This window comes from Lepisosteus oculatus, chromosome 11 (assembly GCF_040954835.1).
Source record: "Lepisosteus oculatus isolate fLepOcu1 chromosome 11, fLepOcu1.hap2, whole genome shotgun sequence".
NCBI lineage: Eukaryota > Metazoa > Chordata > Actinopteri > Semionotiformes > Lepisosteidae > Lepisosteus > Lepisosteus oculatus.
This window is the reverse complement of record NC_090706.1, coordinates 38,428,386-38,545,387: the sequence shown is the minus strand read 5'-3', so window position 1 is coordinate 38,545,387 and position 117,002 is coordinate 38,428,386. Positions and strand designations below refer to the sequence as shown.

At 45.0% G+C, this 117,002-nt stretch overlaps 4 protein-coding genes and 2 long non-coding RNA genes across 10 annotated transcripts; 4 read left to right on the top strand and 2 right to left on the bottom strand.

Annotated features, from left to right (window-relative positions):
- The first annotated feature begins 9,879 nt into the window (after positions 1-9,879).
- On the top strand, positions 9,880-12,186 carry LOC138241718 (uncharacterized). Its single transcript, XR_011190984.1, has 3 exons — positions 9,880-9,922; positions 11,454-11,612; positions 12,100-12,186. It is a non-coding gene; the product is annotated as an uncharacterized lncRNA (long non-coding RNA).
- Positions 12,187-15,505: 3,319 nt separating this feature from the next.
- Positions 15,506-50,375, top strand: LOC102683041 (F-BAR and double SH3 domains protein 1). Of its 2 annotated transcripts, XM_069196178.1 has the most exons (20): positions 15,539-15,662; positions 17,444-17,541; positions 24,345-24,390; positions 29,016-29,089; positions 30,156-30,300; positions 32,052-32,188; positions 33,323-33,386; positions 33,901-34,029; positions 36,482-36,604; positions 37,027-37,122; positions 37,711-37,830; positions 38,524-38,628; positions 40,317-40,478; positions 41,602-41,727; positions 42,493-42,576; positions 43,210-43,390; positions 44,660-44,868; positions 46,625-46,811; positions 47,284-47,339; positions 48,791-50,375. In XM_069196178.1, the coding sequence occupies exons 1-20, from the start codon at positions 15,642-15,644 to the stop codon at positions 48,839-48,841; spliced, it is 2,214 nt and encodes a 737-aa protein (XP_069052279.1). In that variant the 5' UTR covers positions 15,539-15,641; the 3' UTR covers positions 48,842-50,375. The 2 variants fall into 2 exon arrangements, with proteins under 2 accessions (XP_069052278.1, XP_069052279.1); XM_069196177.1 differs by lacking the exon at positions 17,444-17,541 and having other exon boundaries at positions 15,506-15,662.
- A 2,502-nt stretch (positions 50,376-52,877) lies between these two features.
- Positions 52,878-68,113, bottom strand: rell2 (RELT like 2). Of its 2 annotated transcripts, XM_015349846.2 has the most exons (7): positions 68,048-68,113; positions 67,187-67,301; positions 61,096-61,329; positions 59,155-59,223; positions 58,547-58,610; positions 56,558-56,737; positions 52,878-55,872 (listed from the first exon to the last, which is right to left on the bottom strand). In XM_015349846.2, the coding sequence occupies exons 3-7, from the start codon at positions 61,286-61,288 to the stop codon at positions 55,188-55,190; spliced, it is 1,191 nt and encodes a 396-aa protein (XP_015205332.1). In that variant the 5' UTR covers positions 61,289-61,329; positions 67,187-67,301; positions 68,048-68,113; the 3' UTR covers positions 52,878-55,187. The 2 variants fall into 2 exon arrangements, with proteins under 2 accessions (XP_015205332.1, XP_069052280.1); XM_069196179.1 differs by lacking the exon at positions 68,048-68,113 and having other exon boundaries at positions 67,187-67,401.
- Positions 68,114-69,226: 1,113 nt separating this feature from the next.
- hdac3 (histone deacetylase 3) lies at positions 69,227-79,722 on the top strand. 2 transcript variants are annotated; one of them, XR_011191196.1, is made up of 16 exons: positions 69,227-69,465; positions 70,448-70,530; positions 70,995-71,137; positions 71,895-71,976; positions 72,468-72,524; positions 73,007-73,062; positions 74,502-74,635; positions 74,825-74,905; positions 75,172-75,245; positions 75,837-75,901; positions 76,506-76,595; positions 77,027-77,085; positions 77,396-77,475; positions 77,747-77,904; positions 78,619-79,084; positions 79,307-79,722. XR_011191196.1 is itself a non-coding variant. In XM_006631933.3 (15 exons), the coding sequence occupies exons 1-15, from the start codon at positions 69,411-69,413 to the stop codon at positions 78,686-78,688; spliced, it is 1,287 nt and encodes a 428-aa protein (XP_006631996.1). In that variant the 5' UTR covers positions 69,227-69,410; the 3' UTR covers positions 78,689-79,298. The 2 variants fall into 2 exon arrangements, 1 of the variants encoding a protein (XP_006631996.1); XM_006631933.3 differs by lacking the exon at positions 79,307-79,722 and having other exon boundaries at positions 78,619-79,298.
- Positions 79,723-79,798: 76 nt separating this feature from the next.
- Positions 79,799-108,837, bottom strand: myot (myotilin). 2 transcript variants are annotated; one of them, XM_069196183.1, is made up of 17 exons: positions 108,667-108,837; positions 101,615-101,689; positions 100,938-101,064; positions 99,443-99,508; positions 96,186-96,327; positions 95,910-95,933; positions 95,587-95,706; positions 94,567-94,732; positions 88,973-89,686; positions 88,565-88,712; positions 87,858-87,956; positions 87,395-87,438; positions 85,465-85,597; positions 84,499-84,706; positions 83,061-83,226; positions 81,861-81,994; positions 79,799-80,473 (listed from the first exon to the last, which is right to left on the bottom strand). In XM_069196183.1, exons 3-17 carry the CDS (start codon positions 101,040-101,042, stop codon positions 80,337-80,339), a joined length of 2,406 nt encoding a protein of 801 aa, XP_069052284.1. In that variant the 5' UTR covers positions 101,043-101,064; positions 101,615-101,689; positions 108,667-108,837; the 3' UTR covers positions 79,799-80,336. The 2 variants fall into 2 exon arrangements, with proteins under 2 accessions (XP_069052284.1, XP_069052282.1); XM_069196181.1 differs by having other exon boundaries at positions 101,637-101,689.
- Positions 108,838-109,217: 380 nt separating this feature from the next.
- On the top strand, positions 109,218-112,084 carry LOC107077693 (uncharacterized). The gene is made up of 3 exons (XR_001478688.2): positions 109,218-109,412; positions 110,191-110,381; positions 111,166-112,084. It is a non-coding gene; the product is annotated as an uncharacterized lncRNA (long non-coding RNA).
- The last annotated feature ends 4,918 nt before the right edge of the window (positions 112,085-117,002 follow it).

The following is a 117,002-nucleotide window of genomic DNA, read 5'->3' as shown; positions in this document are numbered from 1 at the left end:
CCTGTCAAATAAGAATGGGTAAAATAAAAAGAAATGGGATTCTCCTCCACACCACCAGTGTGCAGCCCCACCTGGATGATGCACCAGTCCGCTCCCCACACACCAGCTCTCAGTGGGGAGGAGAGCAGAGTGAGGAAGCCAGTTCAGAGATGGGGATTATTAGGAGGTCGTGATTGGTAAAGGTCAATGGAAAATTTGGGAAATTTTGGTAACACCCCTACTGTTTTCAAGAAATGCCCTAGCACCATTGCTCAGTTAAGTTCTAATTTGGCAAACCTGGTTTAGTTTGATTCAGACTTAGCCACTGCAATGTCCTAGTTCCTAGGTTGTCAAAAAAAAAAACCTTACAGAAGTATATTATTATTATTAAGTATATTAAATTAGCAGCTGGGGTTCCGATCGTGCCTTGTCCCGACAAGTCACTTCACTTCAAGATATTTCTCATGGCTTTTTAAGATCTCAAAGGAAATCTCTGCCTCTTATAGTTCTACCTTATTATCAGATATTTCTGGTCATATTCTGAGGTTGTTGGGCTTCAGTTTGTACCCTCAAGAAGACATGAGAACATAAAACGTGTTCCAGGCAAGAGGGAGGCACCAGGACCACCTGCCCCCTTCGGCTGATTGTGCATAAGAGAGGTGAGGGTCTCATCCAGCCGAGTCTTGAAAGAGAATCAGCCTGTTCCAGATCCGCACAGCCCTTTTTGTAAAATGGTGCCTCCTGTTTTCTCTAGCTTCGTATTTCAATTTGAAATGTCCCTCGCCTGGCTGGTGTTTCACCGCTGATTCTGAAGAAGTCGGCTGGGTTGACTTTGCTGGCGCCCGTACTTGAATCGGGTCCCTTTTGTAGTCTTCTCTGGTCCAGGCTGCAGCCGGTTCAGTTCTTTAAGCCTGTCAGGGGAAGGAGTTCCTGTAACACTAGGAAGGTATCTGGTCACTCTTCTGTTGACTGGATATGAATTGCTGTATCTTTCTTTCCTGTTGGTGTGCAATATTCCAAATGAGATCTTACTAGTGCATTCTTAAATTAAATTCTGCACGTTCAAGTACATACCTAAAAAGTCTGTTTGCCTTATTTATTGAGACCGTTCATTGTCCGTGACATGAAAACAGCATGTCAGCAGAAACATTTAAAGCCGTTTTCATTGGTAGCTTCTTCAAGCACAGTGCTTTCCCATTTTATGTTTTTGCTACCAGCATGTAACACCCTGCAAATATCTACAGTACATGAAATGTCATCTGGCAGGTGTTTGCCCATTCTGGAATTCTAACAAAATCTTTTGAAATTCCCTTTTCAGCTTCTACAGTGTTTTCTAACCCTCTTCTTTTTGTATGACCTGTGACTTTGCCAAATATACCAAAATCTAAATCACAGGTATAAATGAGGAAGATCCTCATTAGATCTTTGTAGTACTCCCCCTAATTCCATCGCCCCGAGGTCTAAGGTGATATCGTATATTGATGTGTTTTGTTTGGTTCTTTTTTCTGTCTTTTGTGACATCATTTTATTGATCACTTAATTGAGCTAGGTTTTTGTTTCATGAAAGCTGATTTACGAAATGAGGTTGGTTATATTGTGCATTTACCAAACAACATATTTTGAAAGCAGATTTATGCTCCTCTTAAAGTTTTTACCTGAGGCCACAGATTATTTGGCCCCTCAAGAGCTCTCAGATATTTCCAGCACACCTTTATGAGATGTTGAGGAGATTTTGCAGATGGATTTAGCAGTTTGGTCAACTATGTTTCTGAATAATATGTTTCCTGTGCTGAGAGCCAAAGAGTTAAGAAGTTTGTTGTGATTGAGAAGCATACAGATACTGGAAAGACAAAAGTCAGGGGTCAGGGGTCATTTCCCCACATTTGCTTGTTTGCATCGCTTTTCCCATTCTGATATCTGAACGTTTCTTTTTGTTAACATGAGACCTCAACGATTTGGGTTATTTTTCTGCTCGGTATACCTTGGTGAGCAAAAAAGAAAAAAAACAATCACTTCAATCAATTCAAAATAGAATTGCAAATAACCCAAAAACATACAACGGACAAATTAAAGATGATTATCTCGCAAAAATAAAGATGCGGCTTTTTGTTTTGGGTTGAAGTTGCCACCTGTGTGCTTTACAGAAATATACTGTGTGGAAACACCAGTACCGTGGAAAACAACAACTTCTTGATTAAGAAACAAAACTACACATACAGCGCGATTTGAAACCAGTTGAAACTATGAAGGGAACACACACCTTAAACCCTAAAGCACGCACCGTGTTACAGACTCTATAACCTCTAGAGTATAGAGTCAGTATGTGGATTACAGTGTCAGAATTTCATCCATAGACACAGCCTCTATAGCAGACATAACTTGGAGCTTGACCGCTAACCCTGGCCTACAATCTGAACTATTTTGGTATCCCAACTTTGAGATGAAAAGTGCTGTATAAATGGTGGTTGGAATTATGCTGATTTTAATCAATTCTAATCCACAAGCAAAAATAAAACCTCACTGGCTCGTGCAATAATTGAAAGCTCATTTTGAAAACAATTTTGAATGATTTTTTTTACCGTGATTCTTCCCTCTTGGGAAGACTGCAGGCAGATTTGGCAGTCTGAACCGACGGATCCGAGGGCCGTGTGATAACCTGGGACGAGCCAGGCGGCCGCCCGGGCAATTAGCTGCTTGTTCTTTTCAATGTGGAGTTTGAGAGCAGGTAGAGTTATAGTTTATGGTAAGTGAGCTACTGTGCATCTAGAATAGAATATACAATACGAAACCTGCATATCTACAGTATTCCTTTATTGGTATTTTATTTCGATATATTGCTTAAGGCAGATAACTGAAAGAAGAGACAGAGAAGTCTCTTCCTAACCTCCGCTTTGCGTCTCGTTTCCATTCCAAATCAGATCCCTTTATACAGAAGGACTTAAAAGACTCGTAACTTAAAACCTGATGCAAACACCTTATAGAGGCACTCGGTCCCACAGACTTGTCAAAAGAACAACAGAAGACAAATGTGTGCACCTAGAGGAAAGCACTAAGAGGGCTGTGTGAATGGTGAAGGCTGTCAAGCCAGTTTATGAACAGGAGATGTCGTGAAAATAAATACTGGATTGATCCTCTTCATTTTGCGAGTAGATGGTTTGTTTTTCAACACAAACCATTTGTGTTGAAACACTCAAGGAATGTCCAAGGGGAACAACTTTGACAATAGGACTTTTGTAATGAAACAGGAATAAAACGTGATGTCTCAAACGCCCTTTGTGTGAGGAAGGTCTCCATCTGTAAGGTGTTCCAGGGGAATAACATTTCCAGGTGTCCAAATGTTCACAAATGTTGCTAACATTCTCACTCTCTCTCCCTCCATCAGGCCACGTGGTGAATCTTCACCTCACTACATTTCTCTTGTAACTAAGTGTCTTGTGCTAGCTGGAAAAATTGATCAATCTAAGGCTCATACAACAAAACAGCTGAACAGCAGAACACAAAAACAACAAATATATTGTGATATACACTGTATGATAGAATGGTTTGGATTAAGTAAACAACCAAAGAAAAAACAAACATAAACTTATTTTAGCTTTGAAATATCACTGTAAATGCTGATATACCTTACCTTCTATAATGAGTTTCTGTTTCTTATTGTAAATGTTAATTTACACCACAAATGTAGTAAAGCCTGTGTGGCACATTTATCACACAATAGAGAGCAGTATCACCCAACACAGCAAGAATGCCTCGAAGGTGTGGCGCTAGAATGAACAGGATGAGATTTCTTTTCATCTGATCCCAGTCCCAGCTTTCTTCTTAATGAGGAACTCATCCTGATAACTCCCAGTTTTCCCGTGTGCTGCAGATTCCCCCAAAATCCCCGTTCTGGGTCTGCCACACAGAGGAAGGAGATAAGGTGTTTCCCCTCTTGACACCAGCAGAGACGTTTGCAGCTTGTGAGCCTGGGGGGGGGGGCTGTCAGTCCAGGAACTCGCTCTTCAGGCTGCCCTCGCTGTCCGAGAAGTGGAGGAGCTCCTCCAGCTCGTCCGCCTCGGTGTCCTCCTCTTCCTCCGCCACGCGGGGGAGCTGGGCCGGCTCCCCTTCCCCCTTGCCCCCCAGCTCCAGGTAGCCCTTGACCGTGGGGTTGGGGCCACCCTGGGCTGGGGCCTCGGCCTGGGTCTTGGCGGCGTGCGCCATCACCGAGCTCTCCTCCCACTCCGGCGGTCTCTCCCGGCTGCCGGCGGTCGTCCGACTGCCCTCTTCGGCCCCGAGCGCGTCCGCCCTGGGCACCAGGGTGACGGCGGACTTGCCGGAGCACAGCCCCATGCCGATGCCCCGACTCCCGCGGAGACGCAGACGCATGGGAAGATCCGCGGCCGCGAGCGTCTTCGCCGGTGGACTCTCGCCAAGCTCTGTGGCTCGCCCTCCCCGAATCCGGCCCCTGCATCTTCCTGGGACAGCCGGTTCGAACAGAAGCCATTGTTCAGCAGCATGTGGGGCGCCTGAGAGCACTTAACGGCAAGCAAAGGACACTGCCGGAGCGCGTCTGTTTGTGACAGGTCACAAGAGCACTCAGATCCCAATGTCCTAAAGGCAGCTAGAGCAGTTGACAGAAGCTCAGGCCAGGTTCTCATAAACAAGTTACACTTTACTGCTTTGAAACCAGATGGGAGTTTTTACAACATGGACTATTTTTGTCTATGAAGCAGTGGGGTTAGAATCTATCTTGTTTCAATTTAAAACTGGGGTCAAGCTGTAAGAGTTAATGGTTAGGATTAAGGATTAGGTTCCAGCGAACTTTAGGCCATGCAAAGTTCAGTGCATGTTATTCTCATCATTGGGATTTTCTGTGAAACTTGAACAGAAAGCATCAAAATGGCCTCTGCCTGCTTTTTATTTGGAACAGTAAATGTTTTCTTCGGTCAATAAAATGAGCAATGACAGCAGCGTGTCCTCGTGACGGAGGCTTCCAGTCTTGTTCCGGGAGGAGCACACAGCTGCTGGTTTTGAATTCCAGCCAAGCTTATAGTACTTATTCGAAGCCTTAATTGAACTAACAAGTTACTTCATTGGAATAGTTGTAATCCATTCAAATGTTTTGGATTTGATTTTGCTTGCGAAATGCCACAGATTAAAGGTGATCTCTGACACGTGAAAGAACGGACAACAGTCAAACTGTTCAAATTGCTCCAATTAAGCAGGTCAATTAAGCTCAAATAAGTCAATAAAGGAGGTGTGTGGGCGCGTCCCAGACCCGGAATGGGGACACCTGTGTCACGACCGGTTCTTTCCGGGCCCTATGCAGACGACATGATCCGGATTGGTAAGGAAACACGGGGGAGACAGTCATGCAGGAGATGGGTATGGAGACAGGGGGCGTGTCCAAGGGGTGCAGGTGTCCAGGGGGAGTGAGTCCGGGGCAAACAATCCATGAGAAAATCCAAACGGGTATCCAGGACAGAAGGTCAGAAGTCCAAGGCCAGGGGATCCATCCAGGGAATACAACCATGAGCCGGGTCGGGAATCAGGAACAGAGGGTTAAAATCATAACGGAAGCAGACGCAGCAGGACCCCGGACTCTCACGAAGCGGAATTCAATGAGGAACCTCGGGTGACGTCTGCGTCTGGCTTTTAAGGTGGAGCGGAAATAAGAAACAAGTGCAGGTAATGGGAAAGAACGAGCAAGGGCTGGAGCGCCCTTAATAGGAGGAGTAGCGATCGTGACAACCTGTCCTTGGAAAGCTCGGAAGACCTCCTATTTTTTACTTATTTTTAGATCAGGCAGCGCTGGTCCTGGAGGTTACCAGGAGCTTTGGTCTTTCAGCTAAGTCATGTACAGAATGTGAATTCATTTTTGACTGAACTGAACAAATCATCAAGCCTTGTTTACATGTTATGTGTTCACCCTAACTTTCATCTAAGACACCCAGACATTTCTGTCAGCCACATGTAGAAACACACCCATATCCTCTCCAGCGTGGAATAATGTTCCCCGGGTACTGTGGCCACATCAGCTCATTCCCCACCCTAAGCATCACCTTGCTTTTTTAAAGTGGCCTGTCATTCATTCTTGTGGACAGAAACCCCCTGGTTTCCTCAATCTTATTGCTGTCCCCGTCTTGGGGACATTGGCACAGCCCTCTGCCTCTAATTGCTCTCTAATTGTGGTTTTACTCACTCACCCAGATCTTCCATTAGCCGAATATCTTCACTGATCGCCATTCACTAACCTAAGCAGGCACTGGAGGGTCCTAAATTCACTCACTGTGAGTTTTCCCAATCATTCAGCCCTAGTTCTTTCAGCTCTTTGCTCATTGCCTTCCCCCAAGCACGTGCTCTATATGAACAACCAGTCGTCCATCTCTTCTGTCCATCTCGGCTGATCCTGTTTGGCCAGGACACTGCACAACCAGTCACACTCTTGCTTAGCACCCCTGGCACAGCAGCACCTGGCTTGTTGTTCTCTCACTCACAGGCACCTAAGTCCACATTTTCAAATCAGAAAAAAATATACTACATATACAGTATACTATATGGCAGAGGCAACAGTGCAGGAGTTTTTAATATAATTTTTAATAGAATTATTATACTTTAGTGTTTTTAAAACTCCGATAGTTAGTTTTCTACAGATCCCATGCACTGGATGGATCAAGTCAGAGGTTGTACACTATAGCCTGGAACTAGAGTTGGAAAAAGTGTATGTTTATTAACCTTTTTCATTCCTTATTTGTGTTACATGCTTAAAACTATCCATATACTTTATTTATGAAATATTTAGGTAGTAGCTAGAAAAGCACAGGCCATGCATCTAGAATGATTAATGGACTAAAGCTTAAAAGTGAGGGATTTTACCCTTGTATGCATTATGTTAGAGAGTCAGTTAGACATTCCCAAAAGGCTGATGTATCTATAGCAGCAGAGTTTCCTGCTTGCAACCCAAAATGGGGGCATTTTTTATTTCTTTCAACGAACCGATTAAGAGGAAAAATGGATCTGGAGGTTGACTGGGGTGTGGAAATTTATTGCATTTCGTAAAGCAAGGAAAATCTGGTCTGCCTGAATTTCCCCCAGCCTCGATCGGTTCTTAGATACCATCGGTTACTAACAGCAGTCGCAGTTTGATGTTTTTCCGTAGTTAGTCTTCTGTGATGCAACACAAAGGGGCAGGATTACACTCGCAATTCACCTCGGAGTGACAGCTCTTGCAGTGCCAAAGATATGAAGCCACTATATGGATGAGAAATGCTTGTTAGAAAGACGAAAACTTAGTCACATTGGTAGTAAGAAAGGGCTGCGCAGGCCAGCCTGAGTACTACAGCTCGTTGTTTAAGTGAAGAAAACAAATCATTGTAAAAGCATGACAAAACGCAGCAAGGGGTGGGAACAGTGGTTGGTGAGATGGGCCACATTTATCAGTTAACAAAAGCTCGAGGGCGGGAGGGGACCAGTGTGTGTGTGTGAAAGTGTCTTCAAGATCTCTTCATCTCACGGAAAGTGGAAGAAACCATGCTGACTGATCTGGCGGCGCGCCCCCTTTCAAATTCTTTCTAGTAATAGTTTGAGGAGCACAGATGCTGCCTTCTCTTTCTGTGTGGGAGTGGGATTTTATGAAAAAAATGCGGTGTAGGTCCTTACCTGTCGTGGTATCGGTGACAGGGATTTCCCTCTGCGCCTGGAATTTTCTTATTAAAGAGGAGACCAGCCGGAGAGGACTCACAGCCAGTCCTGCACGCAGAGAATACCTCGCTCCGGTCTCTCAGCATCCTATAGCCCAAGAGAGAAGAAATGAACAAACCCACAGCGCTGTTCTTCCTGTTCTTGGCGGCAGTGATGCAGGCGGATTCAAAGTCAAGGTGCAAGTCTCTAGAATCCATGACGGACATCAAGAAGACCATGGACAGTACAAAGGTGAGTTGTATGTTCTCTGTGCTTTCCACCTCTCGGGAAGCACGACCCATCGTGCTTCATTGCCAAACAGAAGATGAATAATATTTTCCAGATTTTATTTGTTATTTTATTTATGTTCACTGTAATATTAGGTATATTTATATTTGCATTCTTTCATTTTTTACAGAGTTGTCCTACTAGCTGTCAAGAAGCAACGGTGAGTTTTCAGCTGTTCCCTTGGTCATCGTGAATCCGCCGTGTTTTTGCTCCCAGCTCTGTCTGTTTTCCACAAAGAAGAGTTTCTTTCAGTCAGTGAATGCCTTTTTCCTCTCTAAGATCACTTCTTAGATATAGTCTGATCTGTGATGGCTACTCACGGACAGTACCACTCACTCCGGGATGAGGTCTAGAGCAACTCTGGTTTAGGCAGCTTCAAAATAACGTTTTGGCCAGGACTAAACTTCAGAGGATGACTTGAAAGTATGGATTACATATTCTAATGATGACAATGCACATTAACTGTCTGGTTTCCTAGGATGAAAATAGCCGCGCATGCACGTATTGTCATTTCTGTAATTTCATTTTGCTCACTAACAAATTTTATTTAGTTGTTAAATATAGTTAATCAATTTTAAATTGTGACATTTCCATGGTTTAGATGGCTGTTGAAGCTTACTTCTTAGTCTGGAAAACTGTATACTTCTATATACTGTCTGAACACTATATGGAAAAATGTATACTTCTCTATGACATTTCTTGGCTCTGTAAGTAAAATACTCTTAAAGGTTTTTGCAGGGTCTTGCCACAGGTTTTTCCAACATCATCAATGAAAATTACATTTAAAATCTCTAAAGCCCCTAGATTGTGGGTTCCCTGTTACATTATTTCTTTCAGTTTACAACATTCCTTTCTGTAATGTATATTATATTCAAAGATAGTCTAGAAAATCAGTTTATCTTCATCTGTAATTTTCAGTGCTGTTATCAAGCACATTTTTGTAACTTCCTTCCTTTGCTAAGTCAAAGAAGTCTCTTTCTGAGACTACCAGACTGGACTAGTCTGATGCCAAATTGTTTAAACTGCACTCACGCTTTTGAAATACCTCCAAAACATTGGCTTTTAATCACCGATAGTTGCTCATGGAAAATCAATCTTGTTTTAGTCTGTGATTCTAGTTATGTTCTGTCTGTTTTAGTTCCTGTTTTGTAAGCTGTGCCTCAGACCTTCTTAAGATTTGTTTTTTGTTGAACTCTGTTGATTGCGAGCTCCGTGCTCAGTATTGCAGGGTAGTATGCAGTATGCAGAAGGTTATTTGTGAATTCAAAAGCATGGTGCCCACGATCTTGTCATGACAAACTGTAGATACAAAATGTATGATACACATCATCAAGGAACTAAAACAGTCCAGAATTTACTCACTATATTTTTTAAATGCCCATGCAATATATACTTAGAGAAAAATATGTTAATATCTTTGATACATATCAGTACGGTACATTATGTGCCATAGGTAAAAACAGACCTATATTTTAAATGATAAAGGTCTTAAATGATAAATTTAAGTTTTGAAAAATATTTTTCTTCTTATGCTGTTGTCATGACTTGATAGTTATCTCACATCTTTTCATTAAATACTATTGATGTTTTTATACAGTATATGACAAACAAATGCACAAGCTGAGATAAAATTTAATTGTAGGGGCTGTGGGCCTATAATTAATCAAAGAGTCCTTTTCACAAATGAGTTTGGAGAAAATTTAAACAGGGTCAGTTTGTTTGGAATACTTTATTTAATTTGAGATATCACCTTGACTTGGTTCTATGATAAGTTACAACAAAACGGAAAAAGAACAACCCTACCTCACAAAGTACAAGGAACAAAACCTGCATTAAACTGGGATTTTCTTCTTTTTCACTTCTTGGCGACATATTTAAAATCTGATATTTGTAACTGTTCATTGAAATAACAAGTGTGAATTTACAAAACAACGTGACGTTTTCTCTTTCCCAGCAAACAGAATGCCAGTGTATCCACATAGATCTCACTGTCAAGGTAAGGAAAAAAACCTCTGATCCGTCCTTCTTCTTCAAGGGACTTTCTTGAACAAGGGTCATTGAACAGCTCTCTATTCAGTGCTTGTGCATGACAATGCATACAGGGGCCTAGAGGCATGAATCTCCCAGCACTGTAGGATGTAAAAAGTTAACACCTGTATGGAACAGAACTATGGTATACAGTTGGAGTAATGGCTTCAGTGACAAGGCTGGGTTGCTTGTTCCTTATGCCCGCATTATTTCATATAAAATGCCTGCGTTTCTTGAATTTAATGATACTATATTTCCATTTGCCACTTGTGTCCTCTGGTTCCTGTTTCACAGTGGATCCTGAATAAGTTAGCTCGGTTGTCTCTCGGTTGTGTCTTTGACGCTTTTGAGTGGATGAATCGGGTCCCCTTGTAGTGTTCTGTGATCGAAGCTTGAAAGGTTCAGTTTCTGTAGCCTGTCAGTGTTGGACATTCTCTTGAGCCCCAGAATGTCTCTGGTTGCTCTTCTCTGGACTGATTCCAGAGCAGCAATATCTTCTGTATAACGTGTTGACCAAATATTCTTAATCAGACCTTGCAAGTGAGTTGTACAATTTTAACATAACATCCCTTGATTATATTCTGTGCTTTAACTATCTGAAACCTTTGTCTTTTTTATTATTTCCTCACATTGTTTAAAATATATAAATAACGTGTTAACATAAATACTCAAGTCTTTTTCATAAACAGCCTCTTTTAGCTCATTGTTTCCCATTTTGTATTTGTAGTTTATGTTTTTCATACCTGCAAAGCCCTCAATTTGTCTCTATATTAAACATCACCTGCCAGGTGTTAGGTGTTTTTCTAATCCCCCAGTTGTGGCATCATCTACAAATATGACTAATTTATTAGCTTGGTCACAATATAGATTCGTTATATCCTTTCATTCAGAGGTCTCTAGCCCGTGTCCTGGAGAGCACTGGTCTACTTAATGTTATAGGTCCCCTGTTTCTGAAGCCTAGAGACACCCATCAGTTACTGCTTATTCAGACAAGTCATTTGTTCAATTAAAATAACTCTGGCCCTTGAGGGCTGCTGAATACTTAGACTAGTTCCTCTCTGTGTGTGGTGGTCATGCTGTCTATTGAGATGGATATATTCTGGGACTGGGAAGACCAGGAAAATATCCCCAGACACAGTATAAGGACCCCTTAAACTGGAATTTTAATAGCTCTAGGATTTTGCTCATCTCTTTCGAGAATACAGTTTGTTGCTGTACATGTGATGGAACTGTTTTTGTGAAAAAATGTACCAGTCCCAGGTGTGTGCAGACTATAGGTTCCAAAGTGTTGTTTTGCTTTAGGCTCTATACCTGGAATCTGATATTTTCATTTTTTTTAATTGGTTTAACTGGTAACAAAAAACCTGGTTTTGCCAGTGAGATCTTATATTCAGTGTTCCAGTTTACATTTCCAATTAAAGTCTTAAAAAGCATCAATGAAATGTCAGCTCCAGGACAGCATGTACATTGTGATTTCTCTTAATTTTCTTCTTGTACAGGCAAACAAAACAGACGCAGAAGAGAAAACCTGTTCTCTGGAATACTTTATAAAAGGATTGGAACACCTTAAGAACCTTAGTACCCTTAAGAATACTTCCGGTCCTTACATCTTTAAGCTTTGGAGAGCCGTGCGCAGTCTAAACATATCAGGGTGCCAGGTGAGCAGTCAAAGGTCTCTTGACTCGCTGTGTGCCATAAGATCCACTGGCAGACAAAATGATGTAAAATGAATTTGAAAGAACCAGTTTATTTAATTGGATGTACCCAAAAAGGGATACATTTATAATTGGGTTTTCTCCTTAGATAATTCACAGCTGATTTCATCATACACATTCAACACTTCAACACTTGACCTAACACCTCCTACGCAGACTGGTACTGGGTCTGATTTATTACAGGCAGTACACCTCCTTACACCTTATTGGTTTGCTAGATATTGTTGTGTATTTTTTAAACAGAATACTCAAATTATTATCACACTACAGACAGTCACTTTTTAATACTTTCTATAAATGCATAATTATAAATGATTGTTTTGTGTAAAATAATTGTTCTTAAAATATAGATTGCTTGTGAAAAAGTTGTTGCACATGAACAACTACAATAATAATAATACTGAATTAATTGCTGTCTTTCTCTTTATAGGATAATCCTGGAAACATGACGAATTGCGAGCATGTTATATCACCAGCAACATTTCTAGGACTTTTGGAACAAGTGTTTCAACAATTCAACTCATTATTCAATAACTGATTCTTATCAGTGCAATGTTATTTATGTTATTTATCATATTTTATATGTTATTATTTATATATTTGTAATTTATTCTAATTTATTTTTACTCTTTAAAATATTGATGCAACAATAAATAAATTTGTTACCAAACAGCTTTTTAATTTTGTTTTTTTATTCAAAACAAAGTCAAAGCCATGTCACTCTGCAACTCATAACTGGCCGGCCCACTGAAGCTCAGCAGGTGTGAGCCTGGTCAGTACCTGGATGAGAGACCTCCTGGGAAAAATTAAGGCTGCTGCTGGAAGAGGTGTTAGTGGGGCCAGTAGGGGGCGCTCACCCTGCGGTCCATGTGGGTCCTAATCCCCCAGTATAGTGACTGGGACAATAGACTGGAAAAAGGTGCTGTCCTTAGGATGAGATGTAAAACCGAGGTCCTCAATCTGTGGTCATTAAAAATCCCAGGTTGTTTCCCGAAAAGAGTAGGGGTGTAACCCCGGCGTCCTGGCCAAATTTCCCATTGGCCCTTACCAATCATGGCCTCCTAATAATCCCCATCTCTGAACTGGCTCCATCACTCTGCTCTCCTCCCCACTGAGAGCTCGTGTGTGGGGAGTGTACTGGAGCTTCCTACAGGTGGGGCTGCACACTGGTGGTGGTGGAGGGGATCCCCATTACCTGAAAGCTTCTTTGAGTGGAGTGTCCAGAAAAGAGCTATCTAAGTGTAAGGAATTATTATTATTATCATTAAAGGGATCCATATTACAAAATCACTGTAATGTGTAAACGTCTTGAATAGAGAAGACTATGATGGGACGTGATCCTCAAGGTCGCAGAATTCTTAGGAATCAGCTCCGGATCACGAACGACATGGAAACGTGTGTGAAACGGGATGTGTGAGCTGCCTTGTGTGCATTGCAGAATTAATGAGAAAGGTGGAGTATGTTTATGTGGTTTGTCCTTTAACTTCCAGTTTATTTCAAAATGGTTGAGCACATTTTTTATTCTGAAGGCTACGGAAATCTAAAATCCCACGCTGTAAATGTTGGACAGTAAAGCAATCAATCAAATTCTAAACAAATGAACATATGAAGCAACTATGTGACCTGAAAATGCATGCAGTCAACGATCAGTATTTCAATTTGAATTGCTTCCCAACACGTTTAAGCTGCAGAAAGTGAGTCTTTGCAGTTTTCTGTAATTTCTCCTGAGTCTGCATATTGCAAAGGGCTACGCATTACAATATGGGGCAAAAACAGACTTGCTTCTTATAGCAGTGGAACTTTTTTTAGCTGATGTTTATCTGTTCGGTTATCATGTTGACAATCAGGTGAGGGCTGCAGGCAGCCTACAGCTGAAAGTGCAGCTCTCACACAGCGGATCGATTTTATTTGAGTCATGAATGCAGTTTTTGTTCTTAACTCTTTAAAGACTTGTATCACAACACATCAAGAGCACCAGAAAAATAATAAATAGGTCACTCATCAAGGGATGGGAAATCCCTAAAGTGACAGAGGCCTTAACTATCTTTCATTTAGTCTGCATTGTTTTCTTTTCAGGCTGTGCATTGCTATTAATCTTACCAAGTCAGAGTGCTTTTACTCCATTACACTGACACATTTCATGTAAGATTGTTCTGCTAGTTCTTGCCTATTTGAGATAAGTGTTAAACAAATTGTCTTTCAATAAACATGCAATGGAAGGTTGCATTTTTGATAATCACTAACACCCGTGTGTTCACACATTTTTCCTGACTAGAAGCATAATAATAAGAATGAAAAAAGAGAATTCCTGATGTTTGCTATGATGGTGCATAGCATGGGAATGATCATGCGTCCACAGTCCTCAGTTTAGGAGAGGAGGCGAATAACATACTGAGTCGGGGCCCTGGGTTCAGCTGCTGGAGTGATATGTGTGTGGAGTTTGCATGTTGTCCCCATACTGGTAGGTCAATTATCCTCTGGCAAACCTGGCCATAGGAGAGAGTGTGTGAGGGGCTGTGTGTGCCCTGAAGTGCATTGGCCTCTTGTGTGCACCCTGCCTTGCACCTGTGGCCTGTCAGAACAGGCTCCGGCTCCCCAACGACCCTGAGCTGGATAAAGTGGTTAGGAAATGGGTGGGCTCTTCACATCGACTAGCTAACAGCAACCAAAATAGGTGAAAGGGCAGGATGGCCCGTTTGTAGAATCATGCAGGAATAAAAAGGCTGAAACTGAACATTTCTAGGGTTCATGCGCTTTGGACAACCTGGTTGACACATATTTTATTGCAGTTGGTAGTTAGACAAGGAAGAGGCTTCATATGGTGTCACAGCGCAGTTAACGTATTTTAATTAAAGGTTTAACCGCATCTGCAAATAAACCCCCCCGTTTTTGCTATCCAGAGGAATAAAAAGAGAGTCTCGATAAAGGGATGACTACCCAACAAAAAAGCTTTTTGGTAGTACCTTTAAACAGGCCTAATCATATAAACTCTGTTGATCTTTCAATGCTTCGCATCTGGAATCTTCGCATCTTCGCATCTTTGTTCGTCGTGCGCAAATGGGCAAATTTCTTATGCAATCTCCCCTGAGGTCTTTGAAATCACCGTTCACAACCTTCTTTTTTAGATGACTTTTATTTAACTGCCTCTTGGCTTCCCTACTGTATTCCAAGCCCCCATTGTAACTGTGCAAATCTGCTGTCTTCTTTCATCGTCTATCTTTTTTTATGTAAAGCGCTTTTAAAGGCACTGTTTAAAATAAAGCTTGTTTTTATTCATCCTTTTTTTTTGTTATCATTACAGGAAACGACCGTTGTGTTTTATTTTGTGAATGGTCTGCGTTTGACACATCTAAAATAACATCGTGCTGTATTGGTTTTTAAAAACAGCTATATTTTAATCACTGAGTCATAAAGCAAATTTCTACTTCCATTGTCTCACTGTGGTCTGAAAAGGTTCCTGTGTTTGCTCAATAATCTGGTCTAAGAAGTACAGATAAGTATGTATATTAGTACTTTTGTTTTGCTGTTCAAACAAAACAAAAACGCAGCGTGGATGGTGTTTTCAGGGCAAGTGACATATACATAAAGTCGCTTTGCTCAAACGAAAGCATTACAGGTAAAAACTCATATTTGGTCACCCGTTTTTTTCAGTTTGTGAACATTTCGAGTTACATGGAAGCGTCATTTGAAACTCCCACTGAAAAGCTGCGCTCCCAGTGCCCACTGGCTGCAGTTGTGGAAATATCCGCTCGGTGGCGGTGGTGTGCAGTAGGTGGCAAACTGCAGGTGTGTCCGAGAGACTCCTCCTTCTCCTCCAGAGTCGGCTGTTTGCCGTATCGGAGAGGCGGGCAGAATGGGTGAGAGGAAGAGTCGGAAACGGAGGAAGTATTACTCAAATCATCACGAAAAAAAAAAAAGTGAGTGTAAGAGAAACCGGATTGAGCGCAGCCGAGGAAACAAAAGAAACGGAAAATGCAGCCTCCTCCCCGAAAGGTAAAAAAGCTTTGAAGTACAAAACTATAAGAGAATATTGAAGTATCGTCAAGCTAAGACGTAACAGGGTACCGCTGTCGCATTCGCCTAACAGACGTTGAGTTCTTGCAAAATGTGAACTTTCGAGCGTTTTCCATTAAACATCTGTTGTCAGTCTAACCTTTGTGAAGTTTTGCATGATACTTCTTTGGATAGAGCTAAAGGAATAACGTTTCAAAAGCTAATGTATTAACGTACAGGTCCAGAATCTTCATGCACATGTTGATGTCAAAGTTATGCTTTATGATTATGCTGTATATGAGCATATATACTGTATCTGTTTTTTTTTTTTAGTCACGATCGTTAGGAATTATGCATTTTGCGCACGGAGTGTTTCGAAGTCCATACATCCGTGCAGACGCGTGAAGTTTTAGTTTTGCTGTCTGTCTCTTTCTACACATTTCTGCGAATAAGTATTCACACCAGGAAATCAGGCACAGTTGGAAGGCAAGACACCATCACTCCAGTTATAAACATTTTGAAGATCCCACGTGGATCAATAACTTTAAATAGTAAAAAAAAACCAACAACAACAACCGTGGTTAAACAAGCGCTTGCTCCACAACTCTTGGATCCTGGGTTTGATTGTGGACTGCACTGCCATCTGTGTGGAGTTTGCATGTTCTCCCTGTAATTTCACTGGCTGTTTTGGTTTTCTCCCACCTCCCAAAGGCTGAATGGGTTATTAGGCGTCTCCCAGTGGTGCCCATGTGAGTGTGTTCTGTACCACACGCTGTGCAGGGTCTCCTGCTATCTGGCCTCTTCCTTACAAGAATAATAATGGATGGGCAAGTACTCCCATAATTTCTGGCCCATCTTAAACAGACCTGGAATTCTATGTTTTGAGGTTACATTGAAAATAAATGAATGCAGTGTTCAGTACACACAGGAACCCCAAATATCTAGAAAAAGGTCTCCTTTTCTTACATCTTGATGTGCTGTGTGCTTTTTTTCAGTGGGAACTTTGTACAGGGTGACAACATACAATAGAGTTGATACCGAACAAGACACACATATCTATGTGAACTGCAGGATTGAATATCCTGAAATATTTTTGGTAGTGGAGTAAAACAAAAGTAAACCTCTGTTTAGCCACTCACGTTGAGCTGATTGCAAAGGTCATTTATCTCGTGTGGTTATCTGTGCTTCCCATTTGCCCCAGCGTGCTCATTCTCCCTGCAGCGCATTAGGCTGTCGGCGTGGAAAATTGTTAATCAGGTTGTGGTCGGACGCTCTGAGCTGACGGAGTTGATCCTGTCTGCATCGATCTCTGACTGCTTCTTAATGATTCCCCAGCCATTCCCAAACTGGGGACTATCAGTTTCACAGCTCGGCTTCTATGATGCTTCTTGGCATTCATTTGGTACTACACTCTGTGCGTCTAGCTTGAACGCTGCAGATAGTGGTATTGCACCATTCCTCCTGCAGCAATCTGAAGGTGGAAATGTGCAAGGATGATGAAAAGGAGTTTATTATGATGCTCTTTAGGGGTTCCTTTTGAATTTCTCTAACACGTGATTGCATGTCACCGACAATGTAACTGTAGGGATTTAACTGCTGTAGAAACACCGACAGTTCTTTAGTCCATAGAAAAGCGGTTAATTGCTCATGGAAACAGAAGAATAAAGCCCCACCCCCAGTCTGTTTATCCCAACACATCTGAGCGAAACCTGGCCTCGGGGCAGTGCCGAACGTCAGGAGAACAGAACCAGGAACAGGAGGCCGTGTGCTGTGTGTTGCAGGTGAAGGAGACCCAGGAGGTGAAGGTGGTTTTTGCAGAGCAGGTGGCCCGGCTGCAGAGCAAGCACCAGCAGGAGAGCGAGCTGGTGGAAGAGATCAGGTAGGAGGGGGGATTCAGGCTTGGAGGGGTTCAGTCATAATCCCACAGATGGCAGCTTCGCACCATTGGCTCCTCAGCCAAGCACAGACACCAAACGTCCCGACCTGCGATTCCTCTTGAGGTTTTCGGAAACTGCGTCCCAGTGTTTTCCCAGCCCCGCTGCTCTGTCTTCATGGCCTGATTACCCTACGCTCAAAGAGAACATCACCGCTTGCCAACGCACCCGCCAGCCTTCCTGTCAGTCCGTGTTCGCCGGAGGGCTGCCCGGTCCGCAGAGTCAGATGCCGGTGTGATCCCAAGTTTCAAGCTCAAGAGGGATTGGGTGGGACCAGTCGTCCAGTGCTCTCTCGGGCCCCCACGGGAATAGCGCCCCCCTCTGGCCTCCCCTGCAGCTGCGGGGTGGTGCTGAGGTCAGTGATCCGACGCCGAGTGACAAACGGCAGGTTTGCTCCCCTTTGTGGGAGCAGCGATCACGGCTGTGTTTCGAGATACTAAGGCCATGGCGTGTCCCTTGACACATCTATCCTAAAAAAATATTTGGCGGTTATGAATAAAATAGAACACATGCTGCTTATCCACGTTAACACCTGCCTAAAATTAGAAATAACTTCGCTCCTGTGGCTTTCACGCTACACTGGGCTCTGGGCTATTAATGCCAAGCTTTTTTTGCCATAGCGGACTGGCTGTGCTCTCGTCGGCTGTAAACGAAGACTGTCTGCTTCACATATTTCGCTCGGGAGGCTGTAGCTTGTGCTGTGGTAGAAGATCACCCAGTTTGTTTTTTGTCTTGAGGATTGCTGCGCAGAGGGTCCCAGTTCGGGCCCACAGCTCCTCAGAGCACAGATGGGACTGTCCAGTACCTGACCTAGAACAGCCCGCTGCCTGATCACATGACCAGTCCGGGAGAGAAACAATGCATAGGTCCCAATCTAGAAACTGGGAGCCAGGGGGTGTCATTTGACTCACCATGACTTTGTATACACCTGTGCTGCTCGCACTGTAGCCCTGCCAGTGAACTCCATTACTGAATGTTGGCACAACCAGCTCCTTAAATATTTATGTGCTAATTAGAAGGATTCATGTAGCAATTAAGGAGCTGGTTGTGTTGTAGTACTGCAGTGGTCTGTATCAATCGGCTCCACTCTGGGGCCTTCAGAATCAGAACCCGTCAGGCTTTCAAATCCGAGAAGGAGGTTAAGTTGGGAATAAATTTGACTATTGTGACGTTTTTACATAGGACCTAAGCTTCTGATAATTAAACGAGACAGGGTACCTGCTGGATGAGGACTCTTAATTAAAAGTGACCTAATTGGACAGCTCCTTCCTGAGAACATGGAGAGTTTTCAGCAGTGAAACATTATCATCAAAAGGCAACTTCTAATGGAGTTGAAACAAAAGTATTTAGCGGTTCTGTTATAAGTTCAGTTTTCAGATTTCATTTTCTAACTGAGGGCTCGGCTGGAACATAAACCAGGGGTGTTGTGGGCATCCAGGACCTGATTTGGGAACCTCTGTCCTAGAGGGCTGGAATCCTGTAGGTCTAAGGGGTGCTTTACAGATAGGCATTGACTATGACCTTTAAATCAGGTGATCTGACTTCTTACCCAAGTTCAGTTAGTTCAGTTAATTAGAGGATCGGGATTGTAATGAAAACCAGAGTACCTTACGAGCCTGGGGCTGCCCATCAGTAATGTACATACTGAAGCCCATCAGACAATATTGCACAGTGGCAGAATCCTGTCTCTCTGTTCTACAGAAAATAGACAGGAGGGCAAGCCAGGTTACACGTCAGAGGAAGCTTTAGGATCTTTAGGATCTATCCACTTGCTTATTCTCAAGGATCCCGGGGAATATGCATGAACAGAATGACTGGTTAGCTTGTTTCAGACATCCACAGCTCTCTGCCATTGTTTGTCTTATGATGGTGTTTCTTGAGCTGGGTGTCCAGCTGTCAAGGACAGGAGCATTTTCATCAAAGTCAGGTTTACTGCAAAGAGGTAATATCCTATCAGCAGGCTGAACCAAGTGCAAAATGGAGAGGAGAGAGGCAGACATCTGATAACATCCTGGAAAAACCTGGCATTTCTACTCTGGGTTATGTAGAAGAGTCTGGCAGGACTGTACTTAAAAAGAAGAGCCACTGAAAACTAGATAAAAGTGAAGCTGGACAATTTTTAAAACACTTTTTCCTTCTTTCAGAATACTTTCACTTATGACAGGAATTGAAATAAGCTTTTAAGAATTTCACTGTTGCATCTTATGGTACAGATTGGCTTTTATTTTTAGCAATAAACTTGTCCTGCCCTTTATTCTGGCTGACCTGGAATATGCTTGGGCCTCTAGTGACTAATGATGGAAGAATTGGGGGAGGGGGTGTTTTGTTTTTCTGGAAAAGCATTTTTCATTTCCCAAATAGCTGCACAGACATTACAAAGGAAATACTTAAAACCACAGATTGAGGATGGGTCTGGCATCATTAAAGCCACAGTATTCTTCAGTGACTTGGTCAGCATGCAGCTTTGCTATGCTAAAATGAGCAGGCATAACACGGAGATCATTCAAATAAAATGTACCGGACATCTTGGTTTGGGCTGGTGTGATCCATATGTCTTGCTAAAGGTTGATATATAGACATGATGCATGTGGAGTTCAGCGTGCACTGTAAACCCCCGTTGTGATTGGGGTTTGTGTTTTCACCAGCTGAGACTCCAGGATCCTGATACCGCTCCTGCATACTTTAACGCAAATTGATCAGTTTCATCATTTCTTTTGTCTTTGATCTTTGATCCAAGAGGCTGGTTGTGGCTTCGGAGATAGCTCAAACTCTGTCCACTTGACTTTGTCAACATTGTTTTCAATCTTTTTTTTCCTTATATGCAGAAACAAACCACGGTGTGATTTAACAGAAAGGGTTAGGTGGTCCAGGAGGATGTTTTATGTCATTGAAAAGATTCCTACTAGCAACCACATGATCTAGATGGATGTGTGACCTCATTTGCAGGCTTCATCATGTAAAAAAAAATCCCAGTCCTGAAAGGTTTTGGTCAGCTCTGACCTTCGTCTATAGGAAGTTTTCTGTTTTTGTTAAGAGTGGTTTTGTTTTTTATTATGAATCTATAACAGGAAATTCCTCCTCTTTTTTATCATAACCTTAGAAAGCAACTGACTAGTCAGACCTATACTTGGCTCCTCTGTAGCCCAACACTTGCAGGCACCAAGGAAATGCCTTCAGCTCTTTCTGAAGGCCTTGGTCCTCACGTTTACACATCATCCCACTTAAAGCACTTAAAAAGCTGTCTTTGCCCAATAAGCAGAAGCATTATTGAAGCAATTAAGATGCAAATAACATCTCAGTTTGGGTTTCCATATTCTCAAGTCTTGTGTTTCACAACTAAAGCTTCAGGGAAGTAGAGGGAAAAGTCTTTCTGCAAACATATTCCTGTTTGTAAGGTTAATTGAGGTTAATTGCCATTTTGTAAGATGCCACGGACTGGCAAACCAGCATTGCCTTCTAGATGCGTTTAGAGTTTGGAAACCACTAACAAAAAGAATATGGAAAAAAAACAAATCGATCTCAAGTGACTGGGCACCTCATATAATGAGCCTGCTGCTTAATTATTCATTTGTGATTGGTTTCTGAACAAGTCCCAGTAGAGTCCGGCCCCCATCGTCTTCCCCAAGTCTGGTTCTTTACTTTGCCCTTGTCATCCTGTGTCTTGGGAACTTTAATGTTTGATCTGTTAGCCGCCTGGAGTCTCAGCCTCCGCCTTAGTACTGTGGGATGGAGTGGAAGGGCAATAAAGCCCTCAAGTCCCAAACTAAGATCTGGCAATTGGCATCAATAGCTAGTTTCTGTGTGAAAACAGCCATGTCTGTTCTTGAAAGGAATAATCAGGATCAATTTTATAGGTTTCTCTAGGCCACAATTTCTTTACTGGACGTGTGGCTTTGCTTGTGTTCTTAGCAGAAGTGCTTGTGAGCTTGTATTGAAGCCATAATGTGCCAAAGCCTTTAGGTGGATACTTAGATATCCTAATGGAAATCTAAGTTTCTTTAGTGCATGGAGGAGACTTCACGCGTGCAGTATCCTCAAATATGTTAATGTCAGCAGGGTCAAACCATGAACTACATTAAATCCAACGATGAAACAACCACCCACAGACTCATCAAGACCAGTGATCTTTAGGACTGAAAGTAGAGGCACGTCTTCCTACAAAGAGTGACAGGTGTCTGATACAAATGGCCCGGCCAGATTATTGAATATGATTTCCTAAAATTTGGCCCCATAAAATTGATATGTGGTTATTTCACATGCTGATCAATTCTGCTTCACAGAGTACAAAAAAAATCACCTTGATGTTTTAGCTCTTCAGTTAGACTTTCCTGTATGCCAATCTGCAAAACAACACACTCATTTGAGGGTACTTTCTGTGCCATTTATGCAAACCCTTTAAAACAGATTCCAATATTACCCTTTATATTGGCAGACACGGGAGTTTTAAGTTCCAAAATGTTTTTAAGAACAGATGTTCAAGGATGTTCAGGAGAAGTAACCTTTAAAATTCCCAAATTTGTTTGAGCAGATGAGGCGTTTTTTAAGTAGAGATGTTTTAGTCTTTGTAGCCCAAGAAATGTTTAGCTCCTTCATACTGCTTTTCCACTGTATTCATTCACTGTATTCATTGTCTACAGATATGTGGAAGAGGGTAAATATTATAAGAAAATAAGGTTTTTAACATAAGCACGTGGAAATGTCTTTAATCAAAGGAGCTCTGCTAATTCATTATAAAGAAAATCCCCTTTGGGGACATATCTACCTTTTTTCCACATTTCTGCATTTGTTTTCTGAGCATGGGGGTTTGTGAGTACATCGCCAAAGACAACTGATAAGAACCGTACCTGGTTTTGTTTTCTGGAGAAACAGCTACTTTAATTTAGGTGGTTTTTTTTGTTAAAACACGTGGTTTGCTTTCAGATGTGAGGAAGTTTAACTGAAAAGATAAAATTTGATTTGTAGTTCTGATCGTGTTAAGATCGATATTTCAGGGCAGGTGTGAAGACCGGTACAGTCAATCTAGCCGACTTCCCCAGTTTTCTTAGCTTTGATATGAAGAATGATTCAATCTATGATCTATTCTTCAGATCTTTCTGCTCTTTCCAGCTCAGATTTGGTTTTACACTCAGAACTTGCAATTTAAAATGTATGCTTTAAATTTAAAAAAGCTATGTTTGTACTTTTCTTTATCCCAGCCTGCTGTGTTTCAGACTGTGCACTGCCCAAGTAAAACAAGCTTACTAAACCGAGAAGCACTTTTCTTAGACTTTAAGAATGATTCAGCAGTTGTGTATAGGAAAAGCTAAACGTGTTGCTTGATCTCGGGTTTGCACAAGAAGGTAATTTCTTAGAAGCTGACTATAATTACAAATAACAAAAACCCCCAAGGAAAAACCCTGGATTTTTAAAGTGGACATCAGCCTTTAAGGTGGGCTGATCGTACCTTGAAACTTTGGAAATGAGTCTTTGAGACCTTTGGGAGATTTTCACAGTGGGTCGATTAAGGCTCTCCCCACCTTCCTTCTGTAAAAGTAAAAGAGTAAAAGATAACAAAACCGCCCCACCGCTTGCTCCTTCAGCCAGGCCCTCCTCTTGCTCTGTTTGCGCCTGTCGGAGCCTCATGGCGCTGGAAATATTTCATCAGCCAGGTCTGCTTCGGCACCGGCCACGAGGACAGCCGGCGGCAGGAGAAAACAGGCATCGATCAGTCAGCTTGATCTTTTTTTTAGGGGGTTGTAGCACATTTCCAATGCTCGTCAAATTCAAAACCTCTCGAATCCCATCTAGAGCACAATCACCCTGTTGTAATGAAATGAACTTGTCTTTAAAGAGGTCTCATTTGTATTAGGTAGAGCATGCCATGCGATAAAATTTTGAGTAAGAAGGAAATGCATGTATACACTGTTTTTCTCTCCACAGGAAACCCCAAGCTCTTTGCGTATAGAAAGGGGCCCCACTTTATCTACCTCTGTCTTGCAGCTCCCACCTGGGTGGCGCGGCGATGCCATTCTGCCCCAGAAATCACCAGTGAAGGAGAGAGAAATGACCAGTTAAAATAAGGGGGAAGGTCCGATGAGCCCAATGGTGTGAGCCATTGTAGAAATTAGCCCGGACGCTGGGTTTGACACACCTACTCTTGTGAACAGTGCCTTGGGAATGTTTAATGACCAAAACATTCAGAAGCAAGAATTTTGGAAAAGTCCCTCAAAAACCCCATGTGTTTTAAATTTAGTCCAAGGCTTATTCAAGATTCTGTGGTGCGAATCTTGTGGTATGTGGAGAGGATTCCCGTTTAATCTTGAATGAATGGTGCCCATTTATGGTACCTGCAGTTCCAGCAGTTTTCGCAGGGGGCTGCAACCCGCGATCTTTTCATTAAAGAGTCCGGCTCTCCCAAATATTGAAGAAAGGCGGGAGCAGTTTGTTTTCTCAAAGCAAGGGTAGCGGAGCAAGGGAATGCATGAAGAAAGACCTTCAATCCTATTGTGATTTAGCATCACTCAGCGTAATGGCACAAAAACTTTAATCCCCTTATTCATGACATTTGGTTTATGTCTCGTAAAGAATCAGACATTTCGGTGCACAGTACTTTGGAGTGTTAGCTGTCTCTTTTGTGTTGACGCACTGCTTAAAAATGATGATCTCTCTACACTGCCGTCTAGACTCAGGCCTGCTCCCCTGAGCGTCGTGTGTGGGTCTCCTTTCTGACGCCACCTTCTCTTCTCTCTCCTTTGTTTTCCCTCTCCAGGTCCTTCAGTAAACAGAGAGCGGCCATTGAAAGAGAGTATGGTCAGGTTGGTACAAATGTCTTATTGGAAGGACACCTGGCAGGGCGATGGTGTTTAACAACATGGGTGCTGAGCCCCAGCTGCTAGTTCCTGCACTGTGCTGAGGCTTTTAGGTTCTGCTCCCTGCTTCCTTTTTCTCAGTTCTCTCTTCTCCCAGGTGTGTGTGGTGCAGAGGAGAGGAGAGGCTACAGCTGCCATTTCCTCCTGTTCACTTCGTGTCATGTAAATGTCATTGACATTTAGGCAGCCAAAAAAAAATCTTCTGCATCTGTCGCTGGAGACGCTGCTTAGGAACTAGAAATGCATGACTGCTACAGTTTTTTTAAACAATCTTAACAGACAATCGCCTTTCTGGCACCAGAATGAATCCTATATTCATGAATACTCTGCAGCAGTGTTTGACATCTTAAACCCAGCAAAAGAAGGCTAAGTGTACTACATGTCTTCATACGATAGGAACATGATCATTTGTTTAGCAGATGCCTTTACCCAGGGAGAATTACAAAAAAGACAACACCAATTCCAAAAAAAGAACAAAAACAGGAGATGGCTGGTTTCATGTAGCTCCTTGCTTTCAGAGTGGTTTCCTCTGCGCGGCTTTTCCAGGTGGGTTTAGCATTTTGCCCATGCTTATGCAATTGTGTTTACCGCGTTTTTCAAATAGTTTCTTGTGGTGGGCATCAACATCTCTGCTCTTCATTCCTACATTTATTATGAGGTCATTAGCAAATGTGTTTTACTAGACTTTTCTGTGCTCTCACTTCAGTATAATACAACAGTGTTCGGCATTCCTGCGGTTCTGTGACGCAGCTCTTTTTATTGTTGCGTCTGGCTAGGGGAAGGTCATATCTCGTTTTTAACCTTCCGTCTGTCTGTCATCAGACTGCTCTGTGTGGCAGAGACCCCTTCCTCGAGCTGGAATGGTGCTTTGCCATGGCGGGGCTGTGACTGGAGGGCTAGTTCAGCCTCAGAGGTGAAGCCCAGGCGATGAGACAGTCAGCCCCCGGGCAGCGGGAGTCATCTCTCCCGGCAGATAAGGCTTTGGCCGTGAGCGAGTGCCCCTGCTGAGGAAGAGGCGCCAAGAGAAGCTTCGCCCTGAGCTCTTCCATGTTTTTTCCATGTCTTCCTTTTCCAACACACGTTGTCTGCTTCTGTTTCGAGGGAGCTGTACAACACAAGCACAGTCGATTTACTCCAGACTGTTACTGAAATCTTTCCCATTCTTCCGTCTGAACTTAGTGGGCCTTGTGCATATCTAGTACACATGATGTCATTTATACGAACAGGATTTGCACTTAAGCATGTATATTTCAAGACATGCTGTTCAGTGGCATAAGGCTCCAATAAATAGCTGAACACAGGTTACAAATAAGGCTGTCAGTGAACTTCGTGCTGTGCTCAGAAATGTGCAGAAGCAGTGTTCACATGCCTGGGGCCCAACAGCACCCCTTTCCAGTAGGTGTCAGGCTGTGAACCATGTCTGTCACAGTTTGTCTCATCCACCCACTGCTGGCTTGAGCATTGGTTGTGTAGAACTCCAGTGGATCTGAACAAGTTCTGCAGATGTTGTGTTGCCAGTGTTGTCTTCGCTGCATTGCCAGCAGATTGAGGGAAGGATCGTGCTGCGCTGTTAATATATAATGCATGTGCTTCATTATGTGGGGTAGTTGATGGCCTTCTGGGAAGTCACTTTTGAAAAAGAAGTGCTTTTAAGACTTTTTTAAAACATCAATCCCCCCTCCTCCCTTACTGTAGGAAGCCACATGTTTCCACTCGGCCTTGACAGATTAAAACCAGCGGCCTTGTCTTGGAGAAAGTGCCCCTGTGACTTTCACAAAGCACAAATTAGTGTAGACACAACCATATGTGAACCTGGTAGCTTGGCCTTGTGTAGCTTAGAAGCATCATGGGAAAAAAAAAGTGGACAATTACTTTTTTTTTTGAGGAATTGTGGTGGTAGTGTCCTCTATAGTATGTTAGGGCTCTGCATCACAAGATCAACACCCTGAGCTAAAGCAGTCATATGAGGTCCTACTTGATACCAGTGCATGTCACAGGTCTCTAAATGTCTGTGAAATTCCAACGATCTCACCAGTTAGCTGTGGGCACCATATCTGTTAAATGAATGCAAATACAATGAGAGATGCAAGTCATTTGAATTTTGTGAGCTGTTATGCACACTTTCAAAATGGCCACTCACTGAATTTGTAGCCTTTATTTTAAGACTTAAAAAAATAACGCCATACCTTGTAGCCTAAAACTCTGTTCAAATGACCCCTGTAAATTTACTAAAAGGGCATTAGAGAATACAACTCCATGCATAAAACATGGGTGACACAAATAACGCAGTATCTCTATCTGCCTGGCTTTGTAAGGTATACAGCACCCAATGTGGACACCCCTGAAGAAAACAGCTATTTTCATCACTGGTGGAGAAATGCTGTGGAAATGTTTCATAGTCCTGAGTTGTCTAAGAGGTGAACAAAATTAAAACAGCAGGGCTTCAAAACAGGGCTTCTGTGGTTCTAATGAAAATTTGACTTATAGACAGAAGTGATTCACCCACATAGACTTTAAACTTTAGGCTGGTTCTGTTTCCTGGGCAGTACCCTGGAGAGTTAAGTGTTGAGGTATCTTCTTTGGGAATGACCGCTCTCAGCTCTGCCTGCTGGCCTGACATCTGGGTTCCCATCAGCCACTCCTGCTGGACATCTAGAACCAAACACACCCGTTGAGCAGATGAAACCCTGTTCTGCTTCTGAACACGAGCTCAGTCTCCAACTTAACCAAGATGTCATAACAAGAAAGATAAAAACATGGATGTTATCTCCCTAAGATACTTTTTAAGCATTAAAAGGCCTTTGGCAGTGGTTTTTAAAGCAGGTAATTGTCTGCCTGCTGTCCCAGATGGGTTTGGCTGTGCTTTGTTATGAGTGGAGCTGGCAGAGACTCTAATGCTGGTTTTCGTCCTGCCTCGCTGTAGTTATTCTATTTGCTGGGATAAAGTCCAGATCTCTAGTGCTTCTCCCTGTTGTCAGTGTTCCTGCGTCTGTAGGTGCTGAATGTGTCCACTCATGACTGATGACTAGTACCCAACGGGTGGAATTATTCTGATCAGATTCCAAAAAAGCCCATAGCTAAAAAAACATTGCCTCACCAGAGCCTGTCATCACGGAAACAATAACAGTGGGAAAAAATGATGGAAAGTTTGGTGCCAAAGAACACTCTTGCAAAATTTTCAAGAAAAAAAACCAACCCTTTCTTACACTTCTGTTCACCCTTACGAAAAGAAGGTAAAAATATAGCTGTTAAACGTTGTGAAAGATCTCGGTTAAAGAAGGATTGAAAAGAAAGGGAGAAAACTAATGGAAATTAAAGGAGCTTTGTTGGCTAGCTGGCTTCTCAGACCCAAATGCTACTTCTTCCAGTGGACGTCCTCTGCCTTTCTGGTTGTAGAATAAGAAAAGTGAGTGCTCTTCCTCATTAAAGTGCTTTGCATTTAAGAAGGAACCCGTTCATCTTCCCCTGAAGAGCAGCCCCATTCGGTACCAGCAGCCCCCTACGCAGCAGATGAAGTGAAGACTCGGTCTGTTTGAATTCGAGGACGAGGGGGGGGCACAAGGAGCCCAGAGTGGAATTTAGCCTGGACGCTGGGGTTGACACTTGACTCCTGTTCCAGTGGTCTCTTCCTCACCCACGTGCGAGCCAGCGGAGAGTGTTTGCGCACCTGGAGCTGGAGCTGTGTGGAATGTAGCGGGGGAATGCGACAGTGAGGAGGGGCCGGGGCAGCTCCCAGAGATGAAGACCGGCCCACGCTGGAGAACACGGGACACCTTGTTCCACTGCGGCCGGTTGTGCCGATGCTGCGACCTGGATGCTCTGCAATGTGCAGCGAAGACCCGTAAACATGTAAAAGCGTAGGAATGTTTGCGAGCAAGAGGAGGCCTTTTGGCCCATCAGGCCTGTTTGCTTTCCACAGATCTCCCTCAGCCGCTTCCTGAAAGAGGTCAGAACACCGGCTTCAACAGCATGGCTGGGCATCCTGCTCCAGTCTCCCGCAACCCTTTTGTTAAGACAGTGCCTGCTGCTCACAGTGGGAAATGAAATGCCCTTCCCCTTTGTTTCCGCTTGTGTTCACTCTGAAGAAGTCCGCTGGCTTGACTGTAAGGGTTTGAAATACATGCGCCGGGTCTCCTTGTAGTCTAGCATTGCAGACCTAGCCTGAGGGGGCACTAATGAACAGTTAACATAAGCCTATAGAATCAGTGACCTTGCTCAGTAATCCCACGGTACCCTGCAGCTGTGGTGTTAATATTGGTTTTCTGCATGACTTACAGCATCCAGCTTGCATGATGCACAAGACCAAGCTTCTAGACACTTATTTTGTGCTTTTTTTACAGGCTACTTGCCTTAATGCGGTACAGGCTGTGTGCAAGCTGCATGCTTTGGCCAGGAAAGCCACAGAAATTAAGATGGTCAGCACTCAGCCTGCTCTGTTTTGCTGTGGGTTTGGTTTTATCTTGGTTTTCAACTTGCGTGGGATCTCTTCCTGAAACCCAAGCCTGAGGCAGTCATGCCAGTGTGAGCCTGGTGCCTGACTGCCTGCCCACCCTCCCCCTGTCTTGTCACAGGCTCTGCACAGACTGGGCACACAGTACCTGAAGAGAGACTGGCACTGGGGGAAGGGGGAAGTCCCAGATACCAGGTATGTCCCTGGGAGGGCAGCTTGTGTCCCAAAGCTGGGAACAATCATTGTGTTTGAAAGATTTGAGAAACCCTCCTGGCGCTCCTGTTTTGTTGTGTTTGGCTGCTAATGTGCACAAATGTGGTGACCATCATTGATCTAGAGAAGGGCCGCCCAGTCTGGTCCTGGTAGGCTGGTGTTTTGGGGGGTCTCTTTAGATGTCAGAGGCTGTGTACCTGAAGTGCTAGAAGAGATTACGTTTGTCCAGTTGCGGCAGTAATGAGCAGAATTAGTTCAGTAAAATCAACCCCTCCAGTTCCAGGATTGGAGACTCCAGGGTTAAAGGAACTGGCATAAGGACAATATTGTTCAATTTTCACTTCCTTCAGCCCAAAATCCCTTTTGGTCTTTGCCTTTGAACTCCTAGGTTTTGTTGCAATCAGTAGGGCGGGCTTGTTTCTATGACATTTAAAAGCCTCAGCCATACAGAGTTACTAAGGCACAGCCCCAGGAGCTGTCTTCAGGTGCCGCTGTTTCAGACCACGACTTGAATTATCTTGTTTCTCATTTGAGTAATAATAACAGCAACTCATTAAGTGCTGGCGATAAACTTCATTAGTACTGAAACGGCAAGGTGTTGTAAAGTTTATTGAGAATAAACCCCAGAAGATCTAATCTCAGCTCAAATACAGGAAGCGTTTTGATCATATCATTATTAAAACTAAAATCTCACCCTCAGCGTTTTTCAGAAGTCTAATACCCCACAGGGACCTAAATATTTAAAAATCTCTAACTATATACATAGCATATGCGCAGCAAGAATCCAAATGAATGGATCTGAACCATATTATTTTCAACAGGATACTGGAATAGATTTCTGGGAAGCCATGCCACATCGATGAGAACAATGATTTATCTTGAATGCTGATTTGTTTTCCAGTCAGAACCAGACTCGTTAGGGTGGTTCTGCAGCACAGTGGTTCCAGATCTCTGGATTGATGAGCTATTAAACTACCCAAGAGACTAGACAGGCCTGACGGTCTCTCGTTTGTAACCTTTGCTGTGATCTCTCTCACCCTCTCTGCAGGAGTGCTCTTGCGGTGTGGAGGTCTCTGGTTGAAGCCACTGTCCAGAGTGGTCTCTCTCGGCTCACTGCAGCAGAGACCTACCGCTCTCTGACGGCTGAAGCCCTGAAGAACCTGCGGACTGCCAAAGAGCAGCGGATGAAGAGGGTGAGTCAGGCAGGGCTGTTCTGTTGTAGCATTTATCAAAGTCACTATCCAATCATCTTTAGACAAAAATACCAGGAAAGGCCCAATTCTTTCAGTAGATTTGTAATGGGCCCACCAATAATCAGAACCATCTAGCCAATGACAATATCATGAATTTGATAGCAGTTCTTGTCTCACTATGTTCAGAATGTTTTCAAAACACAGTGTGCAAAACAAGATGTTAGATAGGGGTGGTGTAAGATCTGTCTTACATTGTGAACGTAGAGTTAGAGGTGGATTCAGCACCAGCTCTTCGAGCTGACAGTCACAGCTAAGGCTGCAGTGATCAGCTTGACAGGCGTCCCACCTCTGTGGACAGGCGTCCCACCTCTAACAGAATTTATGTCATACTGTGGCTGGTGAATGTAGGATCGTATTCAGTGATGAGCTGCATGGAGATTCTTTTGGCCATTTAGTAGCCATTTTTTGCCTCAATTTGTACCTCAGGAATTCAGGTGCATAGGTTTAGAAAATGAAGAAGAGGCTACATGCTAGACTTGGCACTCACAACCTGCTTTTACTTGTAGTCCAGGGTCATGGGGATGAAGACCGATAAAGACATTTAAGGTCTTAAACTTAGTTTGGTAGTGATGGTCCATTATTGTCTGGTAGATTTAAAAAAAAATACTGAATCAGAATGACATATTCTGTTTGCATAGTGAAGGTTTGCCATCTGAGCGCTGGAGAGACTTTGCTGACAAAATACCAGCAAGTCTGAAAATCCTAATTATAAACATTTACTACACAGGGTTGAACCCTCAATAAACACAAGAACGTGAGTGTTTTGGCCAGATTATCTGGGGGATTTCTGTGCAGATCAGTATGTTGTTGTATTGGGATGGGTGACCACAATGTTGTCAGAATGAAACATCCTCCGTTTGTAGTCAGTTTAACAAAGCACTACAAACAGGAACTTGACTGTGGAGAAATTAAGGAACTGCTGATATGCTACAATCTTTAAAGCACCTGGTTCAGTATTCTGTTTCCTCTTATTTTCAGCTGCCTCGCCTGTACGATTCATTATGTGCTATTTTACTTCTGTTTACAGCATTTTCACATTTGCAAATGTGAATCCCTCTTGTCTTTTTTTGTTTGTGTTATCTTTTTGGTTGTGTAAAATCAAACTCCGTTAAACCTTGAACCACTGCCAGGTACTGACATTTTACTGTACTGATTGTTTAATACACAGAAAAATCTATTAAACAGACATTAGATTGGTCATCTCTGTTTTGATTTTTGAAGAAAATAAATCACCTGATGAGGTTAGTCAGCCCCTGCTTTCAAAGTACAGATCTGTGTAGTGCCTCGGTGGTCTGTCAAAGTAAAGTAGAAAGATTTCTACTGCGGAAACCCTAAAAAATGTCAATATAATTACAGATTTGACTTTTTCCCAGCTAACGAGAAGCCACCCACCTTTTTCAGGCAGTGCTTCAAAATTTAAAATTTAATGATTAGGTGTGCCATTCGGTGGTACAAGGCTGGCTGATTTTTTATCTGAAGGCCCTGTATTTCTTTATTTTCTGTCTGACTGAAACTGTTGTTGGAAACAAGTCGGGTAGTAAATACAGAGATGTGCTGGTTTCTTCGAATGCTCCATTGCTCATTTTGACATGTTAAGCTATAAGGTTAGATCTTTATTGCCTTATGTTTTGAATGATGCCCAGATGTTTTAAAGAAGTAATTCGGAAATAATGATGGACGCTCTCCTGCAGGGCCTGGAGCAGCTGCAGCGAGTGCAGGGGGAGCTGGTGGAGGCGGCGCGGGAGCTGAACAAGGCGAAGAAGAGATATAGCCAGCTGGAGCACATCGCTGAGGTCGCCAGGGAGAAGGCCGCGGACGCCCAGGCCAAGTGAGTCGGGCTGCTGGGGCCCCAGGGCCTCGTCTTCGGGGGCCCCAACCCCTGCCGGTTGTGTAGACCCCTAAAAAATCAACCTCTAAGAAAATGGGCAACATGGGCAAGTCAAACCCCAGGAGGTCCTCACGCCTTTAACAACCAGAATCGTGCCCAGTTCTTCCCTTTGCTTTGTGAGTGCGGTGTAGGAACCTCTCTCCCCCATCGATTCTGCCTCTCCTGATCCTGGAGTTCTGTCTTAATTTATGGGAAACAACAAACAACTCACAAGTGTCCGAGGCCCAGACCTGAGGCAGCTGGGGAGACAGGGGCTGCAGCAGCCAGCGCTGGGAGTGCTCCGGGGGTCTAGTCCAGGGTGGGGAGGAGATGACAACGCTAAAGCCCTTCAGAGATTGTGTGACACTTCCTTTCATCCAGCATAGGCAGGGACGCTGGGATTTATCCTTCCGTGAGATGTGTGTTAGCATAACCCTGAATTTCCCAGAGATCACAGACCACCATAGAATATTTCTTGGGGTTGACATCTCAAGTTTGCAAATTGCAGTCCCAACAAAAAACAGAAGACCCCTGTCTGGTTTTAACAGGAAGCCAGTGTTTGAAAATGCAGACCTCTGTTATACTTCCCGTAGATCTATAAAATGGGGAAACTGCATCAAACTGCATAGTGCTTCTGCATGTGGGCGATAAGGGCAGATGTGATGACATCTTCTCCATTCTGTTTTTTTTTTTAGTTGTCACACTTTAGAGTTACACATATTGCCACTGAATACAGGCTGCTCATTTGTGCTCATTTCTATAAGGCAGGGATCTGTTGTTCAACAGGCTGTCTAGCAGTGTGAACTGCCCGGTGGAGACCTGTATTCCCTGTGTCTTTGATGTGTAAGCAAAAAGACTTCTTCCTTTATTTTAGACAAGCGCTGGCATGTACAGATGTTCCTAAAACCCATAAATACCAATTCAGCATAATTCAATGGAGAGGTTAGCAGAGGGTGAGGCGGGACTGTGTCGAGAGCCTTTGCTGGTTATTGTACTGCCATAGGGCACTACTGCAACTTGACTCTGTCCTTTGCTCAGAACTGATTTTGTAAATGACTTCGGATTGCATGTTGCTAACTGCTCGCCTCTCTTCAGGTCCAAAAAGAATGACCATGGGATTCTACGCTTTAGAACAAGTATGCAGAAGCTAAGTGTGAAGGTAAGCTTGTGTATTTGTAAGCTGTGCAGCGCATGCCTCTGCAGGTTTGCATGACCGCTTTCTGTAGTGTCGATAAAGCTCTGTGGGATTGCCCTGTGTGTAGAATTTGTGCATCAGTGCACTGTGCAACATATCAACAGCTGCCTTTGGCATGTGAGACATGTTGAAATGCATACGCATAATTGTGCTGTATATGTAGTAAGAGTGCACCAATCACAGGCCTTTAAATGGCCTCTCTGTTGCAAAGAACACCTCTTCTTATGTTTTCGTTACAAATGAAAGATGGAAAAGCAGAAGGGGAACGGCCGTCCCCTGTTTACTCCCCGAGTGAGGGAACCTTGTCAGCACACGGTTCCCTCAAAAGTACACAACCTCAATAACACAAAGAGGAATTGGGTGGAGCGCGGCACACATCTTTTCCCTGCTGCCGTGGTCTAGGGGCGTACGGTGGCTTTTATGTTTTGCTTCCCCCAGCCTCACTTGCGAATGTCCCTCTCTCCCCCCCCCCCCTCAGCTGAGCGCCCGGCTGAGCGAGTGTGACCAGCGCCTGACCGAGGCACGCAACGAGTACCTGCTGGCCCTGGCGGCCATCAACGCACACCACGAGCACTACCGCTGCTCGGCTCTGCCCGGCCTCATGCAGGTACCGCCGCGCTGACCCCACGAGGGTGGGGCCGATGTCAACCCAAGGCCAGCCGTTCACAGAAAATTGCGACTTTTTGAGCAGACTGCATAATTCTTTGGTATTCACGCTAGCAGTTTGATCATCCCCAGTGCCTCGCGTACACCTAAATACAAGCAAAAGACACGAGTCCTTCTGCATAATACAGAATGCTTTTCGGCAAATGCAACTCCGTGTGTATTTCAAGCACTAAGACAGTGGCTTCTTCCTGCTGCCAGCAGATCTCAAGAGAGTAGCACTGGGTAGTTTGACACGAGTTGTCCTGTCAGCCTACTGTTCAGGGCTGCATTCCGAAGTGCAGAGTCCAAAATTTGGTGGGCAAATAGGATTGTGCAGGATCCCAGCAGATTCCTGCAGAGGCGCATTCCGGTTGCTGGAATATGCGTTAATTTGATGAGGACCTTGTACCCGCAGTTGTTCTCAGGCCTGCTCTGTCATCTCTCCGAAACCTACAGTAAATACACAATGTAAAACAAACAGGATATTCTGGTTTTGTCACCCTATTTTCTGTCGCTGCTTGGTCTCAGACTGTAGCAGATTTTTCTGTTGGCTGCCTCTTGCCGTCCTCATCCAGAAGCTTTCGTGTTAAAGCAGACTTTAGAGAAGGTCATGCAGGTAAAAGGTCTGGTGAGCCTAGTGGAAACCGAACGACCAACCTAAAAATTGTAGCAGTGACAGCCCCCACCACCCTGGGCTCGGCTCAGCCACACCGCCGCCTGGTTGAAGTGGATCGTGGCTCCTGGCTCTCTGCTTTGCTGTCTTCATGTGGCACACACCCTCTCCTGGAGGACCTTTAACAAGCTGTTATTGAGATTCGACAGAACGATTATGTGCTTTCCCCACACCGCTCACAGTGTTTTAAATTAGTTTCCAGAATGTGAGAGAACACATTGTTTCCGGGCCGAAGTGTTTTTTCTTTTGACCAGAGGTGTCGGTGAGGAAGCCAGTGATGTTGACGTCTCTAGCTGTGTCTTTCTTAATGAGTCACACTCACGCCACAGTCGATGACTCGATCGCTTCTGCCAGCATTTGCTTTCCTGCTGCTCAAACATTTTTTCTTACTTCAAAAGCCCTTAACCATAAAACCACAACTGTGGCCTCCTCTTGAAAGTAGGCATCACTGGAATCAGTTGAAATTAGTCTGTGAGAAACTACAAAACTGCAGTAGAGTAATGCAGAGGAGCATTAAGAGCTTATCTGTCTGCGATGGTAGTATTTAGAATCTCCACATAAACATACAAGCCTTTTAAACACGCTTAACCACTGAGTTTGTAAATCTCATTAAAGGCAGAGGGTTCAGGTAGAATGTTCTGTTGTGTGATCGTCAGACTCAGTTTGCATTGTGGTTAGAGGAGCAATTTAAAAACTGTTTGGAGGATTTTCCTCTAAATTGAAATCTGTGTGTGTGCCCTGTCTGCAAGAAAGAACAGTGCATTGTTGTGCACTACGTTTGCCATCCGAGCCAACATAAATACACACATTCCAGGGCTCTTAAGACTCATCTTCTAAGCATTACTGCTATCCCAGCATTCTTTCTAGCATCCCTCTGCTAAATCCTTCCCTTCCTTTGGGCACATTTCCAGCTTTCTCTGATATGTGTGTGGCCCAGGTTTAAGGCAAACAACGGAGTGTGTGCAGTTCTCTGACCTCAGTCACAGCACTCACTCATCAAACCGGTAGGAATCCCACTGAGCAGAAAGCAAACAGTCAACAAGGACAATGAATCCAAAGTTCCAGTTTTGCCACTTGTTTTGTTTTTTTCCGAACTTTCCGAAAGTACTGCTTAGATTAACAGGCCACAGGCCTGGCGATAGAATGGTTTTCTGTCCATCCTTAACTCGAATTGAGGCCGTGAATTTTGGAGTTGGCCACAACATTGACAACAACATGAGGTCTTTAATGTCCATAGCATGGATAGGTCCTTCATTTATTGTCCCGTCTGAAAGATAGGACCTTATAAAGCTCATTGCAACACTCTCTCTGAATCACTTGGCACGACTGATCCAAAAATGTTTGGTCAAGAAAAGAAAGATCATCACCTAACTGGTCTACGAGTGCCACTTCACACATTGTGGCAGTCTCTTTTCTTGGGTATCAGAACTTACTGCCAACCCAGTCTCACATACCTTCAAAGACACAACATATGCACTTTTTCAGACTGCAGTCTGAATCTCACTTAGAGTATCTGGCTTCTCCAGTGTGATTCCCATAGCTTCTTCGGTACCCCCCCTGGAGGAGGCCTTGAGACTGGGTATTTGTGTTCTTAATATCTGTGTTATTGAATTTTTTCCTTTGTGAATCCTCTAAATGAATGCTTCTGAATGTGAAAGACTGCACAGAATCTTAAGCGCACCATAATGCTGAATGTTTTCATCCAGTACCGCACGGCTGAAGCCCTCCTCTGCTTCCCTAGGACATGGACGGGGACCTGTACAGCCAGCTCCGCGAACAGTTCGCTCTGCTGTGCGGGACGGAGATTGACACCTGTCAGTCAACACAGATCGCATTCTGCAGGATCCAGGACACCTCCCGCCAGGTATTCCAGCGCCTGCACTCATGACTCACTTCTCGTAGTGTGTGTGGATTGCAAAAGAGCTGCTTAAAAGAAAAGACTGAGGTTGTAGCTCCTCTTTATTACTCTTTTGGGTATTACGCGTTTATTAAATGTTTTTGACACTCGGTTTTTTGGGGGGACGACTTAAAGATCTACTGTATAATATTTTTTTCTGCATCTGGGATCAACCTAATGCAGTTTTCTCCTGAATGACCATTTCACGTCTTAACCATCCCCCATGCGGCGGAGATCTTTTCAGGAATTCTGTAGATGTGCAGGTCAGGCCGATCTCCCTGAGCCCGCGACCAGGCGATACAACCCAATCCGGGTCCAGCAGCGGTCACCCCCTCTGTCTTCTGCGCCAGTGTTTTCGAGTCAGGTCGGCGTGCTGTGTCTGCCTGCAGGTGTCCAGGGAGTGTGACCTGCAGCTCTTCCTCCAGGAAAGCCCGGCCTTCACCAGGGCCTCGGTGTTTCACTTTCAGGCAGCGGCCAATGACAAGGTATTAGTGAAAACCTCAACACCAGCCTGGTGTAAACGGGGCTCTAGTGTAGCCAGTTAAGTAAGTCTCAAAAAACATTAGGAAACCTGGAGAAAGCTGTAAATATTCTTTAATATCCCTATCTGCTCTTTTAAAGCAATGCACTTAATATTCAGCTATACAGCAGTCTATGACGTTAAACTACTTGGATTGTAAGAGTGTGTGATAAGCTTTAAAATCGTGTCTTGGATAAAGTTTTCGGCCTGTTGATGGTGATGATGATTAATAATAAGTGCCTTTAAGTTACTAAAGCTCTTGGAGTGGAATGAAATCCAGAAGAGCTACCAGCCCTCAAATATACTGATGTCTCCCTAATACAATTTGTACTGTATTCATAAGAATTATACTGGCATTAGAACTCTACAATGTGTAGATAATATCAGTACAAGGCAGCAGCACCTTGCAGATGAGCGTGAATATGCCGATCCCAGAAAGACACACGGCAGAGAGAAACCGCGCCGAGCCACAGTGTGCTCAGCCCCGCGGGACGGCCCGTCTGTGGATTGGGTCGGCCGCGTCTCAGACCCACGCGTCTCGGTCCCGTCCTAGGTGAGCACCGTGACGCAGCGGAGCGACGCCCACGAGGGGGAGAGCTTCTTGGACAAGGAGGCGCGGAAGTGGGCCACCAAGATGGCCAAAGACTACAAAATCATCGCCCACGGGGAGAGGGTGAGTCACCCTGCCTCTGTGGCATCGGCTCTCGGGCAGCTGGATGGAGGTGATCCTCCGAGCGAGGGGAGGCCTCTCAGTCTCTGCACAGTTAAGAGCACGTGCCGTTTCTTCCCAGCGCTTCCTGAAAATAGATGACAACTGATGACGGCGAAAGAGTCAGTTGCAGCACAGAGCTGTGACGGCTCTGACGCATGAGCTTTCGTAGTTGGCTTCACTGATGAAGACGCCAGATCTGTGAAACGAAAGGGAAAAGAAGGACTTTGCAGCTCGGATTTATGTAGAGATTTACCACTGATGAAAGTTAAGGCATTAGCTAGTAGGTGAGAGTAGCTCTTGCTGCCCACAGGGAAGGGGCTGCACACACCAGTGTATTCTCAGCCAACAGAGCAAAGCCATCGGTCATTGGCTGCGATGACACCAGGGCCTTCAGCTCAAGGAGGGGATTAGGCGTCTCCCTGAGGGCTCAGGAGGTGGCTCTGACTGCCTCGGGAAAATATGGAATTCCAGACTTTGTCTTAGACTTTGTCCTGTTATGGAGTCCATGAGGGCTTTGTCTTTGACCACCTAGAAGACGAAGAGGCCTGGGGGGGGAACGTGACGCCAGCTGCAGCCCTCCTCAGACCCGGTCAGAGACTACAGGGACTCGAGTGAGAAAAACAGGCGCTGGGAGCTGTGTGTCTTCCCCCTCAGGCGCTGCAGGCCCTGGAGACCCGCGGGAGGCTGGGGCCGGTGGACGACCGGCCCGGGGTGGAGCGCAGGGCGGAAGAAGTGAAGGAGAGTGTGAGGAAGGCGCAGGTACTCCCGCCAGCTCTGCGATACGGTCACAAGCAGCCTGAGCAGGGACTGAGCACGCCGGCGACGAAACGCCAGGCCCTAGGCGGAGCAGACACAAACACACTCATTTCTGGTAGCACGGCCATGTGTAACCTGCAGGACCTGGTTCAGATGACTAATATATCTACCACAAGCACAGGAGCAGTATGGGTAGTTTGTGGGCGACCATTTGAGTCGGATAGGTCTGTGTATCAGCAGAAGCTTGCAAAGGGAGACGGAAGCTAGTTTGAGGGGATTTCCAGCTCTTCTCCTATTTAAATGCAACATAACATGGCAGCAGCATAACAGAAACTCTGTTTCTCAGCAATGCCTTGTTTCTGAGGTTACTTTCTCTGCCTCTTCCATCGACTTTCCATCTATTGTTTCAGTACCACTGATGTGTGCGGAGAAAAGGGTCTGAATCAGACAGCGTGACCAGGAACGTGAAATGGAAACAGCTTCATTTCTGTTTCCATTTGGGCTTACCACATCTTCACTGGGATTTACTACACTTTTACCCTGGTACACCACAGTAAGCCTTTAGAGAAGCTGTCCCTTAAGCGGTCAGAGTTTTTCTTGTCTTCATAGGTATTAAGCTTAAATAACATTATTACTATATAGACATACTGTAGTAAACTGGTCATAAATAACCAGCTTAAATATCATAATTACTCTGGGGGATCAGCCGACATGGAAAGAATGAAAACCAGTTGAGTTTGGTGGAGGTTCTGAAATGTATTGGGTTGGCAAACATGGTCTTCAGCTCCACTGTCTTGTGGGCTGGAGTTGAGCAGTAATGTAGTTACACTACTGTATGTTCTTTATTATGAGTGTTCTAAGACTAGTCAGGCTGTATGAACGCTATGACCAGTTTTTGATTGGAGAGAAGAGAGACTCTGGTAGTTTTACTGGGCTCTTACACTTGGAGTGAGTTATGATTCCTCTACCGGTGCGTTTAAATCTAAAGCTGTCTCATTTATTGATGTGCTCATGCAAACAAGCGCTTGTTATGTAAAACAGTGAGTCATTGTTTCCTGCCCACATCAGAGGAATAAACGCAAATGAGGTGACAAGAAAGAATATTGGAAAACTTTTGACAAGACAAAGAGCTTCTCTTGCCAGTCCATGAATGCGTGTTGCCAATAGATCTCCCACACAGGCTTACCACTTTGATGGCTTTTGTTTATCCTTAATCAGGAGCCTGGCATGTGTATGGGAGGTCGCATATCAAGAGCATCGATCGATGACTAAAGTAAAATCAGTGTTTCTTATGCTTCTTTTGAAAAAACCTTTAAAAAGCTTCTAAACCTGATTCTTATTGATTAAGCTCCCAAAGTGGTGAAAGCCTCACCCCCCTTCTACAGCCAAGTTGCTGTGATCTTTCGGATCAGTGGGACTGATGGGAGAAAACGGTACCCTAGTACTGGTCTGCGGTCATTTACAGCAGCCTGTTGTGCTGCCCCTGCCTCGGTGCGGAAGCAGTGCAGTTTCAGTTCGTTCCCGGCAGTCTAACCCGTGATATTCGCTGACCGGAGACGCACGTGGCTCCTGTTCGCTGAGCCGCAGATCTGAGTGAGCTCGGTTTCCGGGCTTGTGGCCGCCGCCTGGGGCTGGGGCGCGGGCCGCTGGTCCAGGAGCCTCAGGCGGCTGCCCTCCTGTGCTCCGCCCAGGTGAGCCGAGTGAAGGCCGAGGCGCGGCTGGCCCTGCTGCGCTCCTGCCAGGTGGACGTGGACTCCTGGGTGTCCGGCGCCATGAGCCAGGCCGACGAGGAGCTGGAGCGGGAGCGGCGCCTGAGCGAGGCGCGCCTGTCCAACGGCGAGCTCTCGCCCCTGGTGAGTGCGCCCCCTGGTGCTGACCGCCGGCCCACAGCTGTCCCTGCGCGCCGGCAACGGGCCTCTGCCGCTCGCTTCCCGCACACGTCGCAATCCCCAATAATAATTGGCATACCAAAGCGTGACACGGTGACCTTGGAGGGGAGCTGCATTCCCAGTTTCTCAGTGCGGTTATGAAATCTTCGTCACAAATTAAATTCGTTCGGCGTACAGAAAAAAAAAACCGACACGTTCCGAATTGAGCACGGAGCCGCGGAACTTCGTGAAATGGCCGCGTGTCGCCCTGGTCTCGCCACGGGCGAGGGCGCGGGTCCCCACGGATTGTGACGGATTGTTCCCGCTCCCTAGTCCCCGTCACGACTGCTGGACGAATAAGTCCAGGTGGTGAAGCAGAGATGTTCCAGCGCGGAGGTAACGCCTTGTGTTTGTCGGCAGAACCATCCTGGGAGTTGTGAGCGACACCTCTGTTCACAAGTCCGCTTGTTCACCGTGTCAAAGGGCCGCTTCATTTCACCGGACGTTTTGCTTCCTCGTTTTGAAGCGCAGAGTATGGAGCGGCACGCACCTGGACATTCAGTCTATTTTGTGATGTGCATCGGAGGTTTTACACGTTACTCTATACATTTAACTTTTATTGCGGTTTGGAATGTACTCATCAATGCTGGCTCTTTCTCAAAATATAAGAATAGCGTTGCAGTTTAACCGTCGGCAAAAAAAAAACAGTTTGGAGAACTATCCTATCTTTTTCTCAGTCTCCTTTTTGTTTGTATTTTATTCCACATACCGTTTTGCTGAATCTATTCAGTGAATATTTGATCCCTGGGACTGTTTAATTTCCATTTATAACGTCTTGTCAGACTGGAAATCTTTCAGGGCCCTTCCCCGTTAGGAGAGGTTAATGTTTTGGCAGAGTAAATGCATTCACTGGCACAAAGTACATTATTGTTGATGCGAATCATATATTTCCTTCAGCCTTTCTCAGCAGGATTTGATCTGGGCTTAAATTAACTTCCTTGCCACGGCTTTCTGTGTACGTGTATCTGGACACAGCATTGACTGCATGCTGGTTTTTTTCTTATTTTTTATTCTAATGTGGACGTCTTTGTGCTTCCTTTTTTTGGAGGGGGATGAGTTTGAGTTCACCGATTTTGAAGAATTTGATGAAAACGGCGATACGTTCACCGAGTCGTCCTTGGACCCCTGCCCCCGTGGGTACCCCCTGCCCTGCAGGGTTCTTTATAGCTACCAGGTGAGGCCTGGATACCCCTGAAGACACACATGCATGTCAGACACCCACAAAGGAAATCCCAAGCAAACATGTGACAAGGCCTATGTAGTGTGAACTAGTTCAGTTTCCCACCCACCTTAATCAAAGACTGTGTCTTCAGAGTGCCTAGCACCAGTAGTATTTTTTCAAGAGTATTCCCTAAGTATTTTATCATTCCCTTGCCTTGGTATCTCCATTCTTGCTTTGTATTTACCCATTTTGGGTAGATCCCTCATCCCAGCAGCTATATTACCCTGTACCTCACCACTGGCACTGAAGCTCAGCAGGTGTGAGCCTGGTCTGTACCTGGAGCGGAGACCTCCTGGGAAAGCTAAGGCTCTTGCCGGAAGAGGTGTTAGTGGGGCCAGTAGGGGGCGCTCACCCTGCAGTCTGCGTGGGTCCTAATGCCCCAGTGTAGTGATGGGGACACTATCCTTTGGATGGGACGTAAAACCGAGGTCCTGACTCTCTGTGGTCATTAAAAATCCCTGAGCGTTTCTCAAAAAGAGTAGGGATGTTACCCTGGTGTCCTAGTCAGATTTCCCCCTGGCCTTTAGCAATCATGGCCTCCTAATAATCCCCATCTCTGAACTGGCTTCATCACTCTGCTCTCCTCCCCACTGAGAGCTGGTGTGTGGGGAGAGGACTGGCACATCCTCCAGGTGGGGCTGCACACTGGTGGTGGAGGGGAGTCCTTGTTTCCTGTGAGAGAGCTTTGAGTGGAGCGTTCTGATCTGATCTTTGCAGGCTTGCCAGGCAGATGAGCTCTCAATTACTGAGGGGGAGGAGCTCGAGGTGATCGAAGACGGAGACATGGAGGACTGGCTGAAGGTCTGCATCGACCCAGCGACACCAAACTGACCTTTCAGTTCTTCTTTTTCTGTTTAACAACTGCGGCTGCCCTCCTTCCTGTTTAGCACTGACTATTTCAGAACCTCAGTTACTCAGTGCACTGGATGAGGGCTGCGCTTCTAAGAGTGGATCTAAATGAAGCAGATATGTCTACAGCCTCCCTCTAAGGATACAGCTGTGCTATAAGTATACCTTCTTGGCACCGGAGAAGTAATTGTAAGGCGATTTGGCTGGTAATAAGCTAAAAGCTGGTAGTATGGAGGCACCCTGTCAGCTGAGCTCTTCTGTGGTTAACCCTTTCTCCGCAGTACAGGGATCTGCAGACTCTCGGTTCAGAGGTTATAGCCCTTGACTGCATGCAAGCCTTCTTCCCAGACCACATATAGCAGCATTCCACTTTCTCTTTTATATGTTTTGGCCGAGCTTTGTAGGAAACCCAGCACTGAGGTTTTGATTTCTGGTGCTGATACAGCGCTGAGGAGGCTGAAACCTTTGCTAGCGGACCAACACGTTCCCCAGTGTGTGGTGGCGACTGTGTTTGGGGCTGAGGCTGAGTCAGATGTGTGACTGGATTTCAAGAGGGCACTCAGTGTGGTCTGTCTCCTGGTGTAGGCGCGCAACGCTGCAGGCCAGCAGGGCTATGTGCCTGAGAGATACCTGCAGTTCCTGAAGCCGTCTGCAGGGGGCGCAGCATTACAGACAGTCCCGGGAAGCCCCCAGCCTGATGGGGGTTCCACTGCCTCTGGGAGTTCAGCTGGGATACAGGGGAGAGAACATTCCACACCGAACGCAAGTAAGCTCTCCTACTTCCAAGGAGAACAGATTTTGTCACTGTGCACAGTTCTGTCATCTTGTATCCTTATACAGCCATTGGAATGAACTTTTGAACTGATAGGAGAAAGCGTACAGATATGATCCAGAATTGTTCAATCAATTGCTAAGCACACTTGCGCATTAAATTTCTCTCAATAACTAATGTGCACGGTAAGAGTGCCTTGGATTAATGAGGGTCTTTCTCAATCCATAAATATTGCAATATTTGCTTTTGCAATACATATACATCACTAAAAATTGCATGCACCTCCTGTTCTGCACTGATTTCTGGTGCAATAAGAAATTTTTTCTTACGCTCGGCATTGGGCCGTTTGAATCACAGGTTAACAGGGTTATGGAACGTTACCCTGAAATATCCCCTGAAATACTGGTATAACTAGTTTTTTTATGTTATATTGCTAATCAAATCTGTTTTACACTGTGAATTCATGTGGAACATTTCAGAATGCTTAACAAGATAAAACAAAAGTTAATGACACAACACACTCAACAGTACATACCGTAATATTGACCTTATATAAAGTGACACCAGTGTTAACGGGTTGTTCAGTAAATGCTAAGGTCTAAAAGTTTTGATTTGAAGGTGTTGTCAGTCTTCTGGCTGTCTCTTATATCTGGAGGTTGTTCCATAGATCATCATTAACAGAGGACTGGATCTGAGACATCGAAGAGCACTTGATGAAAGCAGCTCACAGGTGTCATTAGGGGGTATAGGGATGCGAGGAGTGACAGCGCAGGGCAGGGAAGTTTTGAGGCGAGTTTAATTGTGAGGAAAATGGCCACTTCCGGAGAACACTGAAGGAGACACACACAAGGTGCGTTTCCCAGAGTGCCCTGGATAACAACAGTGTGACAGAGAGTTTTACAGTCTGGGTCCAGCCCTGTTCACCCTATTTTAAAACCAGGAGTGAAGGATCATGAGTGTGCATTCCTTTGATGGCCTTGTGGCTATTCCTGATGTCGTCTCGCCTTTCAGCTGATGCTGAGGTGCCACGTACACCAGCAGGTGTCCTGTTTAAGGCTCCCTCAAGCCAGGGCAGGAGCAGCGACTCCAGGCCCGAGTCCGATTTGTACCGCGACCCCCCACCGCGGACAGTCAGGGCCGAGATTCGAAATCCCGCGTCCCAGCCCCATGCTGGGGGACAGTGTGGGCACGCCGGAGCCGAGCGGGGGTCGCGCAGCGCAGGGTGCTGGCAGGGCGCCCGCTGACCCCCGCTGTGCCCCGCAGGGCGGGCGCGGGCCCTGTACGAGTACCGCGGGCAGAGCGCGGAGGAGCTGTCCTTCCCCGAGGGGGCGCTGATCCGCCTGCTGCGCTGCGGAGACGGCGAGGTGGACGACGGATTCTGGGAGGGCGAGCTGGACGGCCGGGTGGGGGTCTTCCCCTCGCTGGTGGTGGAGCTGCTGGGGGAGGGCGACGAAGAGGAGGACGAGGAAGAGGTGAGCGCTGGACTGCAGGGGGACAAAGCTTCTTGCCATACTGTCTCGCTTCGTGGTTTGGCAACTTCCGTACCGTTAATTGTCATAGTTAGGGGGGAAATTAGCGAAGATGAGCTGCAAAGTAAGTGGGGCAAATCAACTTAGATATCCTCTATCGTCCAGAAACTCCAGAGCATTACAGAGTATGTCACCCCTCCGTAGTGAATTTACAAGCATGTGGGAGACGCCTCTGTGTCCCCAGGGTGAAAAGGAGAGAAGAGTGAGGAACATCTTTCATCTCTTCTGTAATCTCACTCTCTGCGTAAATATACTCTCCTATCCCCTGTCACACTGTTGTACTGCCTGCTCTGCAGGTCAAGTTTGTCTTCTTTATTGCATTGGTGTATTCAGCTGTCTCCCAGAGGATTCTAAAGCTTGAACTGAGTTGAATTAACCCTTAAGCTGCTTTGATGATGTTTGCAAGTACACAGTGTCTTTATGATTCACAGAACAATACAGGGGAACTCCTCCATAAACAGAAGGGAGAACAAACTGCTCTAAAGTGAAATAGGGTTTTTTTCTTATGTTTTAGTGCCACCTTATGGTTAACTGCTGTTATTGTTATTGTCAGTAACAGCAACAATAATAATGGCCCTACTGGTTGAAACTTTGTCATGTTTATGGGCCAGCAGCACCACAATGCAGCAGATCAGACCGAGAACTGGGAGATGATTTCAGGGGTTGACATAAGGGAACTTTGAGAAGGCCAGACTGCTCAAGCGCAGAGTGGAATTTACCCAAAACGTCGCGGTTAATACCCCTGTACTTACAAACGGCACCCATTCCTAGTCTTAATAAACTTCTATGTCGCCAGATCTTCTGTCAGAGTCATGTTCAGAATAATGCTGCAGCTGTTCTTTGCCAGGCAGGTGCAAGATTAAGGAAATAAGAAATACTGTATGTGGCTTTGCTTTTTTGTAAACATGATGCTTTATTTTCTGTGTACGTGATTCAAGGACATAGCATTGACTACGTGCAAAAAATGAAACATTTCCTTATTCTTTATTCTAATAAGCCTATTAAACATGTCTTTTGTAAACTAGCATAAATGTGATCATGCATTGTTCACCAGACCCTAATAGCCTAAGATCATGTATAACCCCAATTTCATCAATCCTAGCTACTCCATTACCACCATCGTCAAGCAGAACAGCTCCAGCTTTATTGTCAGTAATGGAAAAGAAGAGAGAGTAGTGTTATTGCTTGACATGTCTATACTGTGGAACGGTTTGACAGTTCCTCTCTCAGTGTTAGTGTTGCGTTGTGCTGAGTGTGAACTTTGGCGATGTTGACTGTTTCTCATGGCAGGACATGTTTCCTGACCTTTGGTCGCATAGTTAATCCATAAGGGCAACAGTAACTGACCAGGGTCCTGGAAGCTGCTCTGAAATCCTGAAGTACGCTCATTAGAAAGCTGTTTTGCTAGGAAATTGGAGGAACAGGTTCTGACTCCCGTTCTGAGGAAGTGGGAGCCATTGTTCTGAAAGGCCCAACGTATCTAGCTCCTAGCTTTAGATACCATGTTAAATGCAAAAAAAGAGACTGACTACCAATGTGTAGTGATAAACGTGAGCCTTTAGTCTAGGTGGATGAATATATTCAAGGCAGTGACTTTTTGCCGACGCCGACACTCGTCTTACAAACAGTCACGGCTGGTAATGACTCCTCTTCTAAAGACAATTCAGCTCCAATTCTGGATCTCTGTTTTGACTTACAGGGTCTTTCCTCCCCTACTCCTCCTCCTTTCTCCCCTCCGGTCCCCGTCCTTGGAGCCTCGCCTGTACCACAGTGCTCCTCCCCAGGTCCGGGGACCTGGTCAGCACACAGCATGCCACCTAGAGGCCCAGAAGAGCGACTGCAGGCAGTGCCTCAAGATGTTCTGAGACCGCCGGACAGGGGAGCAGGCAAGGATGAAGAGCACGCTGATAGATAGTATCCTCTTGAGCTGTGACCTTCAGAACCTGCAGTACTGTACTTCCAAAGAATCCCTGTTAGAGTTCAACTGACCTGCCCTTGCTAATTGTGGAAGAACCTGTCACACCTTTGATATGAGAATCGCTTATCGTAGCGGCTCACAAAGGCCAAATTCCAGCAATTGATTTTCATCTAGCTGTTCAAAGTATTTCTTTGGTATTCAGTTGGATGCATTTGAATTGCACATGACTGGGGTTGGTTTTGCCCCCCTTCAAAGCTAAATATGCTGCAGGACAGAGATAAGGAATTCCTCAAGGATAACTGTGTGAATCCAGAAAGACTTGAGATTTCTACATGAATTGTGCGAGTTGTAATGCGGGAGAGGTCGGGGGTAAATTCTGAAAAATCCGATTTATTTGCGACCGTGGGGCCTGAGCTCTCTCCTGTTCTGTCCTTCTCCAGAGAGCGGAAGCAGTGCTCACAGCTCCCCGGAAGTCTCAGCGCGCAGGATTCGCCCGGTAGGTGTTGTGCCAAACCTGGAAAGGAGTTCCTTCTGCACGTACCAGAGCTTGTCGTTTATTTTCACGTTCGCTGGCTCAATAGACCTCTCAAGCTTTATTTTAGGTTTACACTCACCAGCCCTGCAGAAGGGATCGGAAATGCTAATACGATGTTTTATTTTCACTTATTTAGGTTCCCCTCCCCCAGAACAAGTTCTGTCACGAGCTCTAATCGTGGCCTAAACCAGTGTCATCACTGATCTGTCATCAGATAAGATAGATAAGATCACTGTATTGGCCAGTTACAATTTCTTGTATTAGGAATTTGTCTTTTCACATACCCCAACCTGCTCTCCATGAGACACACAGACAGGGTGGGTTAGGGTTAGTGTCCATGTATCTGCCTTTCTAAAACATACAGTGTTTAACTTACTGGTATGTGTTGTACCTCAAGTCAAGATGTAAAATAGACCAGCAAGTGAATAGCACCTGATCATTTTATTTTTCACTTTTGGTCTTTTTGTCCCCCCTTTTTACATTATTTTAACTTGTTATGTTTGGTTGTAATAAATAAAATTATTACATATAGTTCAAGTAGGGAGCAGCGTCAGCATGCGTAGGCTGCAAAGGAACAAGTAAAGGTTTATTCCACGCTGAAAAGGAAAGAAAGGAAACAACGTTTAGGCTGTGAAGCCTTCTTCAGGTGTGAGCCGAAACATTGTGTTTCCATTCTTTTCTTTTCAGCATGGAATAAACCTGTTAACTGTTCCTTATTATTACATATAGTATAATACAGTACATTATAGTTAATATAAAATATCATAGTTTCCTTTAATTAATGGGAAATTATTTTTATTTTAGCTAATTATTTCTCAAAGCCAACTACTTTCAAGGAAAGTGTTGCTTTCGGGAAAAGAGTTGATGTATGTTGGGTAGGGGAGCCAAATCCTGCAGTCTGAGCTTTTCAGATTTTTACACTTGGTCTTCATGCAGTTCATTTTTAATAATGTGACTGCTGAAGATCCAGGGAGGACTTGCAACGCACAGTGTCTGTACAGATAAAAACCATGAGAAGGGTTAGAAATGAGAGGCCATCTAGACTGTTTGGTACTTAATTGATCTGGGGATCTCATCCAGATGTTTTTCAAAAGAAACAAGGGTATCCGCTTCAACATCATGGCTGGGTAGCTTGTTCCACACCCCCCCAACCCTCTGGGTAAAGCAGTACCCCCCTGTTCTCGGATTTAAATGCACTTCCATGTCGTTTCCTCTTGTGCTCTCGCACCAGCAGTAGAAGTTGCTGAAGCGGTAGTAGTGTGCAGGATTCGAACCCGCGCAAGGAGACCTTAGTGGGTTTCTAGTCCCATCGGCTTGAACTCTCAGCCGCGACTGCGTGACAGCGGCCGCCGGGCTCAGCCGTGTGTCCCTCCAGGGGTACAGTTTTACGAGCTGCTGTCTGGTTGCCACAGATGCGCGCCCCCCCCCTGCCCCCCGCACACAGGCGCTCCCCGGCGCCCTGAGGAGACGAGGGATGAAGACACGAGCAGAGACCAGGCAGGCGTCGGTCTCTCCCTCTGCTGGGTGGTCCGCAACCTGTCTGCCTCACAGCATGACGGGACCGGGCACTACCTCCAGCCGACGCACCCCGGACTCTTGACTGCGCTCTTCGGCAACAGTGCTGCCCCCTGGTGGCTGTCTGTGGCACGGGGGAACTACCACTCAGCCCAACAGAAGTGCTGTTCAGAAACACGGTGGGCTGGTCGTTCCCACTCCATTATATCTTCACTGTTTTCTATAAAGAATTCGTGTTCTGCATCAGCATTTTGGGTCTAAAGGTCTTTAGTCTTTAGTTAAACTCACTTCTTCAATGTGTATCTATGGGCGGTTGTAGTATGTCACAGTAACGTTTTAATAACAGGAGGGTGAGACGCTTGTACTCCAGTCAGTCAAAACAGGGATTTGAAGGACAGCAAGCAGTTTTGATCAGCTGTTCTCTGTCCGTGTCAGGTGGCAAACTATCATTTGTCAAACAAAGCCCATTTCTAAAATATTTGCTGAAGCGTGCATTCTTTCCTTTGTTTTGTTCGTGATGCTGTGAGATCTGGGAAATTTAATTGGGCACCTTGAGCCAGATTTCCACTGAAGAAGGCTAGTCCCTTTCCGATGTAATGTGAGCAAGTTTTATCAGCATTATGTTTGTATTTTATTGCCGGTTCTAAATTTTCAACCTAAATCCGAGAGTTGTCTGCGCGTCAATACTCTTGGTCCTGACTTATGCCTCGGCAAAGCATCCCTCACAATCCTAAAGGTTTAGAGATGCTCCAGCTTAACTCGGTCTCTGTGTTGTTATTTTTATTTATTAAATTCTTTATAGCAAAACTATTTAATTTTAATTACTTTTATATGTAATATATTTTGTTATTCATTTCAAATATTTTCCTTTCATTTCAAACTCTCGCTGCTACTTAGAATGTAAATTATACAGTGATGTTGGAGAACAATTGTTTGCACAGCTTGGCTCTTAATTCATGTGAGACGGCTGAAATATTCTGCTCAGTGACAGATCCTTGAGATTTTCAAAGGACAGAAAGTAAGTAAAAGGCTAAAACTGGAATATCTTTATTCATGGGAGCATAATGCAAATGTAACAGTATTACAGTCTTGTACATTGCTGGAAGAAAAAGATATGTGATCAAATTCATGTAACAATATTTAATTACATCTCTCGATAAGAGAAAAACCTACTTAGAGCGAACTGACTTTGGTGCTCTTAAGAAGAAGAATTACCCAGCTGTATTGGGAGTCCTGCTCAGTGTATGTTTTATTATTGTACCTTCTTGGAATTGGAATGGGCAAGTGGATTGTTTTCGGGTTTTGTTAGTTTGCATCTGGTGTGAGGGACAGATGCAGTCTACCCTGTGACCAGAGTGATGCAGCAAGGTTTCTTTTAATGCCCTTAGTAATGTGAAAAATAGCAGTTTGTTTCAACTATGCAAGGCTGTCATTTGTATATGCATTGCTGCACAAATAAAAAATAACACTAGTTTGAGCGTGGTACCGTGGTCTGTGTGCCAGTTCCTCTCTCCAGCGTGTCGACTGCGGGCTACACCTGCAGTAGCTGTTGGGGGGGATCATGGACATCACCTAGAGGCCATTGATACATGGTTTCTGAAGAGGGAAAACTGTATAGCTTGAAGACGCAATAGAACATCAGAAGGTTTACAAACAAGAGGAGGCTATTTTGGCCCATCTGGCCCATTTTTCTTAATTTGTAGTTAATTGATCCAAGAATGTCATCCAGCCATTGAAAGAAGCTGGGGCATGGGCTTCAACAGCATGGCTGGTTAGCTTGTTCCATACACCCACAACCCTCTGGGTAAAGAAGTGTCTCCTGTTCTTGTTTGAATACCCACTTCCATATAGTTTCCTCTTGTGTCCTCTGGCAAGAAGCTGTGTGGGTACAGTAGTTAGCATGGAACTGCAATCAGCTCTTAACAGGACGTCTCCTGCTTAGTGTGAACTACTGCACTTTTTAAAAACATCTTTCTTCTTTTTATGAGGAGCAAAACGTGACAGAGGTGTAAAAGTGATCGGCTACACGAAAAGCGAATCGTGGCAAAACTGGTCAGTGTGGATATATGATTCCTGTGGTTGTTCAACTGCTATTTAATCAAGCTTTGGAGTGTTGCTGGAGGCTTTGTAGGAGTCAGTAGAATGAACATCGTCCTGGCCAGCTACCTGATGTGAAGCAGTCAGTTAATAGTGAAAAGACAACAATAGGAATGTGTATTTTAGAATAGCAAAATGGCAGAGGGAAAGGATTCGAAATCAGCCACATTTACGCTTCAGCTACAGTTCTAAAAGACGATGCACCAGCTCACCCATTGTTAAAAATGCATAGTTTTGATTTTTTATTTAATTTAAAACTGCAGAGTACAATTTCATTTACAGTACATTATTTGTATTGATTGCATTTCCAAGTTCAAGGCTTGAATATTATTTCTACTTTCATGAACCCAGCATATATAATATATACTGTACAAATACGTTTTTTGTTTTTGCTACAGGTATTTCTAGATTGATTTTTCCAATGTAGATGCATGCAGTATATACCATTGTTACTTGTTAAGGCCACTATACACACACACACACATACATATATGTTTTGTTGCTGTTGTTACACTTGACGGAAGTGACAGGCTGCTTGTGAGAGACGGACTCTGGTGTCGCTCCTGGGATGAAGCTGTCATGGTCGGCACTGGGTATTCAGTCTAGGTGATGGATACTCGAATTCAGCAGCACCTTTGACCCAGTGAAGGATGCCTTCCGATTGGTGGAGCCTCTTTAAGACAGACTTGATCCCCAGAACTACCGTTTTTCTACAACAACAGGCGTGCTTCATGGTGGAACCATACTCCACAGTGGGCTTGTTTCACATGTGCATATACTCAGTCTGCTGGTGACACGCTTGTGGATGTGCGATCATTGTACAAAAGGTTTGTTGTTTTTTTAAACTGAATTGAGTAAACTCCAAAAAATACTGACCTTTAAAGTACACTCCCTCAAAAATCAAACCCCGTAATTGGATATTAGTAATATTATTAACGGGTTCATTAATTGTTTGAAGGAATACCTTTTAATTGTATTTTACAATTATGGCCAGTTAGTGGCCTCTCGTACTGTACTCTACTGTACACACCTGAAGCAACTTTCAAGCTGTTTACTCCTACACAAAATTCTCTGTGGCTGTTTAACTTTTCACCTAGTCAATCTTAAACTCTAGAAGTGTATGAAAAAATAAAATTCTCTACTTTAAAGCTATGCTGCCTCCTGATAAATCTGAACCTTGAAAATTGTACAGCTCAGAAAGCCGAGAGCGAATTTGACAATTTTAACATTCAGATTTGCTTCCTTATAAAGTTAAAAAGGCTCATTCGTTTTAAAACTATTTCTCTAAAAAGGTTTGATATTTTACTGAACTGAATTGATCAATCTAAACTCTTAAATGCGCCAGACACAGTTTTTGTCTTATTGAGGATTTCCAATGTTAATGCCAGGATTACTGAAAGGCAATGCAGATTATCAAAGGGCATCCTGAGAAGTCTTTTTTTCTGGAATAAGTTAATAGCTCTTGAGACCTTGGCCCCTAAAACTAAGCCTTACCTATTTATTGTTGAAATAGGTCTCAGACGTTTCTACGTAGGATATTGATAGTGAGCACTGCTGAAGGTAAGGATTTGTGCAAAATATTTTTCTGGGTGAGGGAGCCTTCCTCACGATTCCTTTTGTGCTAAAGCTACTTCACTTCCTGCTCAATTCCCACTGCAATGGTTCGTGACTCCTGTGACCGTACTGTGTACAGTGAGCAGAGATATCCCGGGATATTTTTCTTCAGCCGAGATCAGCAGAAATTCTGTCAGGAGCTGCTCTAAAATTTCTGACCCCCTTAGCCAGTACCTTCCCCTGACTACCTCTAGGTGTATTCATGATTTTGTCCACCAGGGGGCCTTAATGCTCAAAGCAGTCAGGACATTTCCAGCAAGAAGACTTCTGACCTTGTCTTTTCACCATTGATTATTTTTTATTATCGTGATTTTGTCGCTCATCAGAGCTAAGTGCGTTGCATCAAAGTGTGTTTTTGTACGGAAAATGTTCAGCAATGCAAACCTTTCCCTTTACACAAATTGCTGACAACAAAACAGCCTACAACCATTATTAAAAATAGAAAATATTACTGTATATATCAATACTTTCTTACAAAGTGATAAAATAGAATAAAACTTAAATCTTATTTGCTCACTGACTCCAAGCTGAGTGATGTCTTTGCCGCCGATCGATTTTCAGGGTATCAAACATTCTTATTTGGAACCGAAATCAAATCAAAGGTGGTTGAAGAAATCGGACGTACTGTAGGGTTGCATTATGCTACATCTGCAATGTAGGAAGATCCTAGAGATTACCAGTAGAATTTCCGAAAGGCAGAGTAAGAGATAGGTTGTAAGGGTTCGTCTAGAAGGTGCTGAGTAAATTAACATATTGGTCTATCAGTTTCGTCTGGCACCCAGAAGGTGATAATCCAGCGCCAACATTCTGTGAGGCTGCAGCTGCAGCAAAATCTGTATTGGTGGCCATTACTGTGTGCTCAGAATGGAAATGAGCCAAGTTCAACACTGAGATTTAATGCCCGGCGTAAAAGTCTAGAGATACAGAAGAGCCGGGATAGCTGTCAAATCATCTTAAAAGAATTTAAAAGAGACATCCGTCTGTTCTGGAACTAAGATGCTCAGAGCAGGACATTGGGAAGAGTCAGACTGTTTAAACTACTGGCCCTTCCCCCTCCACAGAGTGTTAGTTTGCATCTCCCAGGTGTAAGAAATGACCTGTGAAGGCTTGCTTAAAAATGGAGATTTACAATGATTTTCTATTACGCATAAGCACACGGGTTATCTTTGAATAATGTAATGTATGCAGGAGAGCTCCTGCTGGCGACTTTGAGAACAGGTTTTCTGTGGTCCTGCATGGTCTGCTCCTCATGTCCCTGCTCTGGCGTACACTGGCTGCATCTTTTGGTCACGCTGTTTAAGGGATTGTCTTCATTAGTTGTACGACACTTGGCACTGAAAAGCAAGGCGGCATCAATGTACGGATGTACAGAGCCCACCCCTCTGATTAAGGCGGTGAAGGGGCAGGAGGGGATTACGAACTGTAACTGTAATGAAATCCTAATCTCCCGTTTGGCTGCTCCTGAACGTGCGCCCCCTGTGTGCAGAGGATTGTCTGCAGCCAGGCGGGTCTCGAACCCAACGGACAGCGTTTTATTTCTCGACCCCCCCCGCCTCCACTTCCACAAACTAATCTGTAGTATATGGACAGTGGCAACAGAGAAAAAAAATCAATTCCTACTGAGTCGAGGGATTTTTGTGTGTGTGGGAGAAACAGCACATCAGGACCAGCTGGGGAGGAGAAAGTGGTCTTTCTGTTGGGCTGCAGCAGAGATGTTAGCTGCAGTGCAAACGAGATCATTCTGCTAATGAAATTCTAGTTGCAGCAGTGCTGTCTTGCATGCTACATATAATATTGCGCTACAGAGAGGAGCTAATTCTCTCCAATGTGCTTAGAACTGGGCTCCTAAAACAGTGCTGCCAGTTGTGTGGTTACGTATTTAAGTTTGGCTTCATCTGTAAAATGAAAAATAATATCTGTAACTTTCTTGTCTTTTTTTACAGCCTATCTCAGACAGAAGTGCAGTAAGTAATGCATAAGGTATCCAGAGTGTCGCATAATTATTGGCCTCAGATTTCAAAAGTTATTTTCAGAAGCAGTTTAAAATAATCAAGTTCCTTCCCCTTGATTTTGTTTGTAGTCCTCAGAAGGCATTGTTAGGATAACACACTGTGTGGCAATGAAAGTGTAAGAGGCTAGAGACAGACTGAAATATCTGAGCTAACAATCCCTCACAGGGCAGGGCAACTATTTAATGAGGAAAAGGAGGCTCTTGTACAATCTTGTCAGAAAGAGCCACGAGGATTAAACACTGGTCTAGTTGTGAGATCTCCTATTACCCTCTAGCTGGTAGCCCAAGGAGTGGTGGCCCAAGGCAAACAGCTCTTTATCTGCGATCATCAAGGTAACATTTTAACCAGTGGTCACTAAGCTTTATGCAAGTGCTGGTTCAACCACAGGAGAGATAATGCTGGATCAGTATTTCTTGGCCGATGTATTCCTGACAGTAAAATCTGACAATGGATCACGGCTTCAGCCCCAGTGAGGCTGCCAATGACCCAGTGCAGTCCGGGTGACCCGGGTGTCTCTGATCCACTGCCCTTCTTGGCTGCTCTCCCGCCCCTCCTGGCATCACGTTCTTCTTTACCACTTGTGCTGCGTGTGCACCACGATCGACCTCCTCTTGCCCTCCCCAGACTGAGCCCCGTGCCCCGCGGCTCTCAGGCTGCGCAAGACCTCCTCCCCTTCCAGCTCCCGGCTCACCCTGCAGTCCTTGATGTCCTCCATTTCCACCATGTCGTCCTTCCCGTCCTCCATTTGCGCCGCGTCGTCCCCGAAGTCCTCCATCTGGAGGACGGCGTATTCCCTCCGCCGGCCCGGCGCCGCACTCAGGAGAACGATGTCCTCCATCGGCCCTGGGCTGGAGTGGATGCCCGGGACCGCGCAGGTGCCGTTAAGAGCACCTTCTCTGATGGTGGTCCCCTCGACCACGCCATCTTCTCGAGCCGCGGGGCTCTTCTCTGGAGCTGAGGCAGGTGCGCAGCTGTCAGCGCCCCCTGTCTCTGACTGAGTCTTCTTGGCCACGTCTTCCACCTGCTGGGCTCTGGTCTGAGCCACGCCGTCGTTCACCTCTGGGCTGACGTCTTTGAACATGCTCCTCAGATTGTATGCCTCTTGCCCCTTGCACTGTGACGGGTCGGGCTCCCCCTCTGCTTGGGGGCTGTGATGGTCGGTGCTCTCTGACTGGTCAGCGGGCTGTTGCTCCGTGGTGGGTGGGTTGGTGGTTTCTGTAATGCTGTTCTTCTTACCAACGTAAGTGACTCTGAACCTGAAGAAAAGAGACAGGATTGTTAGGAAAACTGGACTTCAGGCCTATGTTGATGAAACCGTGGTGTCCAGGAGAAGGCTAGTTGTGTCAACCCACTGAAAAACAGCCAAGCTGTGCATTTCCTGTTAAAATGCAAACGTCTAGTTGGAAGTCTAACAGGACGGCACTGGAAACAGTTTGATGGTGTTCCATGTTTGTTACTGTTCTTTGGGTCATGACATTTTCAAAGCTGTTTGGGTGGCTCCATCTGCAAAGGGCTAGCAAACGTTTCGCAAATAAAACTACCTGGTTTAATCCAAATACTTCAGGTTATACCAAAAAGACGAGAGGCAATTAAAAACTAAAACAAATAACTGCAGTATAGCAGAGGAGGCGAGACAATAAAAAGATAAATCATCATATAGGTTTCTCTCGTCAGCTAAACGCAAAAGAGCATCTGACGACAGCGATAGCCCATTAGGCTATGGCTAGGCATGCCCACTACATTGACATCATCTTAACGGTCACAAAATGTACAGCGAGCCAACAGCAAATCACATCCGATGGAAAAAATCAAACACGTAAAATTAAAAAGTAAATCATGTACCGAAACAAGGGAAAAAAATCTTTAAAAACTTTGGGCCGAAGGGGTAGGCCTAGGACCAGTCAGGGTGGCTACGCCCCTGCGCAGAACTGCAGGCCTCACCTCCCCACTGAGAAGACCGTGTGCTCTCCGGGCCGGGCCTTGCTCCTGGCCACCCGGCTCCGGCCGCGGGCCTTCCTGGTGCGGCCCTGGACGCAGTGGAGGCAGGCATTGCGATCGCTGCCCGAGTGCACGGTGTGGTGGTGGGGCGGCAGGGTGCCGGCGCTCTCCTTGCGCGGCAGTCTGTGAGGGAGGGGGACACACAGGAGCACATGGGTCAGACACGCGGCCTGTTTCAGGGGGGACCTGCAGTCCCAGTTTCTCAGGCAGGTTATTCATTCCCCCTCACGAAATAAACTCCCCTTTAATGGCGACTGAAAGCTGGTACCACAGGAAAACGCTGCGTTTTTTAACAAATCTGATGCCGGTTATAGTTGCGGTATCCCACAGTGCCTCAGAGAGTCCCACCGTGTATGAGCAGTGCAGGCGGCTCATCATTGCTGTTGACTTAGCACCATGAAGCTCACCATCAATTCTCTGTCATTTTTACACGTCAGGAGAAAACAGCAGACTATCGTTATCAGTGTCTTATGATTATGTCCCATGTTGAAGTCCTAGAAAGCTGTACACTAGGCCTGGAGACATACCCTTCTGTTCCACAGCAGCTGGTAAACTAAAGCCTGTTCTTGGCTGAGACCTGGTGCCTTTTTGTAATCTGCTCAATTCCTTGCCTCCAGCTCCGTACTGCATAAATTTCAATGGCAGCTCCTGACATTACAGAAAAAAAAATGAATCAATGATACTGCGTCGGACTCTGGCAGTAAGACAGGATCTGATTGAGAACCTTGAAAGTGAGAAATAGAATCGGCGATGGATGATCCCGGCTGTACATTTTCCTCCACCCCCTCCCTCTCCTTCTCTCTAGCTGTGTGTCAGGGCTCTGTCTCCTGGAGCAGGCCGCTGAAGACGCTGCAGATATGAGCCAGGGCATATGCAGGCAGAATGCCAATGGGCAGGCTGAGCTCTGTTGTACTCAATCAATTCAATCGCACGTTTGGCTTAAAAAAAAACAACCCATGCCCAGAGCTGCCCTGGTCTGAGGAACCGAGAAAACTCCCAGAGTGCTTTAACAGCTGCGTGTCAGCGGTGACGGAGGACATGAGTGGTACTCTCCCAAGATAAATTGCAAATACTGAAAACGACCGTCACAGACTACCCTACGTACTGTATCTGTTGTTGTTTTGTTTCTGGAACTACAGAGGATTCACACAGTTAATATCTTCTGTTGAGAAACCTTCAGAAGGACATCTTAGCATCTCACTGGGGTTCCGGTTCCCTGCCTCTGCAAGGACACCCTTGCTGAGCTTTGTAGGGAGCCCACCAGGGACTGACAGTCCTTGGAAGCAGGCGACCCACAAGGCCAACTGGACTGGGGCTCTCCGTGACCAGGGCTGGACACCTCAGATCCAATTGCTCTTTAGCCCTCTCTGAACTGATCAGGTGACTGGCTTGGTTCATCAATATCTAAATAGGTGTTGCCAATCCACAGAAACAGGAGTCCTATAAGACTAACTGGATTGGGTTCCGCTGCCTTAGATAGTGTCTGATCTCACGGTGCAATCGTCATGAAGCACATGCAGAGGTTGGTTGGCCAGGTCTGTGCCAGATGATGGAAAACAGAAGTGGAACAGGCTAGAAGTCCCAGACAATATATTACCTGGGCTCACAAACATAAAGGTATCAAATCTGTGAGTGGTTACATTTATATAAAATGTCATCCCTGACAATGATTGCATAAATAATCAGTTCTAGGAGCTCAGAGAGAATTTGTCTGTTCTAACCTAAATAACAAGCTTATAACGTTTATTTACTATACTTTTGAGCAGCAACTCTGCACCCTCCGAACTACTGTGGCACTGTTTGAAACTTCTGCAACATTACTGGCACAAGAAACATACTGAGTTAAAAATTTTCAAGGGGGTCAGGTATTAGATGGACCTTTAAAACACACATGCTTATGTTCATACGCACGCCGACGACTTTAATTTGTACCTTTGGTCCATGTGATCTGGTACATTCTGGTTTACCAACATCTCCTTCAGGGCTTCTACATTTGCTACAAGGAGAGACAATAATGATGTTAACAATCTCACACACAAATCATGGAGACATGCAAACTCCACACAGACAGGCAACCTAGACAGGAATGGGACCTTGGACCCTGGAGCTCTGAGGAAGATCACCACCACCATCATACCCTAATGTTTCAAAACTCCTTCAAAAACATGAGGTCCCTAAGGGGTGATGTGCCTAGGGCAGAGGAGTTTGTTTTGTCTCCTGCACCTGCAGGAAGTAGGGGAAAGTCTCACAAACTCATCACAACAGAAAAAACAACAGCTACATTTATTTAACGACACCCCTTCCGTAAAAGTCAACTCGAAGGGCTAAGAAAACACCCACGCTCGAAGAAAATAATTCAGATGCAAAGATTCTGTGATGAATTGAATAAACATGTAAGCTGCCGGGGCGAAAAATAGCTTTTAAAAACAACATAACAATTAGGCAACATTAGTGATCTCTATCTAACGTCTGGTAGCAGATAACAACGCAGCGGTTTTCCGCAGAAGTGTGCTGCACAGCCGGAATATTGCATCACTTGCCTTCGTTTTCAATGATGCACTTCAAGATCTGCTCCACTGTGTCCTGGTTAGGATCTTCTGCTTCCTCCTCTGAAAGACAAGGGGGAGAACGGAGGGCCTCAGAAAAGAGAATCAGCCAGTAACAAGTCTATTCATATTCTCTTGAGTCATGGAAACCGAGAGGGTGCTTTAATGGCCACGTGGTTACTTTGACATTTAAAGGCTTTGAACAGGTGTTTCAGCTGAGAACTGCGCTTGACAGGTCATGGCAAGGACACTCTTGAAAACAAGCTCTCTTAATGCCATCCTGCTGGGAACAATTAAGAAAGAATAAATATAGGTTAAATTGCTAAAGACACATCTGGCTAAGTAAGAAGAGTGTTCTACATACATCATTGCACTGCTGAAATACCCACAAAGGAACAAACTGCCAATGCAAAATGTAACCATGCCTTTCCAAAAATCAGATTCCAGCCTTCATGAAGCAAGGAGCTTTATAGCTTATTAGTGGCTTCACTGATTTTTATTACTGTTCAGAGAGGCTGACACTTACATGCAATCAATACAATAAATGAGTAATTTATTGAATTGCCGGCTTTACCATATCGATTGTTATTGGTTTATTGACTGTCATGTAAGACAGAATGTGGCACTGTATCCAGATCTTTAACAATCACAAACTTCACGCAATCCTGTTCTGGCATACCGTAGTTCCGTCTCATCTTTTGAGAAACACAGTCAAAAAAGCAGATAACTTTATTGACCAAATAAATGTATACCTCTGTAACAATTGGTGCTCTGTCTTACTGGTGTTCTGTCTACATCTGGTTTATGGAAGTGCGATACGTGGAACTGACATGGGCAATTTATTGATTATTCACAACTGTGCGATAGTTGCACTAGTTACCTACTCTGTCCAATATGCTTGGGAGTGTGCAATATCTATACTGTGTATTACATCTTCCTTGTGTTCTGTACATTTATTTATCATATTACTATATTTGTGCTGTTCTGTGCTGATGTTCTGTGCTGATGTTCTGTGCCTGGCTGCTGTAGCACTTGAATGAGGTGAATAAAGTACCTCCCTGCCTAGACTTGGTGGCTTTGCCTGTTGCTTCTGGGCCCTTGTTTTCTCGCCATCACTGGCTGAATCACAATCCCACATTTAAATCTGACCTTTTCGTGTCTTTCAACGCAATGGAGGCAGATGGTTACAGCAGGGGGTTAGAATAAGACAGAAATGCTAATATTCCCATGTATATCTAAACAAACCAATAATCTGCAGTCGTTTTCTAGCAATAGCACTGTGTAACATATAGAAATGTAACTTGCAAGTATTATTATCAGTAGTAGCAGCAGTAGTATTATTAGTGTGGTAGCAGCAGTAGTAGTATTATTAGTGTATTATCAGCAGCAGTAGTAGTATTATTAGTGTATTATCAGCAGCAGTAGTAGTATTATTAGTGTATTATCAGCAGCAGTAGTATTATTAGTGTGGCAGCAGCAGCAGCAGTATTATTAGTGTGGCAGCAGCAGCAGCAGTATTATTAGTGTGGCAGCAGTAGTAGTATTATTAGTGTGGCAGCAGCAGCAGCAGTATTATTAGTGTGGCAGCAGTAGTAGTATTATTAGTGTGGCAGCAGCAGCAGTAGTATTATTAGTGTGGCAGCAGTAGTAGTATTATTAGTGTGGCAGCAGCAGCAGTAGTAGTATTATTAGTGTGGCAGCAGCAGCAGCAGTATTATTAGTGTGGCAGCAGTAGTAGTATTATTAGTGTGGCAGCAGCAGCAGTAGTATTATTAGTGTGGCAGCAGTAGTAGTATTATTAGTGTGGCAGCAGCAGCAGTAGTAGTATTATTAGTGTGGTAGCAGCAGTAGTAGTATTATTAGTTGTGGTAGCAGCAGTAGTATTATTATTAGTAGTAAAATGCTGGCCTGTCGTCTCCGAGTTCCCTTGCCCACCTCCTGTGCCCCCGGCCAGCTTGTCCTCGCACTCCTCCTCTGGCTCTCCTGTGCGGCAGCGGTATCCCTTCTTCTTCAGCACGTGGCAGATCAGGAAGCCCAACAGGCCCGTGAGGAAGAAGAAGAGGACCAGGATGAAGATCATGTAGTTTGGAGGGGCTTCCCCCCCAGGCGGGGTCTCCTGGTCCGCCATCCCTGTCTCCCCAGAGCCGGAGCCGGAGCCGGAGCGAGGTCCTGAAACAGCAGAGGCGCGTGTCAGCGCGTGTGAGCGTGTCTGTCATTTATCCAGGCCCGTTCGCGAGCGACGTCAGCCCTTGACGTCACATCCACGACAGAACGCCAGGAGTTCCCTCTGTCCCGCTGGCGTGTTTGCCCCAAAACACTTGTCTCCTGGACTGAAGCTTCTTGCGTTGGGCGGATAACCCACCCAACCCATGATCCTGTACAGCAGGAGATTAAGCAGACGGGTTTTATCTCCCCCAGCAGCTGGGCTTCTGGGGGAGCGTCTCCGAGCTCCTGTGCTAGGGGTTCACCCACACCCACTGCTGTTTTCCACCATGAGAACAGAACAGCAGATTCTACCGCTGATTCAAGGGGTTGTTCGAATGCCACCCCATCGGTGAAAGTCAACTCACTGACTTGACTCCGCTCAGCTCTCAGTAACTGCGTTAAACCTGTTCATTCGGCCAGCTGCACAAATTCACATTTTCAGATTTTTTTTGTTCACCATTGATGCTGTTAAAGTAAAACATAATAAGAAGCAAGAAGTGGATCTCGATGTGCTCTACATATCATGCACTGCATCCTGCAGTGAAGCGCAGCCCCTGTGGAGGAGACAGCCGGCAGCAGCCACAACAAACCCTTTAGCCCCACTACCCAGCAGACAAGGCTGAGAAAAAATCACTTCATCATTTGAACTAAGGGGAAATATCAATTGGCCACACTGGCAAATCCACATGGAGACAAAACACTGGGGTTAGCACTCTTACAAACAGTGTTGTGGGTCCTTTAATGACATCTCATCGAAAGGACAGCACCTCCTTTTGCACAGTGTCCCTGGACACTGAACTGGGGATCACAATGATATGAAACGGATGAACTGTGGTTCAGAGGGGAGAGCACCACCTATTGGTCCACCAACGCCACCTACAGCAGCAGCTAATGAGGAATCCAGATGGTGTCAAAATCAGAAGACAATGAAGCCTCCCTAGAACTAAGCGTGATGTTTCCTTCCTGAAAAGCTTTGCTTTCAGTGTTTATGCAGTAAAATGGTAAAAGCACATTCCCAATATATCATTTACAGTGAACAGTTCACTCTCCTGCCACCTCAACAAAGCACAAAAAGGACAAATGGGGAGGAAAGTGATGTGATTGTTGTTCTACACTTCTGTTACTCACATATGGACCTAAAAGAAGACCACAATTTGAACACCTACATTTTACTCTATTAAACCAGCATTTCCTTTAACTAATATTCCATATAACTGCCTGGCTCTTGAACTTTAACTGATAGAAAGCTGCTCTTAACACAGATATCAAGCTGTGTAACATCCCATCTTTTTCAGAGCTGGAAATATGTTTTATTTTCTTGAAACACTTTCAAAGACCTAGGATGTTTTTCTGGCAACCAATGACATGACATTTCCTGAGTCCAGAGTGAAGATCCAGTGACCCTTCATCCTGTAAAGATCTCACATAAATAATGAGAGACACTAGGGACCGTTTTTAGTTTTCAGACAGAAAAAGCCAGAAAACGAAAAACGTAGACCTCTCACTCCCCTTGCCCCTTTTATCTTGTTTATCCCACTCCGCTGCAAATTCTAAATTTTCTCTTGTTCTCACACAGAGACAACTCTGTCTCCTTGGTGAGCCCTGTGGCATGCTCACGGCATAAACAAAAATCTGTTGTTTTCCTGCACAAACCTGGTGTTCAGACAAAGGCAGCCTAGTCCGCTGTAGGACCAACAGAGCATGACGATAACTTCAATTCTCACAAAGAATTGTGGACAGGGAGCACGTTTGTGTTGATGGTCAACAAACAAATGAGCTCATCTCCCCCCCGTTTATTTACACAAAGTATTAGCATTGTCTTTCTTGAACTCTGCAGGCTCTTCAGTGACCAGAACAAACTCAACAGAGGGGGAACAAACACACTTCTCTCGAATCTGAAGAAACTGCATTCCTGGGAGTCAACTCAGCTGAGGGGGGAGGAAATCGAGGGCTCGTGGGACTGACGCGCACGGATATACTGCACACGGCGAAAAACACACCAGCACCCGCCCGACGCCAGATCTTAAGAACCGGTTACTCTTTTGTCAAGTGAACTAAGATGGGAATCATTTCACAGCCAACAACTGCAGCACCTGGAGATGACTCCCCTTACAAAGGGCATCTTCAGGCTGTTAGATACTATATCGTACGTAACTTCTATCCAGTGTAATTATAAAACTTGCTGGGTGGCTTGGTGACACAGAGATTGCCTTGCAGCCATGGGGCCCTGGGTTCAATCCCGGACCTCGGGTGTTGTCTGTGTGGAACTCGTATGTTCTCACTGGGTTGACGTGGGTTTCCTCTGGGTGCTCTGGTTTCTTCCCAGGGGCCAAAGACATACGGGGAGGTTAAATGGCTTCTGGGAAAATCGGCTCTGGTGGGGGTGTGTGCGTGTCGTGCGTCCTGTGATGGACTGGGATCCTGTTGCTTGCCAGGACAGGATCTGCCTCCTCCCCCAACCCTAAATTGGATCAAGTAGTTAGAAAACGGATGGATAAAAATTGCTCTTAAGTATATGACAGTTTTGAAGGAGTTCCAGAGGTCTGAAACTAGGATCCAGTATTCGTTGACATTATTCCAATCTTCTGGAACGTGTGATGGCTTGAAGGCTGAATTCAGAAGGTTTTGAACTCTCTGCAGCCCAATCCCACCCCTTCTTCCAGCAGGACTGTGTCGACTCGAGGCTCTGTCGAGCACGCTGGGATGCTGGGCTGCTCTGCATGTCCAGCAGTTTCAGCAGTGTTCAACAAGGCCAGGACAGGTGGCGGAAGTGTTTGTCTTGTGCGCTGTGCCCATTGCTGAGAGACTCGGTTCGTCTGACTCGGAGGCTGGCAATCCACTGGCTGGTGAGCAGGTAATGTCACGAAACCAGCACCGCAGCCAGGGTGCAAGCGGGCTCAAACAGCAGACTCACGTCGGGCACGAATCCTGCACCGCTGGGGAGTTATTCAGGGCTGCGTGAGCAGATAGATGATGCAGCTGGCTCCACTCGCTGTAACTGCACCCAGCTGCTCTGCAATCGCACGCATCAGGGGCGGGTGATATGAGCGATACGCTGATTGCGACACCGCGGAGAAGAGAAAGGCCCCCAACGCCACTGCCTTCTCCCCCCTCCCCTCTCCACCCTTTGATCCCTGTCTGACCCGTAGGAAGAAAAACAGCCTTGTTTCCCTGAAACAGCGAGAGGGAGCAGCCCGGGCCTTCAAAACACTCCCGCACACAAACATCTGCGGCACGCACCGCCCCAGCTTGCTCCTTCATGTGCTACTCGCTGAAACAGCTCCCGGCTGTGAGTTAGACAGCACAGAGCACGTGACCTGTCACCCCACTGTGCCACCCTCTGGGGTTCTGCACCTTTCGGGGAACCAAACGTTTTTGGAAAGAGTTTTGAATCGCTGCTTGTAAAAAGACACAGAAAACCGTTACCGTTCTGAAATGATTGCATGTTCAACACATTTCGTCCCAAAACAGAAACAGTGTGCCCCTGACGTTGTCTGGAATAAACGCGTTCATGATGTCGATGATGAGGGTGATCACGATGATATTATTACTGCCACAGCAAGAGGTTAGATTGCAACATCATCCTCTATAGCCAAGGTTAAAAACAGAAAACTGTTTTTTACACCTGTATTTGAAAATATAAAATATCCAGCAGTAAGTGAGCTAATTATGAAGTCTTGCTAAGTACTGCCCAGCATGTACAGCAGTTCTTCTTATCTCTAATGAACTGATTTAGCTGCGTCTGTCCTTCAGGGCTCAGCTTTCACAGCCTGGCCTCGGGGTAGCACTGTTTGCCCTTGTCTGTCCTGGCTCGACCATAATTACTGTTGCTGTGAAACACTGAAGTCTGCTCATTAATGCTTCATAATGTGCAGAGGTGTCTAAGCAACTGTAGGGTAAATGGTAAGCATTTGAGCTCCCTGTGACTGTGCCTCGTCCTCATGTAAGATTCTATACAGCTGGAGAAGTAGAACTCTGTAACAGTAAACACTGTAACCAAGCAAAGTTACAGCAGCTCCCTGCCCGTGCAAAAGATACAGATGCATTAGATTGCTTCTCCTGTAAACATCTTCGCAGGCTTTCGATAAAGCACACTTGCATGTGTTGTTGTGCCAGTAATGGTGACCTTGGGTTTTAAGTGTTATATTGCCTGGCGTGGCTAACCGCCTGTACTGTACTGTACCTGGAGCACAACAGCATTATTTTCCAAATGAACCCACGGCCCTTGTAAAACATATTTTCGGCGCGTTTAGCGTACTGATGATGGTCGTATACCAAATCACAAACAAAACGGGTAAGGAAGAATGTATTCTCAAATCACATCCTGAATGCTTTAGAGTAGACGGAGGCGGCTAAGCAGGTACAAACCGGAGTCAACTGTAACCACACCCTCCACTCCTAGTGAACATTAAGACGCAAAGTTGAAATCATTATTTAAAAAAAACGACACACAGGCACCAATTGAAAATGCCTGAATGGACTGGGGTCAGCATCCCGTCTGCTCTGTACTTTTTCTCATGTGAGGACTGTTAGCGGTCAGGGATTCTTGGGAAATGAGAATTTGTCTGGTTCCTTGATTTAATACAGTATCCACATGACAACCACAGTGGCCAGCTGTGGAAAAATTCCATCAATCCCTAATGCGAGAAATAACTTCATTCTAGAGTTGCATTGTGAGTTATGCAACTGGAAAATAATAAATGCTACAATGTGTCATTTATTATTATTATTAATAATAATAAAATTAACAGGCAGTTTAATTTTAAACAATATTACCGTAAATCTTTATGTACAAATTCATGATTTGTTTGCTACGGGCGTCACGAATTGCGGAGAATCTAGCTTCGTTGCTTTTCAATGAAGATTAAATCGAAAGGGTTAACTTTCTCCCTTCTGCACTAAAACCACCCTTGTTTGTTAAATGTTTCACATACACCGCCCCCCACCACCACACACACACACACTGACACGCTCCTAATTTCCGCGCCCTGATGTCACACGAAAACGGTGTTCAAGGTCTTTTTATTTAAAAAGAAAAAGGTTTTCCTGTCACTTAACTGCTTTCCAATACCTCGCGTCGCCATGACAAAAAAAAAAGAGAGAGAGAGACTCCAGGGGTGGGAAGAGAAGGAAAAACAACACCGTGCGCGGGTCTAGGGAGATGCAGGCTGCAGCCTGCATCTTTTCCAAGTTTCTGATCCCTGATAATGATCTGGTGGGCCCAGCGCGGCCGGTGACACACCTGCCCTTGGGCTTGGAGTCAGACTCCGGGGACACCGTGGGCTGCATCAGTAGGGCGCTGCTGAAAGCCGTCTAATACCGTGGCAAGACAGTCACAAATACGGGCACAATGTCTCACCAATAAGCCCGTTTCAACATGTTTCTTTTTATCTCTGCGAAGTGTGGGATGGTTTGCGTGTGTGTGGGGGGGGTATAATTCAATATTAATAGCATTCTCCATTCCCACTCAAAATAAACAATCCTATAAATATATATATATTTTTTAAAAAAAATCTCAGTCTGAGGGGCGTAAGAACGTCATAGGAAAGGCAGTACAGTATGCTTAATGGTCGTTTGCTGCCCCGAAGATGAGATGAGACGGAACTGCAAGACGAGCCCTCTGCTTCACGAACACAGCCGTCTCTCCCTGCTCCTGCAGCCCCGCATCACAAACACTAGCCAAGGCACCCAGCTCTCTCATCCGCCCACCTTCCCCGCACGCCCGCTGGCCTCGCCGATCAAGTGGCTGCTGTTCAGTGAAGCCCCCTAGTCGCCCCTTTCGTCCTAACGGCAGATTAAGAGAGGAGGAACCTGCGCTTACCGGGTGCTTACAACTGGACGGCGCTGCTCCTGTGCGGGACCATCCAGCGGCGCGGTGCTCCCGAGATCCGGACGAGCGCTGCTCTGAAGGCGCACCGAGGGAGGGAGAGAATCTCCTGCAAGTTATTTAAAGGGAAAAAACCTCAAAGCTTTGGATGGGAGTGCTGCGTGCGGAAGGAGACACGCGGCCAGCTGCCCCTCTTTCAATTTCTGTGATATGCAAACCCCCTCACTTCAGAAACGATTTCATCACCGGTCGTATCTATCATCATATATTGTGCTTTGGTCTCGCTTTACCGTTTCACTGTAAATGAACCTCAGCGTGCACTGTGAGATCAGTCTCCTTCTGAAACGAAAAACTGCCCTTTTTGGAATGTATCGACTACATCGGTATTGCTCCGTGTTTAAAAGAGTTTATTCATGTAAAGAAAAAGATAGCATTTCAAGTTAATGTTTTTTTTTGCTTCGTTATATGAAAAGGGGGGGACTCACTCTTACACAAAAAGTGTACATCCAGCGTGGTCTAAAAAGTAGTTTTTTTTTTTTAGGGTTAAGGAATGAACCATACATATTTTGACACCTGAAGACAGTTTCTTTCCCTTTCACCATTTCATTTTCATTTTTCCATAAATATTTTGCTTGCTCATAAATACACACACACACACAATAAATACACACAATACTCGTTTAAATGTCATACGCCCGATGGGAAACGTAGTGGCACTTTCGCCCTGACTAGACGATACACAGACCAGCTCTATAAGGGAGAGCTTTAAAACGACTTGAAAACATTGTAACAGCATAGAAATATATCAATAGAGAAGGCAGTTTCATTCACCCCTGGAAGTTTAAAACCCCTTACCATAAAGGATAGAGGATAGTATCTCTGTCATTCTCAGGGTGGCAGCTGTGTTGTTTATTATCAGCACTGTAGTTGCTGTGCAAGACTGAATTGGTAATATTACTGTAGCTGCAGCTATGTGAAATCTGGGTGGTTTCGCTTATTTTAGACCCCACTACACCGAGATAACATGTTCTAGATTGTAAGGAGCAAAACAAAATTCTTCACGGGACTCCCCTAACAGTTATTATCCTCAGAATGACTTCGAACAGGGGGGACGCAGGACCTGTGTCTTTTTTAAGCTGTGCGTTTTTAAAGTCGGAATTTAAACTTTGTCCGATTCAAGGAAGTGATGGGCTGCCTGGTTCTTTAAAAGTTATGTAAATACAACCAGTAAGCGAAGTCTTGTTACAGAATTTGTTAGCATATATAGTATAATATTATAGAGAGACTTGAACAACACATTCTGAAACATACAGGAATACAGGAGGACCCGACACTCGAAATCGTGAAAGGCGCTGGAAAAAGTAAACCAAAACATTTCTTCACAATGAACAGTGAAACACGAATCGGGGGACACGAGTAAAAACTACGTGGCAAAGCAGCTAAAACCGTGACACGGGAGGCATGTCTTTGCACCAAGGGTCGTGGGGGTGGGGAACAAATGTAGAAGATAGTATGGTCAGATATGATTGAAGATTCATATGAATTTATACTCATTTCACATTACACGTCGTTATAAAATGTAATACTCGTTTATCGATGTAAAAAAATCGATTTCTTATAGTAGATTGGTGCGATTATAACTTTCTTCAGATCTGCCGTGTGAACATATTTGGGTATGGTGTTTCTATATGAACTAATCATCACCTGTGCTTTTTGATATCCAGATTTTGATTTCAATATGTTTTAACACGCGGATATCAATATTTGATATATCAAATATTGACATATTGACGCGCAACGATAAAAACGGAATTTCTCATGAAAAAAATAAAATACCGATAAGAATACGATTTGAAATATTTCCGATATCAGAAATTATTTTTATTCTATATTCGGTAATCGAGGCAAAGATGTTTAAACGCTTAATCGCAATTTTAAACATGAATAGAAATGAAAGTTCCTTAATACGAGACCCCGCCACTTTCGACGTCTACGTCACATAAACATACGTACGCATATTCGTGACGTAGTACACCATCTGCTGTTTCTGATGACGTCCCGCACAGGTCTCCCGTGTTTTACTATGGCGGCGATTTGGTAAATTAAAAAGAAAGCTGAATTAGAGTGAATTAGAAATCCTGCTTGAAAATTAAGTACAAAAAAGAAGGACTGCCTTCACTGCTGTCTGGACGACACTCTCTGTTCGTTTTCCGCTGTGATGACGAACAGGACGGCGTATTTTTACGACCCAGACGTGGGGAACTTTCATTACGGTAAGATGGGCTTGTGGCTACTGTTATTTTATCGTTTGCATTAAATTTCCGATCTTAGCCCCAGCTTTCCACCGTCTTACTTACTACGTGAAATAATTTATCAGCGGTCCTGAACTTTTATACGAGTGATGATCGATATCTCCCTTCTGAACTTTGCAGGTGATTATACTAATTTACAGCTGTAGTTGCAGAAGCCTTTATGAAGTTCAAACCCACTCAGACAGCTCCTCTCCTTCAGTAAATATTATTTCCAGTGCCCATTTTCATTTTAGAATATGTCTGCTCCTTTCATATTGACATGTGCGGTTCTGAAGTGCACAGGCGCCTCGTTTTCATTTTAACATCCGGACGGCCGGATCGTCGATTTGTATTTCAGTACCTCCGCATAGCAAACAAAAAACAAAAATCAAAACCGGCAAATTAAAGAAAGATAGCTTTTCGTGCCGTCACAAGGCTGCAGAGCTTGTGGTAGAAATTACCGAGGGATATATTGTTGTGTTGCTTTTACTTTTGACATCCTTATTTAGGTATGTATTGGGCCCGACAGGCTGAATAAGAAAGGTTTTAATAATCAATTTTGACAAGATGACAAACCCTTTCATTTTTATCCCGCTTAAACCGCTAATTTGTTCATTTATGTACAGTAGCTGCTCAGTGCAGTATTGCTTCATGGTGAACTGATGAGGGATTTCCAGTCCATCTCAGGGGAAATCGTAGAAATGCCAGTTAATGTGTAAGCCCGAGATTGAGCTGTAGGAGAAAACAAGGGCACCTGGAACCAACATCTTGCCTTGGGAATAACACTGAATCCAGGACAGGAAAACCCAAGGACATTGTTGTCTCCCAGGACAGGCGATGTGCAGTTTTCTCTCATTGACAAACGCATCACATTCTCCCACCCTCTGTACGTTTACGCTTCTGGTTTGACTTACTCTACAATACCAATGAATAATTCTTTCATTTTGGTTGTGCCCTTTTTAAGGTGCTGGACACCCAATGAAACCCCATCGACTCTCTCTCACCCACAGTCTTGTTCTGCACTATGGGCTCTACAAGAAGATGATGGTATGTTTTTTTCCCCAAAGTGAAGATTAATTTTGGCAGTGAGGAGTTTCATCTCATTTGAAGAAAGGGGTTTTAATGATTTTGTGTGTTATGAATTTATGCCTTAGGCGTTTTTGGCCCACACGATCTAAAAAATGTGTGGAGTTACAGAAGTGTTTGCACATGAGGCAGAGTTTGACACGGAGTTGGAGTAGAAATGTAGATGTTGCCTGCGCAGATGTGGAGGGCAGTGTAGGTCAGGGGCCCGCAACTGCTAATGTTCAAAGAAGAATCTATATAAATATGTATATGTATTTGCATTGTTGGGCCTTTTTTTAAATCCAGAGTATTTACAGGTAATGATCTGTATATACAACCCTTGGTTGGATATATGTGCATCCAGACCCCTTGGTACCATTGCACACCGGCTGTGTTTGTACTCTTTGTACAGTATACAGTGCCCTTGAAGTCTTTGTCTGTCTCAGGTGTTCAAGCCATACAAAGCCTCCCAACATGACATGTGCCGCTTTCACTCGGAAGATTACATCGACTTCCTGCAAAAGGTCAGTCCCAACAACATGCAGGGCTTCACCAAAAGTCTCAACACCTTCAACGTTGGGGATGACTGGTGAGTACAGGGGTGTTATTCTGTCTTTGGACATATTTGTCTTTTCAAATACGAAAATATGCTAGCAAGCCTGCAGGCAGCACGGTGGGCGCAATGGTTAGAGTTGGTGACTCGCAGAGCTGGGGCTCTGGGTTCAATTCTGAATCTGGTGCGCTGTCTGTGTGGAGTTTGCATGTTCCCCCGGTGTGCACATGTGTACAGTTTCCTCCCGCAGTCCAGAAACATAGTGGGAAGTACATTGGCTTCTGGGAAAGTTGACCCCCCTGTGTGAGTGTGTCTCTGAGTCTGTCTAACCAGAGGTGGACTAGTGTCCCGACCAGGGTGTGTCCTGCCTATAGCCTATAGAAATACGATGACATTTAAAAAGAAGACATCTCTGTGGAAAGAAGAGGCTGTCCTGAATGGATCTGCCTGCTTGATTGGGCTTTTGTCTGTACTTGGCTATAGGTTATAGCTTGGTGTCTCATGTTTCACAGCCTCGTTCTTGAGCTACAGAAAACTGCCTTCTGGTCCAGAACGTTTCTTTCAGTTGAACACGCGTGGCTTACAATCTGGTTTTGCTTCTTCACATGGGAGCAAGCCTATAGACATTTTAAAAAGAAGACATCGTTGTGAGAAGAAGAGGCCTGCTATGTCCTGGGGCTGCTGGTGCAGAATAGTTGCTTGCGATGGTTATAATCACGATGGTGAGTGGTGGAGTCATTCTCAGTACTCCGTTATGTGTGAGTTAATGCTCTTGTCTCCTGTCGTTGCCCAGTCCTGTGTTTCCTGGCCTGTTTGAGTTCTGCTCACGCTACACGGGAGCCTCTCTGCAGGGAGCAACGCAGTTAAACCACAAGGTACTGTCTGCCCAGGCAAAATGCTCTTGTTAGCTGTGCACCCAGCCAGGAGAGGAGCATGCAGGTCCGCTCGGTGCTGTGGTGGTTTCGACGAGAGAACGTGCATCTCATCTGGATTTGCTCCCAACTGAGTACTTGTTTCAAAGCGCGAGCTCTTTCCAGGACCATTGTGCAAGTCAGGCTGTCGTTCACTCCATTTTCCTTGTTAAATGGGCTGCATTGTTCGCATTTCAGAGATAGGGGTCTCTTTCTGTTGATTTCATTTGTATCCTCCTCCTAGTGCACTGGGCGACGTTGAAGCGAACTTGACAACATTGTGACCCCTGATTTTAGATTTATACGGCTTGTGTAGAGTCATTCCTGACATCTCTGGCTCTTTTCCTGTCTGCTTTGCATGTTCTTTGCATCATACTAGTCGTTTGGTACTGTAGTCCATGAAAGAACGTGTGTGACGAAGAAAATGATCTGATAGTGCTTTTTTTTCCTATCAGATCTGTGATATCGCCATCAACTGGGCTGGAGGCCTGCACCATGCCAAAAAATTTGAGGTAACCTTTTTGTAATTTGAAAAGGATCTTTGTAGCCATAGCAGTAAGAAAACTTAACACTTATGTGTTGTCTGGGACAATGAATAGAGTTTATGCTGTGTTGACACTGCTGATAACTTTCTGTTTAGGAGCATCGTATGTTTTTTCCTTTAAAGTATTTTCTTTTTCTAATTTTCTGCCTGTTGTTCTGAGTTTTGTCTGTGAACAAATTAAACTCTCCACAGTAAATTAATTACCTGGACAGTTTGCTTCCAGTGCACAGAACCACCAGTTTCTGAGCTTATTTGATTAATAAGCTTTATATGGTGCTGCAGATTTAAATGATGCAGTGTTCAGAGAGTGTTATTTATTTAATATTTTATTAAAGTGTTATTTTATTTATGTAATATGTGCCAATTGAACATGCTGTGTGAATATTTGTGATATTGTAACTGATGTCTACGTTTCTCTCATCCCCATCTTTGTTTCTCAATTTTATGCAGGCGTCTGGATTTTGCTACGTGAATGACATTGTCATCAGCATTCTGGAGCTGCTAAAGTATGTTGACTTTCACTGTGGTGAGCATTCGACAAACCTCACATGAAACACAGCAAGTTATGTTTTGGTCAGAGTGAACTTGGTGCTGCAAGCTGTTTAAAGGAATATTGTCAGTGTATTAATGTGGTGATGAAAATGTCTTGTTTTAGTAAAAAAAAAGTTATAAGACATATGTTTCAAAAATAAATAGTGAGAATCTCTTTGGAAATTGCGATAATGTAACCTCTTTTTTTACACTGTGAATATTATGCTGAAACAGCGGATGTGTTAAACTGTCAAGGAAGTATTAGTGCCTGATTTGTTCATCTTCAGTATTCATGGACTTGTAACGTCTATTATGTTAATGTAGCAGCCTTACTGATTGTTTTATGCCAAGATATTTGAAACCGCCATTTGGATTAGAAGGTGGTTGTTGTCAGTCACTTTTGTGGTCCTTAGTATTTGATGTTCCTACCGTAGCTTTTTTTTCTTAAAGGATTGGTTCTCTGAATGGTGACAAATGTGATGTGTCATATTTTAACCTTGGACACAGAAAGTTTATTAATGATAACACTGCACTGAGATACTTGGAAAACGGAGCCTGGAGACTGATGTTTAATCTTTAAGAGACGCAAGGATTTTCTCTGCTGTTTGTTCTTGCCTCTAGGTGATTTAAATGATTGTATGAGTGCCATAATTGTAATATTTCCCCTACTGAAGTTAACGTTCAGTGTTAGTCCTACACGGGATATTTCTGTTGTTAGTGAATCTTCATATAGTGACGGGGACACTACACTGTAAAAGGGCGCTATCCTTCGGATGAAGCGTAAAACCGAGGTCCTGAGTCTGTGCTGAAATCCCAGGGCGTTTCTCGAAAAGAGTAGGGGTGTAACCCCGGTGTCCTGGCCAAATCTCCCATTGCCCCTTACCAATCATGGCCTCCTAATAATCGCCATCTCTGAACTGGCTTCATCACTCTGTTCTCCTCCCCACTGATAGCTGGTGTGTGGGGAGCGTTCTGGCGCACAATGGCTGCCGTCGCATCATCCAGGTGGGGCTGCACATTGGTGGTGGTGGTGGAGGGGAGTCCCCATTACCTGTAAAGCGCTTTGAATGGAGTGTCCAGAAAAGCGCTATATAAGTGTAAGCAATTAATTAATTAATACATTCATCATGTGGTAGAATTTACACCAGCAAAGAGGTTCTGTATTTATTGAGCTTATCCTGCCACCTACTGGCAAAAACTCATACTGAGCACGAGGTTGAAATCTTGCAATGGAACACGTGCAGTTGTACCCTTTTCAAAGTTTACACCATGACAATAACACGTGGGCAGGTTTATACCTTGACTGTTACCCATGAGCCTGGGATCACGAGAGAGAGTGGTATACAGAAGGGAGATTTACAAATTGTGTGGGGGACAGGGCATTCCCTAAACGGGAGATGTGTGCCCCCTGCAGGTACCATCCCCGTGTGCTCTACATTGACATCGACATTCACCATGGCGACGGCGTGCAGGAGGCCTTTTACCTCACCGACCGGGTCATGACCGTATCCTTCCACAAGTACGGGAACTACTTTTTTCCCGGGACAGGTATGGCCAACCGAGAAAACTTTTTTTTTTCCCTTTTCTGAATGTGCGTGACTGGGATCTTGGTAACTTGGTAAAAAAAAAAACATGGAAAAGAAGTGCGTTTGGTGGCCGAGTGTAATGAACACTTGAGTGAGCGTGCGTGATTGTACACACTGCATACCGGACACGTGCTGTGTTACTCTTTCCCAGGAGACATGTATGAAGTGGGAGCCGAAAGTGGGCGATATTACTGCTTGAACGTCCCCCTCCGAGATGGGATTGATGACCAGAGTGAGTCCGCTATTCCCAGTGCTTCATTAACCTGACTGGATGCCAGAGCTGGAGTGCGTTTTTATGGTTGTTGTCCTGAGCTAATGGAACATAGATCAGGGCATTATCACTTTTAAATGGGACAGGAACTATCTAATGCACATTTATAGTTTACTATTCGGAGGAGAATCATTGACGTTTGTGAACAGACAATAACAGAGACTTGGCCATGTCGAGCGTGCTTTTAATTTGTTTTTAATCCGGCCAATGAATAATGTATTTTTCAGGCTACAGGCAGTTGTTCCAGCCGGTCATCAAGCAGGTGGTGGACTTTTATCAGCCAACCTGTATTGTTCTTCAGGTAAGGGCTCTGTGGACCAGGGCTGAACCTCAGAGCTGTGTGGAGAATGTTAACCTATAACCAAGAAGTTGTTTTATTTAATGTTTTTTATTTCACAGCACAATACTCACAGGCAGGCATTGCTGTGATAATAGGTCTACACACCATGCATCTAATGCTTTCCTGAAGGGAACTGAATAACCCATGATTCACTGCTGCATATACATGTTATCTCTTTGTTAGCCAAGCTATGCCTTTGCCACTGAGATGAGTACGTCTGTGAGATGAAAACGCGCTAGTTAGAGACAGCGTTTGTACTCCTGCCGTGCGGCCCACGAACAGGTGACTTTGGTCCGCAAATGAGGAAATCAGTGAAATCACGAAGTAGAATTCACAAAGATCGAGTTTTTACGAGTTTTAATTTGTGACATTGTTCGGCAACGATGGGGTTTTTTTCTTTGTATTTACAAGGCTCTTGGGAAAGTTTCACATACTGGGTGATCAGTTGATGATGAGCAAACATCAAGTAAATTAAAGCAAGGTGAACAAAGTCTTTATAGCCGAGTCACAGTTGTGTTCGGATAATTGACATTGAGTGTGGTTTGGTTGCAGTGTGGGGCTGACTCTCTGGGCTGTGATAGACTGGGCTGTTTTAACCTCAGCATAAGAGGTCACGGGTAAGTGCGATCACATCCATCACGAAGAGATCATGAAGTCATGGGAAGAACTGCAGGGCAAGATTCCCTCTTTCCTAGCTAACACTGCCATCTCCTGGTGTGGAGCTGTAGCAGAGGCGACATCACGATGTGATGGGTTTTCAGCCTCGTTCTAATGAGAGCCCCCTCGATAAATACCCACCCTCGTGAAGGCGTGCCATCAAAATTAAATTATTTTAATTACAAATAATGATCCCTCTGGTTTTTAGAATTTGAGAAGTAGAGCAGCAGGTAAACTGACCACACCACAGAGAGTAAGGCTGATTTTGCCCACTGCAGGCCATATTTCCCTTTGTGTCTGCAACCCCCTGGGCAGTCCTGTACTGAGCTCCCGATATGTAGTTCCCCATCACGGCCAGCGGCTGCACTAACGTCCTTAATCTTTGGCTTGAATGAGGAGCGCAGGCTCTGCGGCACAGCTGGCAGGTTGTGGGGATGATAACTGTGGGTGATGAAGGGTGGGCAGCCCCAGCTTCGGCTGTGTGGGTTGGGTGTCCTGGACCCTCCTTGGTTGTAAAACCTCTTCCGGACCCGGCCCCGAGCTGACGGTCTTCTCCGTCCGTAGGGAGTGTGTGGAGTTCGTGAAGAGCTTCAAAATCCCGCTGCTGGTCCTGGGCGGCGGAGGATACACGGTCCGCAACGTGGCGCGCTGCTGGTGGGTGTCTGCGGGTCCACCGTGTCCCAGAGCTGTGCGTCGCACACGTTCACGCGGGAATGGAGAACCCGGAAACGTCTGTATCGGGGCTCCCCAGTCTGCTGGTATTCGGTGCAGTTGGGCTTGTGGCAGCCGGGATCGGCTCACTGTGGGCCTAACGGGGCCGGTTTTCACAGCCTGTCCGAGCTCTTCAGCTGCTGCTACAAGGCTACAAGCGAGTCGAGGCCGCTATCGGGTGTCGGCGTAGTTGTTCCAGAGCCCCGCCACCTTTGAAAAGGCCTAGAGAGGCCTGGAAACACTGCAGGAGGGCCAGTCCCACCAGGATCAGGCCACAGTGTGCGCTCTAGTCATTTAGAACCAGGCCGTACTTGACCGGTACTACATCCTGTCACTGTTGTGTCTAAACATTTTCAAATCTCTTTGCCTTTCAGGACCTATGAGACTTCCCTGTTAGTCGAGGAGTCGATCAGTGATGAACTGCCTTACAGCGGTAAATAAGCATCTTAAAAAGTGACTTTTCTTTCAACTGTTCAGTGTGTTTATGTTCTTTTGTAGTACCAGATGCTATTTAATTGAATAAGCAGTTCACTGTGTTCTTTTACAGTATTGTATTGTGCTCACTGCAGGGCTTGGTTTGCACCACCTTATGCACATTAATGAAACCGGGCTTTAAGACAAAAGTGCTCGTCTTTGTGTTGAACTTTCATGCAATGGCCCTTTTCGGTGGATGAAGTGCCTGCATTTCCTCTGCTTCGTTTCTAGTTGAATCTCCACTAAATCCCTCCGCTTCCCTCCCTCAGAGTACTTTGAATATTTTGCTCCTGATTTCACGTTGCACCCAGATGTCAGCACCAGGATAGAAAACCAGAACTCCAGACAGGTGCGTGCTTGTGGACACCAGAACCTGAGATTGTCGCATGGCGAGAGACTGGCTCTCCCTGCCTTCAGATCCTTCCGAAACGCCCTTTTAAAGTTTTAGCGGCAATGCTCTTGAGGCTGATTGAGTGATGACTCCATCAGAAACACTGCATCCCCATACGCCAACACAACCGGCGTCTGACTTCAAGACCCAGCGCGTTCGGGCCCTCCAGCCCGTGGGCGCAGGGACCTGTTGAAGGAGCTGAACTCGTGTGTCTCTTCCTGCGCTGCAGTACCTGGAGCAGATCCGGCAGACGGTATTCGAGAACCTGAAGATGCTGAACCACGCGCCCAGCGTGCAGATCCACGACGTGCCCTCGGACCTGCTGAGCTACGAGCGGACCGACGAGGGAGACCCTGACGAGAGAGGCTCTGAGGAGAACTATTCACGGTGCTGCTTCTTCCTCATAATACTCAGCCTTTTAGTAACTTTTTCCTGGACCTCCATAGCCTTCAGCAGAGTCCCAGACGAGCAACTGGAGAACCTCTGAGTTCTCCTTGGGTAGGGCGTAGCACGAAGCTCGCCATTAAAACACAGATCATTGTTTTTTTCCCCAGTGCCTCCCAGTGTGTTATAAACATCTGGCTACGTTTCTGTGGCAGGCCCTGCATGAGTCACTACATACTCCTCTTTTTAGGCATTATTTCTTAAATATTTTTAAGGCTGTTAATTGTATTTTGTTGGCGTGGTAATAATGCTGAAGTATTGATTGTAGCTCATCCTAAAATCATTAAAACTTGTTTCATTAGTAGCCAGTGTACACCAAAATGTGCTTTATGCATCTGGGCAGATGAAATTGAAATTGACTTTTTGTCTGGCTGTCAGATCTGACGATGGCTGTCAGATCTCTCTTATAACTGTTTTAATGAAGGAATCACATTGTTAATAGAAATAATCAGTTTGCTATGTCAGTCACCAGGAAAATATGATAATTGCCACCATTGTTAACTGGTGTATGGCCATTAACAATGGCATTTTTTTCATCACATCACCACAAATTCATTTTTTATAATTGATCAAAACCTTAGGTGTTCCAGATGAGATTTCTATAAATAGCATATTAAGACAAACCTTTTAAAAGTGCATGTTGTCTTTTATTAACAGGCCAGAAGCAGCCAATGAATTCTATGATGGTGACCATGACAACGACAAAGAAAGCGACGTTGAAATCTGATTGGTCAGCTGTGCGGAAGAGGCGGAGTTACTGGGCAGCCTGGGAAGCGGTCATGCAGCAGCCATCACTGCACACACAGGACACAGGCTGCGATGACAGAGCTGCCACCATCCTCCATCCTGCGACATGAATTAGGATTGATGCTGACCAGAACATGCGTTTTTGTAACCATAGTCCAGATTCACTCACCTTAAAAATAACTCCCATGGCACAGCAAAGAACCTGTTTTTTTTTTCCTTGGATGCTGACCTTTGCCTAGCTACGTTCTCAGCCGTGCAACAGCAGCATCAAGAAGCTAGCGCTTTTAAAAAAGCAGGAGCCATTGCAGAGCATGCTGTGTCGATTATTGTGGTGGAAGCTTTGCGTTACCCAGCGCAGAGTGTTTAAAAAGGAAAGGTGAAATAGCCGTTGCGTGTTTTAAGAGGGGAGCAGCTGTCTCCCTGAATCATGTCTCTTGTCAGTTACAGGCAGGGTGCAAGCACCCAGGTGATGCTGGGGTTGACCCCAAAATGTGATCCCCTAGGATGAGAGTGAGAACAGTTTACATTGGGTTTTGGACAAAGTATATGTATTCAATGTTCTGAAAACCTTGTGCTTTTTTTTTTTTTTTTTTTTTAGGGACAGGAGTTTTGTAAGCAAGTGCAAATGAAAATCGAATAAATCAACCCTTATAGGCTCTTTTAAATACATTAGTCTCCTCTGTGATTGATATTTGACTGCCACACAAAGCTTAGGCTGGTTGAAACCAAGAGGTAATGATGTTTATTTTGCTAAATCCACACCATAGAAAAGCAATTTTACCTTTTAATGAAATGTCGACTGGCAGAAGTCAGATTCAGTTCTTTTTAACCATTTGTAAAAGGATTTTTCTAATGTGCAAACCACTCAAAAACCACTTTTAAATGGACAGCAATAGCACTAAGCATGCAGCTAATAGCTCTTCTGTTTTCAGGTACTTGTGAAGAGGTTTTGACACATGCTAGATGTGAAACATGCCTGGCTGATTTCTGGACAGTAAAATTTCAACAAATTCATTATTTCTTAAGTCAAAATCCTTTATGATCCATATTGTCTACCCCACCTTGTACAATTGCGAGTAGGAAACGGAAGTATTCAAGAAAACTTTATTGCTTAGGTTTTAAACTCTTACAGATACAATTCAAGTGTGTGTTTCCAAGTCTGTGGCTTCACATTTTTAGTGGCAGAAAGAAAGACAACCCTTTTAAGTAAAGAAGGCTTTCTGAGAGATGTTACTAAATATTCCAGTACCAGTTTCCTATTAAATAGCTTATATTAGAATTTTTTTAAATTATTTTGATAGAAATAAATCTGGCTCTGTATAATAAAAACATGACTCAAAACATACATACAAGACAGCTCTCTAATTTCTAACCATTATTAAGTTCTGTCTTGCGAAACACTTTGTAAAGGGAGAAATTTAAAACATTTCTCAGTTCCCAGTGGTGGAGGGGATGGGGGGGGAGAACTCATTTGTGTTCTGATAGCGGGTCGATCAGTGGCAACAGGGCAGAGAGACGGGCCATTGGTGTACACCTCCTGGAGGGAGCCACTCCCAGGATCCCCCCCCAGCACGCCCACGAACCTACAAATCCAAGCCCTGGCGTGACTCTAGCATCTAGCGTCGTCTTTACAGCTCCTCGCTCTCGCACAGGGGAGCCTGCTGCCGCGGTCCGCCAGCCCCCTGCCCGGCCAGCGCTGGGCCCTGGCTGAACGTGGGGCGCACTTTCAGGGGCTTGGCGACGGTGGCGGCCTTGGTCAAGCGAGCTGGAGAACAAAACGGAACACAACACGTCAGGACCGCCAGTAACCACAGGGGGGCGACTGGAGGGCACAGTCGACAAGGCAGAAATGGAGGACTCCCGACGCCTCCACCTACAGAGCTGCCCCGGTAGACAGATGGGAGGGCTTAGAAAGCGTTTCAGGGGCAAGTGCTTTAAATCAACAGAAGCACAACAATCCTCACTAAAAATGCTGACTTTAACTGGGTCAGGAACCACAGCAAGATTGGTCAGGGCTGGATCCATTCACACACGTGCTTCAGTGAGAAAGATCCAGTGCTTTGTCATAACTCTCGGCTCGTCCCCACGGCTGGACTTAGCAGTCCAGTAGACAAACATAGGAGTCGCTTCACAATCGGTCCTTTAGGGTGGGATGCCCCAATCCAGAGCAGATTTATAACCCGTCTGACGCCACCACGGAGGCGATCGCATAAGGTTTCATGTGCTACTAGACAGGCATGTGTGGTCACTCCTCTATTCCCGAGCCAGAGAGGCTGCCACATTGAGCACGGCTCCAGTTACAGCTGAAACCCTGCTGGTTGGGAAGGCAATCCTTCCCTGTGCTCAGAGTGCATGTCCAGAGTCCTGTTTGAAACAACACCCTCAGTTAAAAAGCCAAAAGGATCCTTGGCAGGAATAAGAAGGGGTTATAGATTTCCAAAGAAAAACGTTCCTTGAAACGCCCAATTTTTTGTCTACTTCAGGCATTGAAATTATCATTCTGATTAAGTCAGCAGAGACCACGTTAACAGTAACTACTGCAGTACGTCTGGAAGGTTGACACCTGATCACAGAAGGAACTGAATCGTTGTCAATCTCTTGCCCAGCACTATACAGCACATTTTTCCCAGCAGTAGTCATGCTCTCTGGCGTCTGCTTTGGCTCATTATAGCAATTTAATCTAGCAATAACACCAGCCCGAGCCAGGAGCAAATGGAAGGCTAAACGACCCTTTTATTTACATACTCTACAAATTAGGCGCAGAGTCTGCCTCGTCAGTGTTTTTAATTGTTAAAACCAGCAGAGCCATCAGCACTCTGTCGTATGACACCCCTCATCTCCGATCAGGCGCTGTATAATTCTTCACAGTCGCTGATGCTGCGCTTTACAAAGGTAGGCATTTACAGGCAAGACAGGCAGGTCTGAGGATGCTTTTCGCATGCATCGGTGGGGATGGGAAAAAGCTTGAAAAGAAAAGATCCGTCTTGACTGATTGGAGACACTGGATCAAAACATTTCTCCCACCCTTTTTTCGGGGGACCCCCCTCAGATGTCAGCAAGACTGAGCTGCACATAAAACAGCTGAAGCCCAATCGCCCTTCGAGGTCTTAGGTCACTCCAGGCACGTAAAGGAGGAGCTGTGCTCTACTTACTCCCCACATCCAGTCTGGCATTGCAGGTAGACATGCCGGCCTCGTTGATGGCCGACACGGTGTACCAGCCTGCGTCGGCCTTCTCCACACGGTCGATCAGCAAGCAGAGGCGCCCGGAGTTATCCTGATATAAGCTGCAACACACAGCCAGAAATGTTAATTTCTCCACCCTTTTCAGCTGGGCACGTACCTTTTCCAAGCCACCCTGCACGAGCAAAAACTCCTTTCCTCTTTTTTTTTTTTTAAACTTTACTGCTTGATCTTTGAAAGGAGGGTCACATCCACCACTAGTCTTCCATCCCTCAAATCCCCCCTTAAACAAAAGAGAGTTCTCGTGTGCTCCCTCAACTGCAATGTGGCCAACTCGTACCCCATCTGCAGTAATAGGTTCATCGCTCTACCAAGACTGCGAAAGGAAAGGAGCTGCTTTCATGGTGTACTGTACCATTGGTGGCAGCTTTGCAGACTACTGCAGGCGCTTGTCTAAATGTTTTTGCACTAAGAAAGCATTCCCCTGCCCTGCCCTCCCATTATGTGAATGGTGCTTTACACCATTAATAAAGGCTTCATATCGTTAACATGTTTCTTTGTGTTGTGCTCCTGCTAATAAAGAGAAGCAAGATGTTACATTCACCCTGTAAATTAGAATACGGGGCTCCAAAGAGCAATTCAGTTACTTTGGCCACTAGAAGCTTCTGGGCCACCGTCAGACTGGTGCTTTCAAAACCAGAAGTCAAATTCAATGCTGATGATGGGGATGCATTTCTTGGACTGCTTTTGCAAATATTTCCAAATTTAGCCCGTTCGTTGCCTGCAGTCGTCCTGTGCAGACACCCTTCCAGGTAGAATTTCAGTCACGCGACAATTAATTTCATTAGATCAACAGAATCAGAAGTCGTCTTGTCCTGGATGCTGTAGTTGATGACAAAACGATACCTAGGATTGCGTCGGTGCAATCCCTTGTTATTGAAAGTGTTAAAACAATCTGACTGGGGGGCTCCGTGTGCTTAAAGGGTTAAAAGAGGCTTAAGACTGAGAACATGCTTTGGACACTTGTAGTCAAAGATTCCTGCTGAGGCAGAGTGGGAAGGCTGTGCCTCTACAAAGCACAGAGTCTGCAGTGAATGCAGCGGAGTCCTCTAAGCAGGGCTGGTGTATGAGAGTGTGGCAGCTCATTGGGACCGGGGTGTCCTCACCGACCTCATTCTGCCCGGATCCACGCGCATCATCTCCTTGTCCTTCTTCCAGTAGAGCTGGGGTGGCGGGGAAGCAGAGACCTGGCACTCCAGCCTCACGGAGTCCCCCTCCAGAGCCCGCGAGTTCTGCATCTTCCGGACGAACACTGGGGGGCGCTGCAGCTCCTGGGCTGGGGGCAAAGACAGACCCGCGGCAACGTCAGAGGGGCGTCGCGGGGCCCAGGCGAAGCTCTGCTCCAGAAAAGACTGCCCCTGCGATGGGGAAGTTAATGGCTGCAGGCTGGAAGATGAAGGAAACGAGAGCTCCCAATTCACAGGGGATGGTTCTGGAACCAGTTCAGACGTCAACCAATTGCTAAAGACCCTCTTAATGTTTCTGTTCATGCAGCAGCAGTAAATTGTTACTGCTATAGCCGTTATCTAGCACAGGGCCAGGACAGCTCTCTCACATCACAGTTTCCTTTAAGGAGCGGGCCAACCTTATTTCCCAGCATCCCCGTCAGCCAGTGGAATGGCAACAGCTTTCGACAAGCCACTCGGAGAGCAGATCTCCGTGAACTTTTCAACTGGTTTGCTTTGTCTTTCAGAGCGGCAGTGCCACGCTCCACTAACCCCAGACAAACACCGCCGATTTAGCAGAACAAATTGTGGCTGAGGTTTTTAAAACACGGGATTACTTTGCGAGTGGCTACATGATTCACTATGGTTAGTCAACCTACTGAAATGAGATTAAGGCGAATAGCACACAATCTAATCCCCCCCCCTCCCCACCAAAAAAGCACACATTGAAAAATCTATGATTAATTCTGCCTGGAAATACATTTCATGCTAAACAGGCTTGATCTTTTGCATGCTGCTTTCACTTTATTTCTCTTGAATCTTCTGTATTACAGAATCTTCTGTATTTACATCATCCCATTAAAATACAATCAACATACGCTGCGTCCTCACTAGTTCCCTATGTAGAAACACAGGCGTATACCAGCTGTGTTCTGGTGAAAACAATTTTGTCAGACTACATCATAGGACAAGCAATGCCCCATGTACAGTACAGCGGTATACAGCAGGACTGAAATGCAACTTGAACAGGCTCTGTGACCAACACCTCCTGGAAACTCTGCCAGGGTTAACTGATGAAGCAAAACAGTCAGCAGCTGTGTTGTCAAGAAAGAAGCAGCTCAGGCCTTAACTCTATGTAATTAAGAGCACTTTAGTGGGAATCTGAAATGGCCAAAGGAATGTCATGGGAGGAAAAAATAAAGACCCTAACTATACTACAAATACAAACAAGCTTAAAACATACAGAAGAGAAAGGTGTACGGTGGTATGATACTTCATATTGCAGGGCCTACTAGAGCATACCCCGATCACTAGAATGAGAGTATAAAGGCAGCGCTGTACGGGGCGAGGATGTGGACAACGGACCCCAGCGAGCGGCTCACCGATGACGCTGAGGTGCAGGGTGAAGCGGCTCTCCCCTGCGCGGTTTCGGGCCACACACTCGTACTCGCCGGCGTGGTGCACGGTCACGATCTCGATGATGAAGGAGTGCACGCCCTTCTCGCACACCAGCATCTTGTGGTAGTCGTCAGGGCCAATGAGCTTCCCGTTTAAATACCAGGACACGTCTGGGGTGGGCAGCCCCCCCACCTGCAAGCAAACCACCCCTGTTAGACCAGCGCTGGTCCAGGAGGGGGCGCTGTCTCTACTGCGGGGCTTCCTGATGAGGCTCCTGGAGGTCCACACTCCTGCTAGGTTCCGTTCAACATGTTGGGGGTGGTCTTTAACAATTAGATTTCACAAGAAACATGAAATGCCAAACTTACAAATATTCAGACAACCCGCTTGGTGAATTAATGCTCCAAAGCTCTGATGAAGGTGGGCTGGAATGAAAACCGGCAGGAGTGTGGGTCACCAGGCCAGGATCGGGGACCACTGCCCTAGTTGTTCCCTTACAGGGATACAGCCAACGTCCCCTGCAGATCTCTTTTGCCAAATCTAACACATTAGAAAATTCTGCTTCTCACAAAGCATGCATTCACTTTATTCTGCTCTGTAAGCATGGTATGAGGATTCTCCTCTCTCCTGATCTTTTGTTCTAGGAAGCCCTTCCAAAGTTAATTCCTTACTGCTCTTTCCACACACCACAGGAATCAGCTGCAGATTTGGGGCGACTGGCCGTCAGCGGACGGACAGAGTTAATGGCAGATGGAGGAAGGACTAGATGCAGATCAGGTACTGAAGAGAAGAAATGCATGAAGAGTGAATTCAAACATTAAAGATGAAAATGCTTCCTCCCGCAGGGCACCCATTTCAACATGCTTGGTGCTGCTTGGTGCCTCACACCCTTCAACACTTCACGGCAAAACACTGAGAAACTTCACACGAAGGCAGCGGGCCAGGCCTACCTTGAAATCAATTCTGCAGAAGCGGCCCTCTTCCACAGTGAGGTCTTGGGGCACCTGCAGGAAGCGGGGTGCATAGCACTTCTCCTGGATGGAGGCAGTCTCGGGGTCCTCCGACCCCGACTCGGGCATGTTCCTGTGCCGGGAAGAAGGAGCTTAGAGCTTCAACTCAAGCCTTCCTTCCGTACAGCAGTTAGTCCAAAACTCTTTACTTCCAACACCAAGAGGCATTTTACAGGTAGCTGTACATGTAATGGATATGAATGTTTCAAGTAATCACCCATAAAAGAACTTGACAAAAAATCCTATATTTTCTATAGATGTATAATCGGGTTAATTGACTGCTCAGGGAAAAAAAAAAAAAAAAAGACTAGATTCTTGAGAAACAGAATTTGAGACCCTTCTCTTCACAAATGGTTCCCCTGTCCTGCTGCACTAGTGAAAATAGGTACTGAGTAACACAAGTTAATCTGTTGATTGTGCAGCAGGATCACGACAGGCCTCTGGAAGAACCCATCTGGCCCACACCGGGAGTTTTAACAGGGGTCACCCAGGGTTTCACCCCAAATCCTGTATTGAGAAACCAGCCCCTCTTCTAAATCCGATTTTAAGACTGTCTGACTGCTGCTCTTGAAGGGTAAACGGATGATGAGCATAAACGTACATTTATCTGCTTTTCTCTTTTGCACACCTAAAGGTGAAGGCTCAGCAGTCTGCATCAGCTTTTCAGAGTGCAATTAGCCTCTACTTTACTGGTTTCCTTGTAAACCTTAGTTGGGCACACTGTGAAAGCCTGGTAACCTCACAACACATCGTATAACACGGTTTGCAGTCATACAAATAAACAGGGCAGAATAAGTGCAAACTATTTTTAGAACTAATAAAAGGAAAGGTTTTTGGATACTGACAGCATGGCAGGCACAGTTCAAGAAAACCCTCCTGCACACTGCAAACGAGAGGGACACTGTTTATCAAGTGTTATTGACGACTTCTCAAGTGTCTTACAGTGAGACTAGAGAGGTCACAGTGGGTCATTTTACTGTTCTATAATTGTCGAGGTTACATCTCTGCTCAGGGAATGGAGCCAGTGACGTCTAATGGCAGCAGCGCAATAGGGCTGCAGTACTGCCAGCCATGGAGAGGAGCCCAGCTTGCAACTGGAGAAGAGGATCAGCGCGTTATACCTTTAGACATGCGGGGAGGGGGGAAAGGCCCTATAGCCGTGACCCCCAGTCCTGGAGAGCTGCAGGGTGTTCTGGCTTGGTATCCCAAATTTTTAACCTTTGAGGAGCCCGAGTTCCCCCTAAAGCCTTTAGGGCTTCGGCGCTCCAGAAGGAGGAGAGGATTACAGTCCTGCAGTGTATCAGATCCACCTGCAGAGTGTTTGGAGGCCTGTGCGTCAATGCCACCCGCAAGCTCTGGATAATTCAGGCTTATTGTCACATGTGGAGTAGTTACTCCTCGATAGTTATATAGTTTTAACTTGAATTTTTTGCCATTCCCCCCACTCGATTAGGTACAACATGCACAAGACAAACAGAAGGTGGCAACAGTCCCGGACCAGAAGGGTTTTTAAAAGCTCACTGTTCGCTAAACTTTGCCCGTATTACCAACGCATCCAGCTCTTTACTTTTCTACAGGTTTCTTATCAAATCTGGCAGACTGTGGCCCTCTGGACGTGAAGTGGAGATCACTACATAGCCCGCACTCCGAGCCAAACTGCTGTGCAATGGGAATTGTATTTCTTGCTCCACTTGGCTTGATACAAAAAAAAAAGTTGTCCTGCAAAAATGTGCCTCGACTTACAATTATTTTTAATAAAAAACTGTTGGCATCGTTGTCAAGAACAGATTACCCTGAATTGGATACAGATTTTTAAAAAAATCGCCCCTTTTGCAATTATGAGGCAAGTAATAAACAGGTAAACATTTACCGCTGTTGTCCTTGGCTGGTGTGTTTTCTGTCTGGTGAATTTTGCTGTAGAAACAAGAGTGAGAAAAGGTATAAAAATGTCAGCTGGATGCATGCAAAGCACCATCGTACTGTATGTGAACTACCTACCCAGCTACTGAGCAAAAGTAGCAATTTTACCTGACCGGATTCTAAGAGATAAAGACATCCCAATAACCTTACGCATTCAGAAGTACAGAAGCAATGAGCGTCCATAAAAAACTTCATGCTGAGGGACAATAAAAATGATCTTGCTATTCTTTATGGCATATATTTAACCATAAAGGGCTTCTACCCACACTGAGCCTGAAAACACACAGTATTTGAAGTATTGCAGTCCAGTCTCTCAACAATCCTGAAAAACCTGTCAAGACTGTCGTCACATTCTTCTGCGATTCCATTCTGACCAGACCACTGCCGGCAGGAGGGACATCTCCCTACTGTACCTCTGTCTGCGAGTCCTGGGAGCCCTCGATGTCAAACACGGAGGCAGCGCTGTCCGGACCCAGCAGCCGGCGCGCCATCCGTTCCTCATAGGTCAGCTTCTGTCAGGGGACAGCGAAGACCAGGTCAGGGCCTGCACGGATACCCCCCTTGACCCGCTGACCGGTGGGAGGCAAGGACAGCTGCCGAAAAGGTCATTCGGCTGCTCTACAGCCTAGGGCACAGGCTAGGTTACTCTCACTGCCATTCAAGTCCACAACAGAGAAACCAGGAAAAAATGAAAGCACTCAAGAGCACTGCCAAGTCAGCTGGAGCCCACTTAGCACAACAAGGACAGGGTTTGAGAGATCAGATTTCAGAGACATCTTGTAGTTTGCTCTTTGCTGAGCTGGTACTGATGATTGTGGGTTGTACGCTTTCGCTAAACATCAGCACTGAAAGCAAAGTAAGAGTCAGCCCACCAAGAATATACTCCCCTAAAATGTTTAAAGATTAATTTCAATGAGGAAAACTGCAAAATTGAATACTAGCAAAACCACATTGTTTTTTTTGTACAGAAACGATTAATTTGACCAGCTTGAGAACATCAACGCTTTACGTAGGACGTGGGATAGTGGGCACTTGGGAAAAGCACCGGAAAATGACCCACTCGCATGGGAAGATGGGGAAGAACGAGGAGGGGCGGGCGGAGGGCAGGGAGAGGACGCACCTGGCTGCCGTTCCTTCTCCGCGCCTCCTTGCAGCGCAGTTTCTTCTCCAGGTCCTGGATCAGGGCGTCCTTGGAACCCTGGATCTCCTCGTCCGTAGTGTGGGAGGCAGGCCGGGGGCTCTTCTTCTTCAGGATCTGTCTTGGGAAGCTATACGGAGGGATGGGGGGGGGGGGTAGACAGGCCAGAGGTTACCGGTGACCGAAGGGACAACCAGATCACCTCTAGGTCAAGTCCACAGAGGAGTTCTGAAACCCAGATAAGCACACCCCAGGTCGGACTTCCGGATCGGGAGTGGCAGACGGTTTAAAAATCACGGAACAGGAACAGATTCTGATGCCTGGCACTTCTAACACCGAGCAGTGAGCACGAAAGCATGCAAAGGAGAGGAGAGGAGAGGCACTACTTACGTTTCCACTGCTGGAGCTGGTCTGTGATTAGCGGGCAAGGACGCAGGCTGGCCAGAGGCACTCTGGGGCACAGGAGGGGAGAGTCTTGGGGGAGTGGGAGAGCGCGGAGAGTACGCAGGGGAAGGGGGTCTCGGTGGGGGGACGGAGGCTGGCATGGACTGGGAAGCTGCCGGACAAGGCAGGACAGAGCTGATGAAGGCAGCTGGAGACTGAGAGGGGGCACCAGCGCAGACCCTGGGCACCAGGGTGATGCTGGACTTCATGGGGCCACGAGACGGGGAGGCCGGCCGGGGCGCGGGGGGCTCTCGGGGAGAGCCGAGGGAGGAGGACGGCGTGGAGACGGGAGAGCTGAGGGTGGAGGACGAGGGGGAGGCCCTGTGCCCGTTGGGGAAGGCGGCGGAGGCTTGGGGGGGGCGGGGCTGCAGGCTCTCGTAGGACGGGGCCTGGAACCTCGGCTGAGCCTGGATGAAGTGGCGCGGCCGTTCGTAGTTGAAGGCGCTGGGCGGGTAGGATGTGGGGGAGAATGAGGGGAAGTCGGCCATGCTCATGTCGCCCGGAGGGTCTCGCTGGCTGCTGGGGTGGCGGGGGCTGGCTGGCTCCTCGGCCCGCTGTGAGGGTAGCGTGCAGGCTGGGGGAGGTACCCTGCTTTCACCGAGGGCAGGGCGGTGCTGCTCTTCTGCTGGGGTACCAGTGCACTGCCACTGCTCTGTACACCTGTGGAGACAACAATCCCACAATTCTTTCATAGGCAATTATAGCACACATCTGTGACTGAAAACCGGAAGACGGTACGTGGGACTCCTATTCCAAAACCAATCTGGATTGCGCTTCAACCAACACCCCATCATTTACAGTACGTTCACAAGGGTTGTTAACTCTGGTATCCTAGATACACCTTAACCTGACCTGTACTCCCTAGCGTTTCCCCTTAATTCAATAGGCTTCCCCCTGATCTACTGTGCAGTGGGGCTGCTGGTGCAAAATAACTAATCTATTATCCAGGTGGGTGCTGCACTCCACTGGAGGATGGCATTGGTTTGCTGTTACAAAAGGAGTACTTTGGGAACCTTTGGAATCTACAGAGCTTCATCTTGTGTCAGACACGGACATTCTCTACAACATGGATCTAGAAACAAAAGTATTGTAATAGAATTTCTGCAAGTTAAACAAGCAACAAGGAAGAGGATACCACTTAAGTCTGACATTTCTGAGAATTCCAGAAATCCTTTGATAAAGTCCCTTGCAAAAAGGTTAATCCACAAAGTACAAGCCATAAGAATTCAAGGTAAGGCATGCATGTCTAGGTATTTGTTTCTGATCAGTACCAATGGTCTAGCTTCTGTTACAGCCACATCAAAACTGGCAGAGGATACACAAAAGGGAGGAGTAGCTAATTAACCACCAAGTGAGCACTGCCGAAAGTGCCCGCTCCATCTCGTCAGCAGTCTGTCTTACAGTACGTTCTTAAGTGTGCTTTAGAAAAAATGTTTTAAAGTAAATAATTATAGAATAAAAAAAGCGATCTGGATGAAAAACCCAGATGGCACCGGGGGTGCAGGACATGTATAGGATATCTGGGAATTGAAAACGGAAGAATCTCAAGTAATTCAGGCTCTAATCTGTCAGCGGGTTATGTTGGCTGCAGTTCATAAATATCCCCTTTATTTCATGGGCACGAAACAATGAGTGAGCACTGGGAGGGGGAAAAAAAAAAGCACCAGGAACGGAAAGAAATGTTCATATCCCTTTTTAGAGCCTATGGCACTTTAGTGGAGCCAGGAAAGGCATCTGACAGTGCCCAGCAGGTGCAGACCATCTCAGTGGTCCTGTATGACGCACACTGCTCTGACACCGGGGGATTGTGGGTAAAAGCAAACTACACACTTTGATCCCCTTGCATCGAACCTGTAATTGTAGCCTAAGCCAACCCGGGGGGACAGAAATGTTTCCTAAATCCCTGTGCATTTCAGTTACATCACTAAACTTAATACGCCTGCGTGCTGAAAGACGATGAGATGGGAGTTTGTAAGGTACAGTGCACATATGTTTGTCATGTGCCCTTAATGCTGAATTCTGAAGCGTTTAACATGACACAGGATAGAATCAAGAAACCAAAAACATCGTTATGCATTTAAGGGTAAATGCTATGGATCTTCATTTGGTCCAACCAGAGTTTACACACAACCAAAAAGGCACTAGGTCTCTCATCTTATCAATTAAAACTGAACAAAGTCTCTGAAAACAGGCAAGGGAGAAAACACAGGGTCTTTATCCCAGGCTTGCAGCCGACACAAAAGGTCCCGACAGAATAGCAGGAGCTCCTGCTGTCTCACACAAACCCCGTGTACCCATTTATGCAACTGGGGCAGAGAATGCCTGGGAAACAGAGAGCACAGAACACAGACACTGGCTCTATTGAAAGAGACTGAGCTACCGCTGGTATTCCTTACAGCTCCTCCCTAGGGTCTACCCCGTTCTCTCCCAGGAAGCCCACCCAGCCCCTTCTCCAGACACACACACTCCCTGCGCCTTTCTCCGGCGACCAAAACAAACCGAGATGGAGCCCCAAGATGAAATCCCCTAGCCAGGGAAAGACCTGTAGATTCTCTTCTCTGACCAGTGACCACAGCGACAGGAGTCTAGCCAAGGCAGGTTCTATATACTGTACAGCAGCAGGACTGGAGAGGTGGCACAGACTCGGAGCTCTCAGAAGACTGCGGCATCCAGAGAAACGCCACACCAAGGTTTAATTCTCGGTAGTGACAAGTACAGTAGTAGCCTCTGCATGTGCCTTTATTTCAAAGAGTAGAGTCCACTGCCCTTAGCACAGACCTGACTCGGACTCTCCCAGGCCTAACGGATGTGCAGGAATGAGAATAAGATGTGTTGCCCTTCAGTTTGAACCCGGGTTTCGGGATTTACTAGCTACAAGTACAAACAAAAAAAAATCAACACACGAGGAAATCCGAGAACGCCTGTCTAGCGAGAGCTTATAACAATGACTGTATCACATACCTAGGAAATAATACGTCCAGTTCTGTTCTGGGAACTGCGCTAGGGGAATGAAAAGACTGGAAGACACACAATTCCATGACATCACGCATTCCAGAGCGCTGCAAGCACCTATTCACACTCACTGACCGCTGTGCAAACTAGACGGTGTTAAATAGAAGACGGTCCTGGAATAGACCGCTGCCTTTTGTATTAATCCTTATTTATCATTTTGAACGATTTCGAATCCAATTGCTTAAGAAAAATACTCTGAGTCATTTTCAAAAAGATAAATGTTTAAACTGCACGGTATGAGTTTTCAGAAGACTACTGTACGACAGCAATTTAGCAAATGAAATTGCTCCAATTTCCAAAAACAAGAACATCGCCCGGTCCAGTTAACTGTGAAGCCTGAACATCTCCCGCAATTTGGCGCGACACGCGAAAGTTTGTCCACCATCCCATTATCACAGTGAAAGCCGATAATGGATTCGATTTTTTCAAAAAAGGCAGCATTACTTTCCCCAAGAAGGTCCTTGAAGTGCTCAACACTTGTTTCAAAACAAGTTCCGAAAATACCCAGAAAGCCGACACTGAACACCTTCAAGCCTCAAAAACATTGCAGACAAGGGACCCACCATTCAATCGGTGAACTTGTTCACTTTTCCCCCTGCAAGTATCCGAAGAGAACAGAGATCAATCCAAGACCACCTGTTCACGCAGGAAACACTACAGTCTGCTCTCCAGCGATCCGCTTATCCCTCCCTCTGTGAGCACACTGGTTGAAGAACCAACACACCGGCTTACCTGAGCTCACCTCCGCGGATACTCTGCTAACAACAGCTAGCGCGTCTGGACGAACAAAGCATGAAGCGCTGCAGCTCGGACGAGCTCACAGCAGCTGGGTGGATAGGCGGTCGGACAGCCCCGACTCTGCTCCTCTTATTCGCTGCAGCTCGGGTGGTGACGTGGGAGGGGGACACCCGCTGATACCCACGTCGTTCTCCAGTTTTCTGAGCTCAGGAGGCGTCTTCGCACGCCGTCAGCTCAATGTGGATGATCTATTTATACGTGTATCGTTTACTTTGCAACATCACCCAACAGGTCGCTAGCCGCACCCCCTCTTAATTGCTTTTAGAAATAATCAGTCAGATAAAAAAAAACAAGTTGTTTCACTGCATTTTAGGTTAGTCTAAAACCTAGGGTAACCTAGCTGTGCTGTTACTTTCATTGCGAATAGTACTAGTACTTAACAGTAATAAAATACTAGTACTCTTATTAATAATATTAGGTCCTGACGTACTTGTTTAGTTTCGTAACTTAAATCAGAAATAGCTTTTCAATTTCCCAACATTGTTGCGCACATGCCGTGTTCAATGTGTTAGTTATTCTTCTGGCCATTTCAAATCCGAACAGTGAGCACTCTCTCAGACAAACCGATACCAAGACAAGGCAGATATTTCGTCTTTCTATTGAAACCATAAAAGTGGTTTCTCTGGTATCAGTTCCAGGTTAATTCCCAACTACGCTTTCAGTTCTTCAAACAGAAAGTGATTGTGGGGAAAATAGGGAATTTTTCAAATAAAACTCCACTAAAATTTTTACATCATTATGTGTACACTGTGGTATGAAGTACACAAGGCATAAAGATTTTAACTGATAACACACCCTTAATGATAATTAGCTTTAACCATTTTCTTTCCTTTGATATTTAGCACATTAGTGACTGTAGCTCATTTTCAATACAGACACAATACCGCTTGACGAGAAAAAAATGTATTAAATTTAAATTTACGTAATGTATTTTTAAAACGCAGTCAAGAGGCAAAGTCTTGCCTCTTACTATGTTCACATAGTTCGTTACTTTATATTGAATTGAATCAACAATGAACGGTTATAGAGTTTTGCATTTTTAATTTGTACGAAAAACCCACCAGGAAAAGTGGACTGAAAATGGGTGGGTGTTCTATTCCTGACATGAGCAGTACCAGGGAAACCGATTGCTATATCTCTCGCAGAAAGTAATTTCACTCTTCAGATGTGTTTTAGTGGCTCCCTCTTCTGGCAACACTACAAAACTACGGGCCGATCCGGTAAACACGTAATTCCTCGCAGGTAAACAGCGTCCTTCATTCCAAAGAGCCAGTTTCATCCACCACAGAACCGCGGGCCGGAACCTCTCCGCACCAGCAGCCTCAGTGCAGAGCAGAACCCCGTGGAGAAACGAGAATTTGCGTTACCAATTGGATTAAGGGGGCACCTGATCGCAGCATTCAATTTAACCAGGACACTGGAGTTAATAGCCCTACTCTAACAAACTATGCATTCATCGCCAAATATTCAGGACCTCTATTTAACTTCTCTTTACAAAGAAGGCACCGCCTGCAGCCCCGTGTCCACTGGCAATACACTGGCGCACTGGTCTGGACATCCTTCTGATTGCAACAGAACAATGCTCCCGGAGCAGCGGACTCTCTGGTCGCTGCTGAGGACAGGGTGGGGGCCAGGGTTACACCTGGAACTCTGTACTGTACTGAGGAGGCACCCAGCTCCCCTGCAGAGGTACCAGCGCGCGCCACGGGGAATCAGGCCGGTGGTCTCACCCTTCCGAGCAGGGGTCCGCACAGGGCTCGCTGTCCTCCTCGGGGCTGTCTGGCCACTCTGGGGGCGGGATCTCCACTGCGCCATGCGGGAAGGAGGGCAGGGTGTCGGGGAGAGGTTCTGCAGGAGAGCTGGTGGTCTCCTCGTGGGCCAGCACCTCCTCCAGGCCTGTGGGCGATCACACAGACAGGTCTGGAGCGCAGCAGGGCTCTTTCCTCCCCGCGACACGAGCTCAACTCACACACAATCGTTTTTCAGACACTGAGAGTAATTTCATGTGGGCTTTTCACGTAAAAGAGACTCAAATAGCCCTGGAAAGCAGAGATTCTTGGTCAATAGAACTGCTGTCCTGAGAGAGAGGGTGTCAGTCAGTACAAAGCAAGTTAGGCTGATCCAATTAATAGTACATGGAACAACCCTAACCTGTAACCCCTATCCTACAACACTAACACAAAGCATAAACTATTAATATCAACATCATCCACTCATCAAAACCTTTTTGCCAGCATTTTGTAAAGTATGAAGTAAGACAGGCATATATATATATATTACAGTTCTAGTTTTGATTCACTAGTGTGATTTATGTGCTGCGATATGCTAGAGAAATGTATTTCCTGAGCAAAAAGTAGTGTAAATGATGAAAGAACTTGTAACTGCATTCCAAATAAAACAAAACAGTAGATATTTCCGGTATAATATTTCCTGCTCTTATGTTGTAAGCAAATGTGATTTCAGCAACGATGTGTACAGTTCACTCTAAACTCACACAACAGATGTATATAGTAGACTCTAATTGCATGCGAAGGGTGGATTTGTTAATATCTAAGGCAGCAAGTCTGGGATGTTTTAGGAAAAGACAGGTTATAATATTTGGAAGTTTAACATATTTTTCTGGAAAAAGCTGAAGTATTAATCAGCTGGACATGTACAGTATACTGTATACAGAAGACTGCCATAGCTGCTGACTTTACACAGAGGAGTTAGCAGTTCAATACCAATGAGCAGAGAGGGCCTGTATTTACCTGAGTAGACATCCAGCAGCGCACTGCAGGACACTGTGCCATACTGATTGCCTGCCACACACTTAAACATCCCAGAGTCCTCTGGGAAAGCCTCTGTAATAACCAGAGTGCAGACCTCCTCTGGGGACAGAAACAGAGACGCTATGAGCTGGATGCATAACCCTTTTAGCACAATGCTAATGTACAATTTAAAAACAAAATGTTGATTTTATCCAAGACCTCATCATAGACACCTCAAGGTGTCAAATCACCAGCTGATTGGATCATATTCCCCATTTTGTTTCCCTCGATATTTTTGAGAAAAAATTGTGATGCTCACTCACCAGGTACCGATACAGAACTGGCTTCTGAAAAAGAGGAGAGAGGTCACTGTGTTTAATACCAAACCAGCTTTGGCAGAAAGCTCTGATTGAGGGGCTTTCACAACTGATAAGAATAATTTCATTTGGATATTTTAACACACTGGAAATAGTAATTGCTTGTTAAACCTCACAACTAGCTAACCAATCAACCAGCCAGCCAGCCAACCAACCAACCAACCAACTAGTCAGCCAGCCTGTGTTTCGGAGGGCACAATCAGGTTCAGTGATCCTGCTTACTCTTCTTGAGGATCCGAAAGTCAGCCGAGTCCACTATCTGCTCCTCTTCCCGGTACCACAGCACCTGCAGCGGGGGTGTCCCTCGGACTCGACACTCCAGGACCACCAGCTGGCCCTTCACTGTGCTGACATCATGCAGACACTGAGACCGAGAAACAGGGAGACACCCACATCTCAAAAGTGAGGAACGATCTCTCGCTGTCACAAACAGCCCCCCGTAACTCCCCACACCCCGATCTCTCACTGTCACAAACAGCCCCCCACAACTCCCCACACCCCGATCTCTCACTGTCACAAACAGCCCCCCGTAACTCCCCACACCCCGATCTCTCACTGTCACAAACAGCCCCCCGTAACTCCCCACACCCCGATCTCTCACTGTCACAAACAGCCCCCCGTAACTCCCCACACCCCGATCTCTCACTGTCACAAACAGCCCCCATAACTCCCCACACCCCGATCTCTCACTGTCACAAACAGTCCCTATAACTCCCCACACCCCGATCTCTCGCTGTCACAAACAGTCCCCATAACTCCCCACACCCCGATCTCTCACTGTCACAAACAGCCCCCCGTAACTCCCCACACCCCGATCTCTCACTGTCACAAACAGCCCCCCGTAACTCCCCACACCCCGATCTCTCACTGTCACAAACAGCCCCCCGTAACTCCCCACACCCCGATCTCTCACTGTCACAAACAGCCCCCATAACTCCCCACACCCCGATCTCTCACTGTCACAAACAGTCCCTATAACTCCCCACACCCCGATCTCTCACTGTCACAAACAGCCCCCCGTAACTCCCCACACCCCGATCTCTCACTGTCACAAACAGTCCCCATAACTCCCCACACCCCGATCTCTCACTGTCACAAACAGCCCCCCGTAACTCCTCACACCCCGATCTCTCACTGTCACAAACAGCCCCCCGTAACTCCCCACACCCCGATCTCTCACTGTCACAAACAGCCCCCATAACTCCCCACACCCCGATCTCTCACTGTCACAAACAGCCCCCCACAACTCCCCACACCCCGATCTCTCACTGTCACAAACAGCCCCCCATAACTCCCCACACCCCGATCTCTCACTGTCACAAACAGCCCCCCACAACTCCCCACACCCCGATCTCTCACTGTCACAAACAGCCCCCCATAACTCCCCACACCCCGATCTCTCACTGTCACAAACAGCCCCCCGTAACTCCCCACACCCCGATCTCTCACTGTCACAAACAGCCCCCCGTAACTCCCCACACCCCGATCTCTCACTGTCACAAACAGCCCCCCATAACTCCCCACACCCCGATCTCTCACTGTCACAAACAGTCCCCATTATTCCCTGCACACCAAGACAGGAGTCATTACACAGCTGTTTTGATGTGCACTTGGTTTTTGGTTTAAAAAAACACCAAGTTGCATTGGGAACAAGAAATAAAAAAAAAAAAAAAACAGAGCTCTCTTCAGGCTGAAATCAAGACCATTACTTGTTTTTCCTAATGGGAAAAAAATAATCAGGCTAAAAAATAATAGTGAACAAATTACAGGTGGGAATGACACTGTATTAAGAATGTGCAGAAACTGTTTAGATACTGCACACTTAAATGAGGTTAGAAACCTAGGATTGAGTAGGCCGGTGGACAATTCCCAACTATGTCTCATTGTTTTGATGCTGAAAGCAGTTCTGAAATAAAGTCTAGTTAAATATTTCAATAAAGGACTTTATGTAGCCTATATCATAAAGAGGTCTCTTGGACCTGATGAAAATGCACACTAGCTGCAGGGGATGAGCTGCAGTGAGAACGTGCAACAGCAGATGGTGGTAAAGATTTGAAATTGCTCCTTCAGCTCTGCACAGGAATCACATTGCAGTCTCCTGGGCTTTCACTTTAAACACCTCAACAGCAACGGAACAGGAATAAGAGAGTGACGTGTTTTTCAGGTACGCCCAAGCTGGTCTTTGTGTGAATCCAGATTTCGGCTGAGAATCAGGGCATCAAACAACAAAGAGTGAAATGTCTCTCCCTAACATCCAAATCAAAAGAAAATATCCTCATGTGTTTCATTTGCTCCCTCACCGTCACAGACAGCCCCCCGGATTAATCAGGATTTCAAAGTGTATTGGAAATTCACTGCTTTCTTTTCACCATTGTGCATTGTAAAAGACACTGTGGTTTTTATTGGTGATTGATCAGTTGTGTCCTCTGAAAACGTGTTCCAGATTAAGCGGTACTAGGATGTAAATGTGAATCTCCTAATGCCATGATCTAGCACAGAATGATGACCTCGCCAATGGTACCCTTATGCCAGGGGAGTCTGATCTCATAGTGGGCAGGTGTACCTGCAGGGTTTCCAGGTCACTCCAAAACACTGACACATGAAGAGCTAAGGCAAGCTGTTGAAATGGTCCCATTTAGCCACTGGCTATCTGATTTAGACCATTAGCAGCTGAGGTAGAATGAAAACCTGCATCTTCATTGCAAAGCCTCGATTTTCACAGACGCTCCAGGATCAGGATGGGACACCCCTGCCCTAAGCAATTTGTGTTTTCTCCCACTGTGTCAATTTTCCGTGGTCCATTTTCCCCACGGAGAGATTGTGTTTTTGATTTAGAACAAATGAGGCCAAAAATAGCAGTGACAGGGCAATTTACTGTTCCTTGAACACAGGAGAAAAGCTCCCTAAGGTTGCAAAATCACAAAGTCATTCAGAAAAAGAAAGTCTCTTCAGTTAGCATCTAGACAAACTAGAAGTGCCACTTTTTAAAAAATTCTCATTAGAAGAAAATATGATTTGTAAACCTGGTCATTTTTGAAATACAGTTTGTAATGTAAAAATTGCAGCAGTAAAAATCCAAAAAGCATTATCAGATGACATTGGGGATAATATACTGAATTCTTTAAAGACAAAACCAAGAACAGTAATTTCTAGTAAGTTTCTGTAGTATTTTTAGATGGTAAAAAGTCATTCTTTTCTATGAAGAGTCTGTTGCCCATATGCCACACTCCTTTGTCATATTAGCAGGTGACAGAGTACCTTTACTGTTATGAGTCTCATTTTCTTCATTTTATTATTTATATCCCCTATGGAGAAACACACAAGAGTATGATATCAGGACGGCATGATTTCTGAACGCCCCCTATTCCAGATTAACCTGGATTCACAGCTGCTGTTCTGCCTCTGAAAATACAGTAGACTTCTTTGCCACAGTCATGGCATCTTACCTCACAAGGTCAATGGCAAAGGGAAACTCTCACCTTTACGAACGATGGGGCGACTCCCCCATTTCCTGAAGAGTGCTGGCTGTAGGATGGACTCTGCATCTGAAAATCAAGAAGAAATAGAATGAAAACAAAATAAAACAAAACATAAAGATCTGTGCTACAATGTTTACAACAATACAGTCTTACCACTCGCTTGAAAGGATTGGTTTCAGATAAAATGAGGCTCGCTGGAGCAGTGGTCAACATTGCTGCCTTGCAGTGCTGGGGCTCTGGGTTTGATTCCACCCAGAGTGCTGTCTGGAGTTTGTACTGTATGTTCTCCATGTGTTCGCATGGGTTTGCTCTGGGTGCTCCGGTTTCCTCCCACAGACCAAGAACATACTCGCAGGTTAATTAGCTTCTAGGAAACTGGCCCTGTTGTGAGTGTGTGTATCTGGGATTAGCGTCCCATCCAGGGTGTACCCTGCCTTGTGCCCGTTGCTGGATTATAATAGGGGTGATCAAGCAGAGGCCATAAACCTACAGGTTTCTTATTTGTTCACATTCTGCCACTGGAGAGCAGCATAAACCAAGGAAAAGGAAATCATTAGTTAGACCCACTACAAGTATAATTAAAACTGTAATGAAATTCTGATGCCTACTCAGCTGTCAAAGAAACAAGAGTGACTGGCTTGGTTAATCTGGTATATTATACCTGAACGACAAAAGGAATCACCATATCCTACAAAATAAGCTCTTATTACTTTTGTTCTGCCTCAGTACTTACAATAGAAACCAAAACTTCAGAAAGATCAATGGAGGAAAGGCAGAGTTAGGAGAGCACAGAGAACGTTTTGTTCTCCAGAGTAATGAGGCACTTTTAAATATAATTCATGATGAGGCCTGAAGTGCACTAAAATAGTGTTTATCTGTTAAAAAAAAAGAAGAAAAAAAAGCCTGGTGCCTGAAGCTGTTACCCACCTTTCTGCGGTAACAGACCTAAACAGAGAATGACTCTAACGCAGAGCTGTCAAGCTCAGTTCACAGAACATCTCAACATCTCCTAACTTACTTTATAATGGACCACTTATATCCTTCATTGTTGTATTTATTTCATACCTTCTTAATATTGCAGGCCAGCTCTCAGAGCATTTTGTAACTTGAGCCAAGTGCGTCTTCTCATTTATTTTCAATGTGTATGACTGCACACAGAGGGAGATACAAGGGATTGAATAGTCCAAGGACAGACAACTCCAATTCTTGAGGGTCTAGATCAATTGGGCTTTTATGCACATCATTCACTTAACAGCTGCCCAGGTCCTGCATATAAATAGCTAGTTCAATTAGCTAATTAGGTTTTTAGTTCTAGTAAGTACTGAGGGAGAATAAAAGACAGCAGCAGACCCTTCTATTTGCAGCCAGAGTAGTCTGTAGAGCTGTTCAAGATGGAGTGAGCAGCACCAGTGGCCAGTAAGATCTGGATGGGGACACCCTGCGTCTAGAATCAGCTAGAGCCAGGCAGGGGAACAGGAATCTGGGGAGCTCGTACCCTCGGGGAGCTGATCCGGAGTGGTTGGACCAGGCTGGAGTGTCTCTGCTGGAGCCCTGTGCCCGAGGAAGACTCCCGGGAGCAGGAGGAGATGGTGAGGGACATTGTGGTCGTCTTCTTCTGGAAACTGGAGGGGAAAACACAGTGTGGACGAGTCTTGAGGAGGGAGTCTTCTTAGTCTACAGTCTACAATGTATGTACCTGAAACTATGAAATATCATTGTTTTGCCAATTATAGTGACCCTAGGGACCATTATGCATGGCAGATGGGCCCCATCTTATGTACTTATGTCAGCCACCCTCTAGCTTTGCCCAATTCTTAAATCCTTTGGAATCTGTTGTTGACTTTGCAGGTGGTAAGATACCCAAGTCTGAAAATTAAGATTTCTAAAAGTCCTTTGGGCAGCAATGTTGTTAAAGATCCTTAAGAAAACAAAACGTAGGCTCTCAGTATTGCCCTGCAATACACTGCATAGACTAGTCTACATTACTGTGCTTGAGCAAGACAGCTGTTGGTACACCTTGCTTAGGATTAAGAGCAGCAGCGGTTTCCAGCTGCACAGTGGGGATGATGATTACCCAAGAGAAACTGTTATGCTAAACAGCAGCAATTGAAAGAGCACCTGTGGTCCACACTGAGAAGTGTGACCACAGCAATTGGTATAATTCATACTGACCACAGAGCATTCTCACACTCACTGTGTCATGTTACAGGAGGGGCCCAGGCGTGTCAGCGTCCAGGAGGTTCAGTTCTAAACAGGGGAAAGAACAAAAATGAAGCCAGGAGGTGAAGCCTCACAGAGATACAGGCACCTTCAGATTCCAAAGCTTTTCTTATTTCGTCGCTGTTCATTGTTTCATAACGATAGGGCCTCCTGCGGTTTGGAAGATGAAACGTTGGCTCTTTATTTTTATTTTCAAGATCACTGAATCTTGCATCAATGCTAGATAAGGAAACCCAGACAACAGAACATGTTATCCTTTGGATTTCGTCCTTTCGTAACACTATGGTCTGGGAAATCTTGCGATCCTTTTTTCTTCCAGTAAATCCTAAGGCCTCAGAGCTCGGTTGTAAAATGTGTCTTTACTGTTTTGTACTTTTTAAAAGAAACCATTTTTCATCTTCTAAATCTACAACAGTGAAAACAAATAAATATGAATTGCACTCCCTCAGAACTAAACAAGGAATTCGCCTTTTGACAAAGCTCTGGGGAACTATGGCCCAGCCCCCTGAAACCTGAGGAGACGGCATACAGTATATTTAAAGATGTACTTTGGAATCGAGGTTGTTTGTTTGTGTTTGTGTATGTGCGGACATGAGACTGGCCAGCACGTTGACAGTAGAGGCGGGTCAGTTTGTTCCAGCAATCTCCCAGGTGCCAGTAGGATCCCCCTGCTTGTATAAATAGACGGACTTTAATGCCAGTCCTCAGGGAGACCCGCTGGAAGGCAGGGAATGGCGGCTGTTTACTGTGAACAAGAGGGACTGAGGCTCTGAGAGACCAGTCCTTCCGTTTTCACAATGACCCCAGAACACAGCTGAATACAGCTAGTTCAGTTTTCCCACCACACTCCTGCGCTTTGTTGTACATCAGCATTCAGTCTGATTTAGATTCTCCAAGGTGCGTGGCCAGCAATTACTGCTGGACGCTGTATTGATGTGCATTTGATTGATAAATAAACTTTGAACTATTGGAGGGGTGGGCTGATTTTACTGTACTTGCTGTTACTTCATACGAATGGTAAGTCTTCGTCAGGACTGCTCACCCTTGTCTGTCTCTGTGTGTGAGAATTTCCTTGTGTGGTAGCATAGATAGGAGCCAATAAAAGTGTCTTTCAAATGCTCTCCAACTTGCGACAAACAGCAAAGAGGAAATGGAGAGCACTAACTATGGCACAGACTGGACCCTGAATCCACTGCCTCATTATTAATTATTAGGGTCTTGGTGATTGGTAATGCTTTGCTTCACTTGTTCCTAAACAGATCTCAAGTTTCTGGACATTCCTGATAAGGCTGACAATCTTTAAATATAATAATTATATTTTAGATTATATATATCTAATCTGATCATTAGAAAATATATCCCTCTTGCGATTAAGACATAGCAAAGAGAGAAAGGCCTCAGCAGATGTTTGCCATTTCAGTAATTTGCCCCTTGCCTAATTAATGGGATGGAGAGATAAAGAGTACAGAAAGCTTGAAATGTGTCAAGGGTTTATTTGGTCTAAGTCTCCAGGCTGAGAGACTGGGAACCTACCCTTGAGGACAAGGCTGACAGGACACACCCCCTCTTCAGGAGGAATGAGCCAGGGAGCTGCGACGGGAGTGAAGGTGGGGGGGAGGGAGGAGTGTGAGAGAGAAGCTCAGCAGGAGAGATACTTGTGTGTAGGGGAGCTTTGAGTTTTAACAAGACTTCATTGACAAATGATAAAGAATCACGGCAAAGGATACATAACATCCTCCCACCACTATTAACAAATTCATCCCTCCAAAAAAGGAAAAATAAACACCTACCTGTAAGCTACAACCCACATCACTAGACCCCGCTGTTCCAGTTCTCACAATTGAAAAAACAATTCTGCATTCACAGCTCTGCACAAGACACTCGTAAAACACTGTAACTCTTCAAATTCACTCAGACCTTACAAATTCCAAACTCATTCTGCTCCTTGTATAGGACAGCAGAAGAGAGCGAGATTAGTCTGGCCTCCCCCCCGAACTTCTCTTTCAAGCAACCCCTTTGGTGGCGAGTCCCTGGAATTGCGCGTAAAAAAAACAAAAAAAAACACTTGAAGTGCTTGGACTTCTGATCCCTCCCTGTCAAACACCCAAACGCTCTGCCTTGAGACAGATTTAGACTGGGCTTTCCAAACTCCACAGCAACCCAACACCTTGAAATGCTGGAAATGACAACACCTTGCTAGGGGGGCTGTCCTTAAAGAGCCAGACAGCAGACAGAGATTCCAGAGGGTCTAAGACATGTCCGAATTATAAGGCAAAATGACACCAGAACAAAGCGAGGGGGAACTCTCTGGAAAGAGGGTGGGCAATCTGAAGAGGAACATCCCAACATCTGTCCTTCCACACTATTTATATTTATGTTTCTATTATTATTTGTTTATACATACAATGGTACAGAGCATGGTATTTCCTGTGGTGAAGACACATTCTCTATGAAGTGTGGCGGGTAAATACTGCAACATTGGTGATTTTAGTGGAACTGTCCATGCTTTCATATGGAATGCAGTTTTCTCTTAATCACAGGTCCAGGATAATCACAGGATAAATACACAAAAGTATATACAAAAGTATGTTCCTTATATTTATTTTTATATTTGCAAATGCTCTGCTTTTCAACAAATCAGTGTTAATTGTTTTAGATCAAATGTTATGGCTCTTGGCTGGTTCCAGGCAAACAGGCCTGTCTGGTTCTGTGGCTGTCTGAGGCTGCATGGAGTCACAATTCAATTTGCAATTGTCCTTTCTCCATGAATAGCTTCGCAATTATCGAATAAGCTCTGGCTGGCTACAGACAATACATGTAACACCAGAAATATTAAAATGTTGTATTAAAATGTCTTTTGAAGCAATACAGGAAACCACCATCAGTTGGAAACACCTCAACTAGTTGCAACTTGCTAGCTGGCCTGTAGCTGAGAAAGATGCTTCAGTCAGTCAGAAGGGTGGCATCCCACAATTGACCTTGTTGCCCAAGTGCATTTCTTACAAGCACCATCTGCTTCTGCATTTGTTATTTTGGAGCGTGTAGAAAATCCCAAGAGCATAATATTGATGCAAAGCAATGTCTCCTAAATGAAAAAATGAAAAATGCCCCGAATTAGCAAAGTAATTGCTGTTTGGCTCAAGCAGCTGTCACGGATGTTGGAAGGGACGAAATGTGGAATGGCAGGAGAGCGAAAAAAGACCCTATGCGTAGTGGCAGGACAGGGGTTAGCCCAGGCTCAGCTGTTTAGGAAATGCCGTAGAAAAACCTATGCCCTCAGGCCACGGACGTTGGGCGACCTGGTGCTAGGCGGTTCTCAAGACATCCAAACCTCAGTGCCGTGCGAGGAGGAAAGTGTGACCCGGAAATATATAGCCCCAGACAGAGACACACCTGAAGGACAAGCAAAGCACAGGAAACTAGGGACAGGACAGAGTAGGAGCGCTCTCTAACTGTAGAGGGCGTGACAGCAGCTGTGTGGAGCAGTGGTTAAGTAGTGGTTAAGGCTCTACTTCACTCAAATGCTCCAGTAAAATGCTGAGCTGTATTAATGGGGTTAACGCAGTAGCCAAATTAATTAATTGTATTGACTGTTGTGTCAAAATGTCAGATGTACAATTTATTCAAAACAGGATGTACAGCTACCATCCGCATGGGGATATTCTTGGGTTTTATTTTAGAAACTGTCAAGAAAATACAGAAATGCAGGAGGCTTTTTAAAAAAAAGTGCAAAGACTTCATACAGAAACGCTACTGCCAAGTTTTGATGTCAACAATTATTGGTTATTGGTGGGAATGCAGAATATTATTGTTAAATTTTGCCCCTGGACGATAGCTCTGAACTCTATCTCCTGTACAATCTGCTTGCTAACCTGAAATGATTAATTTCTGTTTTTGTGTGCAAAGTACATTAAACCACAGGTCTTGAGGTTCTGGTATGTTTATACAATGTTGTGTCTTCGGTTCTTCAGCAGTTAACAGCTTTAAGCGCCAAGTGGGATAGAAATGAATATCTGCACTCCGAGAAACATGAGCTGTGCTCACTCTAATTATATCTGCTCTTTCTGCGCTGGATTTAGAATCACATGGTGGAAGATAAATTTTCCCCTTGCCCGGTTTGTCACTGGTTGCAGCAAAGTGCTTTGAAAAATCCATTAGGGTTTGGGCCACATCAGGCTTTTTTCATTTCGCACTTTTTTTCTTCTTCAGAAAACACGTATGGCTCCCGCCACTTCTAAAATGTTGCAGGAAATCAACTCTCTCTGTCTGAAGTAAGTCCTGCGGGGAGGAGCAGAGGAAATGGGCCAGAGAGGGAATTTTACACGTCCCATCACTCAACAAATTACACGCTGAACCTCGGGCGCCTCAGTGGTCCCAGTGACCAACACGCGGAGGACAGGCGACGGCTGTAAACACAAACGAATCCCGATGTTTCCTATCCCCCTGGGGGATAATTGCCAGGGCAGGGAACTGTGTCCGACTGCCATCTTTCTCCTGCTCGGGAAGTTTCTGTTTTTAGTACTGTGTGACTGGAGTGCAAATAGCTTATTGACGAGCTCGTCATCAGGCCCCTGCTTGTGTAAAGGCTCTTTACACACCTCGCTGGAACGAGCACAGACACGGTTCCTCAGGATCAATCATCTGGCACTCCGCTCTCAGGCTCGTTTCAGGAGACCAATACAGCCTCCTTTAAAACAGGAATTAAGCTAGCTGATGCAGGAAAGCAACCAAAAACAAATGAAGAAAACTAAACAAGCTCCCTTCGTGAAAATATCCCATACTGTTTAAACATTTTCCAATTCATCCCTCTTTTACAGACACACTGAGTTGAGCACATTCCTGATTTCTCACATCAACTTTACACCAACTAATGCACTCAGGAAAAGTTTTATTCCTGTCTATTCACGTTTTTATTCCTGTTTTTTGTTTGGAAGTCCTATTGTTTCTCACTCTGTTTTATACAATTTTTCATATTCCTCCAAAATGAAACTGAAAGTACATCCTCAACAGTGTGAAAGTACACTCTCATTGTCCCCAACATTGGCTAATTTCTTGCTCATAATAGCAACTAAAATAAGAATTTAAAATATCTGTATGTGCCCTGCATTCTCACAAACATTCTCCATTCTTTCCTTCCTAATAATGTGTGTTATAGACCAGAAGGTAGAAGGTGTTAGGAGTATGCTTTAGACCAATTCAAATTCAGATATAATTACAATACATTCTTTTAGCATGAAACTGGGAAGTTACCATATGTTCAAGGGAAGAAAGATGGCAATCATGGGAGTTTTTAATTAGATTTTTCTTCCACCAGCCGTTGAAATGATAGACATGTCATCGGTTTCTTGCAGAAGGAATGCTTACATTTCACCAGCCTTTTCAAACTATCAAGGCAGAGCGAGGAAAGTTATAGAGAAGGCAATTAGGGAACTGTGATTATACCATGGTACCAAGGTTAGATACAAAGTTTTATAATTGTAGGCAAAGTAAACTTTCCTAGGCAAGAGAGCACAAGAGAGGGCATAAACATGGATTCAGTAGATAATATATGGTAACAGTTCAAAGATTTTCTTGAAACACAGGACAAATTCAACCTTAGAGCAAGCAAACCCAAGGATAGAAAGCAGTGCCCCCGAAATGGTTTATAAATCAATTAAGAAAAATAGAGGAAAACATAAAGGAAATGACACAGGGCCATGTCTTCTGCAAATACTGTAGCTAACCTTTGCAATCACTAGTCAAAGTCGATATTCAATTATTTTCAAGCTTGCCAGTGAAGTACGCTTCAATATGCACACAGCTCTTCTCACTCGAGACCCTTTCCAAGGCACCTTGAGATAGAAAGCCCTTCACCTTTCAGTGCACAGAAGCATCATCCACACCTCCGAACTAATGGAGCACCGGGGCTCGCTGCCATAGTGTGATGTGTTCATGGTTTGCAGAGGAAGGCACTTGAATTCTCATCTCAAATGCCAAGAGGAAAGGTCATTGAGGTCTTACAGCTGCCTGGCTTTAGTGAAGTGGAGGAGATGAGATCCATAGTACCTACAGACGTTCCCCATGATCAAAGAAAAGCAAGTGGCTCATGTGAACGTGACTGTGTAAGCATACCTGAGGCTTTGTAGCTGCTCTGTGCTGAAGATGTATTTCGCAATATTGTTAGCTCTCTAGCCCTCGCAGCCACCCTGAGCTCTTGGTATGTCAGAGCTGCAGAATAACTTATCCAGACCCACCTCCTGGAATGCTGAATTGCCTCATGCACTGTGCTGCGTATTGCATCACCTCACTAATCAATTCCCCAGGCTGGACCTCTCGCTGCTACTGAAATAGTCCTGTAATACTGTTGTAGAACTTCCACAATGTGAAAGTATTTCTTTTCTGCAATTCTAGAACACGTTCGCACAGATATCATATGATTTTCATTATGTTTTTTGTTTTCTGCCAGTTTGGCATTTCTGCTAAATTGCTCTTCATGCAAGTGACCAGAGGTTTACAGGAGCAGTTTTTTCATGCAGAAAAGTGGATAGAAGGAAGAAAAAACAGAACGTTTCATCTTCACATGCTGAAAACACCAGAAAATAGTTTTTTGTTTCCTACTTAAAAAAAAAAGAGAAACAAGTCAGCAAAGTTCCAGCAGCTTCCTGTCATGTTAAGTTCTTCCTTGCACTTAAACCATTATCAGAGCAATGGCATCTCCTCATGGTTGACTGAAGCACCTTTTAAAAACACATCACCTCATTTTCAAAGCCTTTTGTTTCGGAGCAAATTTTTCTAAGACTATGTACAGACGATTAAGGGACAATGCTGACATACAGACATGAATGTTTTATTTTTGTCAAGCATTGTTTTGAGAATGCTTACTTGAGACCTTTCTGGATTTAGAAAAACTCACACCACAGCCAGAAGCTTTGAAAATCATCTTATTTCGATTCCCCAAATCCCCCCCCCAATGCCAGTAACTGTTCCATGGGGAAAATAGAAAAATGCAAATTCTTCAGCCTTACCAGTGTGGCACTCCACAGTTAATGAACAGATACCATTCCAGCAAACGGGAAAGAGCCGACCCTTCCTCAGGTTCTGCCGGCTGGGGGATTGTGCAGGGCGTCCGTACAGACAAGCAGCAAGGGTCTTTCCTTGCGAGGTCTGGGTGTCATCTGCTGTGGGGGGCAGGAGGGGGATTGTTTGGGGGGGGTATACTGCACACAACCCCGGCTCAGGGCTGCAGATGTCACATTTTGCATCTGAAGTGAAGTAAATCAAGGAAGTGAGCTCAGGCCCGGCTCGGGTTTCTGCCTCTTGCTCGCTCTCTTGCCTGCAGGACAGCTGACTCCGCACTTAACAGAAAACCAAGCGCTCTGGCTTCAAATGTAAACGAGCCACCCACTATCCCTCACTCATCCTTCAGCAGTGAAATGAGAAAAACACGTGTATAGGGCTGTTCACGCATGCACATACAGCCTCCCCTATTTTAAACCCACCCTCTTACCCAGACCCAGCTACTGGACTTTACTGAGCAACACATGTACATCTGCAGATTTGTCTTACTGTTCCAGACCTCACACACACAGCTCTGAGAAAGCGATCAGCTTATGTGGAGACCCAGCCCGCTGTGTCTTACTTCACTTCGACATAATCGATGCAAGCTTATTGTTTTTTTATTTGAGCATTTTTTTTTCTCCGTGAACAGAGTCACGACATTCCAGCCTCGGAACTGGAAACCTGTTTCCTGGGATGTTCTGGCTATGACAAGGTACAAGCTATCATCACACCACCACCGGTCTGATTGTGAGGCCCCAGTCAAAAGATAGGCACTCCTGATGACACAGTGAAGTGAGAGAACACATAATTATGGCGCTTAGCAATTACGTGCCATGACTGGACAGGAAAGCTATCATTCTGGCAGCAGCAAATTACTTAATAGGCATCACTTGGGACTCTAGCACTGTTTTTGTAGTGTTTTTCTAATTGAGCGGAAGTGGGATTTTGGAAAAGCATGGATTATGAAAAAATATTTTGGGGGGGCGTGACTCCACCTACTTGTTTTCTTTTCACTGTAACTCTTCGGATCGGAGCTCTTTCATCATGCTTCCCTTTTCACTGCCTCATCTTTTTCTTTACATGAAAAGAATGAAGTTGAAGCAGCAACATAAATGAAAGGGTCTTCTTCCCGATTATGTTTTAATTAAAATATTAACAGCTTGCTGGACCGGTGACTTGTCTGGGGTGTAGTTCTGCTTTCTGTCGTAGTCTTCCAGGATGGGCTCCAGGTTGCAGTACCCCCTCACCTGCAGGGGGCAGTGTTCTGATAACGGATGTGTGATGAAGGTTGTGACACACCCTCATCACATGATCCCTGAAGTGGTCTTTCGTTAACTCCCATGTCCATTATTCACTTTCCTGTTTCTTCTTTGTTTTAATTCAGGGAAAGAAAGAAAGGCACAATTTCTTATATATAATCTATCTTTGTATTTATATTTTGCTTATGGTAAATTAACTATAGTTTTCTGTATCTGTGTTGCCTTTTGTAGATCCACAGTGTTGTCCTTATCCCCAAAATGTGTCCCCCCTCCCGCCTTCTGGATGAGGCTACAGATCCTAACTCCTGTCTGGTTTAAATGGAGGCTCACCTGTCGATCAAGTGGAGCTGGGGGTGGAGCTTGGGGTTTTTAACCCAGCCCTCATGGTGTAGTAGTCAGTCTTGTCTTACTCTTTGTGTGAGGTTGGTAATCTAGTCTGTGTGCTGTTTCACTGCTGGATTTAGTGGGTTGGAATCTTCCGAAAAGCACATAGGAAATTCTTTTAAAACAAGAGCTAAAAGTTTGTCAGCAGTAGCAAATTTAAAATCCAAAAGTCCCAAAGAACTCCTAGGAACTCCACCACCTGACTCTATAAATTTAGAGCTGCATATATCACATATAACACTCATCTCCACCTGACTCACTAGTGTTCCCCAGTTTTCTTAATTGCTGCTTGTCCAAATAGCACAAATGCTATGGGGATTCTGAACAGCCCCTGTTGCTCCAAGAGGTCACAGCCCTCTAATGTGGCAGGTCTCTGAGTATAAGTTTCGCTGGCTGGCAGGCAGCTCCTCTGAATTCTTGGCACCACAACCCCTAGCCCGCCCCCCCCGGGCAGGAGCAGCTGTCCTGGGATCTAGCGTCAGAGAGCCCAGCCTGTGATTTCACCTGTTTGCCCCCGGCCTCAGCGACAGGGGCAGCAACTTGCCCCTCCGCCTTTACATTCATCAAACACCAACTAGCGGCTCTCAAACGTTTCACCATCTGCCTTCCTCGATAATACGCCAACAAAGCCAACAAAAAAAAAATCCAGCCGCAGGGTTCTGTAACTGTGTCCACCGACACACTTGGGTTCTCTGAAGCATCAGCCTTTACAATGCAGTGACCTTCTGCGCACCTCCCGTCTTCCTCAGTGGCTGACAGTGAGAGGTATAATAAATCATGTCCAGTATCAGTGACTCAGTGCTTCCTTTCTTTCTATGGCAGGACGGTACATGTGCTCATCCGCCTCATTCCAAAGCCATTCTGGTGCAGTTCGTCTGCAGTCTGTTCCAGAATGGTGCGTTTAGGCTTGTGTGGAGCAGCAGAGAACATTACTGCGAGGAGAGGAGACAGAACCAGGCTGTGAACATGGAGAAAGACATGCCTTGGCCTAAAGATGAGGCGCAGAAAGAAGAACGAGGTCTACAAAACAGAGAACACCATACTGTTCTAGGAACAAAACTCGGGAAATCGAGGAGACAAGTGTCAGGGAATTGTAAAAGAAAGTAAATGCACAGAGCTCTGATACATTGAATTTTCAGTCTCTGCTCCAGGGAGTTAATATTAACTGCCACATTATGTTATTTCAGCAGACAATATTCAAGACAAACCTTAACGCCTGTAGCTGTGCTAATAGTATTGCCACTGGAATTGAAAACACTGTGCAGTCTAGTCTTGGCCTGGCAGTCTGATTCAAAACAATGGCTTTCGTTTGCGTCTGTTTTTTTTTTTTCTGTGTGAATTATTTTCTTTCTGCTTCAAGAAAAACTGTAGGACTAAAATCATGAATACACATCAAATTAAAAAAAAGGAGAGGAAAAGCTGTTCCACTGTTTCTTCAGATAGCAGAATGAACGCTTTCTGTCACAGCTTGAAATTAAAACAGATGGAATACCAAAGGAGCAGAGCAATTATAACATCATTCTCCCTAACAACAAACTAAATAACTGGAAAATCGTTGTTCAGCAAGAGGTTAATAGACCTCTTCTCTGCTGTCTGTGAGGTACATTTTTAGCCTTCTGACTGTGAGTTTTGCTGTTTTATGTCTTTCTAAGATGAGGGCTGCCTTAATAAAGAGTCAGAAAAAGCTTTCAAATCACTGTCTGCATCAGTTTGTGATGCAGGAATGTTATTACACAGTTATGTTGTAAATAGACAATTTTGTGTGCAAATATTTCTAGAACAAAAATGGTAAGAGTGAAAATCTATTGGCATCAAGGTGTTGATAATGTGTACTTTTTGAGCACTTTGAAAGACTCTCTGAATGTGTCTCAGCAGGTTGTATTTTTTTTTCCCCAATTTACACCACAACGTAGAAAAAAATATCTGTTTTCTCTCCTGTTAATCATGGTGTGTGGAGTTAAGGAGTGATGCTAACCTTAGGTCCCCATAAACTTCTGGTAATGGCTCTGAAACTACTAGTTTCATCCCTACCTCCTGATGTCTAAACTGCAAAACTCTGAGACTGCATAGAGCCATGCACTCTAGACTGTGTGTTTGATAAAAGAGCACAATGTCTGAAAATGAACTTACAGCAACTAAGTAAAAGGATGAAAGGACTGTATTTTGGAGACTTTCAAAGAAAAATAAAAATAAATTTTAGTTCAGTCTATCCCTAACCAACATCACCCATGGAAAAACAAATATTTAATGAAGAGTAATTATGTGAACTTGATTATTCAAGTGAGTCATGCCATCTAATTTGGAGCAAGCTTGAATTCCTTAAGAATTCTCTAGACAGAGAGACATCCAACTTATTTTCTGTTTTTGAGGCCTGAGGTTATATTGTGTGGCCTTTTAGCAAAACATTACCAGAGAAACTGCAGTACAGCCACATGGCACAGCATCATATCGTCCTCTCAGCAATATTAGGAGATTTATCTGATGAAATAAAACATAATCCCCTCCTGAAAGATCACTGCATAGCTTTTCATCAATAGGTTGTGACCTTTCATTTCCCCTCATTTAAAAAAAACGTGCGATACATCTCAATCAGCATCTTCCCAACAGAGACTTGCTGAATGTCATTCCTCCAGAGCGAACCTCCCGTTTAAACCTGCATAGACGAAAAGGCCAACGGGACATGCCCCAGACGTGGAAAGAAATTAGAGGGTCCTCATCAGTCACAGGTGTCTCAGGAAACTCAGGAGGGTGGGCTTCGCAAACTAATTCGAAAAAAGTTCAAGAAACTGACAGCCAATTCCTATTCCATGTGGACTTCTGTCCTGTCGAGCAGATTTTCCAAGCAATTAGACAGCAGCTCTGGCTCTCTGCCTGACTGCCTCCTGTGAAAATTCAGACACATCTGTGCAATCTGTCAGAGCTGACTGCTAACACATCCTGACACAGGGGCTGTGCGTGTGATGCGTGTACTGGACAGCCCAGTGATCAGCCGGCCCATGTACTGTATGAGAGTAGTGATAGTGTGGCTGTAATGCATAATATCCTTTTCATACTGTAAATAATGTTTATATTTGCCAGCAGGTATATCACCCTCCAAATCGCAACTGGCAGCCCACTGAAGCACAGCAGCTGTGAACCTGGTCGGTACCTGGATGGGAGACCTCCTGGGAAAAACGAAGGTTGATGCTGGAAGAGATGTTAGTGGGGCCAGCAGGGGGCGCTCACCCTGCGGTCCATGTGGGTCCTAATGCCCCAGTATAGTGATGGGAACACTATTCTGCAACAAAATCACTGTCCTTCAGATGAGACATAAAACTGAACTCTCTATGGTTATCTAACATCCCAAGGCGTTTCTCGAAAAGAGTAGGGGTGTTACTCTGGCGTCCTGGCCAAATTTCCCTCTTGCCTTTACCAGTCAGGACCTCCTATTAATCCCCATCTATGAAGTTGCTTCATCCCACTGTTCTCCTCCCCATTGACAGCTGGTGTGTGGTGAGCGTTCTGGCGCACTATGGCTGCCGTAACATCATCCAGGCGGGGCTGCACACTGGTGGTGGTGGAGGGGAGTCCTCATGACCTGTAAAGCGCTTTGAGTGGAGTGTCCAGAAAAGCGCTCTAAAAGTGTAAGGAATTATTATCAATTATTATTATATCATACAGAGCCTTTCAAAACTGTATCTCAATGTGCTGTACAACAGACTTATGCAGGAACAAACACAGACAAATTGAACAAGGTAAGTGCCAGAGTCATGGTGCACAGCAATAGAATGTGCCTGCATTGACAGATGGGTTATTTTCCCAGCTAAACATTACATAGGAAACTGAAAATACACTTTTTCATTCCACTAATAATGTTATTGCTTGTCTTTGATTCAGAAAACAATTTTAATGAACTATGTGTGATTCATGCCACATAGTCTGTTCAACAATGGTCCTTAATCAACAAGATTTAATTAGACAAAAAGGGAATGCTTGCTTTTCAACACAGCACTTCAGGTATTGTCTTACAGATTAACTTGCACCCTATTTAGTTTTCATTTTGCTGAGCAGCATTTAAAAGACAGACACTATACTGTACTTTGAGATAATGATCACATTGGTTCTAAGCAGATGACAGGCTTAAGACGCTCTGAGAGTTTAGGCTGGATGCTCATACAGAATTCTAATGTATTCTCCTTCAATGGAGAAAACAGATGGAAACACTCAGGGACAAGCTCTAATTTCTACCCAAGGGGCAAAGGAAAAGCAGTTTGAAATCAATTCATATCAACCCTTCTTGAAAACTTGTCTGCACAGCGCAAAGAAGGCAATCAATATAATGAGCCTGCTGATGGGGTTTTTTTTTGTTGCCATAAAAGTGATTAGAAACATAAGTTTTTAGTGACTGACAGGACACAGAACAGTGCTGTGTAACTCAGTTGACACATCCAACTTCTAAATAACTGATGGAGGAGACAAAAGGAAACTCCTTCTGACTTTTAAAGCAAGGGTTGTGGTTTTACTTCAAGTTCCATTAAAGGACAATCCGGGTAGAGATGTCATTTTAGGTGAATAAGTACTTTTTTTGTGCTGCCAATAAAATCTTTGCTAAATAATGAATTGGGATTAAACAGGGGTGGCTGTTCTGAGTACTTCCTGTATGTTTCTACAAAACTTTTAATAATTAGGTTCAATACTCCATTATCAGAGTGTAATGGGAGCCGGTCCAGGCTCCCGCGAAGCGTAGTTCAGGACCCTATCCACACAGTGGGATCAGAGTGCATTCTGGTAGTGATTGGCACAGTGGTGTGGTGGTCACCATTGCTGAATGGGTTCAATTTCAGACCTGGGGTGCTGTCTGTGTTCTCCCCATGTTCTTGTGAGTTTCCCCTGAGTGCTCCAGTTTCCTCTCACAGTCCAAAGACATGCTGGCAGGTGAATTGACTTCTGGGAAAACAGGCCCTGGTGTGAGAGTGTCTGCCCTGTGACAGAGTGGCATATCATGCTGGAATATCTTGCCTTGTGCCTGTCGTTTGCGGGGATAAGCCTCTGGGTCCCTCGTGACTTTAAATTGGATAAAGCAAATGGATGTTTGAATTTTGGAGGCTCTAATTGAAGACGCACCCTGGGCTTTGAGCTTTCAGATAGGCTGCTTCAGGTTTGATTGACCACAATCTTCTTTTTGAGCTTGCACTTCACTCCTTGCTGCTTCTGCCCTGCTCCTACAGCACCACCGACATGGACAATGAGTGCCAGCCTTCTCTTCCCGCAGTCCTGAAGTCTCCTTATCACCTGTCTTCCTTCAAAAGACTAGGAGGCCTTTTAGCCCACTTGACATGAGCGAGATGCTAAAAATGAAGAAGGACTATAAAAAGAACTCTGATGCTGTATAGCCAGACACCTCTTACAACAGATAATCGAGTTTTTATGTAAACGGATTTATCCTCTTTTAAAATGTGATGTCAGCTGTAGGAACTGCTTTGAGCTGCACTTCTATCTCACATTCTCTGTCTGGCTTGCCAAAGCGATGAGCTTCATATTACACCTTGCACTCAAGTTTTTTTTTTTTAAAAACACACATATAATGAGAAAAAGCCTAGATTAAAATCAGTCAAATGCATCAGTAAATCCTAGAATTTGATACTGTTGCTTAGCTCCTGCATTACATTAAACCCTAATACAATTTAGACCACCATGTGCCTTGGATAGACTGTATGTATGGATAATTGAGTCCTGCTTATTTGAAGCCCCAGCAGCAGGGGGGGTTACCGAGTCGGCTTAAGGCATGTTTTGACATTTCCTGCCCCTCCTCCCATTCTATTCCTTTGAGGTTCTGGAAAAAAAAACTAATTTTCTTTTTTTTTTTCCAAGGCCCCTTTACTTTAGCCGAGATGCCTGATACAAGGATAATATCCACCAATAAAATCCCACAATCCTGTTTTACAGCAGCGCTAAACCACCAGCTTTCACTAGATAAGCTTCGCCCATTCTCAACAGGATTTGTTGTTTTTTTTTTCGTGCTCGGCGATAATTGCCCTTTTTTATTAGAGCTGTCAGAGGAAGATTACACCGCAGTGCTGGAAAGAAAGAGGAAGGATGGTGTGGTGGTACTGTATAAGTGCTGACGCTATTGAAAAGCCCTGAGCCCACGAGGGGCGAGACAAGCCGTCTGCCAGTGCAGCCTGACCTTTTTGGTGCTGTTAGGAGGACTTCTCCTCTGAAGCATCTCCTGCAGTACCTCTAATTACTCCATTAAATCTAATTCAATTAAAATCAGCTGCCCATTTTATTGCTTTGTTCAAGATCTACTGAGAATAATATGAAGCAATTACAAGACACTCTCCACTTGACTCTTCTACTGCCGCTGGGAAAAATAAAAGATAGTATCAGATTGTTTCCAGCCTAGTCAGTTTTGGTTTACCAGCTGGTACATGGTACAGTATGCACTGATTGAAATATTTATTATTTAGAAATATCTAACATGTAGTTGTACCTGCATACTTAGCTTCCATGTTCGGCAATTGTTTCTTCACTGATGTGCAGAAAGCTGTAATGCCTACCTGATGCTCCCACCCACAGTCAGTTGCATATTGATTTTCTCATGGTGTTGGGTTATGCAAATGAGGAAAGATACAAGATGTGAAGAAGGGGTTAGCTGATTCCTTTCTGCATGAGGACTG

Coding starts and splice junctions, on each gene's coding strand:
- LOC102683041 (XM_069196177.1), top strand. CDS start 15,523: ATGGGTGAGAGGAAGAGTCGGAAACGGAGGAAGTATTACTCAAATCAT. Junction 34,030..36,481: donor CTCTGCCCGGCCTCATGCAG/GTACCGCCGCGC, acceptor CTGCTTCCCTAG/GACATGGACGGGGACCTGTA. Junction 47,340..48,790: donor CAGCGCGCAGGATTCGCCCG/GTAGGTGTTGTG, acceptor TGGTTGCCACAG/ATGCGCGCCCCCCCCCTGCC.
- rell2 (XM_015349846.2), bottom strand. CDS start 61,288: ATGGCGGACCAGGAGACCCCGCCTGGGGGGGAAGCCCCTCCAAACTAC. Junction 59,224..61,095: donor GCTGGCCGGGGGCACAGGAG/GTGGGCAAGGGA, acceptor CTTGTCTTTCAG/AGGAGGAAGCAGAAGATCCT. Junction 58,611..59,154: donor GTGCATCATTGAAAACGAAG/GCAAGTGATGCA, acceptor CTCTCCTTGTAG/CAAATGTAGAAGCCCTGAAG.
- hdac3 (XM_006631933.3), top strand. CDS start 69,411: ATGACGAACAGGACGGCGTATTTTTACGACCCAGACGTGGGGAACTTT. Junction 73,063..74,501: donor AGCATTCTGGAGCTGCTAAA/GTATGTTGACTT, acceptor TGCCCCCTGCAG/GTACCATCCCCGTGTGCTCT. Junction 77,905..78,618: donor TCTGAGGAGAACTATTCACG/GTGCTGCTTCTT, acceptor TTTTATTAACAG/GCCAGAAGCAGCCAATGAAT.
- myot (XM_069196181.1), bottom strand. Junction 95,707..95,909: donor CAGTTCTGTATCGGTACCTG/GTGAGTGAGCAT, acceptor TTCTGTCCCCAG/AGGAGGTCTGCACTCTGGTT. Junction 94,733..95,586: donor GCTGCTGGATGTCTACTCAG/GTAAATACAGGC, acceptor GATCGCCCACAG/GCCTGGAGGAGGTGCTGGCC.